Below are 144,179 nucleotides of genomic sequence, written 5' to 3' on the forward strand. Positions count from 1 at the left end.
ATCTCTTTTCTGATATCTTCATGTTTTCAACTTGATGTAAAATGGTCTGAAGAGCGAATTTTATCCTCCACAAGGGCGAGATATTTAGGCTATGTTTGAGATTGCGCTGCCAGAGAAAGTGAAACAAAAAATCACCTGCGCGTGTGAAACGCGCTTTACAACTAAACTTGACGCGCCTTACCATGTCTATAACAAGCACAAACTGTAGAATTTGACATGCAAGTACAAATGTAGGCTATCTGTCCTACAGCATTTTCTACTTTACCACAGTAAAGAATACGAATATAATAGGCCTTATTAAAAGCGAACCAATGAAGAAACGTTTATAATCCCCTTAGAAAATGGGTGAGACGTGAGTGAAGATTTGGGAAAAGAAAGAGATTCCATGCAGGGATGAGTCACGTTTTTTGAATATTCGATTAGTTTATTTAATTATAGAATATCGAATAGGTTGTGCGATTATTCTTTAAAATAAACTCCATGTTTTCTGTGCTGATGCGGTGGTGACGCGTTCATGTAACCAGGGTGACGATTATGAATGTGTCAAATATATCAATGAGACATTTTAATGGAATAACTAATGGAATAATATTGTTAAATTTGCTGATAATCGGGTGACCAGATCGCAAACCAGAATTTAAAGCCGACAAAGCTATATAAACGGGTTCACGCACAACTCTCTCATTCGTCGTGACGTTATAACATTTCGTCTCGTCTCGTTTTGGTCAACGAAAATGAAGAGACATTTTAGCAAAGTTTTTATTTTGTTAAACCACATTTAGTCTCGTTTTTATTCGTCAACGATATTGCATTATACATTTATTTTAGTCATCGTCACATGACCAGCATTTACGTTGCGTCTCGTCTCGTTTTCGTCAGGTGATAAAGGTTCGTTGACGACAATATTTCGTCATAATTTTCGTTGACGAAAGCAACACTAGTTATGGGCCAGCTAAAGTTAGCTAAAAAACAACAAGCCTCGTTAATAGCAGGTGATCGTTAGCTAGTAGAAGTTACTAATTATTTAGTATTTTATAAATTAATGGTTAAACATGATTAGGCTAACTTATAGCTAATATAATCTTAACTTTTTTTTTACAGTCTATGTGTTTAACCATTAATTTAACCTCTAAAGCAAAGGTTGTAACGTTACTGTACTTGGACTTGATCGAACTGTTTAAAAATTCATTAAGTTACGTTATGTTACTGACATTATATAGGCCTAGTTCATATAAGGTTCACGAGTTCACATCTACATATAATTATTACGGTAAAGGTTATGCGTATTTGGCGTGCTGTCCGGGTGGAGGGCTCCTAGCTCGGAATTTCTGCCCGAACCCAGAGTACTCCCCCCGTTGGTGAGAGTAGATGGAACTAGAAGTGAGGAGATGGAACTAAAAGTGAGGAGATGGGGTGGAGGTGGGATGCTGAATAAACTGTCAAGGAATAGAGGTGGGTTCTGCTGTTATTTATATTGTCCTGAGTTGATTACTGATTGATCTCCACTTGTGCTAATTGGGTTAATTATCTGCACCTGCTCCTCCCGAAACTTGTTAATAAAACATCATTTAGTAATTTTGCTGTTATAAACATTATTATTGCCGCTCGAGAAACATTTATGTAATTAATAATACTATTCTGAATTACCAGAATGAACATAAGAGATAACAGTATTTATAAACAATAAAATGATAAACATTAAAATAAATTGAAATACACCCGAATTAGCAAAAAAAAATATATTATCAGTCCCTTTTTCAGATGCAATTGCTTTTAATGATTAGATGTAAGGTGATTAAAAAATGTTCTTTTCTTATTGCATGTGTTACGTAAATACCCTGCTGTGTACTTATGTCTTTACGTTTGCTAACCTAATTGTACTTTACTTGGATAAACCTTAAAAATCATTCATATTTTACAAATGATCATATATATATTTTACAAATGATCATATATATATATATATAGAGAGAGAGAGTCACAAATCAGCACAGAACAGACAGGTAAGTTGCAAGGATGTTTATTGACACAAAGCACAGTCACGGCAGGTGAGTTAGATGAGTAGTGAAATATTCTAGCAGAGTTTATGGATGCGGTGGATCTGACGAAGTCTCTTATCTGTTTCAGGTTGTAGATGACTGGATGAGGTTTGACGTTCAAGAGCGGGATAGCTGAAGCAGACGGAGGATCCGGGGAACAGGCTGACGGCAGGTAAGTAGCTGAAGAAGGTAAGTAGCGTATTTGAGTTTGCATGAGAGAGTCAGAATGTTGAGTAGGTTTCAACGAGACCTGACAAGGGACTGAGGGAACTGGAAGTGAATACAAGGAGTGCGGGAAGTGGCAGGAGATTGATGACAGGTGGTGAAGACAGGTGCAGGTGATTAGTATTCCGGGGATGCTGATCGGGTGGGCGGAGTGTAGAGAGCTGGCGCTGACGCTGATGTATCCGTGACATATATATATATATATATATATATATATATATATATATATATATATATATATATATATATAATTTTTTTTTTTACAGTTTTCCTTTAGGTAAGCATGAAGCAGCAAGACTTAAACAATGGTTGGTGAACATGAGACGGAAGGACTGGAGACCAACAACATAATCTCGTCTTTGCAGTGCTCATTTTGAAGAGAATGACTTCACCAAGGACTCAAATGTAAATCTGCCTACCTAAATCTGCTTTTTCTTTTTGCTTGACCAGTTTGAGACATGCATAAGCTTTGTACTCAAGAACATACAGTACCTTGCTGGCAGCTTGCTGTTAACAAATGTGTGTGCAATAATAAAGTGAAAACCTATAGTTAAGTGAAGAAAGGAAAAGGAGAAATTAAATGCTACAATATTCTTAGATAGGCTACTGGTGAATGCTGGAACAATAGTACGCTCCTACAGACTCAATAGTCTCACAGACTCAAGCTTTATCATGGTGGCAAAATCTGAATACACAGTTAAGCATTTGACTGGGAATTTTTATTGAACATTGACTACATTCGAAGAATATTTCAAATTCAAAATTGTATTTGACATCCTCATTTGATAGTAGACATCATTTTGACAACATTGTTATGTAAGTAGACATGTGAAGTAATTTTAGTAACAATCAAAATAAACAGAAATTAACTGATCCATGTCCTTTCTTAAAATGACATTAACATACTTAACATTCATATAAGACTGAAAACACGTTTTAATGGCATCTAGAGTAGTATGGTTCAACAAACATAATTATATTTTAATCTTTTCCTGTATTTTCTTATTTTCATTATTTTGGTTCTTTAGGGAAATCTTCGCCTTAAGAGCACAGCAGTCCCAACCATCTTCTCAACTCATTGGTTAACTGATTACAATGGAACATGAACTAAACCCAGGAAAGGAACATAGGAACCAAAGGAAACTCAACATAAGAGTCCACAAACGAAACATAACCATTACAGGGGTCTGTCTGGTGAAAGAGGCTGTGTGCAATTAATTTAGTTTTTTTTAAACTAGTGATGTCCTTTTGAATACATGCAGTAAATGAATATGTTTATTGACAGCCCAGTTTATAGTTATTATCCAGTAACCACTTGTACAGTGATAATCATTTTCAAATTGTTTTCTTCTTTTCGTAGATGGGCAGAAAACCTCTCCGGGCTAGCAATTTCTACAAGATTTATGTGGCTTATCAAGTATTCTAACTTTTTTAAAATAAAAAAAAAAAGCTCATCTATAGGATGTCACTGCCACCAAAAAAGTTCTAAACAGTGGGATTTTCCATCTTGAACTGCTGTTGAAAACTTTAGGACGCAAGCTTACTCCCCACAGGCAGAAAGTCCGTGCTGCGAAATCCGGTATGTTATATTTTTTATACCGATACTGTGTCAGTTAATGAATTTGCCATTAGCCAAATATCATTGTGACAGCTTTGTTTTCCACAACAGAGAATATACTTGATGCAGCAAGTATAAAAAAAGTTCCTGGACATGGCTAGACATTATCTGCCTCAAGAGCTTGGTAAGTCACCCGCATGTGGAAAATGAGAATGAGTGAAGTATTGTTACACACAAACATAGTGCAATACACAGTACAACGTCAAGATGGTAACACTTTAGTTTATTCTTTAGACCAATTCTATCTAGTAGCTTATTAGCATTCATATTACTATTACTATATTGGCTATTTATTAGTACTTATAAAACGCTTAGTTCCAATCCTTGATTCTGATTGGATTCACAATAAAACACAGCTATGACCGCTTCACCCAACGTTTCTATGTATCACTACACAATACCCCTAGCAACCACCCTTAGCTACTTAAACACTTGTTTGATCTCATTGATATTGTTCATTTAAGCTAGTAGAGAATTGTGAGAGATCGAGTAAGCAAGTGTACCTGCATTTACAGTAGACATAGCATTTTCCTTCAGGTCAGTCCTATATTCGTAATACAAAAATCCGTTTGAATTTCCACTGCGATATCTTGTCCTTTTAACAGTTAAAGCCTAGTTCACACTACATGACTTTAAAACGTCGGGCTGAACTGTGCAGTTCACACTACATGACTTGCTCTCTGTGAAATCAGGAGTGTTCAAGTTGTTGAGCTGTTCACACCACACGACACAACGTGATTGATCCACAACAGGAGGTAACGCACTACACGAGTTGACAACAACTCTGTCACCCAACGATTCTATCTTGTCTACAAACCACGTTTTGTCACGAAAAATCACGCGATAAACAAACCGGAAATGACGCGAAACAGCGCAGTAAAAAGATTTAATTTACATTTCAACCTATAACATTTAGATAATGTAAAAATCACATTTTGCTCACCTGGCTGTTTGAGAGCGTTTGTAATTTCCGTCCACCTTTTCTCTTTCTCGGAGCGGTTGTGGTACATCTCATGTCCAACATCATAAAGGCATTCATGCTCCTGCCACAGTTCAATTAAATTTTGCTCCAAATCCTGAGTCCATTGCTTTCTTGACGACATGTTGCTCAACTTTCTGTAAACTCGTCTTCTTCTTCTGTGTTTCTTTGAAAACCGCGTATTTACCCGGTGACCTCAACCCATGCCTTGCTCTGATTGGCTGTAGCTCATGACATCAGTGAGGTTGAGTCGGCCGACAGCTCTGGATATCTAGCATGCTAGATATTTTTCTGGGCTCGGCGACGCGTCTGCGAGGCGTCTGCGAGCGTCTTTGATGCGTTGTTGGCTCTTTCATACTAACAGATTGGCGAGCGTTCATCGCCCGCTAATCCCCCGCGATTTGCACGCAATAACACCCCGACCTGTCGGCAAACTCAACGATTTGCAAATCGGGCTTAAAATCATGTAGTGTGAACTAGGCTTAAGGGGTTTTCCGTTCCTGTAGTCGTCTGTCAGTTGCGTCTTTCCTCTCCGCTTCGCGTCGTGCCTAACAACACCCTTCAGCCATTACTTATTCACGATACAGCACAGCCTCTTGTACCTTATTGTTACTTATAAAGCACATATTAATGCCTTTTTTTACACTACCTTACTAACATTAATATGCAGCAAATTTGGAGTTTGAGGCAAAAGTCATGATTAATAGTTAATAGTTAGAAGTGGTCCCCAAACTAAAGTGCAACCAACAATTTTCCTTTGTTTTGCAGAACTTTTGAAGGCCAACCCAAATCAAGACAACGTTAAAAAAGTGTTTGGCCTCCTCGCTGGATATATAATCTGCCAAACTGGCCACCGCAGAGGAGTGCTTGAAAATCTGCTCGTCAAGGCAGTGGAAAATCCACCAACTAATAAAAAGGGACAGTGCCTGATCAAAGTAAGACAAGATATACAAGATATATAAGCTCCTTCAGTATTATCAGCAGCTATCGCGTTTCTCAGGAGCTAATTACCCTCCTCCTTCCCCAGCTCTTCCTCTCGCCCAGTCAGGATTTGCCATTCTGATTCCCCCTTGAAATTCTCAAATTATGTTGTACTTTAAAATCTAAAATTAAATATATTTTCAATGTTGGTTCTGTTCTGTTTACCCCAAGTGGGGTTATTGCTGCTCTCCCTGCTCTTATCTGTGCTAGACTACATAGATGCGCAGGGAGTTCTCGCCCAGAACAGAACCATACCGCCAATCCATACTGTATGCTAATTGTCAATCGTATTTGACGATAGTGGTCCTGACATAATAATAATTTTTTTTAATTACTATTATTAAGCCCCCATAGTTCACTGACTAGGTTTTTTACTGTAATTTACTAATTTTGTCTTTACAAATGTACATTTATATGTAAATTCCAGTTTAAACAGCTCGTTTGAGTCTCATCTCTCAGCCTTCAGATTCAAAAATGAGAAAAAAAATAGATGGTTTATTTTTAATCGCATCCCAGATAGTAAGAAAAATCTAGAGATTCATTTAAATTTACGCCCCCATTTTCAGAAAAGCTGAGATATTTTGCTTAAAAAATATTGCCCGATGTCTGAAAGACCAAATCCAGTAGAGTAATGCTGGATTTGGATTTCACAACAAAAGTTTTGGCATTAAAAGTTGTCCAGGATTTTTATACTTTATGTGATGATTAATGTGCAGTCTTTTGTTAATGGACAAAGGTAGGCATCACACTGTTCTGTCACAGCTCTTCCTCTCCCTTCCTTTCCCTTCCTTTTCCTTTTCCTCTTTCTCTAAACCCCTTGCTTTACCCCAGCCATTCCACCTGATATGACTTCCTCAATTGTTTCCCCACGGTGAATGTAGTCAGGATATATATTTGTATATAGTTATATATATATATATATATATTTTATATATATAGTATATAGTTGTTTATTATTTTTGTTTAAATAAATACTGTATATATTTTAACTTTTAAGTCTCTTTATTTTTTATTCCAGAGTAAATGTATTGGCTTAACATAAAGACCTCCACACTGAAAAAAATGAAAGTTGAATTTACTAAAAATGTTTATGGTAAGTGGTTCCACACAATTGATTTTAGCTACATTTAAACAAATGCATTAAGTTGAACTTTTTAAATTTTAGTTCAACTTAATGCATTTGTTTAAATGTAGCTAAAATCAATTGTGTGGAACCACTTACCATAAAAAAATTTAGTTAATTCAACGAATCATTTTTATTCAGTGCATGTGAGGTTTTATTGTCTTCTGTCTGTCAAAGAAAGCATACATTACTTTTAAAAATAAATTTCTCATACTCCTGGGATGAAGACAAAAGACTAGGAACTAGGATAAGGGAAACATAGGAGAAGTTGATGACATTTTTATAATTATTTAATCAGTATCGACCTGTCCATCTTGTCTATGTGTAACTTATTACTTTCTTACTACACCTATTGCAGGTTTAAATGACAATACATTGTGTGGCCTTTTAGAATCTGATTTTTATTCAGTTTTTCATTTACAAACAGATACTCCAATATTATGGCAAAGAATCACATTAACCAGAGGTCTTCAATCCTGCTCCTGAATTACAATTACTAAATTACTAAATTTAGTAATTTCGACTGCTAAATCGATTACAGGTTTAAAACTTGCCCCATTGAAGTCAACAGGGTGCAAATTTTAAAAAGAGGATAACTCGGTGTAGGCAACACCGATTTTTGTCGTTGTTCTCTGTACTGACAGCACTCCAAATGTACAAAAAAATGAGCTCAATGTTAAAATTGACCAGAGTTCTCCTTTAAAGTTGTCTCACTTATGTGTGATGCCCCCACAAGCAACTTGAGCATGATAAGGGAACTTGGCGCTGACCTAAACATCAACAACATGAAGCCCTACTTCTTGCATCCTGAGGACCCTGAACATAAAGTACATGTGTTCTTGGATGCTTGCCACATGCTAAAGCTTCTTCGGAATGCCTTTGCATCTTCACTGGAATTTGAGACCGAGGATGGAAGGAAGATTAAGTGGAAGTACTTTGAAGCCCTCAATGAATTTCAGGAGAAAGAAGGTCTGCGACTTGGAAACAGGCTAAAGATGGCTCATATACAGTGAAATGAAAGTTCATCTGGCAAGCACAGCTCTTAAGCAGCAGTGTGGCAGATGCTATGGAGTTCTGTGAGCAAGGCTTGAAGTTAGAGGAGTTCAAGGGTTGTGCTGCAACTGTGCAGTTTGTGCACACTGTAGATGCAGCTTTTGATGTACTGAACAGCCGTAATCCTCTCGGAAAAGGTTCCAAAGCCCCAATCAAGCCAACAACTAAAGACCGGGTTGAGACCATTTTGAAGCAGGCAGACACTCTGCTCCGTGGGCTGAAGGTTCAACAGTACAACAAGATGGTGCCACGTCACACAACAAAAAAGAAGACTGCCATATATGGCTTTATTGCTAATGGCAGAAGTGCACTCAACATCTACTTCACTTTTCACCAATAGAGACAGAGCGCAACGCGTCATAATCTGAAGACCACGCCCACCCAGGGGGAAAACAAACCAACGCTCTCCATTGACTTTGCATTGCGAGAGGCTGCCTCCTTGTCATTTCTTGCTTCTAACAAAAGACAGAAAAATGCCTAAAAGCTGCTATGTGACAAGGTGTACAGCAAACAAGCTAAGAAACCCAGAAATAAGTTTTCATAAGCTGTCGACCCCAAAAAACGAGCGTTTGAGGACATAAAAGTGGATACAGGCTGGAACGAATGGGTAAATTGTGGGATCCTGACACTCAGTATGCACTAAAAATACACTACGTGTGCAGTAAGTTAAACATTTGGTCACTGGTGAGTCAAATATCCAAATGTCAGCTTTATATATTATATTTCTGTAAGATAAACTATCCTGTATTGCCGATTACGGTCTCCTCCAGCGGGCGTACGTTAGTTCTCAGAGTCATGAGACACGTGACGCTCTGTCTCAACTGCCTGTATCCACTTTTATGTCCTAAACACTCGTTTTTTGGGGTCGAGAGCTAATAAAAACTTATTTCTGTTTTTTTTTAGCTTGTTTGCTGTACACCTTGTCACACAGCAGCTTTTAGGCATTTTTCTGTCTTTTGTTAGAAGCAAGAAATGACAAGGAGGCAGCCTCTCGCAATGCAAAGTCAATGGGGACGGTTGGTTTGTTTTCCCCCTGGGTGTGGGCGTGGCCTAAATGCGCTCTGTCTCTATGGAAGAGAGCGAAGGGGCGTCGTCCATCTTTTTTTACAGTCTATGGTATTGAACTGCAATAAACTACGAGCCAACCAGTCTTTTATGCCTCCTGCTTCACAGATCATTAGATCAGCCTTATAGGAACAACATCTGTACTGTGTGTAGATCCTAACACGTGCTATGCTAAATAACTTCTACAGTAGTACAAATAGGTTCTGTGCTCATAAAACGAGGCATTGGAAAGTTTGTAAGTACATCAGGAGTTAATTTAAATAACTGTAACCCAGGTCACTAATATTAATAATTAGTATTATTTTATTTATATCACTATAAAACTAATAGTAAGAAAAGAACATGAAATAAAATGTATTTATTTTATTATAAATAATCCAAAAGATAGAAAAGCTCCTGAACTGATTCTGATTGGTGAGGTGAAAGGTTAGCTCCGCCCTCTGTTGGAAAGTTTCCAGAAGATCGCAAACAAGCAGAAATGAGTGAAAGACACCAGAGCGAGAGAGCAGATCGATTGAGTGATTTAAGTGAGAACAAACAGTTTAATAATCCAGCAATTGATTATTAACAAGTGAAGTATATTTATGAGGTATTCATTCTTTTAAAAAGTTCATGCTTTGAGAAGTGCCTTGTGAATCTGAATGCGACGTGAAGAAATCACACTTGACATGATGGGAATCATGCTGCCTTCACGTGCTATGGAAAAGATGATATTTTCCACTTGTGAACTGGTATTTACCAGTGTGTTGTGTTCAAGTGCTTTTGTTGTCGTAATGTAGTACCCACAAGGTCTGTGTCAGTAGAGTATCTTTTTTTATCTTTACAAAAAAAAAAAAAAAAAAAACATAAATGTGGTGCTTTCTGATGATTAAAACATAATTAATAATTAAAAAAAATAAAACATGACATAAAATGATTAAATATGAACCAAGGAAATTGCGAAGAAGTTGAAAATTGAGTGTTAACGCATTATATTACAATCGTTAATGACACAACATTGTATAGGCTACAAAAACTATCCGCTAACAGTATTCACGACTCTTGCGTTGCTCTCCGCCATTTTGAAAAGGTCAAAGGTTATCTCATCTCGGTAACTCGTGCATCAAAATATTCTACTAGTTGCCCAGTGGAAAATACCACATGAGGGGGTGTTCATGTGCATTTTCCATGTCGGCTTTTGGTATTTACCATAATTACCATAGCACGTGAAGGCACCAACAGTCTTCAAATCTTTTCCTTTGAGAAGCTACTTTTTTTTTTTCTCTGATTTATATTTCTCCTTGCTGAGTACCAATTTCTTTATAAGAAATATATTTAGGTAATGTGGATGGATACTGTTTTGTAATCGTAATGTGAAAAATACATTTGAAAAGTGATGAGTGATATAAAAAATTTCTAATACAACCTGTGAGTGCATATAGTTATGTTTAAATGGTTGAAAGTAGTATTTGTTGAGATTATATTTTCTATATTGTGAAGTGTGTGCCATGCGTGCCATCTGCATTATAGGCCTAGACTCTAGTGTGTTAATCAAGCACATGGTGACTAGTAGTATGTGTTGCCTGTATCCAAATAATTTAAAAATAAATTTTGGTCATTTGAAAATGTTTATTTGAATGAGTTACTGATGATTGGTTTGGCTTTTTTTTTTTTTTTTTTGCAAGGCAGGTGTTTTTTTTTTTTTTTGTGAGTTTATGAAAAAATTGCTGCTGTGATCCTGAAACCTGTCCTGGCTGTGGATTCTTATCCCTGGTTTATCACTGGCGAGCCATCCCATCATTTCATACCTGGAAACGGAGTAAAAAGAGTTATCAGAAAAAGAGTTTTCTGATTGGGTGGGACGGAACTGCACACATTGTGTTTTTCAAGTTTTCTTGGATTTCCCTGAAGATGAAATGTCCTTTTCTCTTCATGGACTGAACTGCATTCATTTTTGATGAACATTCCTAATTTTTTTTTATTATAATTTTTTTTTGAAAACGACATTGAACTTGAAATTGAGACACTGAGGTTGAATTTCAGAAAATGACATTGGGAATTTTTGACACTGATTTTGTGTTTATCATTTATTTGAAATACTGTGTGTTACTGACATCTATTTGTTTTTATTTAATTCTGCCAATTTCAAAAGATACAATTTATGCAAAAGAACAAACAAAGGGAAAAAAATACACTTAATTAGCTGCATTTCAGTAGTCTGAGTGGTTCATTTATTTTTATCATCTTTGCTAATTTTTGCTTCAGTGAGTCGATCCAAATCTTGTGTTTCTGGTCCATAGTTTTGATTTTATAGGATCTAGTAACCGAGCCGTGTGCTACATAACACTTGCCTGACGGCTCATGCTACTGCTAACCCAGACGTCGAGGTCACTTCCATGATTTGGGAAAAGCCTGAAAAAGTCCTGGCAGAAAGCGCTGCATTCCTCGAACTGGGTGTCGTTACACTACATCCTTATGCATCGCTTTCTGTTTGATCAGGTTTGAGGGACAATTGACCAGCCAATTAAATCAGTCGATGGCCGCTGTTACAGCAGCGCTGTTGACCTCATTTATTACATATGACATTGTTTCCATGACCAAATTTTAAATGCTGCAAACATTGTCCAGTGATTAATGTTTATATGTGAACAAGCCTAAAGTAAATCTGCTCATCATATAAAGCAATCGTGACTCTTGTTGGATTAAACTGCTCTATTCATGGTTCTAACGTTAATTGTAAGAGTTTCAATGGAGGGACAGAAATCTCCCAGATTTCATTAAAATAGGCCATCTTCACATTTGTGTCCCGAAGATGAACTAAAGTCGTGGGTTTGGAACGACATGAGGTTGCGTAAATTATGTCATTTTCATCTTTGGGTGAACTAACACTAAACAAATCGGCGAGCGCGCTTTGGCGCTGAGCCAGAAACTCATTTATCACAACTGTGCTTTTTTTTCCAACAACAACACTAATGTTTAATTTAGGTTTCATTTTAATACACGTAAAAAAAAATACACACTGATGTCTGTGGAAGTGGCAATTAAAACTCTTCTAATTTGACACGTTTTATTCATGTCAGAAATACATTGTGTGGGTAATAAATAGTTTACTTTTATTTAAATTTTTTATTCTTCTCCCAGTTCACCGGCCACTTACTTTCATGTCTTTCGGGAGAAGTGGATGAATTTGCATGTTGTAAATCCGACAACTGATCACCCATTATCATCTAACATGATCATTATAAAAGTGTTTAAAAGACCAAATACAATCACTAACACATATTTGAGAATCGGAATATCAGATAGCCTATTTCACAGCTAAAACCAGGAGGTTTATTTTCTCATAGCGAAATGGACTCGGTGTAATTTTGAAAATTGAAGACAATGGACAAAATTAAGACTCTTGATGAATCCAAAACCAAGAAGGTTTATATCTTAAAGGTTAAGGGAGCAAGTACCAAAGTGTAGACAATTTTTGTAATGCAGTTTAAAGTAAAATGAATATATATTTTTTAAATGTCTCACTATACTATTCAATATTACTGTTGTGCAATTCAGAGTAAAATGTTAAGTAATGTTGGGGTGGGGAGCCTGAGATCTTGACTTTGCTTGGGCCCAAAATGATAAACCCGGCTCTGCAGGTGAGAATTAAAACTAAAACCAGAAACAGACTAGAATTGACATAAATCAAAGTAATATTACCTGGAAGAAGGTGGATGTCCGCTGAAGAGTCGCTGTTGTACGCGTCCGTTGAGACTGAGTGTGTGTTTACTCGGATTCTCTTGGAAGAGACGCTTGAAAGCCTCCACAGCATCCACAATAATGTTCGGATGTTTCTCCCTGTTTTCTGTTTAAAGATGAACAAATTAGGGAATCATCGTGTATTTAAATAACTTTACTGCCACTTGTGTCGGAGCTTTATGTGCTTTTCAAGCAATGTTATTTCCACTTCGCTCTTGTTATTGACCTCACCTCTGGACAGGCGTTCCAAGGCGGGATTTCTTCAAGTAAACTCTTGCTGATTTTATCATTGTCTTTCTGGACGCTGTCACTAAAGCAAGTTCTTCAATGGCTGTAATAAATACATAAACAGTGTTTTAGTAAAATACCATCATTTGGCTTTTTGAACACGTCACTGCCTTGTTTACTACAGTATAGTAAACAAGGCAGTGACGTGTTCAAAAAGCCAACTCGAGTGTTCCTGCAATGACCAGTGCGTCACCAAACTCTGGTGTCTTCGGCTGCAGGGGGTCTGGGTTTTTAAGAAAGCTTTTGAAATTCGTTCGATATCGATCAACACCACAAATGTGGCAGTGATGTAATGCAACAACGAGCTGCAGAATAATCTGGTTTGTTACCTTAAATTATACATTTATCTCTGTAAAGCTGCTTTGAAACAATCTACATGGTTAAAAGCGCTATATAAATGAGGATGACTTGACTTGACTAATTTGAAGTTCAGTGACAGTCTGCGAATGTCTTCTGTAATGTTTCTGTTAGAACAGCGATAATTCAGGATATATATTAAATGACGCAGCGCTGGCTTTATTCCTGTGTTGACAGTTAGGGCTCTTACATAGTCAACGCATCGATACGCATACGCGCCTGCAAGGCTACGCATCGCTACGCTTCGGCCGCCATTATGCGTCTATGCGTAGCAAAATGTGTCGTCCCAGTTTTTGATACGCGACGCACCGTTGCATGCAATACTACGCGTTGTTGGTGGGGGCGATACTGCAAGTATTGTGCATTATTTCATATTTACAGAAGAAGAAGGTTTGAATACAATGGCGGGCGAAGAGGAAAAACTATGCGAGCCTGTCGGTAATTGTAAATACGCTTCCTATCCTGCAGGTTCGTGCCTTTAATGAGAAAACAAATAAGTGTCATGCAGGAACTAGACAGAACAGATGACAACACACACAGGTCTGGTTAACTTAAGCAGTAGCCTACTTTAAATAAGGTAGTGTGATATTTTTCTGACTAAACAAATTACTGACACAGTAAAGGGTAGATTTAAATAAAGAAAAATGAAATTTAAATAAAGAAAAACAAAATTTAAATAAAGAAAAAACAAAATTTAAATAAAGTAAAAACGACATTTAAATAAAGAAAAACTAAATTTAAATAAAGAAAAACGAAATTTAAATAGGCTAAAGAAAAAACGACATTTAAATAAAGAAAAATGAAATTTAAATAAAGAAAAAAACAAAATTTAAATAAAGAAAAACGAAATTAAGTTCAATTAAAAACGAGATTAATTCAGATTGATAATAACGGGTAAAAAGCTTAATACATTTTGTTTCTATTATTCTATTTTCCGAATACCAACCCACCGAACGAATATTCGGGTCCAGCCCTAGTATAGGCTAATGGCCAGCTGTGCCATTGGGCACACTGTGTGCCTGAGTATGCATTTGTTCCGTTATAAATCCATTTTTCCGACTAATTTATGAATGCCATTAAAAAATAAATATATAACAATATATAAACGAGCTAACACCTGAAGCCATATAGGACCCGTGCGCGCTCTCTTTTTCGTAAAATACTGAAAATGTTTCTCCTCGTCCAGCCTTCGCATGGGAAGCACCAGAGTCACAAACTCCCCATCCTCGTCTCTTGTTGTGTTCAAAGGGCGAACATACCACTGCCTAACTCTGCGCTGCCTATTTTGTTGCCGCCGCCGACAACGTAAAATTAGCAATAGGATGCACTCCTCTTCAGTTGCCATTTTGATCTGAATATCACTCGGAATGTCACCCGCAAAGTCACCAGTGACTCTGCTGCCCCCTGTTGCGTGAGTGGTGTATTGCATTTCACGTATCGCCCGTGTTGCTTGTGTCCGACGTGTAGACTATGAAAGGGAGCACGTCGCTCGCGTCGCTAGCGTCACTTGCTCGCGTTGACTCTGTAAGAGCCCTTAGGAGGTTCAGTTTGTACATTTGCTGTTGCGCGGCTGAGCTTTAATGGTGCGTTCACACCGAACGCGAATAGCGCGTCAGGCGCGAGTGAATTCAATGTTAAGTCAATGCAAAGACGCGTTTCGTGCGTAAAAAATTCCTGCGGCGCGAATGAGGCGTACAGCGCGGCGCGGTAGACGCCAATACGCCTCATTCGCGCGTCAAGTTCGCGCGAATTGAGCGTCTGGCGCGTTAAGCGCGTTACGCGCGAATGATTTTATTAGTGCTTTTTGTGCATTCACGCGTTTAACGCGAATTCGCGTCTGCCGCTCAAGTTGAAAAATCTGAACTTCTGCGTCAATTCGCGCCGCGTTAACCAATAGGAGCCTTGCTGCTGTCACGTGGTGAAGTGACGAGATAAACTCCCGCGTGGAGTTTCATTCATTTAAAATGTAGGAAAATTTCATTTTAGCCGTGAGCAGTCACCCAGAGCTATACGATAGCAGTTCTTATTTTTACCGAGACAGGAATAAAAAGGACCTTGCTTGGAAAAGGGTCAGTGAGGAGATAGGGCAAACTGGTGAGTTGTAAACATGTAAACATGTACACATTTCACTTTTGAGTCACGCTTTTGACCTTGCCGCTATATTCCCGCTATACAGCTACTTTTCGCTAACAAGATAATGTTTATTCAGAGGAAGTTTGCAGGAAAAAATGGAAAAGCCTCAGGGACACGTACCTGAAGGAGAAGAGGAAGGAGATGGAGAAGAGGAGTGGATCAGCAGCAGGGTCTGTGAAGAGGTGGAAATTCTCTCAGATCTTGGGATTCCTCGACCCCTTCGTCACCCCACGGGAGACGAGTGGCAACATGGAGGGGGTCAAGGCCCAGATCGAAGAGGACTACCACCTCGAGGACCAGGGACAGCCTGAAGAGATTTCAGGGGAGACAGTGACAGGTGTGTTTCCAGTCAAGGCATTTATGATGTCATGTTTACAGATGAAGAAAATGTAATCTATCTATGACTATTGTTACCAATGTGTTTAACATAATAACATTTAAATGTTTAAAATAACATTTAATATTGTCTTGACAGAGGCAAATTATCAAAGAGGAGATCATCCAAGATCCCCTGCCTCTCCTCCTGTCTCCCCAGTCCCTGGTCCCTCAGTCCCTGCTGCTGAACCCACAGGTGAGTGAAGGCAATTGTACAAACAATATTTCAACATGTTACAAGCTCTAGTCCCCTTATTTATAATCATTGTATTTGTAAATGCAGACACAAATCCATTGCAATGTATGGAACCAATCATCTGCATACATACTTTATAGCTACTGTTCATTTGCATGTTTATCTATGTATATGTCTGAAGTATATTTATTTATTTATTAATTTATTAATTAAAGGATAGCCTCTAACTTGTAGCTTTAATTAAAGCCTATAACTTTAATTACTTAATATATGTTAAAGCAAGTTAAAAACAGTATCACATTTGCATTTAAATAAAAAAATTTAAACCTTCACTGTGAACATGAAAATCAGGGATCATCTTTCTGCCTTCTCATTGCAGTGCTGTGTTGTATTTTTTTATTTCACAGGCCAACAGAGGAGGAGAGCCCGCCGGCGGCCCCGTGAGCGGTCCCAGGATGGTCCGTCGGAGGTGGAGCAGGCGCTGATGGAGCTTCTGTCACAACCTCCGGCGCGACCTCCAGCCCCACCGCCACTGTCCGCCGATGAGCACTTCCTCCTCAGCCTTCTGCCTTTTCTGCAGAGCATGCCGCCTCATATAAAAGAAAATGTTAAATTCCAAATATATAAATTGACAATGGAAAACAGCACCACTGTGTTAAATTTGGAGCAATTTGACCTCCCAGTAGGTTTAAAAAAAAATGAGGCAGCAGGCTCTGCAGGAAACGCAGAATGCCCTCCTTCCTTTTCTCCTACATGTTGTTCCCTGTGGTTTTTCCACCTTCCAAGCGAGGTCCTTTTTATTCCTGTCTCTTTGTAAATAGTTTGTATGTTCAGTTTTTTTATTTTTAAAATCTGTTCATATTGTTAAATATAAATGTTCTATATTCATTTTATTTAAACCAATAAATTATTTTACAATCTGACTAAATGCCTGGTGTGGTTCTATGCACAACAAAGCAAATCTTGTATCACATAACTTGTTTTTTAATATACAAGATGTATTAATTTAGTATTTAATGTTATTTATTCCATATCTAAATATAGATTATATGAAACATCATTGTAATGTAAAGACAACCAACAAAAAAAAAAAAAAAAGGTTAATTACTTTTGGAGGCTGGCTCCATTTATTTATTAAAAAATAAATAAATAATTTTACCTTGTATACAAACATGGAAAACCTGTAATTTTGAAAAGGTTAGTCAGAGTTTAAACTTAATGCATGTGCATGTTGTGGACCTGACAGACTGGAACTGAGGCTGACAACCTGGAAAAAATACTACATATTATAATGGAGGAAAACTGTTTTTAGAAAGACATGTTCTTTATAGGTTTGTGGGTGGCTCTTAAAAGAGCCGTTGTGGGGAAGTCATGAGGAGGACTTCAAATGCTACTCCGTCGGCTGCCATGGTACTGCTCCCTCCGCCGAGAAGTGTTCCATGAAAACCTCCCTCGCCTGGAGTGCCTCTCTGGAGGAGTTGTTGGCTGCAACTCGACCCAGACCTGGCAGTGGCTCATCTCCAGACTGTCCCGCGCCCCTCACAGCAGGTGCCTCTCTCCCTTCCGAATACCGCATGAAGTTGTGGAGAACACACGTCGCCTTCACACACTTCTCCGCAACTTCAGGGTGGACCTCGATGAGGCGGCGGTACATCCTCCACTGTGAGGAGAGGATGCCAAAGGCGTTCTCCACCACCAGCCTGGCTCTGGAGAGACGGTAATTGAAAACACGCCTCTCTGGAGGAAGCGTGCGTCCAGGGAAGGGCCGCATGAGGTTCCTCCGCAGCGGGAACGCCTCATCAGCCACAAAGACATGGGGCTGGGGTCCTCTCTCTTCAGCACCAGGTAGAGGGTGGTCAGGAGGCAGATGAAGAGTGCCAGCCCGGAGAGCCTGTCCAAAGGCAGAGTTTGCCAGGATCCCACCGTCACTGGTCCTGCCATACCCCCCAACATCGATCACCCGGAAGCGATACTTCGCATCCACAACTGCAAGCAGAACGATGGAGAACGTTCCCTTGTAGTTGTGGAACTGGGATCCTGAGTTGGGGGGTGCCTTCAGCACCACATGCTTCCCATCCACCGCTCCAATGCACAGAGGGAAGTTCCACCGCTCCTGAAATCCCTCTGCGATGGACCTCCAGTCATCGGTGGTGGGCACAGCCATGTAGTCCTCCACAAGGCAGTCCCAGATGGCAGTCACTACCTGGGGGACGATCTCGCACACTGTGGAGACACCAACCCTGTAGCTGGACGCTATCGTCCTGAATGAGTCCCCTGTGGCAAGAAACCTAGAAAACATTGTTATAAATATTATTACAAGTACACTTGTAGTTACATATTAAACTATACAATCAACAGGTATACTATTAAATGGTTTATGGTATATTAAAATGCCAATAATCAAGCACTACATATTGCTTACAGATAGAGATATTTAATTTCTAGGTTAATGTCTAGGTTATAGCAGTTAACTCAGTATCACTAGAAAGATTACTGTGTTTATACAGAGAAACATGACAGTATAACGTTTACCAAGAGAATATTTTAATGTCTAGGTTATAGCAGTTAACTCAGTATCATTAGAAAGATTTCTGTGTTTATACAGAGAAACATGACAGTATCACGTCTGCAAAGAGAATAGTATCACTAGAAAGAGCGCCAACGGTGGTATCCGTACCACAGTTTAAAAAAAACATTGATAGTATGTTAACATAGTTAACATATTGAATACGCCAGATGGACAGGCGCTCCGCAGCCGGGATAGAGCGCCTGTAGTTGGTGTCCTGGAGGGTGATCCTCGCTCCGATGTGGGACAGCAGGTCATCGAACTGGGCGCGGGACAGGCGGAAGTACCGCTGAAAGCGGCCGTCATCCAGGCGCAGCTCCTGGAGCAAATGAAACTCGCCGAACTGGGTTCGCCTCCGAAGGGTCTGATGGACCCAAATACGGCGACGATGATCCCTAAGCCGCTGTTCTGCTCTCCAGAGCAAATACAGAGCGGTGACTCTCTCGATAAATGACCGATCAACAACAGACATCTTGTAAAAAGATGGCCGCCAACGGGGTTCGAAACTTTTGCCTCTGACGCGCGTGATGCGCGTAAATTTCGCTTCAAACTTTTGTTTTTACGCGCGTCAAGAGCGAAATTGACGCGCGTAAAAACAAAAGTTTGAAGCGAAATTTACGCGCATCACGCGCGTCAGAGGCAAAAGTTTTACACAAAGTGGTCAATTATAACTAGACGCGGCAGGCACGAATTTGACGCGCTATTCGCGTTTGGTGTGAACGCAGCATAAGAGTGTTTATTTTGAATATGCTTATAGGTGTTTTCTGAACTGAAAGAGATGGATGTGATAGATATAAATATCATATTTACCCAACGAATTGGAGCGTTTTTGTGTCTCCTCAGCATTCTTCAAATGATGGATGTTGGTGGGTTGACACTTATGAGGTAATATTTCTACATGTCGTTTTACATACGTGTGTGTGTGTGTGTGTATCAGTATTGTAAAATATAGTAGAAATAGATTAAATTGAAAAAATACAGTAAAATGATGTAACTTCAATTACTGTAAATCAAAATATAGCAACTTGATGGCAACTGTCTGGCAGTAACTGTAAAAATTCTCCAAATACATGCACTTTTGGATAAAGTCCTAACAAATAAAAATTGATATAATTTGATAAAATCTTCAATATTTTAATGAAATCTAAGTATATAGCTCATTTGCAGAATTATGATTTAAAAAAAAAATTATATGCACAAAATATATTGTCTTGATATATTCTTATAAATAATCTTGGTAAATGTATGTATATTTCAATAAAGACAGAAGTTCTGAATATGAAATTCTTTATAAATATTTATTAAAAGATAAAGAAAAAAAACGCTTGTGCCAAATCTCACCCAGATCCTATTGTGTTGGATTAGCTCGACCTGTAAATATTAATATTAACTTCATTGTAAAGTTATCTCTTTACTGCCTTATCTCTATTAAGATTATAAACTTAAAACAGAAATGCAATACTATTGCAGTATTACAATTGTACTGTAAAATTAAAACATATTTGTTTTAATTACTAATATTTATGTGTAACATTTTTCACTTTCAAATCTTCAGACCTTTGTGCCTCAAGCTTTTATTTTGACAGATTCTGGTGAAAGTTTAGTTTACACTTTATTTTAATGTGTCAGTATTACAGTGTGATTATACATTTAAGTCCTGAGTAATAATAATGAACTACATGTCCTTACTATGGGTTAGGATGAGGGCTTGGTTTAGGGTTCAATTGCATGTAATTATGCATATTTTATAGTTATTACTACAGTAACTGAATGTAACGTGTAATGACACTGTACAATAAAGTGTTATCAAAGTTTCTATCCACAAGTGTTGGAGTGAGTGAATTAAAGTAATAAAGTGAACACTACTGTCTCTAGCTAAGGAGAAAAGCCTGAGCACAGTGTGTGACAATGTTATTGAGATCTCTTCTGAAACTTTAGACAAAACAAATGAGAGTGTGTTTAGAGTTTTTGTCTCAGGAGAAGTGTGAGAAGCAGGAGGCTCAAGCAAAAGTCTCCTTTTGATGTTCATGTAACCTCATTTATTATAGCAGGAGCAGTTGAAATGCTAAAGGCCATATTGCAGTTTTTTTTTTTTTTTTCAGAAATAATATAACCATATTAATAATATAAATATAAATAGTATACCATATGAAAAGGTTAATGCAGGATTGCAATTGTTTTACAAGACATGAGGGCACAAATTTAGGAGAAAACATGACAGTTTCCTTGACCATTTTTAAAAACTGCTTCTTTAAAATGATCAGTACTGAATACTGTAAACAAAACCTTCTCCCAAGGGGTCAGAGGTTCAACAAAAATCAGAGCAACATACCTTAGAGTAACCATCAAATGGGAGAACCAAAACAGAAACCAGAACTCAGATATAAATAAAAAAAACAGCACTCAAAGAACAGAATCAATATACTACATAAAACAGGTAGGTTTTTTAAAGACTTGAAAGTAGGTAGAGAAGGGGCTTTTCCAATAGGCAAATGCGTGACCAAAACCAGGAGCATGAAAGCCCCAAAGCCGATCAGGGGCTTAACGGAGCCATTTTTGCACAGTAACAGAAAAAATAAACTCCTCCTTTTTCTCCGCTCTCGCTTGTTGTTGTAAGGCATCTAAACATAAAAATAAAAATAAAAACGTAGAAAATATTTGGTAATGTGACTAATTATAAATTACAAATGTGTTGTGGCAAAAATTCATTAAACAATCATCAACTGCGTAAGAGACACTCTGAAATTCAAATGATCATTAAAAAAGTATTTTATTCTTGCAAGAAGGCCCAGTTGCCACACAGAAGTCATTAGTACAGTCTGTGGAACAAGTGCGACGAAGGGAGGGAGGGCAGAGGAGCCTTTATAGTACCTTCAAGGTCTTCTGCTCACAGGCCCTTATCTAAACAAGGGAAGGTTTCTCTGCTAGTGACCTAATCCTGCTGAGTTTATTCCTACAAACTCAGAAGTCCCAAATGGGACCACCTCTGATCCCAAGGGGTCAGAGGTTCCCTTTTCAGCTGTCTCCCCCTTTGTCTCACAGTGTTCACATTAATCATTATATTGAAAAATCAGGAGCACACCTAGAGTGTGAAAATGAAAATTCCCATTACACAAATGTACTACAAACTTAAGTGAAACTTGATATTTTATATAATGTTTGTTAACACAGGAGGACTAAATGGAAATGCAAGTTGAAAAGATTGAAATAGTTTGTGAAAAAAGTAAAAGAAGATAATTAACAGGGTTTAACAGTTTGAGCATTTTACTCACATCTCCGGAAAAAAAAGATGTGTGCCAACTGTAAAATGTATTTAGGAGTATGTGTAAATACGAAGTAGGTCCTCTTTTGCAAATTAAAGTCATATAAAGTCTAAAATACCTTAAAATGGTACAACAAAAGCTTTAACATTTTAAGAGGTCTTACAATTTTGAGGCCTTAAAACATAATTTGCAGAAAGCAATAACCAATTTAATTTGATAAAACTGAAGTTAAGACTTGTAAGGACCCACTGGGGCCCTATGGAGCCCCTAAAGGGATGTGGTGGTGGAAACATTTTTAGGATGGGAGAATTATCTTTTTTTTTTAAATCTTTTGCGTTCCCACGCAAAACTTTTGCGTTCCCTCGCAAAGATATTTGCGTTCCCACACAAAACCTGTTTTGAGCTCGGACAGACACTTCCTGTTTAATGTCCCGCTGGCAGTGTTTCAGATACTCAAATACGTTAATGGAGCGTTTCATAGTGTTTGAACTTGGACTCAAATATAAAGATGCGGTCAGTGCTTAACTCAAGGAGTTCAGTGAAGCTGGCAATATTCACATAGGCTATTCGAACGTCCCTATTCTTGAGCTAAACGTTGTTAAAGCACAAACGACACCTATTTACATTCACAGTAACCTAGACAACGAGCTACAACCCAATTATCATCAAAACACACAGGTGACTCGTTCTTATGCAAATTAAACACTGAAATGACTCGAAAATTAAACACTGAAATGACTCGAAAATTAAACACTGAAATGACTCGAAAATTTGTGTGATGTGTTCAGTTGAGTGTACTTAGCACAGCAGAGGTGGTTAAAATAACAAGAATCGACATCACATATGACGGGAGAGCAAAAACACAAAAATGTCCCAGTTCCAACCTATTCAGTGGCCAAATAGTGGTTTCACGGACACTGCATTTTTATGGAAAGATCAATAACCTAGATGCACCAAACTCGGGGCAAAGTAAGGTCTCGAGGGGCCCTCTCCAACGCACCCTAGCCCGAGCTTCAGAAGGAAGAGTCCCAGAGGCTCGTGACTGTAGGGTCTGAGAGGGCCCCCTAGAGCCTCTCACCACCCCGAAGGACGATCTGCTGGGACTCGTCCTTATTGAGATATAGACCTTTTAAAAGGAGTCCTTATTTAGTGAGTCTGTTTCAGCTATTTCCTTCCCTAAAACTAAAGGATCTCCACCACCAAAGGGTCTTTTTAAATCTTTTGTTGGAGCAAAAATCTACTAGAGCAACTCTTCATGATGGAAACCCCGGTGAGTACATACATCTTAATTAAAATCAGTGTTATTATTAAATCCTGTTCTTTAATAATTCATTAGAGAGTAAAAACTAAAACAATAGTGCCATTTGTTTAAAAGTCTCTGATTTGATAGATATGATTAGGGTCTTATTCAAAGGATGAGACAGAGGTTGATGAACTGTTTATTCTATCACAAGGTAAAGCATTGGGTGTTAGTTGTACCCATATTACAGTATAAGATGTATCAGATATGATTTCATATTGTTAGTTTCAAGCATTCTTTTTTTTCTTTTAGCGGTGGTAAGACATGTGTTACAAGATTTAAACTAAAACGGTGGTTTAAAACAGAAATCTAATCATGGTGTTCCTGAATCAGAGTCTGTACTCTGTAAGAAGTCAAAAAACAGCTGAGAGGGATTTATCTACAAGCATTTGTATTGCTTTTTATTCTATTCATGTAGATGTAGTAGTAGCCTTTACGTACGTGTGTGTGTGTGTGTGTGTGTGTGTGTGTGTGTGTGTGTGTGTGTGTGTGTGTTGTGTGTGTGTGTGTGGGCTGCCTAACACGATTCACAGTCCCAAGCATGCTGGAGGGATTTCATTAGAACAGTCTACAGGTCACCAGTCCCAAACAACAAGGCTCATCATCTCTTTTATCACGGAGACATTTGGCCTCCTTCACCAAAACGTGGTGAAGAAGATGTTGGTGAATGAGGCCCATTGGCCCCAAACCAGACAGACTGGAGAGGAGGAAGGGTCCCATTGTTGTAACCGAATCACAGGTGAGTTGAAAAGAAAAAGCAAAATAGGGTTTTTATATTTTAAATTGTGTTATTTCTTATACTGTGTGTGTGTGTGTGTGTGTGTTGATATATATTTTAAAGTAAGTGTAGATCAAAGTTTAGTTTGAACCACTTGGTAAATGCATCGGCCACAAGTGTTGATAGTTTCAGACAAAGGGCTTCAAAAGTCAACTTTTAGAGTTTGAAGCATTCAGAAAGAAACTGTAAAGTCTGCTTCCTTCCTGTTGATGAAAGGTGGCGGTGTAGCTCTGGACCCTGACCACCAGAGGACCATGAACACCTGTGATGTCACAGTCAACACAATAACTTTGAATGGGAATGTGTTGTAGCATCATTTCAAAATAAAGTGTCTCTAGCTGCATTATACCGGCTGCTAAGCTACACAGTTGTTGTTCAGATGTGCACCAGTAGGCGATGGAGAGAGAAACGTTTTCTGGGGGAATCTCCAATCCTGCTTCTGATTTTGATAGTCAAAAACCCTGTTTTGATCAATTTTCAAATTAAAGTCAAACTTGACCCCCCTAATAATGAGTAAATATGATCATTATAGCAGTAGTTTAGCTTTGACCTGTATGACCGTGAGGTTAGTCTCACATGTCAGACCCTCCTCCAAAGCACGCTGGAATAAGGTCTGGTGAGGCCACATAGCGTTCGGGAATGGGAGGAAGACATGCTCTGGGTTATTGGCATTTCTTTAAACCAATCGCAATAAGTTAAGTCTTCTAGTTTCATATGATACACACAGAGATCAATAATTCGATTTTATGAATCTATACTGGATTGTTTAAATGAAAACAGATTTTCAAGAATCCAGCCCTATTAATAAGCTGCATTCTGTGTCCTATTAAAAGTTTTACATTTAGAAATCTTAAATTGAATTTAAAGAACCCTACAGGGAACCTATAAATGATGATTTTATTCTTTAAAAGTAATAGTCAAAATGTTTATCACACTTTATTAATTTGATCCGACAGACATTTGAGATCATTTTACAGTCGTCGCAGGAAACACTGGTCTGTGATTGGCTGGTCTCAAGGTATTTAAAAACCTCAGGTAACCATAGCAACAGCAGTGATGCTCTGGTTAACTGAGCGGTGAAACTAACCGGACCGTAACATACCAACAGAAACACTCTGAAACATGGAAGATCAGACCTGTTCTTCTTCATCACTCTGTCAATATTTATCACTCAATCAATATCTATCACTCTACTCAAACAACTATCCCAATGCTGTTACATAAAACCCAAATATCCACTCAGAGTCACTCAGATTGGACTTTGCTGAAGTTCTCCTCCTCCTCCTTAGTGTGGAGTGTTTAAAAATGCCTTGTCATTAAATACCAAAGTTCAATACCTAAGGAGTAAATCGTCTCAGCGTCATTAAGCCAATCAGCATGCAGCATGCTTCTACCAATATCTAATGTCTGTGATTGACTCTCTAACGTTACAGGGCGTGAAGGCACGGAGAAAAAACTCTACGTTACAGAGACAGACGTGTGTGGTTGTGTTTTGAGAGGGTCTACATTTTTTTAACCCTCATGTTGTCTTCGGGTCAAATTTGACCTGTTTTTAAAGTTTCTATGTCAGAAATATGGATTATTTTCAACCAAATTGCCCCAAAATAACATGGGTACATACATACAACACTCTTCACATGTAAAATTACAGACATTCCACTACTTTTATTGAATTGTGGGTGTTTTATTTAATATTATAGCATATTTTAGGGACCTGTGTGTAGTGTGTAATAACAACAGAGTGTAAATTGTAATTTCCCCATTGGGGATCAATAAAGAGTATAAATTATTATTAATAAATTATTAATTAATTATATTTCTGCTTTTTAATCTCAACAATGTGGTATGGTTTATTGACCATGAATTACAAGAATAAGTGTAAAACTACTCATAATTTCATGTTAGTGGTGTGTATATACTGGTGGTAGTGGGGGAAAAGCATCGAAAACATCAAAGTGACAAATATTTTGAAAAAAGCAACCAAAAGCGACAAAATGGCAAAAGAAGAAGACCAAGAAAAACATCAGAAAAATAAAAACAAAAAAATGAAACAAAACCGTCTACAAAAGTGCCAGAAGACTGAAGAAAATGCTAAAAATATTCTGACAAAAGTGTCAAAATTGTTTTAGCCAGGAGGACAACAAAAGGGTTAACTGTACCGTAAAGTTATTTCTTTTTGGTAAATTGGATTTTTTTCTAAATTTGTGTCAAAAAGAAACTGGATTCACCATTTTGTCATTGAATATTTTCAAACTGTACCAAGCTCTACCCAAATTCACCCTGGTTCTCCAACTCCTCCGTGTATACAATATGTATATGTTTACTTTTGTAATCAGTTTGTCATTACTAACTTATCACATTCAATTAACAGTGACAGTTGGTAGCGATTAGAATTCTTTAAATCATTGATATTTCTGCCACCCTCGTTTGTATTAAACTATAGATTCAGAAATATATGTCAATTTATAACCATTTGAAAATGATGAATCAAAGCACACAAAGGCCCAAACAAAACTGGACTCATAGGGAGAGGCTTATTTATCCCTCCACTCAATGATCCAGCATCAGGGTCACAGTCCGGGTCCGAGACATGGGGGAGCTTACTGGAGCAATCCTCAATTTGATCAATAAGACCTTTGAATAGTTCACTCACCTGTTGATGGACAAAGCACAGTCCGCCCCCCGGCCTTGTGTACTGACTGACTGCTCTGTTTACATCAGCGATACAGATCAAATGATTATTATTATCTTTAGCTACACACCACTTGGAATGATCATTACCAGCCGTCCACTTAACCTCCCCGTTACCCAGATCAGCTTTTACAGATGCAATATTGATCACTTGATGTTGATTTTGTACACAGTAGGAACCTTCACGGTCACACTGGCGGCCCCAGGTCTGGACTCTCACATCAGTGTTGTATGTTTCTGCAATAGTGAGGTAAAGATCTCCATCTGCAAGAACAACAACACATGAGTCATGGTACAGAAACTGTCACAGATCAACAGGTTCTCACTCCCATCTGGTAAAATACGGACAATATTACACAACATACTCCACCTTTTACATGCTTTGATTATAAAGAAATCAATAAATCTTTTCCACTTGGACTTAAAAGTTCATCTTTACATTGGTGACGTTTTTTTATACATTCTGCAGATTAGTGTTCAGTTTGAGGAAATGGAAACCAAAAGATTATTTCAAATTTGGAAACTAAATTTGTGTAATTTAGCTCCAATTGTTTATAGGTTTAAAACACATTTAGTATATTTTTTTACCGTATATTCCTTGTTGTGGCCTTTCTTCTTCTGAAACAAACAGTAAAATAGTTTGTGTTAGGGTTGGGTACCAAATTCAATACTTTTTTAGGCACCGAATGAATTGCCTCCTTAGCATAGAGTACTGAAAAATACCTTGTCATTCAATACCAAATTTCAATACCTAAGGAGTGAATCTCATCTGCATCAGTGAGCCAATCAGCATTCAGCATGCTTCTACCAAGATCTAATAATTAACAGTCTAATAATAATTGAAACGTTACACGTTGTAGAGACACGCAGGTGTAATCCTCTTTATATCTGAGGCAGCTGTGTTAACAGTCGATAGTGTCTCTGACATGTACAGACAAAGCCACAGATTCGTGTAGTTAATGATTAACCGTTAAACTGTTAACCGACAAAAGGACTTTTGACCGATTAATTCTGTCAGTTAAATCATTAAAACACTAGCCTGGCTCCGCCCTCCTTCGTACTTCCGTTAAATTTTCATTTCTTTCATTCACCACTTTCAGTACTCCGTCTGGGTTTGTGAAATATTTGCGGGTTTTCTTCGGCCAAATCTTTATTGTCCAATCAACGAACAGAAGGAGTTGCTGAGAGTGATGGCGTTGAGATCATGCTCTAGTTTGTAATTCCGTAGTGGCGGCGGAGAAAGATGCGAGCGAAGCCATTCGGTCCGTTGTGAATATCCAGAAGTTAAAGCTCGAGCAAGAACAACCTTTGCCAAGTTGTGTTGGTGGCCATGATGTCGTGGCCCTCCTCCCCACGGGGTTCGGGAACAGTTTGATTTTCCAGCTCGCTCCTTTAGTGGTGAAGGAGTTGGTTAAGGCTAACGCTAGCGATGCTAAGCCGACGTCACGACCAAACGTTAGCGATTGGTTACGGCAGATCCAGAGTGGCTCTGGGCAGATCCAATAGTTTTAAAGTTCAGCAGAGTACCCACCTTCAAGGAAGTTAACACTTGTCAATGGAGAGAGGTCAGACTCTCTGGACAAATGAAATGGACCAGAGTCTGGTAGGACCAGGCTGATGGACCAGAGTCTGGTAGGACCAGGCTAGTATACCAGAGTCTGGTAGGACCAGGCTAATGGACCAGAGTCTGGTAGGACCAGGGTCTTTAAACCATAGATATAGAACAATAGATATGACATGACGTCATAACTAATGGGACTAACTGGCCGCCATCTTACTAGTACTGTTTACAATTGGCACCTATAGGCAGCAAGTATGCTTATCAGCTGTGCAGCACCTAACTGCTTTACCAGAAGGACCGAAGAGACCCAGGAGACTGGCATCACTTTCCACATGTCAGTAGGAGTAGATAGAGTATTTTCTCTTCTTTTTTTAACTATAAATACAGAAAAGTTGGTGAACGAGCTAGCTAGCTAGCAGAGGCGGACAGAGTACACAGCTTCATTACTTGAGTAAAAGTACAGATACCCCTTGCTAAATTTTACTCAAGTAAAAGTACTACAGTCAGATGTCTACTTAAGTAAAAGTACTAAAGTACTTGTTTTTAAAAGTACTTGAGTATCAAGAGTACAAGAGTAAATTTGGTAAATATTGCATTACTACTGCCACAGTGCTTACATTGGTAAACACAGCAAACACTTGAAGTGAAAACTATCATTAACTTGTTCAGAAAATTGAAATAGTCTGGCGAGGTGGGGCCACGGGTTGGCACATTCCCGGGATGGACCTGCTGCGTCTTCATCCATTGTTTCGTCCATGGTTTCGTCTCTTAGCTAAATCTGACAATGGAGTTGACTTTGGTGGAAAGCTGAGGTGATTGCTGATAGGCTGTCCCAATCAGTGGCGCCTGCACAATCCAATCACGTTTGAGAGGGAACCAGCAAATTGAGGGTTTCCGAGATTTTTATTTTTATTTTTTTAGAAGAAGTAACGGGTACTCACGGTTATGGATAGAAATGTAGTGGAGTAAAGAGTACAATATTTGCCTCTCAAATGTACTTGAGTAAAGTCATGAGTACTCCCCAAAAATGATACTCGAGTAAAGTACAGATCCCTCAAAATTGTACTTAAGTACTGTACTCAAGTAAATGTACTCAGTTACTGTCCGGCTCTGCTAGCTAGTAACGTTGCCTAGCAACCGTTAATGGACCGGCTGAGATGTCAGTTATTGGTGATTGCTAGCTAGCTCTTAACAGCATTTATGAACAGCAAACATAATTTTAGTTGATTGATTTTTGACCTCAAATAGGACGTTAAGTAACGTTAACGTTATAACAATTGTTTGTAACACGTTGTTAATATTACCCTAAATTGACTGCTATGCGGCTGATTTCACTCAATCTGTGTTAAGTTTTCAGTTAACTTAAAGTTAACGACAAGTACTCTTCTTTACTCCTAAATCTCATTTTAGACACAAATCAACATTAGCCACATCAAGCTACTACACGGAGCCCTAACCGACCGACCAGTAACACTTAACCTTACATTTTCACCAGCTAACGTTAGCTCCCCAAACATTAGCCATGTTGAATCCTGCTGTCAGTCATCATATATTAACAGCTATTGTTGCCAGCTTACATCATGCCTTTACACGACTCTCCTTTCAGCAAAGCAAATCAAAACTTAATAATCCATGTCTTGATGAGGTAAAGTAACGTCAATCCAGAAATGATTCCTACTTCAGCAGCAAAGTCTTCGCATTACTAGCTATCGTAAATGTAATTTTTCATAACGTTAGCGCAATAAAAAAGACAATTGCAACAAGTCAGCAGCTCTGGTGAAGTCATTATAGCCTTTATCAACAAAAACTCATTGAAGCTAGCAAGGCTCCTCAACTACTCCGTTCATCGCCAAAACAAACTTCATGCCAGTTGACAGTAAGAAAAAACCCCGCCAAAACAGGAAGTAGTAATTCAATGGAATCCAGTCTTTAAATATTTATATGTGAAAATAAGCTATTGAAAAATAGGCTATAGGCCTATAATATGCACACACACACATTTACATGTAGACAAAAAACCTGAGGTAGCCCAAAAAAGATTATTCTCTGATTATATAAACATTTTACTCTTAAAAAAACAGTCTGAGGAACAAACTGAACAAGACCATTTAAGGGCCAATAGGATGATCAAAAACTCACAAAAATGTGTATGTATGTAGTTTGTGTATGTGAGTGTGCTTGTGTGAGATAAAAATATATATTTTGCACAATTTATGACATAAATAAATGTATTAAAAAATTACAGTTGGATGTTTCTCTCATGTGTCTTATCGTAACTACCTCTATAGGCCATAATACTGAATCTATTTAGGATTTCTACATAAAAAAAATATTGTTTAATGTATATTAGCCATTCAGAATAACAAAGACACTTTTTACATATTAAGTTCAGGCAAAATTGAAAAAATACTTTTTTTACCTGCAATATAAATGCAAAATTATGAGATTATCTTCAATTACTTGCTTGTTCTCTTGGAGCTATATCAATCAAAATTCCACCCAAATCTCTATTTTTGGTTTCGTTCTAGAAAGGCAGAGTTGTCTTATAGTCATTACTTTGAATTAAAACCACTATTGATGTATTGGTAGAAAAATATAAGGATTATGAAGCAATATAAGGTTCCAATGGAAGCAATTCTAAAACTTAACCCCAGTAAGATGGCCGCCAAGTGGTTCCATCCTGGAATGGCAAGTCAGAATTACATGTCATATCTATTGTTCTATATCTATGTTTTAAACAATATTATTAAAACAAAAATAAAAAGGTTATTACATTTCTTTTTGCATTGTGAAAGAAATATTTGTACCTGCTAGTCAATTTGCTAATACTAACTTTGCACTAGCAAGTTGCGTTTTAAGCAGTTTTTTTCTGCTTTTCGTACAAGCGGTTTCAGAAAAGTGTCAGTGTGTGTCCACGACAATGCACGTAACATCGTGGCTGCACGACCGGTTCAAGTCTGCAGCTTTCCATGGAACACAGAAAGTATGTCCGAGCCTCCTGGATGAGTGAACTGAGACTGCTTGTCAGTTGATAATCTGTTAACGAGAGTCAGCTATCAGCCAGAAAAATTCTAAATTAGCCTCCCTACCCGTACCCGACAGTTATTTAAACTAAAAACTCTTTTTCATTTGAGGCGAAGAGTCTCTGACACTTTGACAGGAACCTTTCTGAAGACTGTTGAAGCATGAAGTCAGTGAGCTTCAGCAGCTACAGACATTTAAATTTAACCAGTTCTAACAAGTCACATGCTGTAATGAATTATGATAAATGTACTTCACCACCCACCGCTGATCTAAAACTACAGTAGAAGCTTCTCTCAACCATTTCACATAACATTTGATGTTAGAAAGCCCACATTGTTAATGTATTGTTAAATTGTTTATTGGGATAAGTTCCATTCAGTAATAGCCAGTTCTCTGCAAGTTTCTATACATCCTACGCTCTTGAACGTACCATAGCACAAAACTCAATCTCGCCTAGGGCAACCAAAGGGCTAGAACCGGCCCTGCAAGCCATCACCTCCCGTTAGCATCCCATTGACTGCCATTCATTTTGGCGTCACTTTGACAGAGAATAACTTTACATCTGAAGCGTTTAAAGACTCTATTTGTCCGTTGTTTATTTCTAAAGAAACACGACAATGTATAAAAGGCTCCATTACCTTGTACCTCACGTTATGGCTCCGTAGCAGACGCTTTTATAAAAATAGGCTAACGATTGGGTCATAACCACGAGACTTACTGTCACACAGTAGAGGAATTACCGTATAGTACAGGAGAAGCTCACAGGCAGTTTGGACTTACATTAGCTGTTTAGTTTAATTACTAATGTTAACTAGCATGTTAGTGATCAATAATTAGCCTGTGCCTATGTTATCTCCTTACATATACCTACGCTCTCCGTCTCTGTAAGATTGGGAATGATTGAGATTTCTCTTGGCACAGCTACCAGAAGACTTCCAACTTTCAGACAGGTTGCTCACGTCACATCTACATCTTCAAGCTCAGTTGGAGGCTGCTCAGTAACGCTCAGCCAGCACCGGGAAAGAGACTTCTAATATCCTTCACTGGTCTCCGTCCAGAGACACGGGCTCTGCTGGTCCACTTCTTTTACTGTCTATGGTGAAAACTCTGTGCTGTTATGCTAGTTCTCCTGTGGATATACATCTCCTTTGCCTTTCTCAACATTCACCTCTACGTCCCTGTTTATTGCTGTGTGTAAATGACATAAGTTGAGATTAACGACATTATACTGTCTGACTGGATGCTAACGTGTACTGTTTAGATGTGCATAAGTTAATGCTATCTCTGTTGTAGTTATTAGCGTTGTTAAAGCTAATAAGCTAATTCACAGTGGGTATAAGTTAGCAGAAGGTTTGATATTCGAAAAATATGACCTGTAGTAAGTAGTAGCCTGCCATTGGCAACTACTACAGCAATCAGAATGAGAAAATGTCTTTTTTTTACTTTGTATTATTACAGACCACAGCTAAATAAATCAACCAAACAGGACGTCTGTATCTGTGTTCTTTAACGGGAACACCAACCCCACACCTTGCCACTCTAAACCAGTTAAATTCCTGGAGACAACCCAATCTCTCCTTTTCATTTGATTTCCACAGTAAAAATGGTTCTTAATCTGATTCAAACCATCATGCAGATATCTCACCTTTATACAGTTTCTTAGCAATGCTACGAAATAGTGTTCCTCGTGCTGATGTCAGGTTGTGGATTCTCGCTCCTGGTGTTGTGTTATTCTTTGTAACATTGATAAGCTCTTCATGGAAGTCAGCTGGAATATGATCATCAAATGGGAAAGCTGAGATGTTCAGCAGGTGTTGACCTTCAAATAGTACAAAAAGACAACATTAACATCATATTCAAATCAACCACTAAGACTATAAATATGAAGATTTAACTGAGAATATTACCTATCTTTTTGAACTCGTTGTACTTGAATGTTACACAGATAAACGTCTGAGCATTTGCAGTTCCGGTGGATGGCCAGAAGTTATTATCTCTTTTGAAAGGGAATTGTGGTGTGCTGTGTAAGAGCCAGACTCCTGTGTCTTTTTTCATCATCACAACTCCTGAAACATCAACAGATAGACACAGAACTATAGACTGATGTTTAAAGTCCTAAAATGTGATTTCCTGACTGTTTTTAATATTATGAACTAACAGATAATAGACTAGATCAGTTGCACTGCTTATTGATTTAGTTCACTTGAATGCATCAGTAGATATTACTTCCTCAGCTTGAATCTCCTGTGGGCGACGCGAGGAGAGGAATCAAGGATGCACAAACTGGGAATTAAAGTTCTATTCAAACTGAGCAGACTCTGTCCTCTGTGATGAAAACATGACGGAGGTTCAGAGAGATGCTTTCTCTACTCACCTTTACTGTGGCCAGACTTTTGCGGAGCATTTTTTCCTGGAGGTTGATCGCTGTAGCTGATGAATCCAAAGTCTGCTGGCTGTAAATGATGCAGAATGAAGAGAAGAAAGTGTCAGAAACAATGATTTAATGATTAGGATGTACATAGTTAAAGGCATACGCCACCGTTTGTTGAAACAGGGCTTATCATGGTCTCCCCTGGCTGTAGATAGGTGAAACAGGGCTTATCACGGTCTCCCCTAGCTGTAGATAGGTGAAACAGGGCTTATCACGGTCTACCTTGGCTGTAGATAGGTGAAATAGGTCTTATCACGGTCTCCCCTAGCTGTAGATAGGTGAAACAGGGCTTATCACGGTCTCCCCTAGCTGTAGATAGGTGAAATAGGGCTTATCACGGTCTACCCTGGCTGTAGATAGGTGAAATAGGTCTTCTCACGGTCTCCCCTAGCTGTAGATAGGTGAAACAGGTCTTCTCACAGTCTCCCCTAGCTGTAGATAGGTGAAACAGGTCTTCTCACGGTCTCCCCTAGCTGTAGATAGGTGAAATAGGTCTTCTCACGGTCTCCCCTAGCTGTAGATAGGTGAAACAGGTCTTCTCACGGTCTCCCCTAGCTGTAGATAGGTGAAATAGGGCTTATCATGGTCTCCCCTAGCTGTAGATAGGTGAAACAGGGCTTATCACGGTCTACCTTGGCTGTAGATAGGTGAAATAGGTCTTATCACGGTCTCCTCTAGCTGTAGATAGGTGAAATAGGGCTTATCACGGTCTACCCTGGCTGTAGATAGGTGAAATAGGTCTTCTCACGGTCTCCCCTAGCTGTAGATAGGTGAAACAGGTCTTCTCACAGTCTCCCCTAGCTGTAGATAGGTGAAACAGGTCTTCTCACAGTCTCCTCTAGCTGTAGATAGGTGAAACAGGTCTTCTCACGGTCTCCCCTAGCTGTAGATAGGTGAAACAGGTCTTCTCACGGTCTCCCCTAGCTGTAGATAGGTGAAATAGGTCTTCTCACGGTCTCCCCTAGCTGTAGATAGGTGAAACAGGGCTTATCACGGTCTACCCTGGCTGTAGATAGGTGAAATAGGTCTTATCACGGTCTCCCCTAGCTGTAGATAGGTGAAACAGGTCTTCTCACGGTCTCCCCTAGCTGTAGATAGGTGAAATAGGGCTTATCACGGTCTCCCCTAGCTGTAGATAGGTGAAATAGGGCTTATCATGGTCTCCCCTGGCTGTAGATAGGTGGGCCAACGCATTTTTTGTGCATGCATTGTTTTAGTCCGGTGCAACACCGGCAGCGTTTCACTGCATCAATCTGGATAGACTTGTGCTATCAGTAAATGTATTGTTGTCCAAATAATAGATATATTGTATTGTGATAAAACGTGGGATTTACATCCCTAGTATGTAGCCAATCCAAAGAGGGGAACAGTAAGGTGTGGGCGTGTCAATGTGTCAAATTTCTGTGAGACGCTGCAGGATAGGTAGGGGTTTGTAACCAGACTATACATGGTCCAATCTGGCCCAAATTATTAATGCTTTTAGAGACATGGCCTGAGGACATCTACAAGTCAATAATAGTTATAGTCATAGCGCCCCCTACTAGAAACAGGAAGTTAGCCCTGATGCCACATAATGGAAACAGGAAGTGGTGCACAATTTGAAATATGTAATTTCTAGGGCTGGGCAACGATTAAAAGTTTTAATCACGATTAATCATGATTAATCGCATTGTTACACGCAAAATCCAATAATGAATTCAAAAGTAGTGTATAGCGCAATTGTATTTTAAATGTTCTTCCGTATGACCTAAAGTGCCATAACATTTGTTCTGCAAACACTTAACATCAACATTTTGTTTATACAGCAGCAGTTAAATAAAATATTTAGTGTAAATCTCAACTTAAACAATGTAATAAAAGCAAATACAAAATGAAAGCTTATTGCCACTGCCAGGGCATTCATGTTATCCTGTTTGTTATATATATATATATATATATAAAATTTAAAAAAATATATAAAAAAAACTGCCCACAAACTCCTGAGCCACAATCATAACATTAAAACAGGCAATTTCTTTCTTCTTCTTTGTGATGGTGCGTCTTGAGGGAATCTCATACCTGCCATAATTTCTTGTGATTCTCCATATCACTAATGGGCCTGCAGTCTGTAGCTATCCACTTTGCTATGGCGTTTGTTAGCTTCTCTTTCCTTTGTTTATCTATACTTCTCCCACACACTGCATCTAACATAGTTGTAGTAGTAGTTTGTTTCGTAGAATGATTTGCTGGTATCAACTGTGTGTATTTAGTGCATTTAGGTGATATTTCAGACTGGAAGTACTCCGGTGATAAGAAAATTGGTCGACTGTGCTGTCCGGAAGAACTTTAAAATGAAAATGGCCATGTACAAGTTCCGTACCCTTCTCCATGTTTGAGGTTTGTTCATTCGCCAATTCTTTTCTTTTCTGTTCCTGCGTTACTGCGCGATACAATAATTGTCGGCATTAATTAATTAATGAGTTAACGCGATAATAACACGTTAACTTGCCCAGCCCTAGTGATTTCCAACGCTATGCACTCCATGGAGGGAATTAAGTCTAACTTCTGCGTGCAATGTCCAACGGTCATGGAAATACACGGCCGCATCGACTGGTGAGCTGCCGGCACACCTGACAGATGCAGAGTACGAGGGCCCGTTCATCGGAGCTTGGAGCTTTAACTCTGAAGTTTCAGTTTCAGTGTGTTGAACAGTTTCAACACAGCAACCCGTTACTTTTAAGGAAATCTAGATAGTTGATGCTTTTATAATTAGTACAGACCATCATATCTATCCATCACCATCAGTTTGAGTCATGGTTTGATTTTCATCAAAATACAAACAGATCTGCAGTTTAAACATGATTCTCACCATTGATGTGGTAAAAATGGGCCGCAGGGTGTTTGCCAGGACACCATCATCAGCGTTGATGTGCTTATTGGGATCTTTAGAGGTCTTCCCATTTGAATCAATGTAAATATATTCCAAACCCGTCGTTCTGATGTTATTCAGTTTGGGTGCCTTGTAGATGATGTACCTGATGATGATGATGAGAAGAGGAGAGGACAGAGACTCATGAACACTAAACATGAATCTAATGTAATCGATCACATGCATGTTCAGAGTGACCAGACTTCTCTCTACACCCTGAATATATCTGGAAACAGGAAGTTAGCCTCATGTTGCAAAGATCATCCGATTTACATGAAATCTATATTGTGTGGTCCACACTTGATATAAAGCCACATATTGCATGTTTAGTGCAGGGTGACTTTTTGCCATGAAACAGAAAGTAGTTGCAATTGACTGGTGTCCCGCTAGTACCCCTGACATGCCGAGGGGTGCAAGGGCCTGTTCATCGCTGCTTGCAGCCAGGGCCGGCGATTGCTATAGGCGACCTAGGCGATTGCTATAGGCGACCTAGGCGATTGCCTGGGGCGTCAGATGTGTTGGGGGTGCCGTGTCCCCCTTAGGTCTACTTCCCATTAATAATAGAATTATGAATGACAAGCAAAATAAAACGTGTTTATTAAACATGATCATCCTAGGGCGCCCCCCCCCCCCTGCCACACGTTTACTTGTCAACCTTTCACAGCCACTTCCCTAAACTGTCTCATTCAGAGACCAGCGTCCCAAATTAACATGAACAAGAGCAGAAATCTTGCTCAAACACATCTGAAATATTACAGTCGAGGGGTTTATTAATTCATTAAAATTAATTAATGTATCATTCAGGTGAATAATTTTAATATGCACATTTAAGGAGGTTACTTCCTCAACAAAAGAAGCAAAAGTGGGAAGAGTAAATGATGCTAGGCTACATGTGTGCTGACTCAGATATAATTAGAAAAGTCGATCTAAAGGAGAAAAAATAGTTAAAAGCAATACAGAATGCCTGAGAGCCTTACAGCAATATATTCCATTATGTTTTTATATTTGGATTGTAATCTCTGTTTCCCTTTAGATAAAGATATTTCCAGCATAAATTGATTCAGAAAAAGGTAAAAAAACAAAACTGAATCTCGCCTAGGGCAACCAAAGGCTTGCAGCTTTGATTGTAAAGATAATTTTTGTGCTTGAAATGATTGAAAAGTTCCAAAAATGTGCACACAGGTCAGACCTGGCGAAAATTGCAATTGTTGGTGGGAACATTTTTCTCATCTAGAGTAGTCAGGTCCGAATCTTAGAGATTGTGTAACCCTGTAGGCATTTTTGAGGAAAAGTTGTTATAACACATTTTTAGAAAGTTCAATGTCTCCTGAATAAGGATCCACCGTATAACATTGAAATAAGGGTCCCATTTTCTTGTAATTGTTATTGAAACAATAGGTGCGTTATTCACAGCCGAAACACTACAGGTGGATAGGGTAAAATTTTTAAGTTATAGATATCACCATAAAACCTTTCCAGTTTTTCACTTACATAGAGACAGACATTTTTTGTATTACGAGTTTTCTGAAATGTCATGTTTACATATGTAAATGAGGCATACCAGTATATATATATATATATATATATAAAATTCGAGGGGCAGGCATACCAGTACGCGGTTCTCCCTTTCGGGCTAGCCCTGTCTCCTCGCGTCTTCACGAAGGTTGTCGAGGCAGCCCTTGTTCCTCTCGACGACTGGCTGATCCTAGCTCACTCTCGAGACAAGGTTTGCGAACACAGGGACCTAGTGCTCCGGCACCTAGCTTGTCTGGGCCTTCGGGTCAACTGGGAGAAGAGCAAACTCTGCTCCATGCAGAGGATCTCTTTTCTCGGTATGGAAATCGACTCGGTCGCCATGTGCGTGCAGCTTACGAGCGAGCGCGCGCAGTCACTGCTAACTTGCCTTCGTCAGTTCGAGGGCAAGAGTGCGGTTCCACTGAAACTATTTCAGAGGCTCCTGGGGCATATGGCATCCGCAGCCACAGTAACGTCGCTCGGTTTGCTTCATATGAGACCGCTTCGCGATCAAGTCCCGAGGTGGGCATGGCAACACGGCACGCTCCGAGTCCCAGTGACTTCGACCTGCCGTCAGACCTTCACCCCGTGGACGAACCTCAGTTTTCTATGGGCTGGAGTGCCCATAGAACGAGTTTCCTGGCATGTTGTTATATCAACAGATGCCTCCACAATGGGCTGGGGCGCCATGTGCAATGGACATGCTGCCTCGGGCTCCTGGACAAGACCCCAGCGCCTTTGGCATGTCAATTGCCTCGAGTTGCAGGCTGTACGTCTCGCCCTGCACCGCTTCTGTGCATTGCTCAGGGGTCAGCACGTATTAGTCCGATCAGACAATACCGCCACAGTAGCGTACATCAACCGACAAGGTGGTCTGCGCTCCCGTCGTATGTCGCAACTCGCCCGCCACCTCCTCATATGGAGTCAGAAGCATCTGAGGTCGCTTCGAGCCATTTATATCCCGGGAGACCTGAACCGTGCAGCCGATCTGTCTCGGTTTCGGCCTCTCGCTGGAGAATGGAGACTCCATCCCCAGTCGGTTCAGCTGATTTGGGATCAGTTCGGGGACGCACAGGTAGATCTGTTTGCCTCCCACGACTCGTCCCACTGCGACCTGTTTTATTCTCTGACCGAGGGCACGCTCGGCACGGATGCACTGGTGCACAGCTGGCCGTGGGGCCTCTGCAAGTATGCGTTTCCCCCAGTGAGCCTTCTTGCGCAGACTTTGCGCAAGATCAGGGAGGACGAGGAGCAGGTAATATTGGTTGCCCCGTATTGGCACAACCGCACCTGGTTCCAAGAACTAGTACTCCTCGCGACAGCACCTCCCTGGCCAATTCCTCTGAGAAAGAACCTGCTTTCTCAGGGACGGGGCACCCTCGTCCCAATCTTTGAAATCTCCATATGTGGTTCCTGGACGGGACGAGGCAGGTTTGAGTACCCTACCACCAGTGGTGGTGGCTACCATCACTTCCGCTAGAGCATCGTCCACGAGACATGCCTATGCGTTGAAGTGGAACCTCTTCGTCAACTGGTGTTCTTCTAAACTTCAAGAACCCACGAAAGGCCCGATCAGTGTCGTGCTTTCCTTCCTGCAAGAAGGGTTGGAGCGAAGGCTGTCTCCCTCCACCCTGAAAGTGTATGGTGCCGCCATTGCCACACATCATGATGCAGTTGATGGTAAGTCCATTGGAAAGCATGACCTGATCATCAGTTTCCTGAGAGGAGCGAGGAGACTGAATCCTCCTCGCCCTCCTCTCGTTCCCTCTTGGGACCTCTCAGTGGTTTTAACTGCTCTGCAGAGTGCTCCCTTTGAGCCTCTGCAATCAGTGGAGCTTAAGTTCCTGTCAATGAAGACAGTGCTCCTGGTTGCATTGGCCTCCATCAAGAGGGTAGGGGACCTGCAGGCATTTTCGGTTGACGAAGCGTGCCTGGAATTTGGACCGGCTAACTCTTACGTGATCCTGAGACCCCGGCCTGGATATGTGCCCAAGGTTCCCACCACACCCTTTCGAGACCAGGTGGTGAACCTGCAAGCGCTGCCCTCGGAGGAGGCAGACCCAGCCTTGGCACTGCTCTGTCCAGTACGCACCCTCCATGCTTACGCAGACAGAACGCAGTGTTTCAGGACTTCAGACCAGCTCTTTTTCTGTCATGGTGGGAAGCTGAAGGGAAAGGCTCTCTCCAAGCAAAGGTTGTCTCACTGGATAGTGGACGCCATTGCTTTGGCTTACCAGCAGCAAGGTCGACCATGCCCCCTTGGTGTGACGGCCCACTCCACCCGGAGTGTGGCATCCTCTTGGGCTCTAGCGCATGGCGCCTCGCTAACAGACATCTGTAGAGCTGCAGGCTGGGCGACACCTAACACGGCCTCTGGGCGACCCCCACGTGTGTAGTCCACTCTAAGCCTTTCTGAGCATGTGTCTTTCCCTCGGCAAGCCACCTTGCCACCCCTGGGTTTGAAATATTCCACCTGCGGCTGGACACCCCAGTGATTCTCAAGATGCAGCCCCCTGGGGTCATGTGTATTCCAAGTTCCCCCCTTCGGGCTGGGCATAATTGCATATTTCCACTGATATATGCTTCCCAGTGTACCTTGGTACCTTGGCATAATTCCAGCAGCCATTAAAAACTGTCCCTTTTATGTTAATGTTGTTTTTTCAAGGAAATGGATTCAGCACCTAAAAATCATATAGAAACAACACTTGAAGTACTTTTCCTCAAAAATGCCTACTGCATCTTATCCAGGGCTATTTATCTATTTTGGGACTCGACTAGAGGAACATATACATTTTTTGTGAAATTTCTTTGCCTGACGTGTGCGTGGCATGGTTGCTCTATAGTGCCCCCTAATTATTTTTTGCCTTTGACCGCATCTTTGACACCCTTAATATACTTGAATACTCACAAATGGGTCATGTGACAACAGGCCATTTTAGGCCCTTTACAGGTATGGACGCTTTTTTGAAAACCGATTCAACAGATTCCTCCGAAATTGGGTCAGCAGCATGTCAAGACTTTTACGATGCCAAATTGCAAAGCTTCGTCCTCGGACCCTAATAAACTACTTCAAAGTAGGAGAAGTAGTAGTAGTAGTAGTAGTGCTGTCTCACCAGTCCACTTCTCCGTTGTTGTGGTCTCTGCAGGTCACGTCTTGTCCATCAGCGCTCCAGCAGAGCAGACTGACCGTCAGGAAAATCCTCCACATAACTCCCTATAGAGGTACAGTGAAATGTATCTGAAGTTCTCTGGCCCAAGTTGCAGAAGCTTGGTGACGTGGTGACTACGGACACTGTCTGGAAGAAAGAAAATAATGAATCATATTCAATTCAATTACATTTTACATGTCATAGCAGGGCACTGCAGGGCGTTACAGGGTGTAGCAGGACGTAGCAGGGCGTAGCAGGATGTAACAGGGCGCTGCAGGGCGTTACAGGGTGTAGCAGGACGTAACAGGGTGCTGCAGAGCAGGGTGGAGCAGGACCACGGCGACAGCTGCAACCATGATTTAGGTACCACTCTAATCCAAGGAAATATGCTGGGCGAAAAAAAACATAAGGACTCCAGGGAATAGACTCCCCAGAGCTAAGTTAATAACAAGCATTTCTGGGACATGGATGCACACAGATGGACAGAGGAGAGAGAAGTTCAGTGTGTCAAAGGAAGGAAGTCCCCCGGTAATCTAAAACTATAACAGCATAATTAAGAGAGACAGGTTAAGGAGAGGAGCCTGGTCGTGATAGAACTCTCCCCAACCTCTACTTTCGTATGAATGTAAGGTAGTATGTTCAGTTATTAGTTATGTCAAATACATATGAAAATCCAACTATAAAATTAAAAGATGATTTTTTAAAAGATGTACAGTCACTTTGCTAAATCACTAAAAAACACAGATATGATTCTTTTTTAAACATGGAAAATAAAACAAACATGTTCAGTTCTCTCTTGTGTTTCAGAACTATTAGATTCTGAGTAAAAATATAATTGAAAAAACTGTCCTTAATTTAAATTCAGCTTGTTTCATTTCAATATTACTAAAATAATCATATGTTCTGTTATTAGTTATGTCAAATACATTTTGCTCATGCATTTACATCTGTTGTATCTTCTGATCTGATCATTTTAAATTTCCAGTTTCAAAGTGTTCTTACCGGTGTTGTTGTTGGTCTGTGATGCCGAGGAGGCAGAGAGCTGATTATATATCTGCAGAGAGGACGGATGCTCAGTGGTCACATGATTTTACAGAAACTGTCTCAAAGAGAAACAGCTGAGTCATTTGGTAGGCTGCAGTGAAGTCTTTTTTTTCATCTGGTATATGAACGTATCATTGTAAAGTAATTCCAAATTCAAAGTGTTCTTACCTGTGTTGTTGTTCTGGGATGCTGAGGAGGCAGAGAGAGCAGAAAGCAGTTTATGGGTTTGTCCCAAAGTCTTTAAATTGCATCCCCGATTCCTCCACTTGCCTCCCTTCCTCGCGGGAGGCAAATCATCGGAGGACTGCTGAGTCATTTGATAGACTGCAGTGAAGTCTTTTTTTCATCTGGTGATGGTATCCTTTTAAAGTAATTGTATATAGTTAATATTATTAGTAACAGCTGATATGTGCTACCTTAAATCTGTCATCTCCTGCAATGAGAGGACAACAAAGCCTACAGTACAGAGTCTCCATTGATGTGGTTTTAATGTTTGTGGTGTCAAATATATGCCACAGAGACACAGAGCAGGTAACAAAAAGGGAACCGTCTTCGTCCTTCCACATATTTCTTTTCGTTGTTACTATCGCCAGTTGCTATAAACCGACCCAAAAGTTTAGGTACTTTGAAAGAAAAGAAAGTACTTTGCTGAATAAGAATTGTTCTTTTACTGGTCAGCTGAATAAAAGGCTTACTGATAATCAGATACGTACAGATTAGACTTCTGACTGCCGGCTTGCAGTTTGTATGTTAGATTTTTACTTGCTGTCTTTATGTTATATGTTGTGTTTGTTACTTATTGTTATGCATTGTACCTGTGTGAATATTAGTCTATATATAGGGCTTTTATGTGCTGACTCTAATACGTCATTTTTATTTTAGTTTTTAGGTTTCCATTTTAAAACTGGCCATGGACAACAGATGAAAATTAATCAGGAACTTCAGATCCATTTCTCTGGACCTCTTCCTGGGTTGACCCGGACTTTAAAACACAGGTATGGATCACAGGTTGGATGATTCTGTCACGTCTCGTCCCTATGTCAAGTTTCTGTTTAGTTGGTTTCATGTTTTCTGTTGGTTTTCCATTTCCTGTTTTATTTTCATAGTTCCTCTGTCCTTCCATGTGTTGTCTTGTCTTACTTCCTGTCTTTTGTCTTTCCCGCCTTTGTGATTGTCTTCTCCGCCCTGATGTCTTTCACCTGTTCACCAGCCCTTGTGTCACCTGCCCTTTGTTAACCCTCGTTTACTTACTAACTTACTGTCGGGTCATTGTCTTGGACTGTGGTGTCGTGGTCTGTTTAGCTCTGTGCTTCTCTATTTTGGTATGGTATGTTTGTCTGTGTTTCCAGTATGTTCCAGAGGCCCGTTCCAGAAAGCAGGTTTAGTGAAAACTCTGAGTTGGTTAACCCTGAGATGAGGGAAACTCTGGGTTTTCCGTTCCAGAAAGAGAGGGAACTTAACCTCAGAGTCAGTTACTATGGTAACTTAACCTTAGAGTCAGTTCCTCACTACTTAATTACTTTAAAACCTTTTGTAATAGCGATAATAAAAACAGGATGATGTGAACTTGAAGCCCAGTGAATGTGGTGGTGTAACTGTTGCTGTAATTGTGTGTTTTAGGGAGTTATGTGGAGGATTTTCCTGATGGTCAGTGAATGTGGAGGTGTAACTGTTGCTGTAATTGTGTGTTTAAGGGAGTTATGTGGAGGATTTTCCTGATGGTCAGTGAATGTGGAGGTGTAACTGTTTAATGTAATTGTGTGTTTTAGGGAGTTATGTGGAGGATTTTCCTGATGGTCAGTGAATGTGGAGGTGTAACTGTTGCTGTAATTGTGTGTTTAAGGGAGTTATGTGGAGGATTTTCCTGATGGTCAGTGAATGTGGAGGTGTAACTGTTTAATGTAATTGTGTGTTTTAGGGAGTTATGTGGAGGATTTTCCTGATGGTCAGTGAATGTGGTGGTGTAACTGTTGCTGTAATTGTGTTTTAGGGAGTTATGTGGAGGATTTTCCTGATGGTCAGTGAATGTGGTGGTGTAACTGTTGCTGTAATTGTGTGTTTTAGGGAGTTATGTGGAGGATTTTCCTGACGGTCAGTGAATGTGGTGGTGTAACTGTTGCTGTAATTGTGTGTTTTAGGGAGTTATGTGGAGGATTTTCCTGACGGTCAGTCTGCTCTGCTGGAGCGCTGACTGACAAGTGACTTGCAGAGACCACAACAATGGAGAAGTGGACTGGTGAGACAACACTTCTACTACTACTACTACTACTACTACTACTACTTTGAAGTAGTTTATTTCTGTTCTTTTTTCAGCAGAACAATAAACATATGGGAGAATTAGCAGAGTGCAGTGAACTCCAGATTCAATTTCTGATTCAATGTAATATTTCAGTTGCAAAACTAATTATCTCTGATATTTCTACAAGGTTCCCTCTTACCTGCTGCATTCTTAAAAGTTTCAATGTTTACATAAAAAATTGCCCCAAAGCAGTTACATTAATGTACTTTTTACTGAACATGAACACAAAGTTGAACTCTCCAGACTCTACAGTCAGAGAGTATTTAGTGACATTTCATTCAGATATCTCGACAGACAGAGAGACCCTTTTAAAATGGCCATGCCAGTTTTTCCCTCGCCAAAATGTAGCCAAACTTCCTATAAAAGCTAGCATGACCCAATTGGTACCAGTGGATTCCTCAGATCTTGTAGTTTCATATGATACAGACAGAGATCCATTCTGAACTGTAGAAATATATGTTGTTGTATGGTATTAAAAAGGTTTTGTATTTAGAAATCTTAAATTTACCATAATGAACCCTGCAGGTAACCTGAAAATTAGGGATAGGGAGAGGGAGAGAGAGAGATCTCCATCGGTCAGATTTGAACCCTGTGGCCTAATAATGTTAAACTGATTATCTTTGGATTGTGGACAGAACAACCCTGCGAGGCAATTAGAGCCCTCTTACCTGAAAAGTGTGTGTGTGTGTGTGTGTGTGTGTGTGTGTGTGTGTGTGTGTGATATCGGTTGCGTAAGCTGTAGTGTGGGGGTCCTAGATTAATTTACTGTCCTACCCGGAGAATGAAGTCACACACCAGAGCTGTTGTTGGGTTCTTAAATGATTTTTAGCTACAGTAATACAGCCAATAATGACACAACATAGCAAGAGGGAAGGGAGGGTCAGAGCTGGTTTCTTATGTCTTTTACACAGTGTTGGGGAAGTTACTTTTAAAAAGTAGTGTTTGCTCGTTACTTCTTAAAACAGTAATCCGTTACTTTACTTAGTTACCCCCTATGGAAAGTAACTTTTTGTTGCTTTTAAAAGCAGGCATCTCTGGCAGAGACTGAAGTTAATACGCTGATTTCACGCAGCCGTTATTTTGAAATCGAAAGCGAGGCTCCGGTGGGAAGAAAAGTCGCCTTTAATCACAGGAGAGTCGTGAATGCGATGGCGTATTGTTGTGTTTAATGATGTTGTGTCAATTCTAAAACTGTACATACATTTCATTCATACTTTAGACTATATACAGTGAAATTCATTTATAAAGAATTTTTTTTTAAAATATAATTCAGAAAGTAAAAAAAGAAGCAGGAATGAACTATATACATATCCTATATTGGATATTAACATCCAATAGTGTAAATCGCGGCAGCAGCTTCAGGTTGGTAGTCCAAAGGCATTGTTGTTTATCTTTACTTCCGGGGTTTTTCCCACCGGAGCCTCACTTTCGATTTCAAAATGGCGGTTGCGTGAAATCAGCGTATCAGTGAAATGTCTGAACTCCACTGCAGATTCTCTCCTCACAGAGGGACGGCTGAAATCCTTGCGTGTCCATGCAGCGGTCCACTGCGTGTATGTATGAGCCCATCTCCACTGCATCCGTCTGTGAGGTTGTCAGCTTTGTGTCTGCCTGGCTCAGAGAGCTCAAAGCCACGAAGCTTAAAACACTATCAAAAGTTAGCTTTGGCTGCTTCTCACTTGCCATGATTACTCTGCTACCAGCCTCTGTCACGTCCTGTGTGGAGCTTGTGAGCATGCAGCCGAGAAGGCAGTGTCGCTGTCAAATCTGTCCCTGGGAAAAGTAACGTTGCGCCGAAATGAAAAAGGAACTACATTTCATTACCAAATTTTCAGTAGTAGCGCATTACACTACTTTTTACCCGAAAAAGTAGTTTGTTACTTTGTATCGCGTTACACCCAACACTGCTTTTACATGCCTTTATTTGTAGACTTATTCAATGAAAAGGGTTCTCAATTTGGTAGTGTGACTTTTACATTTTTAGTCAGAATTTGCGTTTTGAAGTATCTAAACTAAATGTGACCCGATCTGGCGAAATGAGTCGGAAGTCGCAACGTTCCATTTTAAGATATGGGCCGTTTATGTGGAAAAACAATGAAATAATATTTTTTATTTTATTTATTTTTTTGTGCTAAATTTCAAAGAACAGACATTCAAAAATAATCTCCTAAAGTTTCGTAGTCCAGATAATTGAGTAAAGGTATTTAAATGACTATTAAAGTTTACAAAGTTTTACTAAATTCGCTAGAAATGAATATTGCTTTTCTCAACTCCTCTCGTCACCTCTGAGCATTTCCCGGGTATCCCCTGAAACGTCTCTGCTCTCCAAATATGGTGTTACACGTTGTATAGAACCAATCAAAAAGCTTAGAAATGTACACAAATGCTGATCATTTGCCAATGGGAAGCCCCATTTCGACTGACCGGCACGCGATTGGTCCAGCCATCCTCCTGTCAGACTCGCGGCGCTCTGTGTAAACAAGCTAGCAGATCTCCTCAGAAAGATTAAATATTATTAATTTTAGAAATGTCGCTGTCAAAAGAGAGCAAAGTCGCCAAAAGCGTTGAACTCACTTGAGGCTTCTAACCTAAGCTCTGCTGGTCATCAAGAGTGGCTAAGGCTAGTCAGTGATTGTTTTGGATCTGGAGACGTGTCATCCTCTGATGACAGCGACAGCCCTGTGGTATTTATCGTGTATGGATGTGAGTGAGTGCAATTATTCTGTGAGTGTATTTATCTGCAAGGAGAATCCATTACAATGTGTTAGATTTATTTTAACCCAATATTTAACTGTTGGTATATCCGTTATGAATGTTACACTGTTAGTGTCAACTAGCCTACACAAAGATATGATTACATAGGCTAACATTATTTGTTCTCTGTTTCCTTGTCTCTCTGCCTCTCTCACTTTCTCTCTCTCTCTCTCTCTCACACACACACACACACAGACACACACACACACACACACACACACACACACACAGAGAGAAACACACACACACACGGACACACGGACACACACACACACACACACACACACACACACACACCCTCTCTCAAGCAAAACTGTAGCACCTCTGTTCAATCTTTCTGATTTTAGTAAATGTTTGTAAAAGTGCTTTTTAAATTATTTATTCAAATAAAAACTTTAAAATAATTTGAGCTTCAGCCTGGCATAATAGCATATATTAATGTCTTTGGTCAAATTAAGCTGTACAATAAATAGTTCATCCCTTTAAATGCAATGGATTTTGAAAGATATCAACAAAAAACGGGCAAAAAACTTTAAAAGCGATTTTCTCAGGTTTTCAATTGGAAAAAGAGGGCAGACGACCATAATTCAAATGTGTATATATTTACAACCATTCAAGGTATGACTTTGACTAGGATATCATTTGAAAGCTTATGGTCTCCTCTTTCCAGTAATACCAAAATATCAGTTTTGAAATTTGGGTCACTGTGACTCATTTTGCTGGATCAGGTCACAAATGTATGACTTGGTTGACGTTGACCATTTGTAAGACCCGGTCTCTGTTGACCTCTTCCAGAACCAAGCCTCCGTTGCGTGTTGGACTTTTAAGGCAGAAAGCTGTTTTCCCATCAGGCACCGAGTCCTAGTTCACAGCCAACTGTTCACCAATTCCTCGCAAAGCACAATAGCACTTTTACAACTTTATAAAAGATTAAGTTATAATTACCTCATTCAAACTTCTTTTAAGGGAATTGTAGAGCCATTGTATAATGGATAATGGAGTACAAATCAAGGCTTCCCCACCTCTCTTGCTATTACACATGTTCTTACATCATAAAGTAAGCAAAAAGGAATCTAAACAGAAGACAGTCAGACTTGTTGCACTCTTGGTTATCATCAGGGCCAGACGGAATCTGCAGATGCAGAATTTCACAGATTTTCAGATTTCAGATTTTGCAGATTTAGATTATTTTTTTTAATTAAATGCAGAATGTTAACATATCTTCATCACAAGCAGAAACACAGTCCTCTAAATTCCTGCAAATTTTCCTTTTGCATCACTGCCCAAAAATCTGCAGATTGCGTTAAGGCCTGGTTATGATGTACCTTGTGTTCTAAACGTATGACTGGTGTTTACCAGCTGTTACTAGAGACAGTTCAAAGGTCAGAGAACCGACCACATGGCTCGTTTGTTTAACACAAGCTTCAGATACATATGAACAGATACAGGGGTTACTATAGTATCATCTCTCAGTACATGGTGCATGGAGAATGGGAGCAATGTTCTACACTTTTTAAAATATATAGAAGAATCACAAAGTGATAAAATACTTCATAAATGCAACACTTTAAGAGTGTAATATACTAATACGAAAAAAAAAAAAAAAAAAACGATCTTCAAGAAAATTATAAAATGTAACATTTTAAAAGTGTAATAAACCAAAGAAAGATTGGTTTCAGGATTCAGGATTATGTAATCATTCAGTAAACACACGTTAAGAGTGTGTACTATGAAAGTAATATCGGTTATTTAATTCAAGCAACATTATGATTAAAGCAAAAACTTAACACCGTAAAACACAACCCGTTCTCACTCCCATCTGGTAAAATACAGACCCTTGGTCAGGTGGCTTTTGACTCTAAAAGTCTCCTTTAGAGTCAGATTTAGATGTGGTTGGTTGGCACTTTTGGTGTCACTTTTTGGTGCTTTGGATCTGGACGTAGGTTTAACTGACAACAACAGGACACTTAGGTTTAGGTTAAGATGGTTGGTGGGGTTACAAAATGTACGTTTCAGGGACACGCGGGACAAGAACGGGACCTGAACCCCGGTCTCCTGGGGGAAAGTCCTGTATTGTTTGACCCATCCCCCCCAAAACCTGCATCCTTATGCAGCATTTCAGCTTTCCTACCACTCTCTAGAGTTGCTACCGTTGTCTCTCCTAACACTACGTCATCTCACGGCGCCGCTGAGCTGCTGCTCTGCCCGCTGCGTTCCAGACAGACGCTGAAGGGGGGGTGTTTGTGTTGGGTATCTGACGGTGAGAGACGCTGTCTAAGGGTCTGTATTTTACTGGTTAGAAAACAGGCTGTAAAACAGTATTTAGGAAAAACATGATTACTTCTTTTCAGACAATGTATGTGTGGATCATGTCTGTCAAACTACTTCCAGGATACCCACAATGTCGGCACACGTATGTTTGTGTCTTATTATCAACATTATTGGCTTGATAATAGTTACCATTATTTTTTATTACCAATTGAATCTAAGCCCTACGGCCTAATGGGGGACATCGTCCTCAGAGCATCTTCACGTGGACACTCTGTCCCCCTCTGCTGTTATAATATAAATATAAGGTGACTATATTATTGTTGGGCAGATGAACTTGTAACGTTATAAGAATCATTATGATAGCTACACTGGCTAACTGTTGTAAATGAGTAGCTGTAAATCAGAAGGTAATCTAACGAGTCTGCTGCCAGCAGGACAGTAATGTGTCTCAGGTCCTGGAAAACAGAAGCCAGAGTATTAATCACAATTATTAAAGATATCTTATGAGTGGAATCTATCCCGGAGAACTCAAAACAGCCGCTCGCTCCTCCTCATCCTCCCGTTTACCTGACAAAACGACGCCGGACTTTCCATCTACTGAGGGTGAGCTGTAAGATTGAAGTTTTAACTTATAACATCGTTAGACCTATTTCAGCTAGGGCAACCCTTAAAATGTTAAACGCATAAACTCTGACTTAAGTCAGAAACGTTCAAACTATTAACTTATTACATCAACACCGACTTGAATTGGTAGCAATTATAATTTTTTGTGAAGTTATTTATATTTCTGTCCACCCTCTTTTGTATTTCACTATGGATTTAGAAATATATGTCAATTCATAATAATTATAAAGTGAAAAACCGAAACACACTCAGACCCAAACACCAGAAAAAAAACAGGACTTGTAGACGGCGAGGAGAGGCGTATTTATCCTATCGATCATTAATCAGAGTCATCGTCACAGACAGAGCCAGAGTCAAGTTTAGCTTTCTTAGAGGCAAAATATTGTGTAAGGTCAGGGGACGAGTGGTGACGCTTTAAGGGGGTTGGACTTGGGCAATCCTTAGTTCCAGCAATAAGACCTTTAAATAGGTCACTTGCCTGTTGATGTTCAAAGCACAGTGCCCCCCCCGGCCTTTCGTATTGGGTGACTGCTCTGTTTACATCAGCGATACAGATCAAATTATTATAATCTTTAGCTACACACCACTTGGAATGATCATTACAAGGCTCCCACTCAACCTCCCATTTATCATTCTCTTTACCCAGATCAGCTTTTACAGATTTAATATTGATCACTTGATGTTGATTTTGTTCGCAGTAGGAACCTTCACGGTAACACTGTTGGCCCCAGGTCTGGACTCTCACATCAATGTTGGATTTCTTTATAGTACTGTATGTATCTGCAATAGTGCGGTAAAGATCTCCATCTGCAACAACAACAACACATGAGTCATGTTACAGAAACTGTTCACATCCTGACAGTTCAATACTGACTGATGTTACACAAAATACTGTAGGACACTGCACAACACGCTCAAGCAAACTAAACACACACTGTGTGACTTTACAATTTACTCTGTGTGACGTGGATGTTATACGACAGTTCTGAGGTCTGTACTACGAAGCAGGATTTGGCGTTAGCGAGCTAACTTAAGGCTCAACCCAGGATTTTCTGTACTACGAAGGTGGATCAGTTATCGGGTTCAATCGCCGTGGTAACTCATGCTGAATGCCTAACCTGGTCGGGAGCAGGTTAAGTTGGAGATCAGAGATCAACCGGTGTTAAAGCCCCGCCTACTGACCAATCAATACTCGGTTGATAACGGCGTCACCGTTCTTTGAAGACCAGGCGGAGCTCTCACGATCGCTTCCACTGCCAGGGTTGCAACTGAAATAACAGGCTAAAGCAACGGCAGTTTATGGAAAGCACCAGTGTAATTATGGTCAGATCTTGTTCCTGACTGATGGGGAAGTGATATTAATAAGAGTAATTTACGCATCTACAGCGTCGGCAATTTTTTTTTTTGCCAGCTTTCCTTCCTGTTTTAGGAAGCAGCGACTGTATTGTGTTTTCTCTGTAAAACCGTGTCTGTGTTCTTCATATTTATGTAGAATTATAGTTTGCTCTTCTTGTTTAACCCTCATGTGGTGTTCAAAACCTTATAACACCTGTGGTGTTCCCGGTCAAAAATGACAGGCCCGTAAAAAAAGCTTATAAATCACTCATTATACCATATTTTCACCCAATCTTGGATTCAATCTTTTTGTCAACATGTTCTCTTTCAATTAGGACTGGTTTTATATTTTGATTTGCATCTGAATAATCATAGGCCTCATTTATTTGAGAGTAGGCATTTCATTTTTTGAGTAATTTTTTTAACATTTTTGAATAATTTTGGAAATATTAAATAAAATCTGAAGAAAATTGGTATTGTTGATCACACTAGTCTACTCTAATGTTTCACCAGGAATTTTGTTTTGAAACTTTTGTTTTGTAAAAAATATGGCACATAGTCACACTTGTGGTGTTCCCGGTCAAAAATGACCGGCCTATAAAAAATAGCTTATAAATCACTCATTATACCATATTTTCACCCAATCTGGGATTCAATCTTTTTGTCAACTTGTTCTCTTTCAATTAGGACTGGTTTTATATTTCTGTTTGCATCTGATTAATCATAGGCCTCATTTATCTGAGAGTAGGCATCTAATTTTTTGAGTAAAAAACAAAACATTTTTGAATAATTTTGGAAAAATTAAATAAAATCTGAAGAAAATTGGCACTGTTGATCACACTAGTCTACTTTAATGTTTCACAAGGAATTTTGTTTTGAAAAACTTTTATTTTGTACAAAATGGCACAGAGTTACTCTTGTGGTGTTCCACTGGGCCATTGAGGGCCATTGTTTCAGTTGGCCATTGAAAGTGAATGGGATAGACATGTGTTAGAAGTCCATGAGGAATATCTTTAGATCTGAGTGATGGATTATGGTGAGTTTGGGCTCTTTTTAATTTTAACAATCTCATGTAAATAATGATGTGCCATTTTCCACAATTTATGCATGCTTCATTGAGTTATGAGTTAAAACGCGACATAAGTGCTAGGCTACATCTATATTCAAGGCTCTGTGTCCGCCTGTTGGGGTTTGTGTGTTACAACTCCATTAGGAATATCTTTAGATCTGAGTGATGGATTATGCTGAGTTTGGACTGTTTTTAATCATGATAGTCTGCTGAAAATAATGATGTACAGTTTTCTACGATCTGTGCATGCTTCGTGAAGTTATGAGCGAAAACCAAACGTGAGTGCTTCATGAGTATATACTTGGCTAGATGCGTCTGTGGTATTTTCTGTGTTAGAACGCCATGAGGAATATCTTTAGATCTGATTGATGGAATATATTATGAGTTTGGGCTCTTTTTAATCGTGAGCTCCGGCTGTAAATAACGATGTGCCATTTTTCATGATCGATGTATGTTTCATGAAGATACGAGTAAAAAGGCCAAGTCTAAGCTACCTTGATTGGCTACGTGAGTCTGTGCGTCTGTGGTATTTTTTTGTGTTAGAACTCCATGAGGAATATCTTTAGTTCTGAGTGATGGATTATATTGAGTATGGACTCATTTTAATTGTAAGCATCTGCTGTAAATAATGATGTGTCATTTTCCACAATCGGAGCATGTTTCATGAAGTTACGAGCGGAAATGTGTCTAAAATTCAGAATCCATACATGGTTTACACATGGGTCTCTTGAAGGGCTTCTTTTAGAAAAACCTAGCTCAAGTTTAGTAAAAAGCCTGAAACAATTATGCTTGTTGTATTCTACTCATTGAGACCTTTCAAATGACATATGACACAGGACTATCTGAGCTGTATGATGTATTTGACATATTGCTGAATGTAATACAAAAAAGTAGTTTATAAATTATGATTTTTTTTCCTTCTAATTATCAGCAAATAACTCAGCACTACTTAGAAGTTTATCAAATTGGCTACATTCATTGTAAATTTCAGACTCTAAGCTTTCAAATGACACCTATTTTAAGTTGATCAAGGTAATAGTTTTGAAAAATATTATGATTATTTATTTCGCAGCTAGGAAAAAAACAAATAATGCTTTTTTCACTCAAAAACTGAGGTGCATAAGCTCGGATAAATGACTCCTACAATTAAACTGTTTGAAAATTGAATACAAAACCAGTCCTAATTGAAAGAAAACAAGTTGATAAAAAGATTGAATCCAATTTTTGGGGATAATATAGCATAACAAGGGATTTATAAGCTATTTTGTGTAGGTCTGTCATTTTTAACCGGGAACACCATAGGTGTAACAAGGTGAAAAAAACAACACAAAAAAAGTAAAAAAAAATAATAATAATTTGGACAAGTTGTTATAGTCTCTGTGAACAAAGTCACTAAGTTTCAGTTCAATGCGATAACATTAACTAGTATTTTCAGGAAAAAGAAAATCTTCTCCAGTCAAAAATGACATGAACACCACATGAGGGTTAAAATAAAGGCTCTGGTAGATGTTTGCGATTGGTCATGGTGCGCAAACACCGCCTCTTTTATGTGAACGCGTGTGTCTCTAGATTGGACAAACCTGGGTTGATTGAACTTGTTGATAACCACCTTCGTGACACCGGTTATCCGGGACCGCAGTTGTTAGGGTTAGTGAAGCCGGATTACTGAAAGAAATCCAGGCCATGTTGATCTTGCTTCGTAGTACAGGGGCCAGGTGCTGTTTACGTGTTTTAAATCCATAAATCCATAGACATGGTGAGAAAGCTCTGGCCCTAAATCAATCAGTTGTCAGGATAGAAAACTAAATGTCTCGTCCCGTGCTTCTAACAAGCTAATGTCAGCTCGACTCCAGTAAGTAAGAGACAGTGGTCAACGTCAAGAAAGATATTTATATATGCAGCATTGAATTTATTTGCATTATGTTAAGGGAGGAGGAAGATAAACAACGTGAGCCCCTCAGTTTTCTACATCCTTTATGTCACACTTTTCCCTCAACATTCAGCAATGTGACCAACATGACATCATAACATACACGCCACTGTCTAAATTGGCGTGTCATACACTTCATGAGGTCAGTCTGATGTGACAATAAGCTAATCAATAAATCTGTTCCACTTCCATACTCAATGTTTAGAGTATTTAAGCTCTAATTGTTGAAATATATGAAAATGTTGAGTTTAAAACACTTTTAGTCACTGAGAACAACATTTAGTTACCAAATCTCTTTGAGTCCTTAAGTGTGTCCTGTCTAGTTGTAGTAGGTTCTGAAAAACAAACCGTAGAATTGTCAGTTAGTGTCATCATCTTCACACCTGAGGCAGGGTTCATTTGTATTTTGTGTTTACAGCCCATAATGTCCCTGACATGTACAGACAAATACATTGAAAGAGTCTCTGACACTTTGATGAGAACTTTTGGGAGGTTTCCTTTCTGAAGACTATTGAAGCATGAAGTCAGTGATCTTCAGCAGCTACAGACATTTAAATTTGGACTTTTATTTAAAGGTGCATTGCGCAACTTTTCATGTTAAAAATACCCGTTTTCTAACCGATACATGCTTAAACAATTGCCTGATGGGCTGAATGAGCCCTTCTCTGATCACTGCGATTGCCTCTATAATCCTGTACAGTAAAATAAATAAGAGGGATTCGGGTCGGAATCTGAGACTGGGCGTGACGTCATGCGCGTTCACGGCACGCTCATATGTCTGGCAGGTTTGTGTATGCGCCGACGCTGCCATTCTCCGTAGAAAATGGATTCTAAGAGACCGGCTTGTAGTTCATTTCAAACACCAACGCAAACTCCACGTAAGATAAAAAAAAGAGAACTTTTGTCTAGTGCAACCAAAAGGTCCAAATTGGAGTCAGACAGGCGTCGGGGTAAGACGAGAGTAAACATAGGGAAGGCTTTCAACAAATGGAGAGATCTCCGGTCTGCTCTATGGCTCAAACGGGATCCTCAGTTGGCTTTTTTCTTGATAAAAAGGTAAGATATATCCCATTCTCTAATGTCTGATACGGCCAATAATGACAATAAATGACGATCCATAAAATGTGTAATGCTTTAGCGTAAGCTAGATAAATGTACAATCGGAATAGGTTTTACTAACTTACCATTGTCAGTGATCAGGTTCAGAATGATTGTGATATAAAATGCTGATATATAAGTTAGATACTTAGACACAAATTTTGAGCAAATTACTGCTTAATTACGATGTATTGCTATTGGAATATGCTACTTAGCTGATCAATAAAACAGGCTAAACCCCCGCAAATCTTCGGCGGATTAGCCTGTTTGGCTTTTATGGTAACGTCATAGTGCCACTTGATTGTTTATTACCTTGAGACATTTGGGTGTACTTTGTTGACCGACTGTGTGTGGTATCATGATTACTATTTTGAGCTTTTACAAAGTAACTTATATTGTTCATGAACGTGTTTCCATAATAATAGTCATAAGTGGATACAGTAAACACATAACACAGTTCAACATGGAGATAGATGGGAATAAAAAACGAAGTTTTCTACTACCCCCATTTTTGTCCCTCACACATAAGTGTGTTATTTACTCAATTGCCTTTCCTTTCACATATTTTAAATTACTTGCAGATTTAAAACTTTATTACCTCTGGAGACATTATGATTGTAAACAAAAGATTTGTGCGGCTGATGCTCCTTGGGTTATGACCAGCTCGTGCTCGTGCAAGCGTGCGTGTGCGTGTGGTCCGTGAGCGTGCACACCTCTGGTTGCAGTTTCGCTTGCCGCCAGAGGGGGCGTAGTTCTGCGAAAACTCAGACTCTTGCGCAATGCACCTTTAACCAGTTCTAACCAGTCCCAGGCTGTAATCAATCATTAAGATAAACATACTGATGTTAAACTACACTAGTAAACTTCTCTCAACCAGTTCACATAATATTTGATTTCCACAGTAAAAAATGTCTCTTTTCTTTGTAACTTTGTCTTTACTAAATTAGGTAATGTGATTCAAACCATCATGCAGATATCTTACTTTTATATTCATACAGTTCTTTAGCAATGCTACGGAACGATGCTTCTCCTCCTGCTGATGTCAGCTCCTGGATTCTACCTCCTGGTGATCTTTTCTTCTCTGTAACATCTATAAGCTCTTTAAGGAAGCCTTTTGGAATTTGATGATCAAACGGGAAAGCTCTGATGTTCAGCAGGTGTTGACCTTCAAATAGTACAACAAGACAACATTAACATCCTATTCAAATCAACCACTAAGACCATAAATATGAATATTTAACTGAGAACATTACCTATCTTTTTGAACTCCTCGTACTTGAATGTTACACAGATAAATGTCTGAGCATTCACTACTCCGCTGATTGGCCAGAAATTATTATCTCTTTTGAAAGGGAAGTTTGGTGTGCTGTGTAAGAGCCAGACTCCTGTGGTGGTTTTATCCATCATCACAACTCCTGAAACATCAACAGATAGACAGACAACTATTGGCTGATAGAGGAGGACTGTTTAAAATCATATGTGATTTCCTGAATGTTTTAATACTTTAAATAAAAGATAAAATACTGAGCTTTGTTGCTGCTCTGTTACTTACTGTTTTTTTATCAGCATGACCCACTCTGCTTTTGTGTCACTATGATCGGTTGTAAACACAGATTCTCATTCAAATGATTCAAAGACAGCTGAAAAAGCTGAAGGAATTCAATTCAATTTTATTTATAGTATCAAATCATAACATTATCTTAAGACACTTTACAGATAGAGTAGGTCTAGACCACACTCTATAATTTACAAAGACCCAACAATTCCAGTAAAAAGGAAGTGAACAAATAGGAGTCACAGATCATTCTGTTAGGCTATGGTTCTGACCCAGCAAACAGAGAAACAAACACGGACTAGGAGTACGATTAACAAAAAGTATTTTTAATGAATATTCAGTTCTTTGGGTGTCCAAGGAAAGCAAACGCAGGGTAGGTCGGCTCTGGGCTGGATAGAGGCTGAGGCAGGCAGGCAGAGGAATGTCCAAAACTGTCATGCAGTAATCCAAACGAGATGGTTGGAGTGACGGAGTGGATTGAGCTGGCAGCAAGGCACACCACGGCAGCAGGTCTCGCGGTGTAGGTCACACTGGTAGGTGCAACGATCTGGCGCCGAGGAGAGCCAAGCCCAGGAATATATACTGCAGGTTTGCTGAGTGGAATTGGAAGCAGCTGTGCAGGTAAGTATCAGTGGGATTGCCAGCAGCTGCGCAGAGAGGTAGACTCCCAGCCATGCCCCTTGACCTACTTCCAGGAGAGTAGTCAAACACCCATACAAACACCCAACACACAGTGGGGACAAACACACATACACACACCACTGACACAGTGGGGACAAAACAAGGGGAGAGAGACACACAGAACGGGGAGAACAGCTGCCCACATAATACATTCAATTAGAGATAAAATTCATCACCTTTTGCCCTCAACTTCTAATGGCTCACCTCTAAACGCAGGAGTGCTAGAAAGAACGATAAGACCTGACATATACTTAGACTGCTTTTATCCTATAAACCTTCAACAATTAATGTTAAAGGTCTCTTAAGCTAAGCCATCTACCGGTCTCTTAGACCCCATCCAAACGAGGCTACTTAAAGAAGCACTACCCATGGTTAACACTACATTACTAGATATGATCAATATGTCTTTATTAACAGGTTATGTACCGCAGTCATTTAAACCTATTCTGAAAAAACCCACCCTCGATCCTGAGGTCCTAGCTAACTATAGACCTACAGTATATGTAACCTTCCCTTTCTCTCTAAGATCCTTGAGAAGGTAGTCGCTAATCAATTATGTGACTTTCTACATAGGAATGGTCTATTTGAGGACTTTCAGTCAGGATTTAGAAAGCATCATAGCACAGAGACGGCACTGGTGAAAATTACTAACGACCTTCTAACTGCTGCTGACGAAGGACTTGCCTCCATACTTGTCTTATTAGATCTTAGTGCTGCATTCAACACTATTGACCATACCATCCTGTTACAGAGACTGGAACATTTAGTTGGCATTAAAGGAATCGCACTAAGCTGGTTTAAGTCCTATTTCTCTGACCAATCTCAATTTGTTAATGTTAACTGTATATCCTCCAGCTACGCTAAAGTTAGCCATGGTTTTCCACAAGGCTCACTGCTTGGACCAATTCTATTCTCCTTATATATGCTTCCTCTACGCAATATCATCAGGAAACACTCAATTAACTTTTACTGTTACGCAGACAGCCAATTCTATCTGTCAATTAAGCCAGACGAAAGCGGTCAGTTAGCTAAACTTCAAGCGTGCATTAAAGATATAAAATCCTGGATGACCTACAATTTTCTTATTATAAACTCAAACAAAACTGAAGTTATTGTGCTGGGCCCTAAACACCCCCGAACTTCATTATCTAAAGATATAGCTACCCTGGATGGTATTGCCCTGGCCTCCACCACTACTGTCACTACTGTTATTTTTGATCAGGATATATCCTTTAACGCCCACCTAAAACAAACCTCAAGAACAGCCTTTTTCCATCTTCATAATATTGCCAAAATTAGGAATATCCTGTCTCAAAACGATGCTGAAAAACTAGTCCATGCATTAGTTACTTCCAGGCTGGACTACTGTAATTCTCTGTTATCAAAATGCGCAAATAAGTCCCTTAAGACTCTCCAGCTGATCCAGAATGCTGCAGCGCGTGTTCTGACAAGAACTAAGAAAAGAGATCATATTTCTCCTGTATTAGCTTCTCTGCATTGGCTTCCTGTAAAATCCAGGATTGGATTTAAAATCCGTCTCCTGACCTAAAAAGCTCTAAATGGTCAAGCACCATCATATCTAGAAGAGCTCTTTGTACCTTATTGTCCCACTAGAGCACTATGCTCCCAGAATGCAGACTTAATTCTGGTACCTAGAGTCTCTAAAAGTAGAATGGGAGCCAGAGCCTTCAGCTACCAGGCTCCTCTCCTGTGGAACCAGATCCTAGTCCGGGTTCGGGGGGCAGACAGTGTCACCACATTTAAGAATAAACTTAAAACTCTCCTCTTTGATAAAGCTTATAGTTAGGGAGTGAGGAGTTGCAGCGTCCGCCTAACCGTATTGTAACCGTAATATAATGTATCGTATAATCTATAATATAGTGAGAGTAGAGGGAGGCAGGCCAGTACAGCCCGATCCGGTTGGGGAGAGTTCTAGCCCAACCAGGCTTCTCTCCTTAACCTGCCTCTTAGTTATGCTGTTATAAATTCTAGATACATTCTAGACTGCCAGATGACACACTTAGCTGCTCTCTCATCTCTCTTTTCATTTGTTTCTTTTTGTGTGCATCCTTGTCCCAGAAATGCAGGGCAGTGGTGGCCTAGAGGTTAGAGGAGACCGGGAGGTCGTCGGTTCAATCCCCAGACCAACAGGATAAAATCTGGGTGGGGAAAGTGAAAGATCAGTGCTTGTCCCTCCCTCATTACCATCACTGAAGTGTCCTTGAGCAAGGCCCTTAACCTCAACCGCTCCAGTGGAGCTGCTCAGTGGCAGCAGAGTCAGACTGTGGTTGTACTGGGCAGCTTCCAGGTATGAATGTCTAACTGTGTGAATGGGATCAGGGCGTTCCTGCAAAAGAGAGGCTGCCTTCTCAGGGAACCTCCCCAAAATAAATAAAGGTTAAAAAACCCCAAAAAATATGGTTTACTAACCTGGGACTACTGAGCTCTCTCAGTGTAAAAATGCTTGTTACTACGCCACTGCTGAGTCCTTATGTTTCTTCTTCGCCTAGAATATTGCCTTGGATTAGGGTGGCACCAAGATCTGGGTCGCCGTGGACCTGCTACACCCTGCTACGTGCTGCGATTCCTTGAAATGTCCGGCTGCGTCCTGCTGCGTCCACTGCATCCATCCATGCTCTGCTCCACTACATCCCGTAACGCCCTGCTGTGCCCTGCTATGACATGAACTACTACGACTACCATTGTAGTCACTGAGGTTTCTTCCTAAAAGGGAGTTTTTCCTCGCCACTGTCGCAACAGCCACTGCTAATGCTTGTGTAACCTGCGTCGCGGCGACAGTGCAACCCTCACTTACAAACAGCGAAATATGCAAATGAGCGTGAAGTGCACCGCTTCAAGATTTGGACCAGTGACCAGAAGACCAGATTCGCTCAAGAGACTGCGTCAACAGCAAGGGAAGAAAGAATTTGTGACAAACACTCGTTGCATTAGAAAATTTGGAATGATGTATTAAGGAATTAAATGATAAAGCAGTGAAGTTTAAAACATCACATCACACAGGAGGGAAAGAAAAAAATATATATATATAATGACCAGGAGAACAGCAAAGATTTGCCGTGGAACAAATAAATGTAACCTTAATATAACCCTAATTTATATTTCCTATTTAGTTTATAATTATTATTGTTTCTCTTTTTTATTATTACCTATTTAGTTTATAATTATTATTGTTTCTCTCTTTTTTTATTACCTATTTAGTTTCAAGCTAATAAATTTTATTGACCCTTATTCTATTAATATATGTATATAATTTATTTGTTTACCTATTTATTCAATTTGTTTCTAATTGGCTTATTTAAGGTTAAGTAAACGTTTTAAATTCAAATGCAATCCTTCCAAATGATAACCTTATAAGAATACCCTTTTTACTCTCGTTCTCCAAGAAAAATAAATAAAAATAAAATATAAAATCAAAATGAATTGAAATGAAATACAATGGAATTTGGGAAAAAAATAACAGTAGAGAAAATAAAATACAGGTCAAAATTTACTGCTTAATTAGCAGTCTCAAATTCAATACAATTCAGATTCCTCTTTTTATATGTATATAATTTATATACACACTAATTCTCAGTTCCAGTTCGAATGCCGCTCTCACGAGATCCTTCTTCCGCAATGTATCTCAGATCAACACAGTTCAATTCAGATGTGTGCACAATCATACCACTCCGTTCGTTCCTTGATTCACAAACTCGGTCCTTCCTTATATGGGCAAATGGCTCGCCAGTTCCCGCTCGCAACGGTTTTTTTTTCCCGATGTGAAGCAAGCAGGGACAATTCACATACAATTCTCCTTCAAAATCGTCCGGTGTCCAGGAAATGTGCAGCATCCGACTCAGAAAAGACAAAAAGTAGAAAAGAAGGAAAAAAACAACAAAAAAGGGGAAAAGGAAAGAAAGGAAAAGACCCAACCAAGAGAACTCAATTCTCGGCTATGAAGGGCAAAACTCCCAACTTTGGATATGTACTCTCTTCGTAGCAGTCAATAACACGTTCACTCGTAACGTTTGACCGATGAAACTCAATCCGCACTTTAATCTAAAAGTCTCTCTAGTGTTTCTCTGATTTCACTCTTGGTTTGTTCGTTCTAATTCTCTCTCTTGGTTCTTTCTTTAGGATCGCACCAGCAGTTTCTCTAACTTGAACCAGCCGCTTCAGTGTCTCGCAAAAAGTGTTGCATCACCCTTGCCCTGAGTCCACCTATTAAGGCGGGGCTAACTCCCACTCGTTGAATTGAACCAATCTTTGTCTTGCTAAATTGGATACATTTTCTAAATGAGTTTTATGATTTTAGTTTAAGCATTTTCTTATTTTCTCTTAGAATCTTAAACTTTCTATTTTTTTTCTTTCCCCACAGACATTAATAAAATAACTGTTTTATATATATTCACAAGTGTTAGTCTTTTTTTTTTCTCTCTCCTTACATCAACAGAATCTCTTTAGTGACCTGGGTTACACCTGCTCTTGGGGGAATTATTGGAATTGTTGGGGCTTTGTAAATTATACAGTGTGGTCTAGACCTACTCTATCTGTAAAGTGTCTCGAGATAACTCTTGTTATGATTTGATACTATAAATAAAATTGAATTGAATAAATACGATAACAGAGATGTGATGTCATTACATACAAGTAGTATGACATCACACTGAGCAGACTCTGTCCTCTGGGATGAAAACCTGATGGAGGCTCAGAGAGAGGTTTCCTGTGAGAGTGATGCTTTCTCTACTCACCTTTACTGTGACCATACATAGAGCCAGCACCCTTTCCATCTGGAGGTGGTTGATCGCTGTAGGAGATGAATCCAAAGTCTGCCGGCTATAAATGATGCAGAATGAAGAAAAGAAACATGATTTATTTTTAAATTATTGGGATGTCTAAAGAGGGGAACAGAAAAGTACCAAATCTACCGCTGCCAATCAAATACAACAATAAAACACGCTTTCTGGACACTTTCTTGTTAAGACATGTTTAGGTCTGTAGGCTATGGTTAAACTGTAACAGAGAGGTGCAATCGATCACAAAACTCACGGTATGGATTGGATCCATTTTTGGATCAGCACAAAACAAGGGGGAACAATTTAATAACAATAACTATTAACAATAAAACTTATTTCACCAGGAAAGTGCTGTTGAGTGACAAAATCAGATGAGAAAAGGGTATTTTTAAATAACTTTGAATGCACCACGAGATTTACCAGTTTCAAGTGAACGCACCATTTAGTCATGCCTGTTTTGTTTTACCAACGACAGCTGCAGACGGTTGTTAGAATCCTCTCCAGTGAAATACAGTCTCACTTTACACCGTTTATCTGTCAGCATTTAAACCGTGTTTAATCCAGTTACTAGCTAACGCTAGGCTAACGTTACCTGCTGCCAAGTGTAACGTTAGTGTTAACCAGTGTGACATGCAGCGAGCAGCAGAGAGCAGACCAGGCACTTAAGTGTCCGAGAAATGCGGCACTGAAATCTGCGTTGCTATACCGTCTGGTAGATACCGATGGTTTAGGCCCCGGGGCCGTAGTAGCACCTGATTTTAACCGTTAAGGTGAACAGAAAATTGCGTTGTGTGTATATTTTCACGGCAACCCTCCCTAGAGATTTCTCAGCCTACTTTGAATAACAGCGACAGTAAAAATAGATTTCAGACTTATTATGGTTAAATCTTTTTAATTGATGTGTGGTTCACATGCGTTCTGAACTGTGAGTATTGATCTGTACGGACCACAGATCAACCATGGTCTGTTAACCACTACTGTAGCAGCCTGGGGGGCGTTTTCAGGGGATCTGATGAAGGTTAACATAGTAACACGGTAGTTACAGCCGTGCATAATGGCAACTCAGTCAGGCACCGGCTGGCTGAGCATTCATTCACACACACACAAACTCACACAAACACACACGCACGCACGCACGCGCACACACACACACACACACACACACACAGCTAGCACTGAACCCCCCAGGAGTGTAACAACAGGTGACTGTTATCTCTCGCTTTCACAATCTTTTTTGTGTGAAATGAAGCTGCCTTCAAGTGCAGTCGGACAAGTTGGTTGCCACTGTCACTGAAGTTCGAAGCTCAGAAAATCGTTTTCCCTATTATAATAAGTACAGACCATAATATCTATCCATCAGTTTGAGTCATGGTTTCATTTTTATCAAAATAGAAACAGAGCTGCAGTTTAAACATGAGTCTCACCATGGTTAGTTTAAAAATGGGCTTCAGGGTGTTTGCCAGGACACCGTCAGGATCGTTGATGAGCTTATTGTGATCTGTAGAGGTCTGCTTCATCTTCCCTTTTGAATCAATGTAAATATATTCTAAACCATTAGTGTAGGTCTCTTGCAGTCCGGGTGCCTTGTACATGATGTACCTGATGATAAGTAGAGAAGAGAAACATCAATGTGCAGAGAGGACAGAGACGAATAATAATAATAATAATAATAATAATTTAAATATCTAAAAGTTTGTTAGAGAGTTTGCTTTTATCTTGAGCCTTTGTTTGTCTTGTGTACCACGCAGTAGCATTGGTGCAGATAAAGCAAAGCTACAGCAGCAGTGTTTGAAGGCTTTAGTGACGTGAGGACACCTTGTCCTATGCTGCACAGACGGTCAAACCTCTTAAAGAAACACGCCGACTTATTGGGAATTTAGCTTATTCACCGTAACCCCCAGAGTAAGACAAGTCCATACATACCCTTCTCATCTCAGTGCGTGCTGTAATGCTGTCTGACGGCTCCAGCGGCATCAGCCCATCACAGAACAGGCAGGTGAATGGTTCCAGTAATCCTACTGCTCCCAATAAGTGACAAAATAACACCAACATGTTCCTATTTATATGTTGTGATTTGAAGAGTCACAGCGCGTACAAAAAACACCGTAACATGAGGCACAGCCATCTTCTAACCGTAAACAAACCGGGAACTATATTCTCAGGCGGAAGAATATAGTACTTGGGCGGAGTGATATACTCGCAGCAAGCCTGTCTGAGAATATAGTTCCCGGTTTGTTTACTGTTAGAAGATGGCTGTGTCTCATGTTACGTTGTTTTTTGTACACGCTGTGACTCTACAAATCACAACATGTAAATAGGAACATATTGGTGTTCTTTTGTCACAATTCGGAGCAGTAGGCTAGTTGGAACCAGTTACCTGCAGGATCTGCACTAGGCTAAGCTAATGCTGGAGCCGTCAGACAGTGTTACAGCACGCACTGAGATGAGAAGGGTATGTATGGACTAGTCTAACTCTGGGGGTTACTGTGAATAAGATAAAGTCCCAATAAGTCGGCGTGTTCCTTTAAGGACAGTTCTTTTTCTAACTTCATGCGGTGTTTCACTGTCACTGACAGCACGTCTGTCCGTGAAAGACAGGTCGAACTGTGCTAGGGCCGCGCCCCCTCATATAATCACCATGAAGAAACTATACTAAGCGCCCTCAGCGCTTCTCGGCTATCTTGGTTGGTTATCTGCTAAACAATTCACAGACGGACCGTTAAGTACTACGTCACCGATCGTAGTTCCCGACCCAGTCTGGACTTGCTGAGCAAGTACTTCGCAAGAAGTTTTACCTTGTTGTTACACAGTTTGAAAGCAGTGTCCGCGTCAAGGTGAACTGCTCTTCTGTCTAGCTAGTCGGTATTTGTTTATCGGTTGCTTAGCTGTGTAACTTCTTTAACCTCTATGTATGAGGGCGTGCCCTGACAGTACCTAGGTAAGGACTACTAGCCAGTCAGGAGCAGAGTATGAGGGCCCTGACAGTACCTAGGTAAGGACTACTAGCTGTTTGGAGCAGTTGGTGAACAGGGTTTTCTGTTGGAGAAATGCAGGCCAGGTTTAGAAAAAAGTTCTTTGATGTTCAAGAAATTTGGTGGGAACATCTTTAAGAACACAAGCCCGTAGGCAGGGGGGGTTCGGGTGGTTCGAACGAACCCCCCCTCACTGCCAAAGGTCCAGAATTTAAGTCGGTTTTTTTTTTTTTTTTTTTTATGTGATTATTGTCATCATTGTTTTAATCAATGCTTGTGACAAATATTCTGGGTTGCCGTTTCAAATTAATATGATTATTGTAGCTGGACTTGTGTGTGTGTGCCGCGGATACCTGTCAACACTCCCGTTTTTCCCGGGTTTCTCCCGTTTTTTAGCCCTATCTCCCGGACCCCTCCCGGTTTGTTATTTCTCCCGGGAAACTCCCGTAATTTGCATGGCCCAAACACCAATGTATAATCGGACCAATATGTTTGTCTAATGTTGACCAGTTGCCAGATCTTGTATTAAATGCATTATATTCACACAATCCACACACCATATACAGTTTCAACCCATTTGTCACCTCAACCTGGCAACCTATAACCCAGTTGCGCAGTCGCGGAAAGTAGCCTATAACCCGAAAGCGAGCCGATAGACATGGCAGGTGAGGGCCGGATTAACCATTAGGGCAACTGGTCACTTGCTCAGGGGCACATGACATCTAAGGGGCACTGACAGGTAGGAGGAAATACACAGACATTTTATAAAGTTATCAAACACTTTACAGTCTTCACTGCATAAAGTGCATCTTAGCGGGTTCACGCAGACTTTCCTCCCTCCCGCTGAACACCAGCGATTACTAATTCGTGAAATGCACTCCCGCTGGTTGAGCGCGGAAAATTCGTTTTAGGTTCGATATTAGCCGGACATTTGTTCTATAGGGTCGGGTCTAACAAAGATATCAATAGCAAGATTAGTTTTAATATTATGTGACCATTGTATATCGACATGATGAAAATATTCATTCAAAATCATTCGTGCATTAATGCTGCATAATTATACCTGAAAATGCTTTGACGCGTTTCCACAGCGCACAATGCTTAAGGGAACGTCTGCCAATTCCACCAACTGCGGTAAACGTAGACTATAATTTGTATTATTTAAAATTACTTTTAACATTTAAAAACAGACGTTTTCAAATTCCAAAGCTTGCAGAAGGTTCCTAATGTCAATACTGACCAGTGTTGGGGAAGTTACTTTTAAAAAGTAGTGTTTGCTCGTTACTCGTTACTTTTTAAAAAAGTAATCCGTTACTTTACTTAGTTACCCCCTTTGGAAAGTAACTTTTTATGTTACTCGTTACTTTTACGTTACTTTTATGTTGCTTGACTTTGGGCAGAACCCAATATCTGTAGACAATATCTGTATCCTAAATATGTAGACATAAAGTTATACTATATGGAGGACATAACAGGTATTTCTTTTGTGCTCTTTATTATAAAAAATAGTATCAATTTCAAAAGAAAAAAGTCCTTCTTATTGGCGCTGCTGTGTGCGGCAACTTCTCTGTTTTTATTCTCAGCCGGCTCTGCATCATGGGGTAGAGTGCGACACTCCGCGATGAGCAGAGCGCCCGCGCCGCTTCTCTCTGCTCCGCTCTCCCTATCCACCAAGCTTTAAATTTCGGCAACAGCCAATAAAGCTTTCCTGCTCTCCAACACCGGTGCGAATCGCGTCTTGATAGCGTAGGACAAAATGATATAGAAGACATAAGCTTAGTTTTCAGACATACGACTCACTCTATCAAGGGAGTAGGAGGAAAAAAATATATTTTGAGAGAAAAAAAATATATTTTGTTTAAAAGTACACATATTCAAGCTTTCTATACCTATTTCACAGGTCTGTGAGACAAGTAGCTTATCTGAGTTTCGGTTCATTTACAGTATGGAGACGAGCTTCAGTTCACGCGCTGGTGCCTCCATGTCATGATTATTTTGCATTTACTTATTGGATTATTTTGCATGCTATATTTACTTATTTATTAAATTCAGGCAATTGGTTGGTAAAACATTGATTAAAATTAAGATACAATTAATACAAAACGAAATTCACTTTAAAGAAATACTTTCTACAAAAACAAACTTAATAAAGTGGTCAAAATCATGTCTGCCCACTCCATTTGTCTCCTTATATTGCGCAAAATTTGCATTTAATTTAATTTAAACATAAATATGAAACTAAATCGTTCTCTTCAGTTCTCAACAGTTCTCTTCTCTCAAGCGCGCAGCTGAGGCAGTGTCTGTCAAATATATCCATGGGAAAAGTAACGTTGCGCCGAATTGAAAAAGGAAGTTATGTTACTGTGACGCGTTACAACGCGTTACACACAACACTGATACTGACTTAGGCTACAGCTTTAGCCTTGAGTAAATTAACTTGTCTAAGAAAATTATTCATAAAACGTATAAATATCAGTTGAGCCTACTTTCGTCACTGACACAGACGAAAATGAAAAGACTAAGTTCAGCTTTAGGAGGGGAAGAAATAGGCCAGGATAAGAAGACAGAGAAAAAGAAATATGAAGATGAGGAGAGGTATTGACAAATAATCTAATGATAAGGTTTTAAAGCTAGCCTATTTCTTATAGTTTTTTGGCCTTCAAAAGTCCTAAATTGCACATATGTAGATAAGAGAAATCCAAATTTTCTCGGGGGAGCATGCCCGCGGACCCCCCTAACTACGCCGGGGCCTTGACTCTTGATGCCCAGGGCACAGGAAATTGGACACAATTTAAATACAAAAACAAAATACAAAAGGACGAGAAGAACTGCAAAAAGGTCCACTTTTTGAAAAAAAGAACCCCCCCTTTCAATAGTCTGGCTACGGACCTGGAACATAAACCTTTTCAAGAAGTCAGCCATACTGATTCATCAGCCTATACGAGTAAAGAACTGACAGATCCTGTGGGTAAAACCAAATCCAAAAAAATTACTACAGCTCTTGCGAAATAGGTGGCAACTAACTGCAGACCTGTCAGCATCGTAGAAGACTCTTGTCTTAAAGAAGTACTACGGTTGGCAATCTGACCCATGTCATTGCCGTCGAGGGGGCCAGCAGCCCCATGCACACACAGCCAGTACTCCACGGAGAAAACAGCCACACTGGAACTGCTGCTGTGCTGCAAAAGCTGTCTCATTAACCGGTGATCACTGGACGTCAGTGAGTAATCAAAATGATTTAGGAGTTACTAAACACTATACGGATTCTGGTAACGGTAGGGATTTTTAGTTTTTTTGTTGGGTACTTGGAGGAATTGTGCAATAATGACAGATTCACACATTTTTCTTTTGTTTACAGTAAATAAATATTAAACAAATACAAATCTTAAGTCAAGTTCATAAAGTAACTTTCTTTGCATTAATTTGATTCCCAATCAAGATACACTGGTAAGAATTGCTTTCCATTGTTAATATGTACTTAAAAACAGTTCTGAAATGCAAAATAATACAAATTTAAACATGTGATAAAAATGCGATTAATAACTATAGAAATTCAGCGATTAATCGTGATTAAAAAAAAATATCGTTTGACAGCCCATATATATATATATATATATATATATATATATATATATATACACACACACAGTACATACGTATATATTATCATTTTTTAATGGTAGTAAACTTCTAACCCTGTATAGATGTATGGCCTGGCTCAGGTTAAACTCTTTGTAAAACATGAAGAAATACAGACAAAGAATTAATCTATAGTTGTTGAGTGTTGTCTCACCAGTCCACTGGTTCATCCTTTTCGTTTCTGCATCTCACTTTTCCGTCAGCGCTCCAGCAGAGCAGACAGATCGTCAGGAAAATCCTCCACATAACTCCCTAAAACACACAATTACAGCAACAGTTACACTGCCACATTCACTGACCATCAGGAAAATCCTCCACATAACTCCCTAAAACACACAATTACATTAAACAGTTACACCGCTACATTCACTGGGCTTCGAGTTCACATCATCCTGTTTTTGTTATCGCTATTACAAAAGGTTTTAAAGCGCCCATATTATGCTCATTTTCAGGTTCATAATTAAGTTGGCTTGAGAAAGCCAACTTACTGAAATCCTATTTAAACTTATTATTATTCTTCTTCTTCTTATTCTTCTGACCCAAAATTTATCAACTCTAACTCCTCCTAGAGCTTTAACTGTACGTTCACACCGCCGCCGACTTGAGCTGCAAAGAAGCTCTGGCCGCCCTGTCAAGGACGCTTGTCAAAAAGTACGGAGAAGCTTGTTGACGCTTTGGCCGCTCTGAAGTCTGTGTCACACCATGAAATGTAAACAGGAAAAAAAAAAACAAGCAATACATTGACACTAGATACCTTTTATAATGACAGCATTTTTATAACCGTTTTGGTCACATTTGGTCGGGAAAAAATTATTTTGATTAATATGCGCGAGAGAGAGCGAGCAAGACGTGTTGTTTGAAGACGGTGAAGGTGAGTGAGTGCGCGCGCGCGGCCGAGGCTCTCTCTCTTTTGTAACTGGTCCCTATATGAAAATAACGTCATAAATTTTATATAATAACGTCATAAATTTCGTCATAAATGATAGGAAACCCAGCAACAGCGATTATCAGTTTCTCCTCCATTTTCTCGGAACTAATGTTTTGGTAGGAACGAAAGTTTAAATCGTATGTTTCTCCGGAATCAGCCAGCGCGAAGGACGTCTATATTCTGATTGGTTGCTGGCGTTTTGCCGCTGCTTGCCGCTGAACCGCGTCATAGCTCATTACCATAAAGTTGAGCTTCTCTCAACTTTCAGATTGACGCTCAAAACGCTCAAACCGCCCAAAACGCGACGCCGATGGATTTGACGCTCCTTGCAGCTGAGAGAAGCCAGCTTCCATTGAAAATGAATGACTTCCGGTAACTTTGGAAGCTCAAGTCGGCGGCGGTGTGAACGCACAGTAACTCTACAAACTCCAAACTCGGGTCAGACTTTCAGACTGTTCTGACTTGGTGTGCTATATCTTTTCAGACTGATTTGACTTTCAGTTTTCTTAAAAATTAATATTAAAAACCATAAAAATCCCATAGACTTACATGGCAGACTGCTCAAATTGAGCCAAGACTACGGTGGCCCATTAGTGTACAAGCCAAAAACTCAAATCTAAACTCCCTGAAGCCCTAGACTCAATTAAACTACCATTCAATGACCTAATAAACTTCTATCTATCTATCTATCTATCTATCTATCTATCTATCTATCTATCTATCTATCTATCTATCTATCTATATTTCTAACTTATCTTTCTATCTATCTTTCTAACTAACTTATCTATCTTTCTTTCTTACTAATCTATCTATCTTTCTAACTAACTTATCTATCTATCTTTCTTTCTAACTAATCTATCTTTCTTTCTAACTAACTAATCTATCTTTCTTTCTTTCTTACTAATCTATCTATCTTTTTAACTAACTTATCTATCTTTCTTTATAACTTATCTATCTATCTTTCTAACTAACTTATCTATCTATCTATCTATCTATCTATCTATCTATCTATCTATCTATCTATCTATCTATCTATCTAACTTATCTATCTTTCTTTCTTTTTAACTAATCTATCTTTCTAACTTATCTATCTTTCTTTCTTTTTAACTAATCTATCTTTCTAACTTATCTATCTTTCTTTCTTTTTAACTAATCTATCTATCTTTCTAACTAACTTATCTATCTTTCTTTCTTTCTTTCTTACTAATCTATCTATCTTTCTAACTAACTTATCTATCTTTCTTTCTTTCTTTTTAACTAATCTATCTTTTTCTAACTAACTTATCTATCTTTCTTTCTTTCTTTCTTACTAATCTATCTATCTTTCTAACTAACTAATCGATCTTTCTTTCTTACTAATCTATCTTTTTAACTAACTTATCTATCTTTCTTTCTAACTTATCTATCTTTTTTTCTAACTAACTTATCTTTCTATCTATCGATCTTTCTATCTTTCTTTCTAACTAATCTATCTTTCTTTCTAACTAACTAATCTATCTTTCTTTCTTTCTTACTAATCTATCTATCTTTTTAACTAACTTATCTATCTTTCTTTCTTACTAATCTATCTATCTTTCTAACTAACTTATCTATCTATCTATCTATCTATCTATCTATCTATCTATCTATCTTTCTAACTAACATATCTATCTATCTATCTATCTATCTATCTATCTTTCTAACTAACATATCTATCTATCTATCTATCTATCTATCTATCTATCTAACTTATCTATCTTTCTTTCTTTTTAACTAATCTATCTTTCTAACTTATCTATCTTTCTTTCTTTTTAACTAATCTATCTTTCTAACTTATCTATCTTTCTTTCTTTTTAACTAATCTATCTATCTTTCTAACTAACTTATCTATCTTTCTTTCTTTCTTACTAATCTATCTATCTTTCTAACTAACTTATCTATCTTTCTTTCTTTTTAACTAATCTATCTTTTTCTAACTAACTTATCTATCTTTCTTTCTTTCTTTCTAGCTAATCCATCTATCTTTCTAACTAATTTATCTTTCTTTCTTTCTTACTAATCTATCTTTCTAACTAACTAACTTATCATCTTTCTTTCTTTTTAACTAATCTATCTTTCTAACTAACTAATCTATCTTTATTTCTTTTTAACTAATCTATCTATCTTTCTAACTAACTTATCTATCTTTCTTTCTTACTAATCTATCTTTCTAACTAACTTATCTATCTTTCTTTCTTTTTAACTAATCTATCTATCTTTCTAACTAACTTATCTATCTTTCTTTTTAACTAATCTATCTCTTTCTAACTAACTTATCTATCTTTCTTTCTTTTTAACTAATCTATCTATCTTTCTAACTAACTTATCTTTCTTTCTTTCTTTTTAACTTATCTATCTTTCTTTCTTTTTAACTAATCTATCCATCTTTCTAACTAACTTATCTTTCTTTCTTTCTTTTTAACTAATCTATCTATCTTTCTAACTAACTTATCTATCTTTCTTTCTTTCTTACTAATATATCTATCTTTCTAACTACCTTATCTTTCTTTCTTTCTTTCTTTCTTTTTAACTAATCTATCTATCTTTCTAACTAACTTATTTATCTTTCTAACTAACTTATTTATCTTTCTTTCGTTCGTTTTAACTAGTCTATCTTTCTAACTAACTTATCTATCTTTCTTTCTTTCTTACTAATCTATCCATCTTTCTAACTAACATATCTATCTTTCTTTCTTTCTTACTTACTAATCTATCCATATTTCTAACTAACATATCTATCTTTCTTTCTTACTAATCTATCCATCTTTCTAACTAACATATCTATCTTTCTTTCTTTCTTACTAATCTATCCATCTTTCTAACTAACATATCTATCTTTCTTTCTTTCTTACTTACTAATCTATCTATCTTTCTAACTAACTTATCTATCTTTCTTTCTTTCTTACTAATCTATCCATCCAACTAATTAATCTTTTTTCTTTCTAACTAATCTTTTTACTTACTTTCTTTCTTTCTTTCTTTCTTTCTTTCTTTCTTACTAATCTTTCTTTTTTTCTTACTTTTCTTTCTTTCTTTCTAACTAATCTTTCTTTTTTCTTTTTCTTACTTTTCTTTCTTTCTTTCTAACTAATCTTTTTTCTTTCTTTCTTTCTTTCTAACTAATCTTTTTTCTTTCTCTTTCTTTCTTTCTTTCTTTCTAACTAATCTTTTTTCTTTCTTTCTTTCTAACTAATCTTTCTTTCTTTCTTTCTTTCTAACTAATCTTTTTTCTTTCTTTCTAACTAATCTTTCTTTCTTTCTTTTTCTTACTTTTCTTTTTTTCTAACTAATCTTTCTTCCTTTCTTTCTTTCTTTCTTTCTTTCTAACAAATCTTTTTCTTTCTTTCTTTCTTTCTTTCTTTCTTTCTTTCTTTCTTTCTAACTAATCATTTTTCTTTCTTTCTTTCTAACTAATCTTTCTTTTTTCTTTTTCTTTCTTTCTTTCTTTCTTTCTTTCTTTCTTTCTTTCTTTCTTTCTTTCTAACTAATTAATCTTTTTTCTTTCTTTCTTTCTAACTAATCTTTTTACTTTCTTTCTTTCTTTCTAACTAATCTTTCTTTCTCTTACTTTTCTTTCTTTCTTTCTAACTAATCTTTTTTCTTTTTTTCTTTCTTTCTTTCTTTCTTTCTAACTAATCTTTCGTTCTTTCTTTTTCTTACTTTTCTTTCTTTCTTTCTAACTAATCTTTTTTCTTTCTTTCTTTCTTTCTTACTAATCTTTCTTTTTCTTTTTCTTACTTTTCTTTCTTTCTAACTAATCTTTTTTCTTTCTTTCTTTCTTTCTTTCTTTCTTTCTTTCTTTCTTTCTTTCTTTCTTTCTAACTAATCTTTCTTTCTTTCTTTTTCTTACTTTTCTTTCTTTCTTTCTAACTAATCTTTTTTCTTTCTTTCTTTCTTTCTTTCTTTCTTTCTAACTAATTAATCTTCTTTCTTTCTTTCTTTCTTTTTAACTAATTAATCTTTTTTCTTTCTTTCTTTCTAACTAATCATTTTTCTTTCTTTCTTTCTAACTAATCTTTCTTTTTTCTTTTTCTTGCTTTTCTTTCTTTCTTTCTTTCTAACTAATCTTTTTACTTTCTTTCTTTCTTTCTTTCTTTCTAACTAATCTTTTTACTTTCTTTCTTTCTTTCTTTCTTTCTTTCTTTCTTTCTTTCTAACTAATCTTTTTACTTTCTTTCTTTCTTTCTTTCTTTCTTTCTAACTAATCTTTTTACTTTCTTTCTTTCTTTCTTTCTTTCTTTCTTTCTTTCTTTCTTTCTTCCCAACTATTATTTCTTTCTAACTAATCTATCAATCTAACTTTAACCTACTTTAAACTTCTAACTTCTTTAAACTTCTTCAAACTCTCTGGTCAGGCTTTCTCAAGCCAACTTAAAGTTTGTCTCAACAAACTTTTTTTTCTAGTTGTATTTTGAGGTTGTATCAGACTAGGTTTACATGGTTTAATTTTCAAAAAACACCATATTTTTGTTGTACTGTACATTTGTGCAGCTCCTCTTTTCACCCTGTGTTCAGGGGCCTGTTGCACAAAACTTAGCTGAATTTAGCTTTGACTTGGTTGCACAAAAGCAGGTTGAATTAAACCCAGCCAAGTAACCATAGAGATGTATTCTTTGCAGCTAGCCTGGTCCAGAGCAGGCTAACAGGCAGGCTAAGATTAATCCTTGATCCTCCCACACCGTGCAGCGGTGGAGACTTTTAGCGTCAATAATGACGACTATGGCACCCGACCAAACGTCCGTATTTTACGAGATGGGAGCGAGAATGTGTTCAAAGCTTCTTAATCATTTTATTTTGGTGCTGTCACTTGTCATCTTCGAGCTTGGGAGTGAGAATAAAAAAACTTGAATAATAGGCTACATTGTTTTACAGATATGCTTACAGTGTGTATTGAAGTCACTTATTTTTCGCACAGTCATGTTCTGTATGAACATTAATTGTAGAAAGATATTTAGAATTAGACATAGCTCATAGAGATTTGAGCATATGGTTGTAAAACATATTCTCGCATTATGAATAAGGGTTTGAAATTATAGTCCTTAAGGTGTAGACACATATAGCTGATGGCCGACCGTTGACAGAAAACCCCATCGATATGATCAGTCGCGTCCCCGAGGTCCAAAAAACTGCCATAGTATGGCGCTTTTCCATTGCATGGTACGGTACGGCTCGGTTCGGTACGGCACGCTTTGGCGCTTTTCCACTGCATGGTACGGTACGGCTCGGTTCGGTACGGCTCACTTATGGTGCATTTCCACTGCATGGTACGGTACGGCTCGCTTCGGCTCGCTTTAAATGGTACCACCTCTGTTGAGGTTCCAAGCGTACCGCACCGATACTAAAATGTGACGTGAAAACACTGAAGATCACTGATTGGTCAGACAGAATCGTCACTACCAGTGTCATTGTATTTGCGACACGAGACCATGCACGAGACAAACCCGCTAGATTTAAATAGCCAGTAGACAACTGTAGTTTCTGAGGGCACACACACACATATGTGTGTGTATATATATATATATATATATATATATTATTAATAAATGAGCAAAACTTGGCCACAAAATATTTAATATTCAATTATTTTAATGATCACAATTAAAGTTTTAATTTTATTAAATTGAACAGCGCAAAATTCAGCATTCAATCAAATATTCAAAAAGACTTAATAATAATGTTATTTCTCTCTATAGGCGCGTTTACTACGAATATGGCAATCGTCAACTTCATCTTTGCCAGACACTGACAGAAAACACTATATAAATAAAAATCAGTGCACGCGTCCCCGGATTTACAAACGCACATCTTGACAAAACTTGGCCACAAAATATTTAATATTCAATTAGGCTATTTTAATGATCACAATTAAAGTTTTAATTTTATTAAAACGCGTGCACTGATTTTTATTTATAAAATAGTGTTTTCTGTCAGTGTCTGTGCATGGCAAAGATGAAGTTGACGATCGCCATATTCGTAGTAAACGCGCCTATAGAGAGAAATGCACATAATGGATTACATAAGAGCCTATTTCTTTTTGTTTTGAATTATTTCGTTTAAAGACATTTCAAGCTTTGTGTATTTGAGGATGAGATGCGCTCCAGTTAACGTACAATGCAAGTGACCGCTCGGGCGCCTCAATGATTAAATTGTCTATTTTGCATCTTATTCAATCCAGGCAATTGTTTGATAAAAAAATTATTAAAATTAAGATACAATTTATACAAAACGAAATTCACTTTAAAGAAATGCTTTCTACAAAACAAAACTTAATGAAGTGGTCAAAATTATGTCTGACTCGCTCCATGTCTCTCTACTCGTGCTGTTCACTTTTCATAATCAACATAGGCAGATGGAAAAAAATAACATAACATTAACTAAATGCGCTTTTTTAATGGCAGTAGGCTAAAACAGTAGGCTACATTAGGCCTAGACTCTCTATTTGTAAAGATTGCTGCACATTCATTTAATTCTGAATTTTGCACACACAAGTTGAAAGGCATTTGTTCAAATCAAGTTCACGGATAATTGTGCGTGCATTTATTAATCATTATGATACTAAAATCATAACAAAGTAGGCTATGCTATGTACAAAAAATCAGATGAGCCCAGAATATGAACGCAACGTTTAATTACACGTTAAGAATTTTCCTTCCATATAGTAAACCATTATAAGAACGTTTAATTTAATTTAAAAACATCCACATGCCGAGAATCAAGAGCACCATCCCCTGTGTTGTGCGTTTGAAATGTGGCGCGTTTACGATGATGTCATGGCAGTAGAGGCGGCAACTATAACGATCAGTCCCACCCAGTTTATAGCGGTACTAATGGCGCTTTTCCACTGCATGGTACGGTACGGCTCGGTTCGGTACGGCACGCTTTTATACTGCAATGGAAAAGCAACCGAGCTAAAGCGAACCGAACCGTGCCGTATCGAGTCGAGTCGTACCACGCAGTGGAAAAGCGAAGCGAGCCGAACCGTTCCGCGCCGAGTCGAACCGTACCGAGCCGAACCGTGCCGTACCATGCAGTGGAAAAGCGCCAGTACAGACCAAAAAGACGAGAGGAGACGAGACGTAATACATCTCTATAACAGCAGGCGGCGCTAATCTGTAATGTTGCCCAAGAAATGAAAACCGGCAGCTGATTGGACGAACGCGTCACATGGGTTCGTTTTCTCCGGAAATTCAAAGCCAGACTGTCATGGCGGCCGTTCAAAATCCGATCTCATATTGTACTAAAATAGTTCACTGAAACGTGTTTCTGAAAACATTTGAAGAGAGAAATAGGCCGTGCAGTGTCTGAATCTGTCTTCATTTCAGATCAACAAAGGTCAGTTTAAAAGATTTTCATCAGATTTTGAGAGACTCTAGTCACGCTCATCCAGCTCGTCATTTCCGGGTGAGTCCCGACGGCCCTGCTGCCGACTGAACACGTCAGGTCGGCCAAAATGAACGCTGACAGCCCCCCAGACGGACGACGGCACGGGACACACCGAACAGATTTGAGTCACTGACCTCGCCAGACTGTCCCATGGCCGATTAGCGGCCTGGTAAATTTGGGTAAATTTCCCAAGGAACATTAATTCCCTCTGCTCACTTTTATGGCAAAGTGTTATGGTTTCAGTGTTTTGCTTTGCATTTTGTTCCGTTTCTGTTACCTGTTGGTTCATTTCTGTTGTCTGTGTCCGGTTTTGTAGATTTCTGTTTAGTTTTCTCCCTGTTTATTGTGTTTATCCCCTCTTGACTGTGTCCTGTGTTGTGTCACGTTTCTGTGTTTAGTTGTCCTCATGTTTTCTGTCTGTGTTCCTGTTTCCTGTTTTATGTTGATAGTCTGCTTTCTGTCTTGTCATGTCTAGCTTTACTTTCGGTGTTTTCCCACCTTTGTTGATTGTCCTGCCCCGCCCTGATGTGTTTCACCTGTTGTATCACCTGTCCCTCATTTGTTAATTACCTCATGTATTTAGCCTCTGTGTTCCCTTTGTCTTTTGTCAGATCGTTTTGTGTCCATGCCTGTTCAGTTTGTATCCGTGCCCTTGTGTTCTCCCCTGTGACTTGTGTCCTTCCCCGTGACTTGTGTCGTTTCCCTGTGCCTGTTCCTGTGTGTGCCAGTGTTTTTCCCATCGGTTTCTTTTGTGAGTTTCCGGTCTCTGTACTGCCGCTTTTTGTTATAATAAATCCTCGAGGTCAACCACCTCCTGCCTGCCTGCCTTCCTCTGCGTTTGGGTCCACATTCCCTGCTTCCTCATAACAGCAAAGTAGGCTAAATAATAATACATTTAATTTATACAGTGCTTTACATGGTAGGCTAAAAGACACTTTACAGTAAAACCAGCACATTTAGCACATAAAAACAGATACAGCAATAAAACAAGCATATTAAAGCAATTAAAACAGAATGTACAACTTTGTAAAAATGTGGAGTGACTAGTAAGATTTTTTTAAATCCATACCCATTCAGTCAGTCCGCTATTGTCTGTAAGGCTTTTTCTCTCCATTTGATAACAACAGCCGTATTTTCCTTTTCTGCATATTATATCCTTCACCTCCTCATAACTTTCCATAATTAGTTGCTGCTCAGCGGGTGAAACATGTGCCACACGCGTATTCTCCATTTCTGCATCAGTAAATCTGTGATCGATACCGTGGTCTATTTAAGAAATCCGTGAACGTGCACTTATCCCAGCTATCTACTCCTGGCTTGACATAGCTTCACCTACTTATCCTGGTCGGCAAACGTGCAACTGATTAAGCCGCGATGAGTGGATCACACTAAGTCAAGCTGCGCTTTTTCAGTTATCGTGGATATCTTCATTCTACTTTTGTGCAACAGGCCCCTGGTCTTTGTTTTAGCTACAGAGTGAGACCTCTCACTTCTGTAACATCTTTTTTGGAGTCACACATGCTCAGTAACTAGGTAAGCTCACAATTACTAGCTAGCTGTTTCTCCAACTTCAGTCAGTACAAGGCAGGATTAGCCGGGAAACTTCTTCTAAAGGAGGGCGCACTTCACACTTAGCGAGGAATACCTGCAGAACAGGGACATGGAAGTAGTTCTATACAATTTATTTTGGAGATTAGGGTGAATTTGTGTGTGTTTTAGCAGTGTTTTGCCATTGAGAACAAGCTAGCATGCTAACGGTTAGCCCCCTAGGCGTCTCGGCTAGTGACGTAGAAAGCCGTGCCGATTTTAACCAGCTCACCAGGAGACTGAAGGCAGGACACATTCAGAAACTGTATCTCACTCAAAACAGCATGGATGATTTTTATCAAAGTTTGTGTATGTGTGTGGAAGCACCAGAGACACAAAATACCCCAAATCCCAGAAAAGGTGATTTTGTCATAATATGGGCACTTTAAAGTAATTAATTAGTGAGGAACCTGATAGTCAATGTGTTACATTTAAAAATCCTTACTTTAGTACCAGACATTCATCAGTTTTTGATAAATTCACAGTTGGTATTTTTTTTAACATGACTTCATTCATTCACACAGTTACATCTGTAGTTAACTTTTTTTGTGTGTGGCATTTTTAGGCCTTTATTTGACAGGACAGCTTAGATTTGAAAGGGGAGAGAGAGGGGGAAAGACATGCAGCAAAGGGTCGCAGGTCAGAATTGAACCCACTGCGACGAGGAACGAGCCTCTGTACATGGGGCGCGCCCTCTACCAGCTGAGCTAACCAGGCTCCTCTAGTAAACATCTTTATTGTAAACTGCTGGCTGCTGTTTGTGTTTGTGGCGCCTTTAATTTCAGATTTGAGTGAAACTGACTGGATATTATGCATATTTATACATATAGCATATCACATTATTCCATATGGCAAATATTAAGGAGTACATCATTAAACATTTCACATCAATGGACGTCTATTAAACATGAAGACAGACTTGATCCAACCTGTGATCCATACCTGTGTTTTTAAAGTCCTGGTCAACCCAGGAAGAGGTCCAGAGAAATGGATCTGAAGTTCCTGAAGCTTGGTGACGGGGTGACTACGAACACTGTCTGGAAGAAAGAAAATAATGAATCATATGAAGGTAATATAGCATCTTCAGCTATTAGTTATGTCAAATATATTAATAAAATACATCTAAAAACTGAAAGATGATTCATGGTCACTTTGCTAAATCACAAAAAAAACACAGATATGGTCCTTTTTTAAAGATGACAAATAAGAAAAATGTTCAGTTTTAATTATCGGATTCTGAGTAAAAACATTGACGCAATCTAAGAAACAGTTCTTAATTTAAATTCAGCTCTTTTCATTTCAGTGTTCTTACCTGTGTTGTTGGTCTGTGTTGTTGGTCTGTGATGCAGAGGAGGCAGAGAGCAGTTTATATATCTGCAGAGGGGGAGGACGATGCTCTGCGGTCACATGGTTTGGAAATTACAGTAAGTAAACTCCCTTTACTTCTTGTTAAACTCACACCCTTTCTCTGAATGTAACAACAAAATTATCGAGGAAGGTAACTTTTGGCACAATCCAGAAATTTGCATATAGCACCTTTCAACAACACCGTAAATTTGATTTGTATAGCACCTTTCATAACAAGTAAACCCAAAGTGCTTTACATTAAAACAGCATGAATAGAAAAGAATACAATAAACACAAGACAATAAACACATTTATTTTTTTAAACTTTAATAATTACAAACAAGCAATCAGAAGCATTGAAATGTATTGAAGATGTGAATTCAATTGTGGTTTCATCTCACAGTGTTTATTTCATTTTAATTCTGCTTCAGATGGAAATACAGTCAATGTTCTTTACATAATGTTGGATAGTTTAATAGAATAGTTCAGCATACTGGAATGGAAATTGAATGATTTGAAACAGGAACAATGCACAAATAAACTTTAAACTTGTTAAACAAGAGAATATGTCTTGGGCCAGGTTATAGCAACAATTGCTAATTTCCACTTGTAGTCCCTGGGCTAACATACCATAATATAATAATAATAATAATATAAACATACCATGTGAATGTATAATGTCAACATACAAACTTACAGATGACCCTCTGGCCCCTTGGGACAGATTTAGATCAGGCCTAAGGGGACATGTTTTGGACATTTTCCTGTTTCCACATTTTCAGTGTTATTCTCTGAGTGTTCATAGGCTGACCACTGTAGTTTGCAGTGTTTGTCGATTGGTGCAGGAATCCAGTCACCTGAAATAACAGCATTAAGACAGGTTGAACATTAAAATGAAAGCATGGCAGAATGCGTGGATGTTGCAGCAGCTGGACTGGGTGTCACATGACCCTCTTGGCCGGGTTTGCTTCCACCTGCACTTGGCTGCGTTGGTATTCAGTCTGTAGAATGATCTCGTTGTATCAAATCTGTTTGCTTTGGTCAGCATGATCAGAAAGTGTCATTATAACGCTTTGCGGAAACATCTTTGTCCTCCCTAGGATGTTTTAACTGACCATTTGAGAAGTCCTCGGTCACCTTCAAGCAGAAGGTTTCATTTGCCGGGTAGATCAGAACTCCATAGTTGAAGGAATCATTTCACTGATGACGCTCCATTGCGTGTGAGACACCTGAACAACTTCTGAATGACCATGCAATAATTGAACACTGATGTATTTGTGGTTATTGTAAGATGAGGGAAAAAGTTATTGGATAAACACAAGAACACAAGATAACAAAACATGATGTACTCAAAAATGTGAAACTCAAAAGTCCAAGGTGCGAGTGGTAAATATGGTCTCTTTTTCAGAATCATATATTTAATGAACAGGTGTAATTTGATCACCAAATTCTTCACTACCGCAGTGATCTGGTAGTGGAATTTTAGACTTGATCTGGATGAATTAAGGAAGGGTAGCAGAAAGTCACCATAACTAGTATATTTACTAGCGGTATGCATAATTAGAGTAATTAGAGTATATCACATAATTAAACATGGAAATACACAATTTCATAATTATAAAATTGTCTACATTAGTTGTTATAAGTGCAAATCATCAATGAAACTTAATGTTTTAATAGATTCAATTAGAGAATGAAATGTATAGAAACAGAGATTTAAATTCTCTATAGTTTAACTTTTGTAATCATCCTCTGTGCATTTGATGTACAGGCTAGGTCACACTCAATAGTTCAGGTCTGAATTGTATAGTTGACAAATAGAAATGCCTGCATTTTAAATTTAACTGTTTAGATCATTTTTTATTGTCATTAGTCATTTGTTGAAAACTAGGGGGCCCTTCCTGGTTTTCAACAATTGCCAACGACTGGACTTAATAAATATTTTGTCCAAAGACCAGTTGTTTTAATGGGTCTTAATTAGATTTTTAATGAGGATTTAAGTCAATTGATGTGTGACCACAGCCATGCATGTCCTATGCACAGCACAGTATTTACATACAGGAAGTTGACAAGACTGTCATGCTGAAAAGAAATCAGTAAAATAATTTCCTTTGTCCTATATGTATGAAGGTGAATGATGTATTGCATGATGTGAATAATTTTGGCCTGGATAATCTTATGATCTATGCCAGGTAGAGATGTTCTAAGATTGCTATAGTGATGGTGTGTATTGTGTATGTTTGTGTATAGGGGATGGGTGGTGTTTTATCCTACCATAATTTGTGTTGCATAATTTAGTTCCAGTTCTAAACTGGGAAGCCACATACAGGAGCTACTTCTGTAGTGTTATGAGGTGTGAGTGGCCCTTTGAAGTCTGTCCACCCCCATCTCCTACATGTAGAGCTGTGTGTCCTGCTTAAGGCAGGCGAAACCAGACCCTTGTGGAATCTGGTTCTAAAGAAAGTCATTTGTCAGCCTGTAAGGGAAGATAGACCTAGAGCGGAAAACACGGTTTAATCTTGAACCTTTATCCAAATTGCATTAAGATAGATGGTCGATCTCAATATTTATTTGATTGCCTTTGCCAGACAGTTGTTACTGATGGCTTTGATCTGTTAAGATTTTATGCCAATGTGGCAGAGCGGGCGTGAGCTGACCCAAATTGATATAATTTCCGACTACGGCACCTGGGGGATTTCACCCCAAGAATTAAACACAACCTCTAAAGGCACGCACAGGTCCCAATCACCGTTGGAGTCAGAGACATAAGTGATCGTACAAAAGTATTTTATTTAAGCGGCATTCATAGTTAAAAGAGGCATTGACCAGCAATCACACTCATCTCAATTGTTAAATTCACTCATTGGGGGCAAAGAACCCAGGCTTACCACAGGGGCAGTCTCAGAATATCACCCTTAATGAAAGATCACTCAAATCACAGTGCACACACACTAGCACACACACAGCGACTAAGGTCAGAGAAGACCACGACACACAGTGAAGGATGCCACCACCAGAAGGTCACTCGTCTGCCCCTGGGTGCCCAGGTCCTGCCAACAAAGAAGGGAAAAGACGTTAAGAGAACAGAGATATGCATAAACAAATAATACAATATAAAGAGCAACTCAATACAATTCCAGGAAGAAACCAACTACTCGGTTCCATTGGTGATTACTTTGAAGTAATTCATATTGGTCTTTGTCTAAATTATCTCATAAGATAGGGACAAGCTATGCATGTCCTCTGACACTATCAGGCCTGGTTACAAGCCTCTAGTAACACAATAATTGTCATTATATGCATCAGTTTTAGAATTTAGCGTATTTTTCCAAATTTCAGCCTCTAGGACTTCTGCATAGCAGCTGTTCTCTAGGACCAATTTCTCAGATCATTTCTTTTGAAATTTTCTAATTTAATTACACTGTTTTGTCCAACTTTACCCTTCACACACAAAGGATTCAAGTGAGAAAGTTTTACTTATCTTTTAGCTCATCAATTCACAAGATTTTTTTTTCACAAGTTAGCGTGACCATTTTCTTATTTCCAGTGTTGCAATGTTGTTGCAACAAAGCAAATAATTAAATGTAATGACATTATTTACCTCAGAATTTAAGTTTTTTACACCCCTCTGTTGAATACCAGAATGAAATGTGGATGATGTTATTCCAATTTAGGTTTCATCACTTGTTGCTTGGGCAAACAAGGAGGTATTTAAAGTTAAAGCAAGGGATATCTTTTCTCATCTACCCTGCCGCTATCATGTCCCTGATATGTGGTTTTATCTAATTCTCAAGCCCCACCGGGTTTTGCGTTCTCTGGTCTAACTGGGTATGCCGACCCATTCTACAAATGTGTCTATATGAGGTGCGTCTGAATTTTCCCTCAACACTTCTAAAACATTACCACTTCCTGCTCAGCTACTGTTCGGACGCTCTTGCTTACTGCTCCGCGCTTTGCTCTATCGCTTTTACATTTTATCTCCTATTTTTTCTATATTTGATTTCCTTTATTTTATTTTATTTCCTTTTATCACCTAATTTTAACTTCAGCAAATCAGCACAGTGCTCATACGACAAAGTTTGGATTACTACAAAAACTGAGAATTCTTTTACCCGACCAGCTTACATACCGGGAAAGGAAAACACAACTGCCTACAAGGATAAGAGAAAATGCCTCTTCTGGAATCTACTTGCTGCACCAACTGCCACAGACTTTTACAAAGGATTGCAGTTCTAGAAACAAAGTTACTTACGGGACCACCAAACCAGACGGAGCACACAACAGAGCTTCGTCATGGACACCCTCAGCATACAGCCGGTGAGTCCCATGAAACTAGTACTCCTCGACAGGTAGAGAAACAAGCCGATCGACTTACTAATCGATGGCACAAACAGGGAGCTAAACCCAAAGGCACTCGAGACATCAGATTGTCACGAGCCTCACATATTACCGCAGTAGCATCCTCTACCCCAGATACAGCTCTGACAAGGATTGCAAACACTGGCCTCCTACCACCGCCTATACATCTTGAGAACAGATTTGAAGTACTAATGAATGTAAATGAGGAATCCACAAATGTGATGAATGTGATCGAACACAGACTGAATAGGCCAGTAGCTAACACTGATGCTAACTGGCGCTCAAGGTCGAGCAGACAGCGGCACTCAGCTCAGCGCGCAGCCGAGCCCAGGACTCTGATAGTGGGGGACTCCATAATCAGAAACATTAGCAACATGGATACAACTACGTGCTGCCTTCCACAAGCAACAACTTCTGATATAAACAGGGAACTTCAGAACATTCTGATGAAACATAAGACTGCAAATCGACTCATCATACATGTGGGGAAGAATGATATTCATAAAGAGCAGTCAGAACTCCTTAAGAAGGATTTCAATGAACTTTTTGAAACACTTAAAAGACTGAAAGTTCAAACATTCATCAGTGGACCACTACCAGCAAGAGGAACAAACAGGTTTTCACGGTTGCTTGGGCTAAATACATGGCTGCAAAAAACCTGCAATATAAAAGCAGTGAACTTCATTGACAATTTCAATCTTTTCTGGAGTCAACGACAACTGTTTCATCGGGATGGCCATCACCCAAACAAACTTGGTTCAAGAGTGTTAAAGGACAATATCTACTTCTCCCTAAATCATCCTTCTGCGGTTTGTGCCAATCCACTCAATCTGAACGGCACACACACACCTGGACACAGTATGAATGACCACGGGACTTCACTTCAGCAGCAAAATGGACATGATAACACCACTCCGCCACAACAACCTCTGCTCACGGACACAATCTCAGCTGAGCCCTGCCCACAGAGCTCACCACAGACAGACATATCAGAACTGCTTGAAGATTCAGCACCCAAGGACGACTTCCTGGAAAACAGCCAGGGAAGCCAGGACAGCATATCACAGCCTCCTATAACACCAGAGCAACAGCCCCTTTCACCAGACACTTTCTCCCTCTCCCCTGCAACGCCACTACTGTGCTTCTCACAGAAAATGGAAGAACTGGTGCATGCTGGAACCAGACTATCCCACTCTTTTGCTGCAAGCCCCCAGATACCAACTAAAAAAAGACAGGCACCACTACCACCAAAGCCTGCGGGCCCAGCTCGCCCTCCCCCTCCTCCTGTGAGAGCTCCTAGGCCTCTGCCACAACGCCAGGGCCCACACCCTCCTCCTTCTGCTCGAGGTGAACCAAAAACAACTGATACCAGCTCTCAGTGATATGTGTCGGGTCCCCGTTTTGATAACAGTAACTTTCTCAAATGTTTACAAAACAAGCGGGAACCCAGTGTGCCTGTATCTTTCTCTATTGCTGTTCTATTACATGATAGAAAGTCTAAGGCCTTCAATAGCCGTACAGCTAACCCAATTAATCTGGTGCCTATTACACGTCAAACTAATATTGCTGTGGGGAAAAGTAAGTCTGTTAAGTTAGCTATTTTAAACATTCACTCACTTAAAAATAAATCACTTCTAGTCAACGACTTAATAACCACAAACAACCTGGATTTTATGCTTCTAAATGAAACCTGGCTAGAAGACAGCTTCAGTGCAACAATCCTCAATGAAGCAGCCCCTCCTAACTTTACTTTTATGAGTGTCTGCAGAGCTGTTCAGAGAGGTGGGGGTCTAGCTGCTCTTTTTAAAGATATCTATCAATGTAAGCAAATATCATTTGGGAATTACTTGTCTTTCGAATATCTGGGTATTGTGTTAAAAGGTGCTCCACGCATTTTACTTATCATTATTTACAGGCCTCCAAAATACTCTCCAGCCTTTGCTGAGGACTTTACAGAACTGTTATCAACAATTACCTCAGAGTTTGACTGTTTTGCCATTACTGGAGATTTTAACATCCATATAGATAATGGAGAAAACAATATGGCAAAAGAAATCAAAAGTGTTTTAAAAACTTTTGATCTGACTCAGCATGTACATGGACCCACACACAATCGTGGACACACTTTAGATTTACTTATCAGTAAGGGTCTAAACATTTCATCGATTGTTATTAAGGATGTAGCACTGTCTGATCATTTCTGTATTTTCTTTGATATATTGATCTCTCCTGCCACTGAAGCTAGATCTGTGTCTGTCAAGAAGAGATGCTTAAATGAGAACACTAGTGTCCTATTTATGAAGGCTATATCCTTAACACCAAGCATATCTGCTGACTCTGTTGATTTTCTCCTTGATTCTTTTAACTCAAAAGTTAAAGGTGTAATTGATGATATTGCTCCTGTTAAAGTCAGGAAGAAGAGTGGCAGACAAAAGGCACCTTGGAGAAACTCAACAGCAGTGCAAAATATGAAAAGACAATGCAGAAAAGCAGAGCGCATGTGGCGGAAGACAAAACTTGTAGTCCATTATAACATCTACAAAGACAGCCTTCATGCTTTCAATATGGAACTAGGCAAAGCTAGACAGACTTTCTTCTCAAATATTATAAACAGCAATTTAAACAACACACGCACTCTTTTTGCTACTGTAGAGAGACTGACAAACCCCCCAAGCCAGATTCCCAGTGAAATGCTCTCAGACAACAAGTGCAGTGAGTTTGCTTCTTTCTTCTCTGAGAAAATCAATAATATCAGAAAGGTGATCAGCACATCCTTGAGTTGCGCTGGGGTCAGACAGATCAAACCACCTGAGAAAGTAGTTACTATGTCTGATTTCAAAGAAATTGATGGGAAAATTTTGGAAGAAACCGTACAGCACCTTAAAACATCAACCTGCGCTCTTGACACACTTTCCACATCGTTTTTCAAAAGTGTGTCAAACAGTCTAGAAGCAGATCTTCTAGAAGTGGTAAATGCTTCACTTCTCTCTGGGAGTTTTCCAAACTCCCTAAAAACTGCAGTTGTCAAGCCCCTCCTGAAAAAGAGCAATCTGGATAAGACCATATTAAGCAACTATAGGCCGATCTCAAATCTTCCTTTCATAGGTAAGATCATTGAAAAAGTTGTCTTCAATCAGCTGAACAAATTCTTATGCTCGAATGGATACTTTGACAATTTTCAATCTGGTTTCCGACCGCACCACAGCACAGAGACAGCGCTCATAAAGATAATAAACGATATTCGCTTAAATACTGATTCAGGCAAATTATCAGTGCTGGTACTACTCGACCTCAGTGCTGCATTTGACACTGTCGATCACAACATACTTCTTGACAGGCTGGAAAACTGGGTGGGGCTTTCTGGGATAGTCCTAAAATGGTTCAGGTCATACTTAGATGGGAGAGGTTATTATGTGAGTATAGGAGACCATAAGTCTGAGTGGACATCCATGACATGCGGAGTCCCTCAAGGCTCAATTCTTGCACCACTCCTGTTCAACCTGTATATGCTCCCAATGAGCCAAATAATGAGAAAGAACCAAATTGCTTACCACAGCTATGCAGACGACACACAGCTCTACTTAGCCCTATCGCCTAACGATTACAGCCCCATTGACTCCCTGTGCCAATGCATTGATGAAGTCAACAGTTGGATGTGTCAAAACTTTCTTCAGTTAAACAAAGACAAAACTGAAGTCATTGCGTTTGGAAACAAAGATGAAGTTCTCAAGGTGAACGCATACCTTCACTCTAGGGGTCAAACAACCAAACATCAAGTCAGGAATCTTGGTGTGACACTAGAGTCAGACCTTAGTTTCAGTAGTCATGTCAAAGCAATAACTAAATCAGCATACTATCATCTGAAAAATATTGCAAGAATAAGATGCTTTGTTTCCAGACAAGACTTAGAGAAACTTGTGCATGCTTTCATCACCAGCAGGGTGGATTATTGTAATGGACTCCTCACTGGCCTTCCCAAAAAGACCATAAGACAGTTGCAGCTCATACAGAACGCTGCCGCCAGGATTCTGAGCAGAACCAGAAAATATGAACATATCACACCAGTCCTCAGGTCTTTACACTGGCTCCCAGTTAAATTTAGGATTGATTTTAAAGTATTATTACTGGTATATAAATCACTCAGTGGCCTAGGACCTCAATACATTGCAGATATGCTCACTGAATATAAACCCAACAGATCACTCAGATCATTAGGATCATATCAGCTTGAAATACCAAGGGTTCACTCTAAGCATGGCGAGTCCGCTTTTAGCTATTATGCCAGCCGCAGCTGGAACCAGCTTCCAGAGGAGATCAGATGTGCTCCTACTGTAGTCACATTCAAATCCAGACTCAAAACACATCTGTTTAACTATGCATTTACTGAATGAGCACTGTGCCAATGTTCGTCCGACTGTTTGTACTGTATTTTATTTTGTATTTTTCTAAACTGTTTTAATTATTCTTATTTCTTTTTATTATTTTAATTTCTTCTATGTAAAGCACTTTGAATTGCCATTGTGTATGAAATGAGCTATATAAATAAACTTGCCTTGCCTTGCCTTGCCTAAAAGGCAAAAGAGAATTGACTTACCAAACGGCTGAAGAAAGAGAAGGACATCTTATTTCTCTTATTTGCTGCAAGTCCCAATATTTCACTGAAAAGACACTCGCAACCTGGAGATTCACGGAGGGACTGTCACCACTTTGTAAGGACCATCCATTAGCCCAACGATGGAATCCAACGGCCTGGCGAAGGTTTAAAGCGTGTATGTCTTTTCAGCGATCCAGTGAAGTTCACTTAATTTATTGGAACTTAGTTTTAGTTCTGCGTTGACTATGTAACAGCCCTAAAAGGTGCGCACAGCCACAGTCTACTTCCGTGTGCAGCAGTCCTCCACCGCTTACCAGAGAAGGCGCTATTGCTCCCCTGCTGGATTTAAAGGTGAGATGGAAGATATAAAATACTGATGTATTTGAAACACGATGTATTTAGAAATTACAATTTCAAATTTACAAAAAAGAAGAAAAAAAGTCAGTAAATTGCCCTTTCCACTAGATGACAGGAAAGTTCATTTTCTGAGATAAATCTTTACTTAATAAGAAATGTTATCAATGACTTTCAAAAAAAAAAAAAAAGATAATGTTCAGTATAATAATATAGTTAACAAGTTTGCGAATGTTACAATAATTTTTTTAAATGAAATAAAAAAACAATACTTAAGTCATACAGTGCGATTGTGGCTGCGATGTGTCACATGTCAAGTATGACACGCCACCATGGAAATAATATTAGATAAAAATTTGAGGCGATCACTGGCTATGCCTCCCCCACCTTACTGGTGCCCCCTCAAAAACACTAACGGCATGACTCCTATCTCCTATCTTTATAGCCATTTTATAGCTATTATGATAACTATTATGAGAACCGTTGGGTCATGTCTAAGGGTCAAATGTTCTAGAACAGGCCCTTCCAAAAATGGTTTTATTATGGTCAAAGTGTAGTATCCATGGCTTTTTGGCAAATTGATTACCATTTGTACGCTACAGTTTACTACAAATACCATGGTTAAACGATGGTTAGTGTAGCAAAACCATGGTTAATTTGTGGTTACCATGGTTTAACTATAGTAACCATGGCTTTTTGGTTTTATTTGTAGTAAAACCATGTTTAATTTTCAGCACTTTTAATGAATTTTCAATTTAGATAAATTTTCACTGTTGTTACGAACCCCCGTTTTTAAGATGCTCGCTGAGAAAGGGGTCAGCAACACAAAAGGAGACGCGAGGCCAAGAGCAATTTAACCATTTATTATAATACTAATAAATGCTTGCACAAACTCACATCTCTCATTCATCTCTCTCCACATGTAACAATAACACTTAAACTATACCAAAGTCAACATATACTTAACAGACACTGACAAATAGATCAAACCAAAAGAACATCAACTAGAACACAGCTTGTCTTCAACGGCTGGCTGGGCATCATGACGCACACGGGATTCACCGCTGCGTGTCTCATTCTGGTTCACACTTCTCTTATATTCTCTAGCAGGAGCCATTAGAGCAACAGGACACAGGTGTGCAGGGGCGAAGCCTAACACTCATAAGAGAAAAGACTAATCAGATCACAAACAAATACACACAAAATACAAATACAACACTAGGGGTGTCCCCGACTATGGATTTTCATAGTTGAATCAGAATCGTCAAGTCTTGCCTATAGTCGACTAATAGTCGAATCATGTGTATGGGGGCGGGGCTTTAACATTTCAAAGCCACGATGTACAGAAAATCACACAAAGATATAGAAGAAAATGTATAAAAACATTTTGGATCAATAAAACTAAGAAATAACATACATAACTCCAGAAAGGCCACACTGCAGACAGGATTTGCATTTCACATGCAAATCAAATTAAATCGGCTAAATGACCTGTGCGAGCAGGCTCTAAGTAGGCTACAGCACAACATCGATGCACTGACAAAATAAACAATTAATTTACTACATTAAATTAGAACAGAATAGGCCTATACCTTTCTAATAAATAAAAATACAAAACGAAATAAATCAGAATCAAGTCACAAGATGAGGAGCAAATGTGTGCAAAATGCCTAAAGTGCAGGGGAGCATATATTCAGAACACAAGCCACAAATAGTTAGATTAGATAACCCTGACAGATCAATAAATAAAATTAAAATAAAGAGATGATTAAAATAACGATAGTAGCCAGAATTTTCAACTTTGTATTTTTAACTGCAGAAACAACAATAAATGCTAAACTGGAGAGGCAGTCTTTTTACCAAAAAAATTTCACAGCATCCAAAAATCTAATTAGAACCGGCTGAAAAGTTTTGAAATCACTTGTACCTGACCTGATCGAGAGAACAAATCCAGTCTTTCACTCTGTCTGTGTCCGTTGGAGTCTTTTCAGATTGTGCGCGCGGACAAAATACATTCTAAAACACTTAAAGGGACCGTTATTTACCTCTTACACTTCCTCCTACAATGACGCAAAAATCGTCATTTTGCGTCATTGTAGGAGGAAGTGTAAGAGGGGGGGATTTCTGTTGAGACTACAAGCACTCGTTCCTCATCTTTCCCAGGGGGCGGGACCCGCTCACGCTACAGACCTATTACAGATCAGTGGGTGGGACTTTACTCTCTGAAACTGAAAGCAATATCCTCCATCTTGTTTGAAGCTAAGCTAACAGGCACTGTGGAGACAGATGTAAAGTTATGACAATAGCGGAGGAGAGTGCTCAATATGATATAGAAGAAGAGGATTTCGGAAGTGTGGCTACCTTTACAAGCCGCATTATAGCGAAGAGCAGCCGAGGCAGAAGACCTGCCTGCCGCGGACGAGGAGCCCGGACTGGCTCGGGTTAGGGCGGACTAGTGGCGCCGGTGATCTCACTATGCATCTACGAACCGCTACGAACACAGAGATAGAGTCCGTCTGCGGCAAAGAATTTCAACGATGACAATTTCTCTGAATCAGACGAGGACACGGACGTTTGTGTTGAGAACTATCCTAGTTTCGCACCGCATATGTTCTGACTGAACATCCAGGTACCATGCAATAATTCACCTTTTCGAAAGAAATACAAACGAGGAGTAATCTGCCCTACAAAGGCAAAAGACCTTAAGTCGCTAGAGTGTGGAACTGAGAAAAATGACTTTAAAGATTTTTAGTTGTCCCGTCAAATTAATTATAGGTAGGACACTGGAAATCTGGCAAATAGATGTTTAAGTAATGGAAATTATATACATAAAAAAAAATTGAGCTCAAACTTGACTTTTGACCACTATTTTAAAGTTACTGTACTCTGCCTTTGTATTGTCAGCAAAAAGTGAGAAGTCATGCCAAGGCAAAAGGCAGTAACTTCCACATTATTAATATTTAGTTGCTGATCACCATTAACAAAATCATTATAGTAACACCTGTATAAAATCTAGTGATCATGGCATTTATTTTGTATGATTTACAATTATTTATAGCTATTTACTTATTGCTATCCTGTGCTTTGGTTGCATTCTGATGGCATTATTAATACATTTGACATGACAAAATACCTCCATATTAGTCCAGCATTGGCTCGACCGCGTTTAGGGCGGTGCTGAAGGCGCCGACGAAGTTTTGGCAATCTGCCAGCTAGATGCATGAGTGTTTCAACCAGGTCCTGTACCCGAACTGAGTGAGGCGGGGCTTTAATTCTTGGTTGTATTCATCTGATACGGCAATGCGTAACGTTTTTCTGTCAACTCTGCATAATCCTTCGCGATCGATATCGCACGTTTGTTGACGCCGGGTTCAGACCATACTAAATGTTCTGACCGCAGTTGTGCAGGACAAAGCTCTGAGGACATCAGAAGTTAGAGGGACTGATGGCAGCTGTACAAAGTACACAGGCTACACCGTAATTTTAACATTAAAACAAAGGCAGGTAACCGTACAATCTGGTAGGTAGCATTATTTGATAGAACACCGGCACAGTAACTTCATATTGACGCGCGGCTAAACAAAGGCAGAGCACCGTAACTCAATTTCGAGCGTTCCAAAACAAAGCCAAAGAGCGGTAACTGATGTTACGGTGTTCTGCCTTTGTTTCTCATGGGCTTTTGGAAGTTACTGTTAAGACAATTCATTATTTTCTCGAAAAAACAACGGAATTGATTCAAGATACTTATCCACATGATAAAGGAGGTCTTGAATGTGCCAAAAATATAAATAACTCATTTTCGACCAAAAACGAAGTTACGGTCTTTTGCCTTTGCACGGCAGAAATGCACTAATGAGTTCGCCAACTAACTAGACATTTTGTGTGAATGTGAAATGAATTTCAAGCTCTGGTGGTAGCTAGACTTGTAGACAGAAGAGTGATTTCTCTTATAGGCAGATATGCGCTTTCTGGATTAGTGGGAGTGGCTTGCGGAGCTGTGCAATGTGGTGCATTGTGGGAGTTGTTGTCTTTCATACAAATGCGTCCTGAAGTTATTTTTTGTCTTTCCACGGTCACGAAGGCACCAAATTCAAAATTTATTTTACATTTCGACTACATATATGACCCACTTTAAATAAAAAACAATGTTCAAATGGGTGGAATGCCCCTTTAACGTGAAAAACGTTTAACGACTTAATCTCCTAAAATAGTTCAATTAAAATATGAAAACGCTTTACTATAGGAGGAACGCATTGCGTTCATATTCTGGGTTCATCTGCTTATCTGCACATAGTATGGTTTCTTAATAAAGTGTGTACTGTGTACAAGGGCGTAGATTTGGTTTGAACATTGGGGGGGTTGTAATGTTTAATATAGTTAAAAAAAATTGTTCTGCATATTTTTCATGTGATCATGGTATAAATATTGGGAGGGTTATCTCCCCCCCAACCCCCCCACAAATTATGCCCCTGACTGTGTACATACATGAAGCCACGTTAAAGTGCCATTTAAGCGTTTTAAAAGCTTTTTTCACGTTAAGCATTTTAGAATGTCCCGGCAGAACGCTGGCCGGCAGAAGTGCGATCATGGTTTTCCTGATGCTAAATCCAGCCTTGGAGAATATCCTTTCTGATCCACACTTTAGATTTTCTTATCCCAGACATTGTTAAAGATTTAAATCCTTGCCGCCAAGACGCTCCTCTGTCGGTCACGGATTGAAAGTGAAACTTAAATCTGCCACGGGGTGTTTGGATTTATTCACGCACGTTAAATTTTTTTTTATTAAAAGCTTCTTTCTTTGCCCATTTTTATATACAGCATTATCATAATAGGCTGAATATTAATGTATTGACAGAAAACCGGTAGTTCTATGTGAAATCAGACATTGAGCGCCCTCATATAGCCAAAGTGGCATGATCCTCGTTTCATAACACCTCTGCGAAGATTCGACCGTGAGATCGGTAGTCGAATCAGGCTCCTCCAATCGAAGCATCGAATCTTCGACTATTCGGGGTCACCCCTATACAACACACATAAGGCTTAGGCCGTAACACTGTTTATAAGAATCTAACTTTAACACTAACCTTAACTCTAAGTGTGGATTATTATTATTTTTTCTTCACCAGATTGTTGAGTGCCAGATCCTCAAGGCAGAGTTACAGATCATTGGAGTGTCAGAAGATGACGGTTTGATCATCCTTCTGGACAGTGAATTGGAAGATTACACTGTACCAAGTCATTTTTACTCTGGCAATATTAAGGACTTGGTACAGCAACTTCCAATTTCATTAAAAGTCCGGCACATAAATCATCATGTGCTGAGACTTCAACACCCAGAGCAAGTTCAGACCGCGGATCCAATCGAGGCGGCAGAATCCCTGTGAAACAACAGAATGAGGCTTAACATTAGTTTGTGTCATGATCATTGACTTTTATTTTGATTATGTTTTGTTTTCTTAAGTTCTGGTTTTCTTACTCTGTATGGTTTCCTTCGTTTCTGATTGTGTTCACGTTTGTTCCTTTGGTTACGTATTATCTGCATCTGTCTGTCATTATGTTAGCCTTGTATTTATAGTCTAATCCCTGTTATATTTAGTCCCTTGTCAGTTCTTGTTTATGGTAGATGTGTTTGTTTTCTATTTCTAAGTGTTCTCGTAAGATGTATCTTTAAAGACTGTTTATTCTAATCTCTTGTTGTACGCTTCTTTGCATTCCCCCCATTACATTACAGTTTGTTTGTTTTTAAAAACTAAAGCGAAAGAGAGACAAACAAACCGGATCTGAACAGTTGCGATACACGGTATGGACATCAATAATTTTAGATTTCAATCGCATACACAAATAATCAAATTTGGACTTATGAGAGAGACAGAAGTGAACATAGCCTAAAGTTGATGATATACTGGGCAACTTTTTGAGCAATGTTTCTGGGCAGTGTTGCTGTCAATGGGCAACCAGGTGAGAGACAGCGCCCACGACCCATCTAAATTATCCAGATAGAAATTTCCCAGCAACACTGATCAAAAAGTTTCAGCAACAATGCTCAAAAAACGCATGATTACAAATGTGATATTCATTTGATACAACAGCTCGATAAACAATTATTTAATATTAAGTAACTAACATTTTAGACACAAGGAAACTAAAATAATTGCATAAAAATACAAAGCGACAGCACTGTTTGCTTTCTGGGCTGCACATTGGTGTTTCATTACTGAATGAATCAATGACTCGCTGCTTCGTTCATGAATAAATAAGCCGTTTGAATGAATCGGTTGAATCTCAATGACTCACTCAATAAAAGTGATATTTTTATTAGTGATAATAAAAGTCACTCAATGGAGTTTAATTTCACATTTAAAGTATGGTTTACATTTTTATTTCATAAATAAATATTCAACATTATATTTAAAACAAACATTATGAATGAATTATGCGATTCCAGATGCTGTATTCACTCAGCATTGCAAAGATTAATTTTGATACTGAATTCCTCAGCTCTATTGTGTCTTGTTTCTCTAATTTACATTTTTTATTAAATGTAAGAATTTGATTCATAACAAAAGATGATGCATACATCTAGCACAGCATTCCCAGAATGGTTGAAGCTTTTATGATAGCAATTTTTTGTAGCAAGTGTAGCATAAAATAAATCATTTGTAGTAGCTCAACTATAATTTGAGTAACTCACTTAATTTGGATTTAACTATCTAATATTTTGTATCTATCTATAGATATCTAATCTATCTGTCTATTTCTTATTTATCTATCTATCAACTACTTTAAACTTCAAACTACTTTAAACTATCTGGTCCGGCTTTCTCAAGCCAACTTAAAGTTTGTCTCGACAAACTTTTTTATCTAGTTGTAATTACATTATGAATTTCTGTGAATACACATATGGTAAGGCTCATGCACAGTATAAGCTCAGCTAGCAAGCTAATCAGATAGCTGGATGCTATGCTACAATGTAAGCTAACAAAAAAAAAAAACACTAAGAATGAGAAATCTATAGCTTTGGTTATATACTAGTATATGAAGCATACAAGTTAAAATACATTAATGGTCATTATAACGTAGTTCAAATGACTTTTGATTTTGAAAGTGATTTTGTCTGATTTGTAACCAGGCACTAAAGTGATTACCCATAAAATGAGCTTGCAATCGGCTTGCTTGGGTCCTAAGCTGGGACTCATCTCTTCACCACACCGGCACTCAGGGTGACGGGCCTCCAGGCGAATCCTCTATGGTCTCTACAGGAACATCTTGAGGCCGAGAGAGTTTGAATCAAACGCCTGTATCGTGGAGTATCATCTGAAAATAGCATGATCGGTTCTTCTGGGAGTAGATTATGAGGAATACACCGTTCCAGATGCACCGAAGACCTTTACTTATCATCATTAGCTTGTCTGAAGTCAACAGGGAGCTGCACTTCCTCACAGATGACTTTAATGCTTTTACAGGATCGTCTGAGCGGTTAACAGAGGCTACTATCTCTCAGCTGCCTTTGAATTTAGAAGTAACTCACAAATGTTGAAAGGACTTCTGTTGATAATGAAATGTACTACTGGCGGAAACTGTAATGGGCTGAATTGGAACGTCCTAAGCCCTTGATCACTTGGAATCAGCTATAGAGTTGATTTATTATTTACTATTTTTCCCTTTAAGAATTTGTTTAATGCAGCATCCAAATGTGTTAGGGTTATTTTAAATGTAAAAAAATATATATAATTAATATATCATAGAGTTGTTTGTTGTGGTGGTGAATAGACGAGATCTGTGGTGACGTCACAATCATACTGCATTGTGGGACATATAGGTGCCTGAAGTGTACATATGAAGTTTTCGGTCAAAATCAAAGGAACGAGGGTCTGTCCATATAAACTTCCCTCGTCCACTTCACAAAGTGGAATGCACTTCAAAAAGATGGCAGGGATTCCCCCGAGGGGAAGTGCTTAGGGAAGTTCGGAAGTGCGTGTCTAAAAGTGGACTGGAACGCAGCCTTGGTGTCAATACGGTGGCTTCCTGAAGTCTAATCATGTGATGTAAAGTGTAAAGTGTAAAGTGAACTCAAATTCACATTCCCACCCACCTGATCCTAAAAGTGCAAGTGAGACGCTCCTACCCCAAGGTAAGCTCCACAAATAACTGTCAACTGTATTAGTTTTAACAATTTGTCATTTATTTTCCTAACTGTATTTCTCCTGAAATTATCTATTTAAATAGACGAAACTTATCAGACTGCATTTTAATGAAATATTTTATTTTGTTTCAATTGTTTGTTTAGTATTCCGTATGTTTGAAAGACAATAGCAAGTTTAAATGTACAAAAAACGTTCATTACTGTATCATTCCCAGCAAACATGAGACACCAGACCCTCAGATCATTGCATCAGTCCAGGACATACACAACGTTAAAATCTGGACGTCTAATTACCCCTCTTGGATGTAGATATTAAGTTCAATATTTACGTCTAGCTTGGAGTTGTTGGTTTTTTGTACATCTGTGGAGCTATATCATTAAATACAGTTGTTGTTATAATAAAAAATACATTATATTTAACCCTAAATAATACTACCAGCTGATAGCGCTCTCTATATGTTTACAGAATTAGGTTATTTCTTGAGAAAAATTAACGCCTATCTTGTGTACCTAATATTTATCCAAATGAGTCAATATTGAATCAAATCACAAGGACTGAACTGAATTGAAATCGTGAAACTTGTGTCAAGCAATAATAAAATGTAGCTTACCAGAAATTGTACCATGTAAACATTGTAAAATGTTGTCACTAAACCTAATACAATTCTGTTTAGTTACTAAAATGTTATGACAATCACAATACACTTATTGTGATGCAAGATTTTTTTTTTTACTCACTCCAAGCTAAACTCAAAAGTTGGCAGCTCTGATAAATGTATTTAAACAAGTCGTGTGTGTGTGCGTGAAAACAGAACTCCAAGTCTGCAAGTCCAAAAATACATTTATGGTGAGATTACTAGGCCTAAATTTGATTTAATTAACGTGCTTAATCACAGCGCGATCTGTCAAGGCTTGACTGTGAGCGCGCAAGCTACCCCTTTGTCACATGCTGGCAGAGACTTCTTCACTTTTTTTTTCAACTTTCATTGAATTTCCACTGCCCGTACTCTGCTGAGAACACCTAGGCATGTGGCAGCCATCCAAATATCTGGAATGGAATATTTACATTATCCCCTACATCAAAAGTGTCTGGACTACCTGGAGAAGTATGCTGTTGAAGAGCTGCAAGACCATGACACCATTAATTTGTCTTTCAGTGTTGATGGCCTACCATTATTTAAGAGTTAAGCGAAAGTCACGTGGCCTGTCCTCTGTGCGATCCACCTCAATCCCATTGTTGACTTGATTAACTTGTGGAAACAAACAGCCATAAATGTTTTCTGCATTGTCTGCGATGCTCCAGCAAAAGCTTTTGTCCGTGGCACAAGGCTGTGCTCTGGATATAATGGCTGCGATAAATGTGACCAAAAGGGTGAATGGTTCGACAGAGTCACCTTTCAGGACACTGAAAACCTCAGGCTAAGAACAGATGCCTCATTCAGAAGCCAGGTTCAGCCCCGGCATCACAGAGACAGCACACCACTGGTCCAGCTTTCCAAGGATATGATCAAAGGCTTCCCCATTGATTATATACATTAGTCATGCCTGGGGGTGATGAAAAAGCTGCTGCACAGTTGGACAAGTGGAGCGAGAGAAGTAAGGCTATCCAACACTCAAAAGCAAGTTGTAACGACTTCAGCTCAGAAGTGAAATTCCATCCATATTCAGTCGCATGCCTCGAAGCCTTGATGAGGTAGAGAGGTGGAAGGCTACAGGATTTCGCCAATTCAAGCTTTACACGGGCAAGCTGGTGCTGAAAGGAATCCTTGGCGACGACATGTATCAACGTTTTCATGTCCTTGTTAGTGTCACCAACACTTGTCCAGAGGCATTCAGAGTACGCAAGAAACCTGCTGCACTCTGTCTGTAGAGGACGAGAACTCTATGGTCAGGAGTTTATAGAGTATTATACAATACTCTATAATACTATAATACTCTTTATTGAGTGGAATAAATTCTCTTCCAGACACACCATCTCAGCTTTATTGGTGGGGCCAATCCAGGAGAGTGTGTAAGGAGGGTCATGCGGGCAGTGGCAACCAACAATGTGTGGAGCCACTACAGTCTGCTCTGATCAAAACATCAGTGTGCAAGGTTATCACACGTGAGTCAATGTTCAGTTTACTAACAACAGAGATAAATGCGGTAGAAGTAACAAATTTGACACCGAAATAATAAATAACCTTCCGTTTTCACGGCTTAAGTCTAGTCACAGACTAAAATGCATGTTTGAGCTGTGTTAACTGAAAGCAACTTGCACTGGCATATCTTAAAATATGTCAGTGCCATTGTTTTGTCTCAAGATGCACACTAGTAATGTTTTTTTCTAAGGAATGTTTATAAAAGAGTTTGTTAACAGGGGGAGGTGTAGGCTACAAAATTATTCATGTAAATGGTAAAAATGGCAAATGGCATACTTGGATACGTTTACAAGACTATTTAGGCTACCTGTCTGTGTATTATATAATAAAATAAACTTTCTATGTCATATTTTCTAGCTAGTTTACTTTAGTTTATATATATATATATATATATATACACACTCACCTAAAGGATTATTAGGAACACCATACTAATACTGTGTTTGACCCCCTTTCGCCTTCAGAACTGCCTTAATTCTACGTGGCATTGATTCAACAAGGTGCTGAAAGCATTCTTTAGAAATGTTGGCCCATATTGATAGGATAGCATCTTGCAGTTGATGGAGATTTGTGGGATGCACATCCAGGGCACGAAGCTCCCGTTCCACCACATCCCAAAGATGCTCTATTGGGTTGAGATCTGGTGACTGTGGGGGCCATTTTAGTACAGTGAACTCATTGTCATGTTCAAGAAACCAATTTGAAATGATTCGAGCTTTGTGACATGGTGCATTATCCTGCTGGAAGTAACCATCAGAGGATGGGTACATGGTGGTCATAAAGGGATGGACATGGTCAGAAACAATGCTCATGTAGGCCGTGGCATTTAAACGATGCCCAATTGGCAGTAAGGGGCCTAAAGTGTGCCAAGAAAACATCCCCCACACCATTACACCACCACCACCAGCCTGCACAGTGGTAACAAGGCATGATGGATCCATGTTCTCATTCTGTTTATGCCAAATTCTGACTCTACCATCTGAATGTCTCAACAGAAATCGAGACTCATCAGACCAGGCAACATTTTTCCAGTCTTCAACGGTCCAATTTTGGTGAGCTCGTGCAAATTGTAGCCTCTTTATCCTATTTGTAGTGGAGATGAGTGGTACCCGGTGGGGTCTTCTGCTGTTGTAGCCCATCCGCCTCAAGGTGCTTGTTGTGGCTTCACAAATGCTTTGCTGCATACCTCGGTTGTAACGAGTGGTTATTTCAGTCAAAGTTGCTCTTCTATCAGCTTGAATCAGTCGGCCCATTCTCCTCTGACCTCTAGCATCAACAAGGCATTTTCGCCCACAGGACTGCCGCATACTGGATGTTTTTCCCTTTTTACACCATTCTTTGTAAACCCTAGTAATGGTTGTGCGTGAAAATCCCAGTAACTGAGCAGATTGTGAAATACTCAGACCGGCCCGTCTGGCACCAACAACCATGCCACGCTCAAAATTGCTTAAATCACCTTTCTTTCCCATTCTGACATTCAGTTTGGAGTTCAGGAGATTGTCTTGACCAGGACCACACCCCTAAATGCATTGAAGCAACTGCCATGTGATTGGTTGATTAGATAATCGCATTAATGAGAAATTGAACAGATGTTCCTAATAATCCTTTAGGTGAGTGTATATATACTATTATCTGTTGATACTATTATCTCTTTGATACTATGTAGTTTATTACAGGACCAACGGCCAATGTAACCCCACTTATACCATGTTTGGTCTCTATAAATTGGTACTTTGAAGATCGAAATGATTGTGTACATGATATGCCGATAGCTGTGCAACATATTAGTATTACAAGAATCTTTCTTAGTTTCGTCATCAAACACCAATTCAGCATGCCAGTTCGAGTGAGCGCGCTTAAGACAAAGGCTCATAAATCTTCGTCACAGAGGAAACTCCCGCCAGAAATTCCACCCTTCTCATTGGGTAAGCCAGCCTGCAAGGTGTGTCCTATGTCAAGCTTTAAAAGGCCTTTTCGCTAGATCAGCCCACCCCCTTTTTTGTGCTTCTTAGCTGCTGGCCTCAACTGTCCTTCATGTTGATAGTGGGTAGTGGGAGGGGGGACCCCCCCACAAGGGCCCCAGCAGGCCTGATCACCATCTGCCATGCCTTCATGCTCCCAAAGGGAGTCAGACGGCCTCTTCTTCGATCCAGAAAACTGCAACCTCACCGTTACTGAAGGGCAACGATCAACTCCTGGCTTTCTCTGCACTTCAGGATGCAGCGCCGTCCAGCGTGCTCTCAGCAAGCCAGGGCAGCAGGCTTCGACTCACAACAGCCATGTGCTCGATACCACCATGCAAGTTTATCATATCTTCTCCACCCAGCAGAGAAGAAAACGACTACAACTTGCACCATGACTTTTGACACTCACGGACTCATCAACGAACTCAATTTTCAACCACTTCAAGAATTGTCCTCTGCACGGACCATGCAAGTATCAATTTAATGAGGTGCTCTGAAAATAAGCTGATGGTTCTTTTCATAGTTAAATAGATCTTTTCCATAGTTCTATTACCTGCTTCCAGTTCCATAACACTCACCACTTTACCTATGCATGTATGTAGGGCTGGGCGATAAAAAGATAACGATAATTATCGCGATATAATTTTTCTTGATAAAACGATATCAAAAGTTCAATAAATGTTCGATAATGTTTATGCGCCAAAAGTGGAACGAAAACTCATTTGAACCGTGCGCCACACGGACCATTTATCCGCTCGGCTCAAAGTACAAACGGCAGCGCAGCGCAAGCTCACTAGAGCCGATGCGTTTACTCTGATCGCTCTCGTCACGAGATCCAGTGAGAAGCGCTTGAATTGCGAAGAACACAATGTCTCAGTGATTTAAACCAGTTTAAAGCAGATGAAACAGCGCTGATAAACAAACACTGTGCGCAGAAGGCTTTTCCATCTACAAATTCCCATAATTTACCATGGATTTACTGTAACGTTAGCCTAGAAATATTAACTGCACCATGAAATGTGGGATATACATATTGAATTGTATTATATTAAGTAATGTAGACAATGTATTAAAGGACTGATGGAATATAATTATAGTATTTAATAATGTATTTAGGCTACTGTTTTTCATACAAATACCATAGAAACCATAAAGTTACATTTTGCCATGATAGTGAGGTTATCATGATCTAAATGCATGATACTGGATGAACTATGGTTAAGTTTAATAAAACTCAAACAGTCAGAATATTACATTTTACCTAATAAAAATTAGCACATGCAGAAACTAAGAAATTAATTGTCCAATTAAGATATATATTTTAAGGAAAAATGACAAATGTTTGAATGTTCTACCTCGGATTTGTGGTGAAATGTTCACCAGTTTGGTAAGTGTTTGTCCTGATATGTTCTGACAATAAAGAGTCGTTTAAAACCACAATTTAACGCTCTGGTTTCTACAACTTTCACTTGGGAGCAAAAATCTGCCTTTAAACTTGAAAGAAATAAAGATTTGACTTTTATCGTGATAATTATCGATATCGACTGATATAAAAAAAAATATCGTGATTTTTTTTTTGGGCCATATCGCCCAGCCCTACATGTATGTATGGATGAATGTATGTACGTTTGTTTGTTTAGTTTAGTTATGTGTGTGATTTAGTTAATAAAACTTGTGCACAATTATGTATTTGGTTTCTGATTCTCTGCTTGCATACAAATTCCATTTTACGATCTTGATCTTGTTACATGCTCTAAGTGCTGTAAAGGCTAAGGAATAATTATTTTTCAGTGACCATGAAAGATACACTCTTCTTAGAATAAATGAATAATCAAAGAGTTCGTTAGAACTGATTAATTGATTGTAATATTAAGTTAGCTTACCTCAAAGTTAATCTAATTAACTGACCCAAATATTAATAATTAATCAGAATTGGTAATTATGGATTATTATTAATATTTCCCCTTTGAGCTAACATTGTTACAGATGACTTAGTAATAATGTGCGAGGAACATTATAAACTTGTTTTTTTAAACATTGTCAGACTATTAATTAACAGGTAAATATCTCACTTCTTTGAGATATCAAGAAGGGCACTGCTTTCTTTCAAATTCTTTATCTTGTCTACTTTAGGCTGAGCCAGGCACCGTGTACCGTGCGACAGATATCCATACATTTTTGGATGTTTTTTTTTTTGTCACTTTACTTTTTATTGAAAGTTTTGTATTTTTGCAGGAACAACAGAAAATATTTGTTTACATCATATTATAAAATTAAGCAAAAGAGCAAGGCAGAAGAAAACAAAAAGTATCCGAAAACCCCCCCCAAAAAAACCCAAACAAACAGAAAATAAGGGGGGGAGGTCTTCTTGCAGTATATCAGTAAGTCTTCTTAGCCAATTGTAGGCCTTTCTTCTTGTCTTTGTCGCTCTTCTTTAAATACCGTCCATTTTTCCCATTTCTCTCCGAATTGAGCTTCCTGTAGACGTAATCTGTACGTCAACTTTTCCATCTCATAGATTACCTCAACGATCTGGAACCATTGATCCTGAGTAGGAGAGTCCTGTTTACCCCATTTTTTTTGTGATAGCTTTTTTACCAGCTATTAACAGGATCTTAACCAAATATCTGTCAGATGGCTGTACATTCCCTTCATATAGGTTACACAAATACAGTGCTGTACAAGTCATAGGAATCTTATAGCCCAGTATTTTCTGTAATGAATCATGTATCATAATCCAGAACTGTGTTATTTTATCGCATTTCCAAAACACATGTGCGTGACCCGCATTCAGTTCACCACACTCTCTCCAACAGGGTATGTTTTTGCTTAATTGTTTGCTGTTAACTTTGGGGGTAATAAAAAAACGAACTAAATTTTTCCAGGAGAACTCCCTCCAGCTCCGTGAACTAGTGGATGTATAATGCATTTTCACCATATTTTGCCAATCTTCATCTGAGATATTTATGTTAAGTTCTGATTCCCATTTTTCTTTTATGTATTTTGTTGAATGTCTGTTTCTTATTATATTTTTATGAAGTTCAGATATGATTTTAATTTTGCTTTCCTTATATGCTTTGATTAAGATTTTTATCACACCGTTCATTTCACTGGAGGGGTCCACTCTGATTTCTTTCCTAAAATAGTTTCTAAGCTGTAGGTATCTATAGAATTTATGTTTATCTAGGTCATACTTTTCTTTCATTTCTTGGAAACTCTCCAGCTGTCCATCTTTCATTATAACACACCATGCCGTAATTCCCTTGGTTTCCCACCGTTTGAACCCTATATCATACTTATTTGGTGTAAAATTACTATCATATGCTATCCACCTCAAGACATTTATATCTTTCTGTATTTTATATCTCCTTATTATACTGTACCATATTTTCAATGTAAAAGTTGTGATTGGATCTGTTTGGATTTTGGATTTCTTGTACATTTCTTCATCGCCTATAATATTCTGTATTGGGGTTTCCCCACATTTTATTTCCATTTTTTTCCATTTTGCGGTATAGTCTGTTTTACACCAATCTACAACATATCTTAATTGTGCTGCATGGAAGTAATCTTTAAGATGTGGGAGTCCCATTCCTCCTTTGTCCTTTGGCAGCTGGAGAGTTTCCATTTTTATCCTAGGCTTCTTGCCTCCCCAAACAAACCTTGATATTATTCTACTCCAGCTAGTAAACTGGGACTGGGGAACCTATATGGGTAGAGATTGGAATAGATATAAGAGCCTTGGCAGCACATTCATTCCGATTATTTCAATTTTAGAACTAAAATCTAGCATTAATATGGACCATCTTTCAATGTCTTTTTGCATCTCTTGATTTATCTTATTATAATTAGCCTTGTATAATTTGGATAATGTTTTTGTGATCGTGACCCCGAAATATTCAATTTTTTTAAGTTTCCAATTAAAATGAAATGTCTCTTTGATCTCTTTTGCTGGGCTATAATTTATTGCTAACATCTGTGTCTTACTGATATTGACTTTGTATCCTGATAGCCGTCCATACGATTCTAATAGTTTAATCAATAGAGGCAATGATTCATTTGGACGTCTGAGGTAGACTATGACATCATCTGCAAAAAGTCCTATTTTTTGTTCTATACCATTCACAGTCACTCCCCTGATCTCTTGATCCTGTCTAACTGCTTGCGCTAGAGGCTCTATGAAAAGAGCAAATAGGGTGGGTGATAGGCAGCATCCTTGCCTTGTTGATCTTTGTAGTCTAATTTTGTCTGTCAAACTTCCAATAATTTTTATTCTAGCAGTAGGCTCTTGATATAGTGTCTTTATGCACTGTATTGATTTATTGTTGAACCCGAATCGTTCCAATACTTTGTATAAAAATTCCCAGTTGACACAGTCGAAAGCTTTTTCGGCATCTATACTTACTAATAATGTGCTTTCTTTGTCTTTTGTTGCTTGATCTATCACATGTAATGTTCTCCTAATGTTGTCGTGTGTCTGGCGTCCTCTAATAAATCCTGTTTGATCTTCCTCTACTATTTCTCCTACAAAAGAGTTCAGTCTTTTAGAAATAATTGTTGTATATATTTTGTGATCCACGTTCAATATTGAAATTGGTCTGAAGTTGGCACAACTATTTTTCTCTTTTCCTTGTTTTGGTATAACTGTAATTATTGCTTCAGCCCAGGATGGAGGTATTTTATTGTTTTGAAGCGTCCAATTAAAGGAGGCCAGGAGAAGTGGAAATAAGTCCTCCCCAAACATCTTATACCACTCTGCTGGGTATCCGTCACTTCCCGGTGATTTATTATTTTTCAGTTTATTTACTGCATCTTTCACCTCGTCTATTGTAATATCAGCTGTTAATCCACCATTTTGTATGGTTCCAATGGAAGGCAAGTCCAGTAAATCCAGAAATACTTTCATTTCATCCCCATCTGCTGATATAGGCTGTGTGTATAGATCTTGATAATACCCCTGAAAGATTTTTCCAATTCCCTCCGGAGTAGATATTATTTCATCTGTTTTGGGATGCCTGATTTCGTGTATATTATTAAAGGTCCCGTTCTACGTGATCCCATGTTTCAAACTTTAGTTAGTGTGTAATGTTGTTGTTAGAGTATAAATAATATCTGTAAAATTATAAAGCTCAAAGTTCAATGCCAAGCGAGATATTTTATTTAACAGAAGTTGACTACATAAAACGGCTCGATTGGACTACACCCCTCTACTTCCTTCATTAGTGACATCACCAGAACCGTGTTTAGACTAACCTCCGCCCACAGGAATGCTGCTTCAACTCTACTGGCTACTTGCGCACTTCTTATAACTTAGGCTACTGTGTTTACTCAGCTCTTACCGTGATTTTCTGAAGTAAAACTGACGCTTCATCTTATGTGTGATGTACAATACACTTTATTAAACTCATCAGTACATGTTTGATCATCATTCGGACCTGGTCCGAAACAGCAGACTTGTAGGCTGTTAATAAATAATGGATACATACAAGCAGATGACAATACGTTATAATAACCGTAATTAAACTACTAAACCATACCTGTTTCATCTCTATACAGCACTCTGACTCTGTAGGCATTATTGTCCGACTCGAAATGAACGCCGTTACTGAGAGTTTCTGATATTATCATCATTCCATGAGATGAATTTGTCCTGACAGACTGAGCGCGAGCTCATGAAGCTCCGCCCCCTGGGTCGTCCAGCAGCAGCTCATTTGCATTTAAAGGGCACACACTGAAACAGCTCGTTTTTCTGAGCCCCAAAAAATGTCAATTTAAACATGCTGTAAAAAATGATCTGTTGGGTATTTTGAGCTCAAACTTCACATACACACTCTGGGGACATCAGAGACTTATTTTACATCTTGTGAAAAGGGGCATACAACGGGACCTTTAATTGCTTGTTGTTTGCGTATACGTTTTGCCAACACTTTAGCAGCCTTTGAGCCTGCTTCGTAATAGCTCTGCTTCAAAAATTTGTTCTTTTTCTCAATTTCATCCGCTAATACATCATTTATTTTTGCTCTCATTTCCTTAATTTCTTGGTATATTTTTGGGTCATATGTGTTTTGGTGCTCCCGTTCCAATTGCCTTAACTTTTCATTGTTTAACTTGTGAGACTCCGATTTAATCCTTTTTACATATGCTGTCTCAGCTATCAGCTTTCCCCTGATGACTGCTTTCATGGCATCCCATAATATTGTTGGATCCACTGCCCCATTGTTGTTTTCTTGTATATATCTTCTTATTTCTGCTTTTACCTTCTCCTTTCTTTGATCGTTGTTAAGTATTCCCAGATTTAGTCTCCATATTGTGTGCCGCTTTCTATTGGTTATATTTATAATTCGATGCAGAGGGTTATGATCTGACAAGTCCGCTGCCCCTATTCTACATTCCCTCACCCTGTGCTTGTCTTCTTGATTCATAAAAAAATAATCGATCCTTGAATGAACTTTGTGTGCTGCTAAATAATGTGTGAAATCCTTTTCTAGGGGGTGTAGACTCCTCCACACATCTATCATCCCAATCTCTTCCAATAATGTATTTATATATCTTGTCAAATGAGTTTTATTCTTTTTTAGGCTAGTTGTATCTAGTTTGTAATTTCTAATAACATTCAGATCCCCTCCACAGATTAAAATACCCTTTGCTTCTGCTGTTATGATATCGAATATGCATTTGAAAAAACATTTGTCACTTTCTGGGGGTGCGTAGATATTTATTAATGTTACTGGTTCATTCTCTATTCTACCCATTACTGCAACTTATCTCCCCTCTTTATCTTTGCATTCCTTTTCAAAATAAAATTGGACTGTATTTGATATTAATATTGCCATACCTCTTCTACATCCTTCTTTGAATGAACTGCAGTAAAGGTTATTATAACCATATCTTTTTAGTTTAACTTCTGATTGAGTTAGGTGGGTCTCTTGAAGAAAAATAATTTGTGCCTTTTCTTTTTAATTTTTGTCATTACCTTTTGTCTTTTGAGTGGATTATTCAGGCCATTTACATTCAGCGACATCATCTTAACATTATTTGACTCCATATTCTGCAGGTTTTTTTAGGTACACTCCCCTACAACTCTGAACTAAACATACAAGAACAAAGAACATCTCCACATAAACCAAAACAAAAACAGACTTCAAACAGAAGGGTAGATACTCACTATCCCCCGAAATCCCGTTGGTAGGTGGAGGGGAAATCCTCATCTCTAAGAGGGCCCCTCCCTAGACGCTCTAGATTTAAAACGCCTAGATGAGTCCAACTCGAGGAAGATAATATAAAGAAGAAAAGCAAATAGTCCGCCCGATCGGTTTAGAGTCTTATACATGTAGAAGAAGTCTTACTTATTTGAGGTGTTGCCTCCCGTTAATGTTCATGTTTTCCTGAGAAACACCTGAAGCCTCTCTCTGGCTCAGTGCGCTGCTTCACGGCCTTGATCTTTCCCCCGGACACGCTGCCAATCTGCGACGGCTCGCCTCCTTTCCTCTGCCGCTGGTCTGCCGTCATCGCCTGGCGGGTCGACTCCATATCCCCTCTCTTTCATATCCAGTGAAGCTTCCCTGGCGCTGTGATATGTTTTTACCCCGCTGCTCCAGTGTATCCGTATCCTTGTCAGCGGTGTCTGGAACCGAATACCGTTCTCCTTCAACACTTTTTTAATTCCGTTGTACGTTTTCCTTTTCTGGACTTCTGGACAAGTCGTGATCGAAGTAGATTTGTTTGTTCCCCATTAGTATTTTTGTCTTCCAGGCTTTCTTTAGGATCATCTCTTTTGTCTCGAACTTAAGAAAATTAACAATGATCGACCTGGGCGCATTATTCGCATTTGGTTTTGGTGCGAGAGCCCGGTGTGCTCGTTGAAGGTAGAGCTCTTCATCTTCCGACAGTTGTAACTTTGTTTTTAGGAGTTGCTCCACATACTTACTAGTTGAGCTTTCTTCCGTGTCTTCTGGGAGACCAAAGATTCGGATGTTATTTCTCCTCGATCTCCCTTCAAGGTCAATTACTTTTTCCTGTATCTGATTTGCCTGATCCAGCAGCTCCACCATCAATTCACCCGCATCTGTCTTCCATTCCTCCAGTTCTGCAATGCGCTCGTGCGCCTCAGCCAGGTTAGCCTTCTGCATTTGTAGCTCGTTCATGTTCTCTGCTAGCCTTCGCTCGACATCTTGTTGAAGAGTCGTCATTTCTTTTTTCAGTTCGTCTTTTAAGATGATTAGTTCGTGTCGTAGTTCTTGTTTGAGGTCTTTTATGTCTTTGCTAATTGTAGCTAGACCTACGCGAAGTGTCTCGTTGTGGTCTTGGGCCTCCATCTTCTCCGCTGTGTCGTCTTCGAGTTCGCTAGCCTCACTTTCAGAGATTCTTTCAGGTGGCTTTTCTGCTTTGTCTTGTTTCTGGTTAGTTGTCTTACTTCTTCGTTTAGTTCCCCCACCCATATCATCCGTTTTGGTTTTCGAGTTGGGCATTTTAGGCGGGTTTGTAATAACCGACTAGGGGGAGCTTAATTAGGCGACTGCCCTGTACGCCATCTTCCCCGGAAGTCTATCACTTTCTCCTTTTTTAAAGGTAGCTCTCAAAGTTTTGAACTGCTCAGGATTGAAATTGCCAACTCAGCAATAGGGGCTTGCATGACAATTGTATTTCTGTCAACATTCAATTTGTTGTATGCTTCAGCTTTACTGAAGCCACCATTCACCAGTGGTAAAACTTTGTGGTAGCATTTGATGGAGTCTTCAGGGGTTCTTACTGGTGGGGGGAAAGAAGAAAGAAGAATGTTGTACAAGTTTGATATGAGATAAAGGCGAGTAAATTATATTAAAGGGATAGTTCGCCCAAAAATTATATTTAGCCCATGATTTACTCACCCTCAAGCCGTTCGAGATGCATATGTCAATCTTTTTTCAGACGAACACATTTTCAGTTATTTTAGAAAATGTCTTAGATCTTTCAGTGGTTATAGTGTGAAGCAATGGGGTCCAGCTCGTTGAAGTCCAAAAATGTGCATGCATCCTCCACAAAGGTAATCCATCCGGCTCCAGGGGGATAAACGAAGGCCTTCTGAGGGTAATCCGTGCGGTTTTGTCGTAAAAATATACATATTTAAAACTTTATAAACGAAAATAACTGGCTTCCGGCAGCGGTCGATGCGCGTTCACGGAGATGGATGCTGGCGTATGATGTAGGATGTAGCGTAGGAAGCGTCGTGACATAGAACGAACGTGAAAATAACTGGCTTCCGGTAGCGGTCGACGCGCGTTCACAGAGATGGATGCTGGCGTATGACGTAGGATGTAGCGTAGGAAGCGTCGTGACATAGACTAACGTGACAGCGCAGCCATAGAGCAGAGCAAAACAAAACTCTACGTTCGTTCTACGTCACGACGCTTCCTACGCTACGTCCTACGTCATACGCCAGCATCCATCTCCGTGAACGCGCGTCGACTGCTACCGGAAGCCAGTTATTTTCGTTTATAAAGTTTTAAATATGTATATTTTTACGAAGGGGGGGTGGTGTGGCGCAATGGATAAGACACATGCCTTTGGTGTGAGAGACCCGGGTTCGAATCCACTGTGAGACACCAATGTGTCCCTGAGCAAGACACTTAACCCCTAGTTGCTCCAGAGGCGTGCGACCTCTGACATATATAGCAATTGTAAGTCGCTTTGGATAAAAGCGTCAGCTAAATGAATAAATGTAAATGTAAATGTACGACAGAACCGCACGGATTACCCTCAGCAGGCCTTCGTTTATCCCCCTGGAGCCGGATGGATTACTTTTGTGAAGGATGCATGCTCATTTTCGGATTTGAAGGAGGTGGACCCCATTGCTTCACACTATAACCACTGAAAGGTCTAAGACATTTTCTAAAATAACTGAAAATGTGTTCGTCTGAAAAAAGATTGACATATGCACCTCGAACGGCTTGAGGGTGAGTAAATCATGGGCTAAATATAATTTTTGGGCGAATTATCCCTTTAATAATGAGGATTTTTTTGGGGTCTGTTATTGCTTTAAGAACAGACTACAAAAAAATATATATGGTTCTATCACAAAACATTTTATTTTTATTTTGTAAAACAGGTTGCATCACTTCAGGGGCCTCATGTATAAAACTTTACATAGATTTGATCCTACTACAAGCAACACGATACATTAATTTCAATGGAGAGTGGGCGATTTCAGGTGACACGAGCGACAGTGACCGTTGACGACTGGATGGGGCGTGTCCAGCGACGCAACAAAGTTGAAATCTGTTTAACTTTATGCAAATGAAGAGCGACTTTCGGGAGCGACAACCAATAGGAGTGAAGTCAGTGGAGCGCATGTGATCCATCACTCTTCAGTGCGGAGTCTGACCAAGGCAAGTTGAACGAGAAGATAATATTAGCAGTCACAAACTGTCCTATAATTTATGATATATCTCCGTGTACATACAGTGGGCGACGCCATGCTGACTCCGAGCCTGAATGGTTTTGTGAACCCAGATAGAACGGTATTAACCCGTTTTCTGCAGTTAAATGGCCGTGATGGCAAAGAGCACTCGCTGTTTCTCGTTCATCTTTAATATTATGCATTTTATGCACTGATTCCATTTATATTTAGACTTTTCCTTCCAAAATATTTGTTTGTAGCAGCAAGAAAATGGATTTGTTGTCTACAACATGGAGTAACATCTGTGAATTTCACTCACAAAAATTAATATGCAACCAGTAGTGGGAACGCCCACTAGCGACCTAACGACCTGCAGCGACAAAGTCGCTTGTAGTGTGAACGCAGCTTAAGTGTGCGTACACACAAATGCTAGAGTTTGCAAATGCACAAAAGTATTCCGATATATAAATGCACTTTATGTGTACACCAGAACCTGCACAAAATTCCCTTTTAAAAACCTAGTCAGCGGAAGATTGTGTAAATGCATCTCCACTCGTAAATGCGTCTCCTCCCCGAAAAATTACCATATATGGAGCTTACAACGCCTAGTTTTATTATGCATATACTCATCTGCATATCATTTCCATGCATATTACCATCCATGTGATACCATGTTTAAAACATAACATTCGGAAAATATGAGGTACAGACTATATGCCATGCCACATAAGACCACATTGCTGAAAATCAATCAGTATTCTTGCATTGTTTTAGAATAATTCTAAATTTTTGAGTTTTCAGAGAAGAGTTATTTGTAATATTTTCCACTGGCCAACTAGTATTTAATTAATATTTAACTACTTTAAACAAATAAAATGTATTCTTTAGGCTACTGTCTGTCTGTGAATGACACCAATAGCACTTGCGTTCAGCAGATTCAACATTTATATAAAACAATGTTGCCAGTTATGGAAAATGACTTGAGACTAGATAATGGACATGAAACTTCAGTACTTAACTTCATTAACGTGAGTGGCATAACTTATCTTAATGTAAAATGTAAAACAGAGTTTAAATCATTCCGTTTTACTTCATTACTTCGCTTACTCCAGTAAAAGAGTGTGTAGGGACGGTCTAGAGACCAGGGGTGGGAAAACTTTTTGGCTCAAGGGCCACACTGGGTTTTAAAATTTGACAGAGGGCCGGCCCAGTAGCAGATTATGAAACACGATCTCATGAAAGTGCGTATCTATACCACGAATTTTATTTCTTGTGCCATTTATACAGCAAAAATGTTTTTTTTGTGTGCATAAGCTACGCACTGTAAACCCCTTGGTTAGGATTAGGGGTGCAGAGTGCGTGCCTATTACACGCCATAAAGTGTGTATCATATGCACGCAAAAACAGCGTATCATAAGCACTACAAATACAATTCGTAGTATTTGCACTTTCATGAGATCGGGCTGAGCAAACACATTTACGTTGTGGCAACGTCTGTGCGAAATTCAACAACTGAGAGACGACATTCTGACAATAAATTTTTTATGCTAGATATCCCCCATTTAGCATGTTATGTTTTGAGGTTAATTTTTAATTAGTCAGATGTTAGATAACTATAGCCTATACTTTTTAATACATCTTTCTTCTAATCTAGAGCATGTTTGATTTAGTTTACCCCAAAGTGTTAATTAATACATTAATTAAAGGAGTATGGACATGTAAACATACATTTAAATATATTGGTATTAAATGCATTTTCTGAGAATTTATATTTTACGTTTTACCTGCAAATGTCACATCCATAACACTGGAATTGCTCGCCTATTATATTTTAAACAAATTTTTTAACGATGGGTTACGCTTCTTTTTCAGTCAAAGGGCAAACCACCTGCTGTTAGCCTAGACAGACACTCTCCAAGCTCCTTGTCGGTACACGATCCATTCCACCTGCACGATCCGTTTCACGCATGCGCGTAATTACGTAGTAGAAAACGTCACGGGTTTCCTACACTATCCGTACCACTGGGTACCACGCATGCGATGAAACACTTGACGGCCAGGCGGCACAACTTGTGGCATATTTAACATTTCACAGCGGGTCTATTTTGGTGCTTTTAAATGTAGCTTAGGCCTACGCTATACATTACAATGTGTTTACCAATCCAAAATAATAAAGGAGCTGTGAGTTGTTACATGAACATACATGATCAGTTTCCTCCATACTCTCCTTTGCGATCCATTGCTGTATGGTATTAGGGTATAATTTACTTACCTAGCCGTGTTTTTCAGCCGTGGAGGACTACAGCGCCAGCCTAACAGTCTGATGCCGGAAGTGGGCGTGGCAAGGCATTGCGCTACTTCCGTGTTTTGGAACGTTTTAAAGTTTAAAACAACATTATTATAAAGACTTTGTTTTAAACGACTTAATTGAGAATATATAATTAAGATTGATTAACAATATTATAAATTGAACAAAGCTTAAAACAATAAAATAAATAATACAATGAAAACAAAGCTTGAGAGTTTGAACATTTTATTTTATTTAAAATCATTTTAAATAGTCAACCAACATAGACCATACACAATAATATGATGGACTGAAAACACAAAAAATATGAATTTAAATTTTTTCCTCTGAAATATAAAAATATATCACACACTAGCTGTTTTCTAATTAAATAAAAATACAAAATCAAACTAAAATAAATTATATAAAACAAAATCAAACCAAAGAAAATAAAATAAATCTTATAAAAGTTATACAAGCACACATTTACAATAATTCAAACTTATCCCTGTTGTGGGTTTAAATGTTTAATGGGATGCATTCATAGATATTAAATATTATTATAACAAAATATAAATACACAAATATATAATTCTTTGTGTTTTGTTAGCTCAAGTTTCAGTGTGCATTGTTTTTGCAACCTTTAGACGTTAATGAAGATAAATTTATATTTTATAGCTAAATCATGCAGAAAACCATTAAATATGTGTACCTTGAAATGCAATGCAATTCGCTTTGGATAAAAGTGTCTGCCAAATGCATAAATGTAAAATAATATCTATTGCCACTGTATATTAAAAAATAACTCCAGATGTTCATACCTCCATGAACAACAGCTTTTTTGAAGTGGATTTTAATATGATTGTTCAATTTGTCCCGTCTTGTTGGTTTAAAAATACAGCCATCACAAAATGGGCAGTGAAAATTTCTGCAGCATGTTGTGCACTGCTCCAAAGGTGGTAGCGCTGACCCTCTCTGAATCGTTATGTGGTTCTATAGGTAAAATAAAATACAATTAATGCAGTTCTCATGGTCAGAAAATTTAATAAATGCTGTAAAATACAACGCAAACAACAAATTAAAACACAAACCATGAATATGTAAGTGTAACCCAACAAAGTGATACTGTGAAATTGTTAAATATTAACTTACAAAATACTTCGTTTCAAAAAACAGTTCAGTACAGAGCCGTTTTGTATAAGCGTATAACGTTAAGTATAGCATCCATCAAAGATAGAACTTCTTTTTACCTCTTTCTCTTCTTCTTTTCCTTGTTCTACCGTGTGCTCCGCCATAGTTAAAGGGGTGATGAACTGAGAAATCTAAATTTCCTTGAGCTTTTGACATATAAGAGATAATCATACTATAATAATATCCTGTAAGTTTTAGAACTGAAAACTACTTTGTTAGTCCAATAAAAGCTTTTATAGACATCAGGCTCAGAAAACGACTTGTTTTTCAAAGTGGGGAACTATGACGTCAAAGAGGATAAAACACCGCCTCCACAAAAGAAGATCAACGCCTACTTCAACACGGCCTGTTTAGCCCCGCCCACCGATTCGCCCAAACATGCTAAATAACATAGGATGACATGCTAATTGCTAAACCGGATGGAGCTACTTCCAAGCAATAAACATGCTATGGTCATTGGTCATTGGTCATTGGCCACACTCTTGGTCTCCCCGGTCGAGTGAATGCTGGCGCGTCTTTGCTGCCGCTGCTCTCCGGTTTTCCTTTAACTATGTGGATTAACTATGTGTGGCTTGTGCTCGCCTGGACTGTCCTGTCCTTGGTTTCTCATTCATCGACTGCACTGTTCCAGTATTCTACAGCTGAGCTTCTGAGGTTCCGTTTATATCTACATGACGATTCACCACCACCAGCTCTGCTTTCACACCCGGATATTGTATACCTGCCTCGTCGGAAATACATTCACCGTGGCTCTCGTCGGAACTTTCAGTATGATAAATCCAGCTCCATAAAGTCCTTCTGGTCCACTACTCGACGCCCATTGAGGAATACCGGTCGCCGCGCTGATCATAGTGTGTTGGCCCGCCTAGCTAGGTCGGCTAACACGGCTGTCAAAATCAGTAACACTACTGTCAACTTCGGTCTCTTTAACATCCGCTCACTTACGGGTAAGGAGCATCTTGTGAAGGATCTCCTCGTTGACCGTAAGTTTGACTTTTTGTGTTTAACAGAAACGTGGCAGCAGCCAAATGACTTTATTTCACTCAATGATGCTTCTCCTCCGGGATTTGTTTACATCTCTCAATCACGTGACTCTGGCCGTGGGGGAGGTCTCGCGATAATTTATCGTGAGAAGTGGAGGATAGCGCCTGTCAATGCTCCTGTCTGTCACTCATTTGAGGCTACTGTTTGCCACCTTTCTGGACCTATTCCCACCATTGTTTCTACTTTGTACCGCCCACCAAAGCCTAACAAGGATTTTATTGATGACCTTGCTGACTCACCTATCCACACTTTCATCAAATATATTACTCCTGGGGGATTTTAATATACATATGGATAATGTTGACAACACTCTCACCAAAGACTTTACATCCTGTCTGGATAGTTTTGGACTTCAGCAATACATAAACTTTCCCACACATAATAAAGGACATATTTTAGATTTAATCTGCTGTTCAGGTGTTGCACCTGTTAACTGTAAAGCAGATTCTTTTCCTTTTTCCGATCACATGTTGCTTTCGTTCACTGTTACTCTTTCACTCTCCAAATCTAATCTCCCACGAACTATAACATTCCGAAATATTAAGGATATCAACTTGGACATTTTATCCTCTAGCACAGACGTCAGCAACCTAAGGCACGCGTGCCAACACTGGCACGCGGAGGGTTAATCGCTGACACGCAAGCAAATGCGAGAGAAGTGTATGTATTTCATTCAGATAAAGTAGTCTACCTGCACACAGATCTACATTTTGATGTAATAATTCCTCATAGTAAAAAAAATGCTTATTTTATTAAGTTAGAGATGCACCGATTGATCCGCTGGTGGCCGAAATCAGCCGATTTTCACGTGATCGGCCATAACCGGCGACCGGCCGGTCAGTCTGACATATGCCGATTTTATGCCGGTCAAATGCACTTGGTCTCGGGCTCCCCATGATTAACATCGCGCAACACCAGCATCACATGTGCACACAGAACGCACATGTAGGAAACCTCGTGAATTACGGCCGTTTCACGCATATTTTTTTCGGCGTGCATGTTAATCAATGAGTGCATTCAGGAGCAGCGCGTGAGCGCCCAACAGGAGCGTCGCGTGAGCAGCAGTGAAGCGAGGATTTCCCCGCCTAGTCTATTTTATCTGCGCTGCTCACGCTCAATTAAACTGAAAGCACACATTTGATGGACAAAATAAATATGATTTCAAACAAAAGTGCCTAAAATGCACAGAATGTGCATGTCTAGTGTGTTTAACAAGAACTGGATTAGGTTATGTCAGAAAAGAAAATGAAGACTCAAAAATATTTATATAAAATCTACCCATTTAAACTTGTTTTTATTATTCAGTTTGGGTAAAAGGATATGATATTTTATATAATATATATATATATATATAAATCTAAAACAAATTTCAAGAGAAATATTTACATTTCTGTAGGCCTACTATTTCTGTGTAAGCCATTATGAAAATGTAAAATGTTTGTGTAGCCTATTTATATGAGTGTGTGTGTGTATATGTATATATGTATATATATATGTGTATATATGTATATATATATATATAGACTATGTGTGTGTTGTGGCACAGTGATGAACTCGGAAACTTAAAAATGGCACTTTATGACAAAAAGGTTGCCGACCCCTGTCTAGCATCACTGATTTTCGCAGTATCGACAGTTTCTCTACCCCGGATGAACTGCTTTCTCACTACAACTACAACCTTCACAACCTCTTTAATAATCTTGCTCCACTCAAAACCAGGACTGTTTCATTTACTCTTTCTGCACCTTAGTTTACTCCCATTCTTAGAAAATTAAAAACAAAAGGAAGACAACTTGAAAGACTTTACAGGAAAACGAATCTCACTGTGCATAAGGACATGTATTTAGATCACATTCTTTTTTACAAAGATTCGATTTCTCAAGCTAAAACCACCTATTATTCTGGTTTAATTAGCTCAAGTGAAGGAAATTCAAAAGCCCTTTTTTCTCTCATTACAAACTTCATAAAACCTCGGGATCCACTTCCTCCTCACTTGTATTCCTCTGATTTTTGTAATGCTATATTATCATTTTCTTCTTTAAAAATTGAACATATCCACAAGCACCTTATGTCTACTTCTGGTCCGAACTCACCTGTCCCAGTTTCATTTGCTCCCACCTGTCTACTCTCAGCATTTATCTTACCCTCAGTAAATGAAATTAATGAACTCATTCAAAAATCCAAATCTTCAACCTGCAGATTAGACCCCCTTCCAACTGTGCTTGTGAAAGCCACTGTTTCTTTTCTGTCCCCTCTCATTACTAACATTATTCACTCTTCACTTACCACTGGAATTGTTCCTTCTTCTCTTAAAACAGCTTCTGTAACTCCCATTCTTAAGAAACCTGGTTCAGATCCCAACGATTATAATAATTTTCGTCCTATTTCAAATCTTCCATTCATTTCCAAAATTCTGGAAAAAATAGTTGCTGCTCAACTTCATACTCATCTTTCCGACAATAATTTATATGAACAATTCCAGTCTGGTTTCCGTCCTTTTCATAGCACGGAAACAGCACTACTTGAAATTACTAATAACCTTCTCCTAGCGGCTGACTCTGGTTTAATATCCATTTTTCTTCTGCTTGATTTGAGTGCGGCCTTCGATACTATTTCACACACCATCCTTTTGAACAGACTTTCTTCTATTGGAATTACTAACACACCTCTTAACTGGTTTCATTCATATCTTTCAGGCCGCACTCAGTTTATTCAGTTAAAATCATTCACTTCTCATTCTGTTCCTGTTACTACAGGTGTGCCCCAGGGCTCTTTCCTGGGGCCCCTACTGTTTATTATTTATCTTCTTCCCCTTGGTTACATTTTCCGTAAACATCAGATTAATTTCCATTGCTACGCAGATGACACCCAGCTCTATTTTTCAACCAAACCTAATTCCACACTTCCACCATCTTCCCTTACTAACTGTCTTCTTGACATAAAATCCTGGTTGACTTCAAACTTCCTTAAATTAAATGCCAATAAAACAGAATTGCTTCTTATAGGAACAAAATCAACATTAAACAAACTCCATAATTTTTCTATTTCCATTGATAGCTCCTTTATCTCTCCCTCCCCTCAGGTTAAGAGTCTGGGTGTCATCTTCGATAGCACCCTCTCTTTTACATCTCATGTTAATAATGTTACCCGGTCTGCTTATTATCATCTTCGTAATATCAACCGTTTGCGTCCTTTCCTCACTCCTCATTCCACTGCCATTCTTGTTCACAGTTTAGTCACCTCCCGTTTAGATTATTGTAATTCTCTTTTGTTTGGCCTTCCACATAAAACTCTTCATAAACTTCAACTGGTCCAAAATTCAGCTGCTCGCATTATTACTCGTACCCCCTCTATTCATCACATCACTCCTATTTTGCAACAGCTCCATTGGCTCCCTATCATTTATCGTATCAACTATAAAATACTTCTCCTTACTTTTAAAGTCATTCATAATCTAGCCCCTTCGTATCTTTTTGATCTTCTCCATGTACCTACACACGCTCGTACTCTTAGATCCTCTTCTTCTATTCATTACACCGTTCCCCGTGTCCACCTCGTTACTATGGGGAGTAGAGCTTTCAGTTTCTCTGCTCCTCAGCTCTGGAATTCGCTTCCACCGGACCTCCGTAATATTGATTCTCTCACACTTTTCAAATCCAAACTCAAAACTCATTTTTTTAGAATAGCTTACTCCCTTTGACCACAACTGCATTTTCTTTTAATTGTATTGTATCTTATTGTTTTTAAATTTTGTTATTGTTGTTGATGATGATGTAAGGTGACCTTGAGTGTCAAGAAAGGCGCCTATAAATAAAATGTATAATAATAATAATAATAATGCTGTTTACTAAATATTATGCAGTGCCTGTTTGTGGAAGAAGACAGTCTGCATAAGCTTCCTTCGGATTCCAGCATGGTTAAACTTTATTAAATCAGTCAATCACAATTTCCCGACACGGATCTGCCAGCAACATGTAAGTAACCATGTGTATTCTAATGCCTGATCTGCGATCAGTGATTTCTGTGTAATTATTCAAGTTCAGATATTTCTCTTAAAATCGTTCAATACTGTTTATGCATCAGTGACTAAACGATCAACTTCACATCATTTCTCGTAGTATTATGAAAATAATCTTTTTTAAACGTATTAAATTATATACAGAAAGCGATCAAAGAACGATCCCTTTTTCCAATCGCCCAAGCTGTCAATCAAACAGCACAGAGCTGCGAGAGCTTATCTGGACACTTACCAAACTCGTGATGAAATAATGACACTGTTACACTACACAACGAAGCTCTTACTGTGTATTCACATCGTGTTTGCATTGTGATTTGGTGTAAGCGTTTGTGAGAGTGCAAAAATTGCGTTGCAATGATAAGATCTTTATTCACGCGATCAACAGACTGTCTGTCATCTGCTCAGTCAAAGCTCATCATGCTGCAACCTTTCATGTGATGGAATAGATTTAAATATAATGCTTTAAACGATACTTTTCACGATTTGTTAATCTCGATAGCTGTAATAGTAAAAACGTAGTAACAGTTTTCGAGAGAGTTCATGTAATACTAGCTATTTCATATGCAAGCATGTCAGCCAATCACAGCAGTGGGCGTTTCCACTGCAGTCTCACAGCAGACACGCCCCTTAAAACAGAGCGTTCAAATCTGAGGCTGAAATCAGGCTTGGAAAAATGGCTTTTATTTATCAATTATGACAATTTTTTATGTAAAAATCAGACTAACATTATAAGGGCACCCCAGGCAACATTATAAAATAATAAAACAATCCAGTTCATGACCCCTTTAAACCTTTTACTGTCTATCTTTTACTGTATTTTACTGTATAAACCCATAGACTGTAAAAATCTAAACCTTTTACTGTCCTTTTACTGTCTAAACATGAACTCCGTACACTTCCGGCATCAGACTGTTAGGCTGGCGCTGTCGCCCTCACACTGCTATGACGTATGGTTCTGCGGTTCTGCAGTTGGTTATTGTTGCCTCTACCCAGTATCAAAGCAATTTTTAATAAGCAGGAACAATTTCCGACTTTAAACAAATACCCATTTAAATGCTTAGGGTGTTTGCGTTGTAAAAATGTACAGGGAGACTTTAGATTTAAAAACGTTTTTCTCAGTCAAATCATATTGATTCAATAGAATGCGTGAGCTCCCTAGGGAATACCAATATGGCGACGCGGTGGCTTCACTGTTTATGATGTCATGAGCTATCCATTCATTCTATATAGATAAGTGGATGTGAGCATAAATCTCACAATTTGCATAACTTGTTTGACCATTTAAAATGGCACATAAAAGGGTTATCTGACCTTTTCTCAACTGTAAAAAGAACATTTTTATGTGAAATCATCTTTCACATCTCACATCAGCAGGACACAGAGTTTTTGGAGAACCCTGAAGCAGATAATAATGCATGTGACCATAGACATGACAGTCTTATGCATTTTAAGGCTGAAGATTATTCCAACGATTTTTTGATGATGCAAGCTAAAATGCTGCTACAGCCACCAGCTCAGGGAAGAAACCATAGAGTTCTTGGAAGGCTGTCAGTGACAGGCACCAAAAGAAACTATATAGTCACTCAAGATGAACTAAAGAGAAGAATCATGGCAGAAAACATATCAAACAATATGTTAAGAAGCCTGATTAGCCTGAATATGGCTCTACTATTGGTTTTACCCATTGGTTTGTAAAGAGGCTCTCCCTGAGGAGTTTAGAGAACAACGACCGATAAAAGCGAAAATGTAAAAATAAGCATCATCTCTGCTCTACATTCATTTTATTGAATTTAGTTAGTCGTCTTTTTAAAATCTTTCCATACTTTTGTTTCATGTTTTTTGCGCTGTGTGGAAACAATGGTCTTATCTTTCTTGTCAAATCATCAATTACTACTGGAAATGCTGCTCCAGTCTTCCAGTTTTTAATTTGCTGGCGAATGTGCCAGGAATTGTCTGCCATTTTTGCACAGTGTCCAGTATTTCATTTAACTTCCCCACTTCAGTTTTAAGGTGGTAAATCTTCTGTTAATATGGCTTTAAATATTTCACATGCCAGCAGAAGGCAAGCACGTTTCTCATTGTAAGAGTATGTAAAACAGGTACGTTTAAATGTCATTGCATAAGTGTGGCAAATTCTCTCATTACATAAACTTTTAACATCTACCTCTTTTGTGTCGAAGCACAGAATGGAGTAAAGCTTCTTTTGCTTAATTACACTACACTAGATTAACATAATCCAAGGCAGGAAACTTCCGAGAATCATGTTCACTCAGCAAATCGGTAAGTGTAAATAACCTTTGCCAACAAGGTAAGCTATTTGCACTTGGTATAAATAGACACTTAAATAATAATAATAGCTTGATGAAACATCTTCCCTTTTTATAATCTTACCCAATTTGGCTCTACTGATGCAATATATATTTTTAATTTTATACAGAAAAATTCTCAGATGCTTTGGCTCTGAGGATATAAACTCCCAACATCTATGATGCGGAAGCAGTATTTGGCATCTACAACTGTTAAAAGGTCAATAGAGAATGTCTCTGGGTGGTGTATATATACATACAGACCCTTTCCAAAAAATTTGAATATCATGGAAAAGTTTATTTCCATAATTCCATTCAAAACGTTACACTTCCATAGATTATAGATTCAGGGCCCACAACTTAAACTTCAAGTATTTAGTTGTTTATTTGTACATCATTTGGGTTTCCAGCTCATAAAACCCACGAAAACAGGATTTCACTGAGAAAATTCACTGTTAGCGATCATTATCGGTCACTAGAGGAACCGATATATCCTCAAACCATCAGTGAAGTACAGGAGATTTTGGAAGAGATGTGTTCAAGAAATATAATTAATGGAGCACAAAAAAAGTATTTAACTTGTGACGGCCCACCCAGACCCAGAAGATTCTACTTGCTCCCAAAAATCCACAAGGATCCCAAGAGTTGGAGCATTCCGTTTCAAGGGCCTCCAGGAAGGCCTATTGTATCTGACTGCAACAGTGAAACATCTTTAATTGCAGAATTTTTGGGACACTTTCTCAATCCTCTCTCCACCAGACACCCGAGTTATTTGAAAAACACGTACAATTTCATATAAAAAAAATTGGTAAATTAAAAATTCCCTCAAGCGCCCTCCTCTTCACAATAGACATTGACAGTTTGTACACAAATATTGAAAAGACAGTAGGCCTCGAGGCGGTCAAAAAATTCATGACCAAATTTCCTGACCCAAAAAGGCTAGATGAACACATCCTAAAATTATTAGAGATCAACCTGACGAAAGACGATTTGCAAACGACTTGCAAATCAAAGGTACGGCAATGGGTAAAAAAATTGCCCCCTCATATGCCAACATATTCATGGCTGACTGGGAAGAGTCAGCCTTAGATTCTACACAGAAAAAAACAAGGTCTTCGACTTCTCTCAGGCCGAGAGCCCACCTGATGCCCCATGGGATGAGGCAGGGTCCCTGGAGCCTCAGGTGGGAGACCGACCGGCTCAGGTGTGGGCATTGCCGGCGGCATATGTGGGGGCTAGCGATGACCTACCGATGACCCTGATCAACTAAATTGATGGTTTATTTTTCAGACGAGCTCTTTCCCAACTATCAGGAGGTTTTGGGGCATCTGGGAGTTTTTGTTTTAATTAATGTGTTCATAAATTGTTCAGTCTTTTTTTATGTGTTTTTAAATAAAAAAAAGTTATAAATGTGATGTTGGGTGTTTGTGTTCATTGTTTTCTTGTCTTTTTTGGCCGCATAAACAATGTATAAACAAATTGTCAGTCTGCTTTGTACTGAACAGGTGACAAGTGGCTGATTTCACAGTGTAAATAAGCATTAACATTTTAGTGTTTTTGTTCTCACCTCTACTTTAATGAGCACACTCAATCGGACACATTCCACTAACTTTCAAAATGAAAATTTCCTGATAATTTACTCACCCCAATGCCATCCAAGATGTTCATGTCTTTCTTTCTTCAGTGGAAAAGAAATTAACTTTTTTGAGGAAAACATTTCAGGATTTTTCTCCACACAATGGACTTCAACGGTAACCAAATTGTTGAAGTCCAAATCAATGCAATTTCAAAGGACTTTGAAGTGCTTCAAAGGGCTCTGCACGAAGGGTCTTATCTAGCGAAACGATTGGTCATTTTCTAAAAAAAAATCAACATTTATATACTTTTTAACCACAGTTGTTCATCTTGTGCTGGTCTGCGACACACCAGGCATTACGTCATCACGTTGGAAAGGTCACGCTGGATGTAGGCGGAAGTACCACCCCATTGTTTACAAGCGTGGAGAAGGAGGATCGTTCAAATTTTATTGTTGAATGACATGTTTATGTCTTTGAGTCAGTTTATTGTATCTTTTGAAACCTAAACGTTTTGTTTCCGCCAACCTGCATGAACTTTCCAACGTGATTACTTAATGCACAAACTAACAAGGTGGCGCCCATCGTGCATACAGCTCAACTAACGCTATCATATTTTCTTTTCAGCTAGATCTTGGTTTTTGGTCTGTCTTGGTTTCCTCTTGCAGCTGCACAGCCTGTGTTAAACATTTTTTATCAAGTACAGTACTTTTTTTAACTTAATATTTACATTTTCATTTACTCATTTATTATTTTATTTAACTGTATGTAAGCAGCACAGTGCAGTGGTAATGTTCAAACTGGGTTTTTACATTGTATAAAAAGGGGCTGACAAAAATAAATATTCTTATTAGCAAAACTGCCTCGTTTTTGAGCTGTGCATAGTTATAGCTGAATAGTTAGGGCAAAAAAAAAAACACTCAAAAGCCTATACAACCTAAGGGAAAACTACACTACTGTATTTTAATATTGATTATTATGGTGGTACTTGGAGAGCCAAATATTTTCTGAGGTGGTACTTGGTGTAAACAGTTTGAAAACCACAGTTCTAGAAGGTAACCCCTTATTTAAACTGCACACATCTGCGGCGCATTACGGCTCCAACAATATTTTATTCCGTCCTTCACGCGTTGCCAACTCACACCAGGAGCATTTCTGAAGCGAAAGTGACACCTTTGTCATTTTCACCCATAATTCTCACATTTTTTACAAACTCACTCTATTTCACTCCCATTTACACACAAACACACACATTGCACCCGGTTCTTGGCGCGTTCCTCACTAGTTTTTTTTTTTGCCCAGAGAGCTCAAATTCGGGTGAGGAGGTCCCACGGGGACCCTTGCTCGAAGGGGAGAGTGGCGGGACCCGGGGACGCGCCCTGCCGGATCGCCGCTCGAGGGGACCCCCGACTTTGAACGGTTATAACTGGGGGACCCGGGCGAATTAGACCTTGTGGGTGGGCTCATTGGAAAGGCCTTGTCCAGCACTACAATCGATTAGAGGTTGGGGGCAGGGATGTAGTGGAGGCTAAACGCACGTAAACGCCGTTTACGCACCTCCCAAAATTCGGAAATAGCGTTTACCCACCTCCAAAGTGCGTTTATCCACCTCTAAATTGCATTTATCTACCTCTAAATTTCACGTTATTTGAGCGAACTTTGCTTTTCCAGTGCGTGATCGCCGATCGGTACATGATTCGAGCATTTGGGCCGTTAACGACAGAGCAGAACGCGCAGCGCAAACACAGAGCGGAACATTGAGCAGAGAGCGAAGCGCGCCGACACACACACACACACACACACACACACACACACACACACACACACACACACGGAACAAAGAGAACGGCGCACACACGGAGAATGAAACCTGATCGCCGAACACGGAGGGGCGGGAACGGCATATTTTCGGCCTTTTCAACAGCAGCCGCAACAGCCACATCATAAATATCAAAAATCTAAAAGGTGTGCATCATACATGAGACCTGGGTGAACAGTGTACAGTGTGTTGTATGACTGTAAGTCATTATCTTCAAAAGCTATTGAGCTTTAAATATTGTCATATTTTGTACATGATCCCATACAGTAGTGAAATACATAACAATATTTGCATATGATTTAGAAGTTTATTGTCATAAATATCAAAAATCTAAAAGGTGTGCATCATACATGAGACCTGGGTGAACAGTGTACAGTTGGTTTTATGACTGTAAGTCATTATCTTCAAAAGCTATTGAGCTTTAAATATTGTCATATTTTGTACATGATCCCATACAGTAGTGAAATACATAATATTTGCATATGATTTAGAAGTTTATTGTCATAAATATCAAAAATCTAAAAGGTGTGCATCATACATGAGACCTGGGTGAACAGTGTACAGTTGGTTTTATGACTGTAAGTCATTGTCTTCAAAAGCTATTGAAGTTAGAAACGTTTATACCGATGTCGCATGTAATTTTGAGACGGTCCCTAAATATGCGAATATCGAACGTCCAACGTCAAACCAACTTCATGCCAGTCGATAGCCTATAGTTCACATTTGTGCTGTGATCCTTGTTCCAAGCAAGCTGACCCGGAGCTCTCTGCACTGCTCCCCGCGCCCCCGCCTCTCCTTTTCCACTTTGCGTGCGTGTTTAGAGCATGTTATGTTATAACATGAAATAAAGTCTTTTACCTCAGAAAAACGGACTGTCTTGTCCTGTCAGCCGTTATGTAGTCGTAGCGCACACTCAATTGCACGCGCAAATGCGGTGGCGCGCGCTGTGTATCGCCTCACTGTATAGTGCAAAAGAAACTACGAGCATGCACGCCGTTACGTTGTAAATTTTACGACATAAAAGTAATGCAGGTATGATTTTCATTCTATTCACCAGGAGCAGTTTCATTAACAGTACTTTATAGTATTGTGTGTATTCACCATGGTAACTGTCCTTTCCATATTAAACCCAAAATGCCACTATTTTTCTTTGTGTTGTTTTTTTTATATATTTTTAAATGACTGTGGTGGCTCATACCAACATTGTATTAACAAAAACTAGTTTGGGACTGCTATTTAATACCTTTAGCATAGGCCTAATGTTTATTAGTACTAGTCTTTACTATTAGTCATATTCTTACAATTTATGTTAAGTAAAGGGGGACAGTACTTGTGTGTGTGTTAACAAATATTGAAAAAAATAAAAAATATCGGGATATATATATCGTATATCGAAATTCAGCCTAAATATATCAGGATTTGACTTTTGGTCCATATCACCCAGCCCTAGTTGAGATGAAAACTCTTGTTCATTACATTTTACTTCATAATTGCAACCGCATGTGTTGTATTCATTGTTGCAAAACTTGTTCTGTAGTTCGTTTGTTATCGTGATCAAAACCATTGATCTGAAGCTCAATGCTGATGCTGTCATGTAAATAGTTTTCTAATCAGCAATAAATATAACAATTTCTGATCAACCCATATCAATTGCATGCTTAAAATAACATACCAGTTAATGCCCCGCCCATTTCAAGACAACCCGACCCACTTCCGGATTAAATCCCGCCCGCTTCCGGGTTAGACCCCGCCCAGTCCGAGTACAGATACAGATTATTCTTATGGTTGACAGATACAGATAATGCTGTACTCGCTCATCCCTAGTAATAATGTTATAAGCATATATACAAGTAATTTCTGTCATGATATTTTCATGTTTTAAAAAGTAATTGAAAACATTATGAAAGTTATAACCATTTTTTCTTATATATTAATCTTAGGATGGCAACCCCCTACAGTCAAGCAAGCACCACTCAAAGTGAAGTGTGTGGGAAACCGCAGGAGACAAAAGGCTTTAACTTTTGTCTCCAACAACAATACAATTTATGTTGGAACATATAAGGTTATCACACTATCAGTCCTAACAGATGGACAGATGGCATACATGTAAATAAAAAACAGAAGTGACCCAGAATTTGAAGAGGGTGGGTCATATGTCGTAAAAAATTTCACCCTCTCAAAGAGATATGGCCGGCCATGTATTTTTGTCAATCGTGACAGCAGGAAATTTAAAACCTCACCATTGGCCGTAACAGAGGAGGCAGAGAGAGCTGCTAAGGAGGCCCTCTGTCATGTGTAACTGGGGAAGAACAGCACATCTTCACAAGCCCTGGGTACCTGAGTCTGCGGAGTCTTAAATGTAAGCTAATGTACTTGTGTTTCTCAATCACAGTCCTAGAGTTCCCTAACACTCTTATTTTAGATACACAATTTAGGTGAACTATTCTAATTAAAATTATTACTAATTATTACTATTTTCCAGGTGCAAGTGGCCAGGATGACTCGAGCCCAGATTCCCATCCTGGACCTTTGTCTGAGGTGTGGAACTAAACTCCACGACATCTCATTATGGAGAGAAGAGGCGTTGGTGGAGTTGTGAAAAAAAATTAAAATAATAATTAAATTCCAAGCATCTTGATATCTTGTGAATCGAAATCGAAGCGGGACATCTATTGATACCCAGCCCAAGGGTGAACTAAATTAAGCCATTCATTTATTTATGTTTATTTGTTGCTATATAAATAAGTGTTACGATGTGGTCAGCATGCACAAAAACGAGCAGGCCTACATTTTCAGTAACCAATTTAACCGAAACTAAACAGCGTCCCTGCGCATTGAAAGGCTGTCACTCAGCGCAGTTACAGTGGGAACAGACTTTGAATGAGTCATTATAACCGTTCATTCAACGAACACGTTCAAAAGCGCTGATTCATTAAAAGATAGTAATGAAACAAGGTGTTAATTATTTTTAACTTTGAGCTCCACTTTTCAAGGCTCAGCTGACCAGCAATGCGTCGCATGGGTAACGCTGAAGCTGATGCAATTCAATGCGTGACTCTCTGATTTTTGTTTCCCCCGGCTTCCTCGCGCTGTGGAATACTGACCAGCGCTGTCGCTGATGCCATTCATGGTAAATGCCCTTAAACGTTAAAAGGATACGACATATTTCACTTTCCTTGGACACAGCAACCTTTTCACAAATCTATATGACTTGACCTCAAAGACAGACGCAGGTAATCGCACGTGCTCAGTCGATCACTCTCCTTCACTGTCTGTTTAGACAGTCTCACACACTGTCAAATCCACAAAGCCTCTGTACAAATCACCATGATAAAAACTGTCTTGTTATCATTATTAACTTATTTAACATTCAATACACATGCACGAAGTTCAAAACAAGAAGGGTATTGCCTTATGAAAAAAGAAAACACGCAAATATCGTGGTTGCTGCGGTTACTTGCATTCCTCTGGTTGGCTTGTCAGTAGCGCGGTACTACAATATTGCGGTTATCGCGACAGCCCTAGTCTGGATGTCAGGGATGATAGATAAATACAGAGCAAGGCCTCAAACGCGTGACTTTGAAAAGATGTGTCTGGCAGATTTTGCTTTGGAGTGCCGCATCGTGTACGGTCAACAAACGAAAGGCAAGAATGTTCACCAGCTGCAAAAAGAAAAGAATGTCTGGCAAGGCTGCAGTTATTAGGTTTGCACGTTTTTCGGAGGAAAAACCCGAAAAGTTTTACAGTAGATTACTCAAGCTTTATATGCCACATCGGACCAACGAACCGCTAAAACCTCCTAGATTTCCAACATATGAGACGTTTTACAAGAGTGCATCTGTGGAACGACCTACTCACCCTAGTTTGCTGATGCCTGTCTGTGCCGTAGTGCAAGCACCAAGCGGCAACCTCCCCGTCTCTCTCTTGAAACCAACACGGAAGTGAGTTAAACTGCAATTCGTTGACTGGCCGCTTGAGGCTGTTGTCAGAAGTGAGTCAAATCTGTATCTCCCCCATGTTAAAATGCCACATTTTACAGCAGAAAAAAACGTGTTTAAAGCCTGGTGTCTGTATGTGGATTTGGTCTATACAGCTAATTTTGCCCTTCATAACAACTGTGAGGGGGGTGAATTATTTTATAACTCGTCCGTTTAGTTGATTAATATTTAAATTTAAGGGTGTGGCCAAGCCACTTGAGTGACAGATGGATTGCCGCTGTCAGTGCTAGCTGTTTGTCTGCTGTTACTAGCCGTCACTTCACCTCAGCAATGTTAGCTGCTGAACTTGCCATCTCTGCAGTGTTTGTGCCTTTTTTCTGGATTATTATTTCATACAATTTAATACTTGGGTAACGTTACAAAGCCCACGTCTTTGGATTCCGTCGTTATCGTTCGAGAGAACAACCAGCGCTGTATTTCAGTTGTTTTCCTCTGTGAACATGCACTAATGGATGTCTGACCATTTCGTTGCTTTTTGGGATTTTCAAATTTAAAACGTCAATAAATGCTCGTTCGTTCTGCTCCCATGGAACAGATGGATTATAATATGCTTATGTAAGTTACCGTCAGATGAAATCATGCGGGCGTCGGCGCTTTCTCCGTCCGTGAATGAGCACGGATTTTCTAGCGCATTTACTTGCACTTCAGTTCAAAGGCAATATATCTATGGTTTAACGGTTAAACCATAACCCATTTGAGAGACGGCCAACATCAGAATTTAAAATGGACTGAATAAGCTCTCTACGAACTTGAGCGATGCCGCGCTGACGGACCATGAAAGAGTGACGGACATGTATGCACATAAATCACTGTCACACACAAACACTCTCGAAGTAATACACAGTCTCACTTGTAGCCATGTCTTTTAACTATTATAATATTTCGAAGGGCAAAAATAGGAACGTTTAATTGGCTGCACATCATCAGCTAACTCGATCACGTCGAGCTAGGTGATTTCAGATAGCCAGGCTCCTCAGCTCCACTCACGCCCCGCCTGTTTGTCTATTTTCTGTTATCCGGGAGTGACGCAAGGCCAAGATGGCGACGGCCGGCTCCGCCCACTTTAGGCTTCAAAAATGCTCTTCAGAAACCTACGGGTGACGTCACGGACACTACGTCCATATTTTTTTACAGTCTATGGCAAGCACACAAGGAAAAGTTTGAAAAACAGCGACGAGGTGGATAAGGCGTTCGATCAGCTGCAACAGAAGGGCCATCTGAGAAAGCATTAGCCGCTTTTGCACCTGAAATTGAAGTAGATCGTTTGGAGTGCGTTGCAGAACGACAAGACATCAGTCCAGATGATGAGAATGTACAAGATGATGTATACCCATATGTATTGCCTCGTCTCATTAGCTAAGTGTATCGTCACACCTCTAATAAAATGTAATTTACAAACAACATTTTTGTCTTTTGTGCACACTGGATGTGTACAAATGCCTTTTATTTTATTTTTTAGTTTATCTTATTTTTAAAACTGTTTATTAAAAATGTCTTTGTCCCAAACACTATGTCGGCATTAAATTGCAGCTTACTGCTGAAACACGGTCTAATCGCAACCATCTGACAATGGATAAAGTACCATTGAGTGTTGCATTGTTTAACCGGACACACAGTGTGCTGAAGTCAGGAGTGATGTTTGGATACCTCAGAGCCACAGGGACCCCTGGCACTGAAGAGTAGTGGATTCCTCTCACTGAAAGGCTACAGTGTCTCTCCACAGATGTCAGGCATGCTCTGCTCCTTGTCGCTCCAGAGTGTATTGCTGTGTTCAGAGACGGATCTGGAAGGTACGGATACTTTGATTCTCACTCGAGGACTGCTGCAGGCTTGCCCCATCCTACTGGTCATGGAACTGCTGTCATGTTGACCTTCACCCACCTGAGTGACATGGCAGACAGAGTTCTCAAGATCGTCCAGGATCGTGGTGATGAGACCAGCTATGAATTCATGCCTGTGTCTTTTGAAACAGAGCAACAGTCTGTTCAACTGCCTTCAACATCTGTTTGTGAACCGGTATCACAAGTGATTTCAGCTTTACCAGAACCAGTAACAAACGTTGGAGCAAAAGTAAATCTTGTTGGCTCAGGAGCTGAAAACCAAGATGTGGTAGATAAAACAAATAAGCACAGGAGATGAAAAGAAATGCATAAAACATTTAAAATGTCAAAACAAGGCGGAGATCCTAAGGACACGGCTGCATCTTATGCCAATCGGAAACTTTATCCTCCAAGCTTGAGGTCAGAAATGATAAAAGTGAAGAATTTACAACAAATGTTATTATTTTATAAAATAAGTTATCAGATAAGCTATGTTATCAATTATAAATTGTATTATTAATTGCAACAGTAATGCATTTCTGTTTGCATTTTTATAATCTTAGAGGTAATGCTGTGAAGAGAATTTAAATATGAAGTACATCTAATAACTAGTACAACACTATAGGATCAAATCCATTTGCTGGGTGGGATTTGGTGATTTGATTTTGTGTAAATTGGCACATCCAGCATTTTTGTCTTTGTCAAACTTCACATCTGAAACTGTATCAAATCCCCTTCTTGAAAAAAAGAAACATTTCAGTAATCCTTCCTATTTAAAAAAAAAAAATCATAAAAATAATGACTAGGTGATTGGTGCATCTAGGGCTAGCTAGCATGTTAGCTTAGCACACCATCAATACACGACAATTTATGAGATTAAAACCATGTTTGTGCTCCAAACTTACTTTATAACGCAAGTCGAGTGTTTTAAATAATCTTCTGTGATCTGATTTGGCTTCAGATAAAAAAATCAGACAGAAAATATATTATTTTATAGCATTCTGCACAATGACAAAGTCTATATCGATTAGCATTACATTATAAATATAATCTATTATTATGAAAATACCTGACATGGCTCGAAGTACACAGGTAAATCAAATATCATTGCAATCATGTTTATTGTCATCAAAACATCTTTAACTGCAAGTTACAGCGATCTCGGTTAGCTTTGTTTGTGTCAGGGACTTCCTGGAATGTCACATGATTATGGCACTTCTTCATGTATTTCATATATGGACTAAATGTGCATAGGGCGCCCTCAGGCTGCTGGTATGGATTGAAAACACAGTACATCAGAGTATCCAGCGCTCATAATTATTACATTGACGCATTTGGGTATAAATTCTGTCTATAGAAATCTGATGTAAACCTATGAGAATCTATCAATATTTCTCCAAAAAAGTAGAATCTGTGATTGTGAATGACAGTATCCACACCACCAGTGCGGTGATTGACGCACATTCTCTTTAAAACATTGGATTCATCCGCACTGTGCCGTGCCGAGCCCGCAAATAACAGCAATTGCAGATTTCGAACAGAGATGGTGACAAAGAGGAAAAACTGCGGACTGCAGCTTTAAAAATCAAGACCACAAAATTTACAAGTTTGATTTTCTTTCTTTTTTTTTAATAAAGAATGACAAAATGCATACATGTCTGTTCCTGTTTATGTGTCTTCACTGAACAGCATCAATGTAGGCTTTTAATTCAGAAGTGTGCATAATTTGAGAATTATTGATACATTTAGACAGAATCATTATTTCTATTTGTATTCCAATAAATTATGCGACCTGATTGAGCCTTAGTGGCTTACAGCGATCGCTGTTATGTCAGGTGGTGTGGTATGGTCGTGTTATTTTCTCATTTCTTAATGCTAAACTACACTTAATTTATTTCATCAACAAAGTTAAATGAAATTGAAAAACTATGAAAAATAAATATAATTTAACACACCTAAATTATTTTATCCAAAAAAATAAGTACTAATGTGCAGCGCTATAAATGGGGTGTCAGAGTTAAGTGCCTGTCCTCTACTGGGTCCTTCACAGAAATGAGTGAATTGTGCCATTTGAAACAATAAAAAATAATATAAAACACACTGTTACTCAGTATTAAGTTAAAGCATGAGATTCACAATATTTAGAATACCAGCAGGATACACAAGAAGCACGTGAAGACACGTGTAGACGGTAGTCGTGGTAACGAACACCACATCAACCTCTTGTGTGTCTGTGCTGAGTCTCTGCTTGAAATACAAACACTGATGAGCATTAGGGATGAGCGAGTACAGCATTATCTGTATCTGTACTCGGACTGGGCGGGGTCTAACCCGGAAGTGGGCGGGATTTAACCCGGAAGTGGGTCGGGTTGTCTTAAAATGGGCGGGGCTTTAACCTGTATGTTATTTTAAGCATGCGATTGATATGGGTTGATCAGAAATTGTTATATTTATTGCTGATTAGAAAACTATTTACATGACAGCATCAGCATTGAGCTTCAGATCAATGGTTTTGATCACGATAACAAACGAACTACAGAACAAGTTTTGCAACAATGGATACAACACATGCGGTTGCACTTATGAAGTAAAATGTAATGAACAAGAGTTTTCATCTCAACTAGGGCTGGGTGATATGGACCAAAAGTCAAATCCTGATATATTTAGGCTGAATTTCGATATACGATATATATATCCCAAGATTTTTTTTTTCCATGTTTTATTTTTTTCTAAATTTGTTAACACACACACTGAAGTACTGTCCCCCTTTACTTAACATAAATTGTAAGAATATGACTAATAGTAAAGACTAGTACTAATAAACATTAGGCCTATGCTAAAGGTATTAAATAGCAGTCCCAAACTAGTTTTTGTTAATACAATGTTGGTATGAGCCACCACAGTCATTTAAAAATATTTAAAAAATAACACAAAGAAAAATAGTGCCATTTTAGGGTTAATATGGAAACGACAGTTGCCATGGTGAATACACAATACTAACAAGAACTGTTAATGAAACATGGAAACTGCTCCTGGTGAATAGAAGAATTTACAACATGGTCTAATTCCATATTGCATGTAATATATATTATTTATATCGATATATCGCCCAGCCCTAATCTCAACATAACTTTTTTTAAATCCGAGCACAGATATTGACTCGTATTACTCGTATAATACTCGTACACGACAAAACTGCTTTATCCGTACCGGATACTCGTTTCAGCCGAGTATCCGGCTCAACTCTAATGAGCATATTCGGTTTGGATGAGTTAAAAAAACAACCCAGGACCTCTGACTCTCTCCCATTAGTTTACATGAGTAAAGGACGCAGATCTATGCATTTATTCATGTGAAAATTCTCGCCATTAACAATATACTAGTAGATCTCATTAAACGATAAATTCAACAACAATGTACTATTTCTATATTTCTGGACATCGTGACATTATATACTTTTTAAATTGTTATTATACAGTATTCAGATGGTACTTTAAAATGGTAAGAGGGTCATTTAAAAGCTTAAAATAATATAAACACTACAACATAAACATTGCCACAAATCATAAACATTAGTTCATAAGCAATCAGTTGGCATAAATGTGTGATATAATTAATTGATTGTTCTGAAGTGCTGTTGGGTGGAGCCTGTAGAATGTGCAACAGCCAATCAAACATGCCGCACTCATCATAAATACTGGAGGTAATTCGCAGTTCCCTCACTCTTCTTTGAGATGGCACCACGAGTTTGGATCGTCGGTAGCTCTATCATTCGCAGGCTGCATTCTCACATCTGTGAGCAGCGCCTCGATGAGAACCTTGATCTGCGCTGTGAGACTAGCTGGGATGGCAGAGGCCTGGGTAGGAACAGTTTGTGTCAGTAGGGCTGCGACCGCATGGGTTTCCCTCAGGAAATAACGCGTGACCTGGCCAAATGCTTTGAGATGTTTCCCAGTCCCATGCTGGTGTTTTCACACATTCTGCCCCGTCTGAATTGGAGGTCAGACTGGCAAGACAGCGGTGGATCAACGGGAAGGTGACTGGCTTCTTGGCAGGGAGACAGATGCGCTGCATTCGCCACAGAAACATCTGCCTCTCTCATCTGTCTAGCGATGGAGTCCACCTGAGCTCAGAGGGAAACCAGCTTCTGCTGAGCAACCTAAGAGAAGCTCTGCGGGAGGAACTCCAAAGTTGAAGCCAAATGTCCTTTTAAAGGCAACAACGACATTGTCCTCAATCATGACCCTGAAAATGGCTGGGCTTGAGCCGAACTCTTGCCCGTCTTCAAAACTTGAGAGCCCTGCAGGACCCATGAATATCTCAAAAGTGTTTTGTTAAAAGTATTAAAGGTAGGGTAGGTAATCCTGTTCAGAAACACTTTTTTTTATACTGGGTGAAAAGGTCCTTCCATCCTGATAGTAGTCAATACATTATGTGTTTAGAAAAAGGAATGAAAAAAATCAGACCTCTGTAGCAGCTGCAGGACAGTAAAAACTCTGACCAATCACTGCCATTCGGTGCGAATGTAAAGAACCAATCAGATGCCTTCATGTCTCGTGCCCGAGCCCCACTGCGCACGCTGCCCTGCGTGCACTCATCACATGTCACCGTTCCCGGAAATATTCAGCTCAAAGCACCTGCATGCAGTCAGCGAAGGCAAACAAGGCAAAAACTACTTCCTCGGACCCTGCCCGCACTCTTGAACGACCTCCTCTGCTTCGCCCTCAACCCCGGACCTGTCCTCGAACCGACGATGCGGTACTTGTCTCCGGACTCGGAGTGTACGTTAGTCTTCATTAGAGTCAACAATGTTTTCATCATGGAAACTCTTACATGCAAAACACCGTATATGTTATGAATCTTACACGAAATTCACCTTCATCACAGTGTAACTGATGGTAATGGAAAAACGTGTATCAATGCAACCTGTTTTTAGTTTTGCCTTATAAATATAGCTCGTTACCGAATGAAACTTTACCATTATCGATATGCTAGCTTGATAGTGAGTACTAAAAGAAATCTTATTTGTTTATATTCATAGTGATAAAGTTAGGTATTTTATTACATGTGATTCTGACATGATGTCACTGTATGTACTGCGCTCCTTCCTCTCCACTCGTCTCAGGTAATAAATGCGTCTTGTTCCAGCTGAGCCTGAGCGTTTGGCGTTGTGCGTTCATGTGTTTTGGGGGCGTGGCTTTGGAAGGAGCTCAGAAGGGAGGGGGTGGGAGTGAATGGAAATAATGAGCTGTGTTTATTGCAGATTAAAAGGTCACTCGGTTTTTATATTTTCTTTTTCAGAGTACTTACATTTTAATTATGTATTGGTATATAAAGACAGTTTAACCCTCTGGTGTTCTTTATTTATGTCTACACTCGAGTCCTTTGGGGTCTCTAGAGACCCCAGACAATAACATTTAATTTTGTAACAAGATAATAGTTTTTTTTTTTTACAAATGTAATTTTATTCTGTTTGTTAATGTTTTTACTCAACATCTGTGCAGGTTTTGGAGAATTTATGATATTTTTTAAATTTCTATAAATAAATAAATAAATAAATATTTAAATAGCCTTTTTACAAAAAAACAGCATTTGATGTAAAATTCACTTTATAAAAGACCCAGATTTCTAACTTTCATTCATGGGGATAACATGGATGATTTTAAATGGTTTAATGTAACATTTATGCCCATTTTTTGGAAAATGCAGTTTTAAAATAAAAAATAATAATTTTAACCACTAGATGCCTATAGAGCTCCAGTATATGCTATTTGCTATTAGACTACCTGAAAGATATCTTTTCACAAGTTGGATTCAGTTGGATTCATATCTAAATATTATAAAATAACAATTATAACAAAAATAAAATATTTTTGTCAAAGTTTAGCATTTTTTGTACCAAAAAACCCCCCAGTTTTTCAATAATGTTACATTATGATTAGAACCAAACCTGAACAAAATGTTACAAAGAGAAATGTTGGAGTCTTAAGATTTTATCATTTATTTCAATCATTTATTTTTAATCTAATTCTAGATTCTAGACACACACAATTGTGTGTGTGTGTGTGTGTGTGTGTGTCTGAGAGATAAAGAGAGAGAGAGTGTGTGAGTACACATTGTCGATGTGCCAGTGTCACCACACCACTTTATATTATATATATATATATATATATATTATAGCCTTACAAATGTTCCTGTGTGTGTATGCGTGTGTGTGTGTGTGTGTGTGTGTGTTTACATTTTCAATGTGTCAGTATCACCAATTTATTTTTGTGGTGGTACTGCATTTTGGATGATTTTATTTGACAAATTATAGCCTTACAAATGTTCGTGTGTGTGTGTGTGTGTGTGTGTGTGTGTGTGTGTCTGAGTGTGTGTGTGTGTGTGTGTGTGTGTGTGTGTGTGTGTGCACATTTTTCAATGTGTCAGTGTCACCAATTTAGTTTTGTGGTGGTACTGCATTTTGGATGATTTTATTTGACAAATTATAGCCTTACAAATGTTCCTGTGTGTGTGTGTGTGTGTGTGTGTGTGTGTGTGTGTGTGTTTGTGTGTGTGTGTGTGTGTGTGTGCACATTTTTCAATGTGTCAGTGTCACCAATTTATTTTTGTGGTGGTACTGCATTTTGGATGATTTTATTTGACACATTATAGCCTTACAAATGTTCCTGTGTGTGTATGCGTGCGTGTGTGTGTGTGTGTGTGTGTGTGTGTGTGTTTACATTTTCAATGTGTCAGTATCACCAATTTATTTTTGTGGTGGTACTGCATTTTGGATGATTTTATGTGACAAATTATAGCCTTACAAATGTTCCTGTGTGTGTGTGTGTGTGTGTGTGTGTGTGTGTGTGTGTGTGTGTGTGTGTGTGTGTGTGTGTGTGTGTGTGTGTGTGTGTGTGTCTGTGTGTGTGTGTGTGTGTGTGTGTGTGCACATTTTTCAATGTGTCAGTGTCACCAATTTAGTTTTGTGGTGGTACTGCATTTTGGATGATTTTATTTGACAAATTATAGCATTACAAATGTTCGTGTGTGTGTGTGTGTGTGTGTGTGTGTGTGCACATTTTTCAATGTGTCAGTGTCACCAATTTATTTTTGTGGTGGTACTGCATTTTGGATGATTTTATTTTACAAATGATAAGAGAACAGTTTTTATAGTCTCAAAAATGTATTCCTCTATATATGTGTGTGTGTGTGTGTGTGTGTGTGTGTGTGTGTGTGTGTGCGCGCTTGTTGTGAGCAAAATAATTCAGCATTGTGGATGCTTTTTGAATTGGTGGAAGTGTGCCACTTTATTTCTGTCATTTCTGTCGATGTGTTCTGCGTTGTTTCTGATTTTGATGATGAATTTTGTCTATTTTGATTGCGGGGAGGACCACGAGTGTCACAAATTTTGTCACGCTAACATAAAAACAGATATCATTCCACTTTATTTTTTTTTTGTAGATCTAGAAAGTGTTAAGAGCTGTAGAAGGTTTCATACCATTTGGACAAAGGGAACATTTTTTTTAATTTGAGCAAAAGTCATTTGCGGGTCAAAAAGACCCCGCGGACCATCAGAGGGTTAAACAAATTTGGAATGTTTTTTTTTTAGAAAAAGGATTACTTTAATTTAGTCAAGTTGAGGAAAACTGGAGGCAGGCTATGTAACTTAAAAAATGACATAATCAGGCCGAATGCAACATGTTTATTAGCCTAACTTTCAAATAGACAGAAAAAAACATGAACGTCCGTTTGGCGTCAATCAACGCCAATTGTTTTTACTATGGTTTCACATTCATAGTTTAACAAACCAATCCCCCTTCCCCACATAAAATATCTGAAGCCTATTGTTTTTACTCAAGCGAACTTCCCAGTGTCTCTCCACAACTTGCAAAGCGCATAAGCTGCGTAACCTTGTTCTCCGCAAGGCGACTTCGCTGCTTTGTCTTGATCCGATTCTGCAGCGAGAACCCCCTCTCTGCAGGAACACTCGAGACCCATTTTCTACTATGGTTTTGTACGTTTCATCATTCAGATCTATTTGCGATCCATTCCATTCTAAACAAACAACGCAGTTTATATGCTTCGTCCTTGTTTCATTATTCATTAAGATAATAATTAATAAATGCACGCATAATTATCAGCAAACTTGATCAATGTTGCAGATATGTTTTGCTATGCTATGCCATTTTGCTATGCTATTGCCATGCTATGCATGCACAAACAAATGCCTTTCAACTTATGTGTGCAAAATTCAGAATAAAATGAATGTGCAGCAATTTGTACAAATAGAGAGTCTAGGTCTACTATAGGTGTTGTAGCCATTAAATAAGCTTATTTAGTTTAATATTTGTTAAAATATTATAATGTTATTTTTTAGTTTATGTTGATTATGAAAAGTGAACCGCACGAGTAAGATAGGATGCGCAATATCGAGAGACATGGAGCGGGTCAGACATGATTTTGACCACTTAATTAAGTTTTGTTTTGTAGAAAACATTTTTTTGAAGTGAATTTCGTTTTGTATAAATTGTATCTTAATTTTAATATTTTTTTATCAACCAATTGCCTGGATTTAATAAATAATATAATAATAATAAATAATATAGCAGACGATAGGCCTAATCATGCAGGCGTCCGAACTGGAGCGCATCTCAGCCTAATTTAACGAAACTCAGCGTAGGCCTCACAGACATGAAATATATCTTAAGAAAGCTTGAAATGTCTTTTTAACAATTTAAAATGAAAAGAAATATGCTACTCTCTGATTATGTAATCCAGGGCCGTTTCTAGGCTTTTCTTTTTTTTAACCTTTATTTTACCAGGGAAGAAAATCACATTGAGATTACAATCTCTTTTACAAGTGAGCCCTGGCCAAGAAGGCAGCACATAGAGGATACACTTTAACAGACAACAAACAACAAAAGACAGGGATGCACAGAAGTATTAAAATATACAGAAAATCACTATTTAAAACAATCACAAACATGATGATAAATTTGATTTAGACAAGACTTGAATTCAATATGTGAAATAAAAACCTCCAGTTTTAGCTGGTTTTGCAACTCATTCCATGAAGTTGGAGCACTATAACTAAAAGCAGTTTTGCCAAACTCTGTTTTAATTTGCGGAACATCATACAGTATGTATCTACTTGATCTTAGCTTGTATTCAGATCTACTAGGTGTTAAGAGTGAAGTTAAATATAAAGGAGTATGTCCAGTTATTGATTTATACACAAAGATCATCCAATGTTTGAACCTTCTTGTGTTAAGTGAGGACCAACCGACCATTTCATATAATACACAGTGATGAACAGAGTATTTTGCATGCGTTATAAATCTCAATGCTGAATGATACACAGAATCCAAAGATTTCAACAAGGTCTTTGTGGAGTGTCTATAAAACACGTATCCATAGTCTAAAACCGGCAAAAAGGTAGCTTCAACCAGCTTTTTCTTGGCTTTCTGTGTAAAGCAGGAACTGTTTCTGAAGTAAAAACCCAGCTTTAATTTCAATTTAGTGACTAACTGTTTAATATGCAAATTAAAAGACATGTTTTCCTCTAATATAAAACCCAGATATTTATATGAGCAAACTAATTCTATTGGCCTGCCCTGTAATGTGCGGAGTTGAGGCAAGGAAGGTCCAGGCTTACGGGTTCTATTAAAAAACATATTTAGCTTTCTTATCATTTAAAACTAAATTTAATGCCTGTAGATTAAGCTGGATATTTTCAAATGCTTTTTGTAGCCTTAAAATTGTATCAGCAGGTGATTTTGCAGAACAATAAATAATAGTATCATCAGCATACAAATGCATTTTTGCATTAATCACATTTTCACTAATGTTATTAATATATACTGTAAACAGCAATGGCCCCAAAATAGAGCCCTGCGGTACTCCAGAGTTAACAATAAGTTTCTCAGACGTACAGTCATTTAAAAGTACACGCTGACATCTGTTATTTAAGTAGTTACTGACCCAACCTATAGCAGCATCAGAGAGGCCAATGCATGCCAACCGTGATAATAAGATAGCATGATTGACTGTATCAAAGGCTTTTGTTAAATCAATAAATAACGCAGCACATGATTTATGATCATCTAAAGCACTGATTATGTCATTAAGTACTTTCATAGTAGCAGTAGTAGTACTATGATTTTTTCTAAAGCCAGACTGAAAAACTGATAAAATACTATTACTAACCAGGAATTGTTTTAATTGTTCACTGACGATAGATTCCAAAATCTTAGCTATCACTGATAATTTAGAGATTGGACGATAATTGTCCAAATTAGATGGGTCACCACCTTTCAGCATTGGTAGAACCAGGGCAGATTTCCAATCTTCAGGAACAATATTCTGTTCCAGCGATAAGTTTAAGATATAAGTCAATGGCTCAGCAATGACTTCTGCTGCAAATTTTAAAAATATAGGTGCAATCTCATCAGGCCCTGCAGATTTACGAATATCCAGTTTTTCCAACACCATTAAAACTTCATGACTCATAATAGGCATAAAATTGAATCTAGTACTATAGTCTTCCTTTGACTGACATATGTTCAGATTATTTTGATCAGACAATCCACTGAATATAGCTCCAGCTGATTCAAAATGCTTGTTAAAGCAGTTTACCATCTCGGTTCTATCGGTTATTTGCCTTTCATTTATTATTAATTGGTTTGGGAAACCATTAGATGATTGAGAAGAGGACAACGACTTGATGGTTTTCCAAAATTTAGTTGGGTTATTTAGATTTCTTGTTGTTTCATTAAAATAAAACTCAGATTTTGCCCTGCGAACCAGTGCTGTGCATCTATTTCTCAGTGCTCTAAAAGCCACCCAGTCCTTTTCTTGGCCAGTTTTTCTAGCTCTGGCCCAAGCTGAATTCCTTTCACGAAAAAGCTCAGATAGTTCATCAGTGAACCAAGGATTATCGCGGCCCTTCACTCTAAATTTCCTGATAGGTGCATGCTTATTTATGACCTTTAAAAATAATGTATGAAAATACTGCCATGCAGAGTTCACATCAGGTATTAAAATAAGTTTATCCCAATCACATGCAAACAAATCATGCAAAAAACCTTGAATATCAAAGTTCCTAAAACACCTTTTTTTAATAATTCTAGGTTTTACTTTTAAAATCTTACAGTTTCGTATAGCTGCTACAGCACAGTGATCACTAACATCGTCTGGAAAAATTCCTATATGGGTATATTTATGGGGTTTATTTGTTAGAATGATATCGATTAGAGTGGATTTGCTTGGGTTCTTAAGATTAGTTCTTGTGGGTGTATTTATGATTTGAGTTATATTCACTGAATCACAAAATTCCTTAAACTGGTTTGACACTGATGACAACCAATCCCAGTTTAAATCACCCAGCAGAAAAAAATATTTTTCTAGCAACTCAACTAACACTGATGACAGTGAGGTGAGAGTATTATTTACAGCTGAGGGTGGTCTATAGCAGCCAACAATATTCAGATGACAATTATTTCCATAGTTTAAGTCAATAGCTAATAGCTCAAATTGTTTTGGG

The 144,179-nt window shown here is 38.8% G+C and overlaps 2 protein-coding genes across 2 annotated transcripts; both read right to left on the bottom strand.

The window, feature by feature from the left end:
- Positions 1-26,517: 26,517 nt before the first annotated feature.
- LOC311289063 (deoxyribonuclease-2-beta-like) lies at positions 26,518-41,447 on the bottom strand (the record flags this gene model as incomplete). Its single annotated transcript, XM_084406822.1, has 7 exons — positions 41,303-41,447; positions 36,615-36,780; positions 33,710-33,788; positions 33,243-33,401; positions 32,981-33,154; positions 27,339-27,368; positions 26,518-27,014 (listed from the first exon to the last, which is right to left on the bottom strand). Exons 1-7 carry the CDS (start codon positions 41,395-41,397, stop codon positions 26,518-26,520), a joined length of 1,200 nt encoding a protein of 399 aa, XP_084262948.1. The 5' UTR covers positions 41,398-41,447.
- Positions 41,448-47,826: 6,379 nt separating this feature from the next.
- On the bottom strand, positions 47,827-109,753 carry LOC311289064 (cell-death-related nuclease 7-like; the record flags this gene model as incomplete). Its single annotated transcript, XM_084406823.1, has 10 exons — positions 47,827-51,137; positions 54,952-54,999; positions 56,745-56,927; positions 57,016-57,177; positions 62,750-62,834; positions 64,219-64,393; positions 69,560-69,657; positions 80,264-80,358; positions 80,634-80,695; positions 109,620-109,753. 10 exons carry the CDS (start codon positions 109,751-109,753, stop codon positions 50,650-50,652), a joined length of 1,530 nt encoding a protein of 509 aa, XP_084262949.1. The 3' UTR covers positions 47,827-50,649.
- Positions 109,754-144,179: the final 34,426 nt, after the last annotated feature.

Source organism: Rutilus rutilus (assembly GCF_951802725.1).
Source record: "Rutilus rutilus genome assembly, chromosome: 4".
Classification (NCBI taxonomy): Eukaryota; Metazoa; Chordata; class Actinopteri; order Cypriniformes; family Leuciscidae; genus Rutilus; species Rutilus rutilus.